This window comes from Pelodiscus sinensis, chromosome 14, assembly GCF_052426305.1.
Source record: "Pelodiscus sinensis isolate ZL-2025 chromosome 14, ASM5242630v1, whole genome shotgun sequence".
NCBI lineage: Eukaryota > Metazoa > Chordata > Testudines > Trionychidae > Pelodiscus > Pelodiscus sinensis.
In genome coordinates this window covers 10338032-10449543 of record NC_143065.1, presented here as the reverse complement: position 1 = coordinate 10449543, position 111512 = coordinate 10338032, and the positions used below count along the sequence as shown (strand labels likewise).

Genomic DNA, 111512 nt, shown 5'->3' with positions numbered 1-111512 from the left:
ACCCATCAGGGCCATCCCTAGGAGGTGTGGGGCCAGGACAACCCACCTGCTCTGCCTCCTCCCCACGTCCATTCCACTCCTTCCCCTAAGCCTCCCCTCGCTCCACCCCAGCCTCGCCTCTCCCCGCCCTTGCTCCATGCCCTCTAAGCCTCCTCCCCCAAGAGATGTGGCCCATGGGAGCAGCAGGGGGCCTGGCACCAGAGCAGGGGTCACCCCATTTCCCCACACTCCCCAGAGGCAGCAGGAAAGGGAGCGGCCCCACCTCAGCCTTCTCCACTCCACCAGGGCCCAGCCATGTGGCTCTGCATCTCACCGCCAGTCTACCCCTTCCCCAAGCCCCCTCCCTGGAGTCACACGACCAGGAGCCGAGGAATCCGAGCAGGCAGAGGCTAGGCCAGGTGGCTTCGCTTCCAGTGGCCTCTGGGGAGTACAGGGGGCCTGAGCCCCGCCACCTCCTGCCCGGCTGCCTGGTTCCTGCCCCTGCAGTCCTTGTGTGCAGCCCTTGCCCCACATTGGGGCGGATAGGGCACCATCAGGGCGAGAAACCGCCCTGGTGACCTGTGGGGAAGTGGAGTCTGATGAGCTGCTTGGGGAAGCCGGAGGGGTGGAGGGTGGGGTGTGTTTTGAAGCCCAGACTGTGGAGTATCAAATATTGCTCATTGGCCAGGGTGGGGCAGATACAAGGGCCCAAAGAGGCCAATTCTCCAGAAACACTGACTCAGCCCTTAGCGGGCCCGTATCACCTCGGAACAGCACCGTCTCTCCAGCACGCGAGGCAGAAGGGAGTACACATGAATCACCAGCCTGCATTCCTTGGGCAGGTGCCGGGCCAGGCAGGAGCTGGCGGAAGCTCCCAGCCCTTGAGCTCACATACAACTTCGAGGAAGCTGCCAGAGTCCACAGTTTAGAGGGAAGCGTGTCAGGCCTGCGTGGAAACCCTTCCCAGCAACAACCTCTGTCCCAGAACAGCCCGGGAGGTTCCTGGAGCTGTGTCAGAGGGAAGCAATTAAATCCTGTGTAAACTCTTATGGCCAATCCCCCATCTGCACCATGGGGGCTTTACTGCAGAGTCTGTGCTTGTTCACAGCCTGGTGACATCCCCCGCCCATGCCAAGGCCAGCCCCGGCCAGGGCAACATGGCCGCCTTGGAGGGTTTAATCCTCAAATTCCACATGAGCAAGGCACGGTGGGGCCGCCCAGTGAGCACTTTTGGGGGAGTGCCAGCTGGGAATGGGCTGCACCAGTTTGCTTGGTGCTTCCTGAGAAATTTGAAGAGCCCCAGGCTCTGCATCAGCCACGGGCTAAGCAGGGAGGGAGGTGGCAGAGGCCTCAGGAAAAGAGGAAGAGGGCAGGCACAGGCCCAGCCAGAGGAGAGGCGAGAAGGCAGGAGCGAGCGTGACAAGCTGTGGAGGAAGCGGTAGGTGTAAGAGAAGGCAGCGGCCTTGTGGGGAAGTGAACAGGGGAGCCCCAGAGGACAGCCAAGATCCACCCCATTTTCCCAGCTCCGCTCCTGAGGAGGCCCAACCCTGCACCTGACTCGCTGACCAAGCTGAAAGCCTCCCCGTCAGGGAAGGCCCCTGCTTGGCCTTTGGGTGGGTTCGCTTCTCTGCTCCTGCCACCGTGCCGGGGCGCAGCTCAGCACAGCCCAGCGGGGCCTTGCAGCATTCCCCCGGGAGTGCGGTTTTCCTTCGGGTGCCCTGACACAGCAAAGTGATGGCTGAGGAGGGGAGATTCCAGGGGTCTGCAGCAGGGTCACTGCTGCCCATGTCCCTGGGCTCCACCGTCTTGGGAACCCACCTGTAAGGGGCAGCTGGGGAGAGCTGAACTTGATGCATAGGGCCCATCTGGTCAGCAATTCCCTCTCCCCCACCCACATCTTGGGGAGCAATAATCTCCCGGCTACAAAGGACTCTTGGCCCCTAATTCCTGTGATGACTCTGGTAGTAAGAAACTCCCTGCCCATCAACTTCTTCCCAGCACACTCTTCCTGCCTGGCCAGGAATGGGGGGACCCTGGCCCAGGAAGTGACTGGCTCTTGGGAAAAGCAGCTTGCGAGGCGGCTGCAAAGAGAAATCTCTACCGGAGATGGTGGTAACCCCCATGCCTATGGCGGTGACTGCCGGACGTTACAGCCGGGGCAGGGAGCAGCAGCGAGTGGGCGGGGTTGGTTCTACAAGGCCTGGTAGCCAAGGGGAGCACACCAAGCATGTTCCCGGCCCTGTGGGGTGTGGCAGGCGCCAGCCCCAAACAGTCCCAATAATCATACTCTAATGGGGAGCACAGAGGGGCTGGGACAGCCCTGAAGAAAGCTGGAAGGGGGCAGGTCTTTGCTGTTTTCTTTCAGCGCCAGCAGCGAAGGGTGTCTGGTGCTTCCTCTCTGCGGGGGTTTCTGCAGGGTCAGCCTTGCAAAGGCAGCAGAATCTGGCTTGAAATCTGCAAAGCCTGCATGTTTGCTCCTGGCTTCCACTGTGCCTACAGGTCTCTGGCTCTATGCCCCATGGTGGGGCTCCGCACCAGCCACTTCCTTTTCCCCTGCAGTTGCCACCCTGGGCACGTCATGCCCAAGCCGTTTTCTGACCTGCTCATGTTTTGAATTTGTAGCTGGGGAATTTCCCCCTTTTTCTGCTCTGGGCTCTACCGGCAGTGGCTCTCACCTTGTCATGCGTCACTCTCTGAGGTGGAGTCGCAGCCCAGCTGTTGTGGATTACAAAGCATGCCAGGGTCTAGAGCAACACAGCAGTGTGCTGCTTAAGCCCAAGAGTTTCCTTCTTACACAATCGCCTGCCCTTTGTCCTTCCGTGTGCTGATTGCTCCAAGGAAGCTACCAACCAGAGCTTCACAAGCGAAACCAGAGCTCTCTGCTCCCCTCAATCCAACATTCCCTTCCTTCTCCCAGCACGTCCCTCCTCTGGCAGCTCAAACTCTGAGGTGATTTTCACAGGACCTGTTTCATTCATAGTCAATGTAGCAAAATAAATTATGGACCTAGAACGGAAAATTCTCCTCACCTACGAGGCCAGGAGTCCCTGTCCTCGAGCCCACGCCAGCAACTTAGACAGCTCACCCGTCACGGAAAGGTTTATGCTTCAGAATTCACTTCACACTGTTGAGTCAATAGGGCGCCCTTGGAGCCAAGCAGGCTAATGGCATATTGGGATGCACGAGAAGGAGCATTTCCAGCAGATCCAGAGAAGTGATTATTCCCCTTTATTCGGCTCTGGTGAGGCCACATCTGGAATACTGCGTCCAGTTCTGGGGCCACCATTACAGAAATGATGTGGATGCATTGGAGAGGGTCCAGAGGAGGGCAACGGAAATGATGAGGGGGCTGGAGCACTTGACTTACAACGAGAGGCCGAGGGATTTGGGCTTGTTTTGTCTACAAAAGAGAAGAGCGAGGGGGGATTTGATAACAGCCTTCAACTACTTGATGGAGGGGGCATTCCAAAGAGGCTGGAGAGAGGCTGTTCTCAGTGGTGGAGGACGGCAGAACAAGGCACAATGGTCTCAAGTTACAGTGGGAGAGGTCCAGGTTGGATATTAGGAAAAACTATTTCCCTAGGCGGGTGGTGAAGCACTGGGTTCCCTAGGAAGGTAACTGGAATCTCCATCCTTACAGGTTTTTAAGAGCCACTTGACAAAGCCCTGGCTGGGATGATTGAGTTGGGGTTGGTCCTGCTTTGAGCAGGGGGTTGGACTCGATGACTCCTGAGGCCTCTTCCAGTGCTGTGGTGTGACAGGGTGCGGTCACAGACGACCCCTCGGGGGTGCCTCCCAGGGTGCTGACATGGCCACTGCCACTCACCTTCCTGCTCTCTGGGACTCCTCACTGCCCGGTCCTGCTGGGCCAGCTCTGCTGGTCTGCCCCAGCCAAGGCCCCGAGCAGAGGTCCCTGCCCCCACCGAGAAGCTGCACAGACACTGAACCAATTCAGATCCAAGGAGAGTGCAGTTTAGGGCCCAGCCTCCTGAGAGAGCACTCCCCAGATGGGATCAAACCCCAAAGAATTAGGTGAGCCCCCTTTAGCAAAGAAAGGGGGAATGTGCATGCTGGGTGCCCCCCCGGTAACAATCGCTTACACTGGGTTTGATAGAAAATAAAAATGGTTTTATTAAGTCGAAGCAGTAGGAATAAGAGAAAGTCGGCAGAGCAAAGTATGTTACAAATAATCAAAAGAAACAAAACCGCTTGGCTAATTCTCCATTGACACCTCAGTGCAAACTTAAACTCGCCCTAAAACCTCTTTTCCAGCTGCCACTCTAAACTAGGGCTGTTTTCCCCACCCTGGGGTCTCAGGCTCCTTCCTCCAGGTGCAGCCCAGCCAAAAGACTCAGGCCTCTCCTCTCTTATTCCTTTTGTTAAGGAGTTGAGGCCACTCCCTACCAACCACTGCTCAGACTTAAGGACAAAAGACTGTTTAACAGTGGCTCATCTAGAAGTTGTGGGTAACACCCTCCATGTCTCCCATTCACACACTGGAAACTCACAAATTATTCCCCACTCCCTGTGTCTAATTTTACACACACAAATGATACATACAACAGAGTAAGATAAACAGAACCAGCAGATCATGACATGAAGATCAATGGGCTACGTGAAATAATTCGCTCAAACCACCTTTGAGTTATGTATATTCATGTCCATGAGTCCAGTTTACAAAGCATGGGGGGCGGGGGGGCTCCGTCACGGATGATTGAGTTGGGGTTGGTCCTGCTTTGGGCAGGGGGTTGGACTCGATGACTCCTGAGGTCTTTTCCAATGCTGTGTCTCTATGATTCAGGAAAAGGGAATGCCCCAGAAGGATTTTTTGCATCCTCAATTGGAAGACAGCAGAGTCCAGTTTCTTAGCAACAAGACAAGGACAAACCAGTGCATTGGCTCGACAGAAGGGAAACGTAAACGTGCCTGCACGGGGGTTAAAATGATTACTCACCTGTCCAGGAATCATTGCTCCTTGAGACGTGGTGTGCGCGGTAGGGGTGTGTGCACCCGATGCGCTTGAGTCAGAGCGCCAGTGGGTGAAGCACATGTCCCTGCGACCTTTGTGTTCATAGACAAAGTTACAGAGAGGCGGGACTACCCACTTTCCCTCGCTGATTACACTTAATCATTACGCTCTTTGTGAGTTGTATCCCAGGTGGATTAGCAAGAATGACTGGGGAGAGCCCATCAAGATTGAAACTGTGTTGTGAATTGCTAGGCTAACATTTGTGCTGATTGGTCCAAGGGGATTCCTGGAAGTCTGTTCATATAATTATATTTTAAACTGCCAATGCTTATCTCTAGAGCAGGGGTTCCCAAACTTTTTGACACGGGGACCAGTAAATCCAATCACGAACTTTTGGAGGACCGGTAATGTTCATTTGCATATTTACATATTCATTACTCAAATGAAGAATATTCAAATAAGTTGTTTCTGGTCCTCCCAAATCTCCCAGTGCCAGCTGTAGCAAAGCTTTTGATATGGTCACCCACAGGCTGCACGAGTATGTCTACCAGCCAGATAGTTCGCAACTACTTGAGGGGTGTGTGTGGGGGGGGAGACACAGTAGAATCCCTGTGCGGGACTAACTCATGCTTTGTGGGTGGAGGGGGAAGGGGGAACAGGGTCAGGTCAGTCCCACTCCCTGCAGGCCGATTCATTACTCCCCCCTGCTCCCCTTGCTGTGCCTCTGGCCAGCCCCACTTCCCCCAACCCCCTCCCGGGCAGCCAGTTCTCCCCCGCTTCTCCTCCCAATCTCCCTTAGACAGCCCTGCTGCCTGCGTCCAGCCCTCCTTCCAGCAGCCGCTTCTCCCACCCCGCCCATATCTTCCCCAGCCAGCTCCCTGCCTCCAACCTCACACCCCCTGGCAGCCCTGATTCCCCCAGTGGTCAGCTCTGCCCTCCTCCTCACCCCAGAATCTCCTGGCACCTGCACCTTCCCGGTGCCTCCCTTTGCCCTCTTTTTTCCCTAATACTCACCCCCTCACCACTCTCTGCCCCATTCCCCTCCTGCTCCTCTGTGCCCTCACACACGATCTGCTGCATCCTGAACTTCCTCATGCCCACCCCTTCTTTCAAGCCTTCTCCCAGCATCTCCCCTCCAGTCCCCAGTGCCCTTACCCTCTCCTCTCCTCTCCTCTCCTCTCCTCTCCCAGCATCACCCTGTTCCCCTCCCACTGACACTGCCCCTCCTGCCCTTTCCCTCAATGTCTGCACTTGGGCCCTGGCATTTGTCTCTCCTACACCCCCTGTCCCTTGGTGCCTTCCCCTCCCCCGCCCAAGCCCCTTCTCCTTCCACCCCTCTCCTCGCCTCCGCATGAGCCGGTTCCCTCCCGTCTCCTTCCACGCTGCGGGGCCGGAGTCCGCACTCAGGCCCCAGAGGCCGAACTTGGAGCCAGCCAGGCCCTGCAACGTGCCTCCCGCGGGTTTCAAAACCCCGGGCCGTGACGTCACGTCACGCCTGGGCGTCCTCCCCGACCACGTGCAATGCCACGCATGGGCGGCAGACATCGAGGAGGAACCGTGCGCGGCAGGGACATCCGGGGCCGAGGGGGACGCTCTGGGGGCGGGGTGGGAGGACGCGCAGGGGGATCTGGGGCCCGCTCCAGGTGGAGCCGGGGAGAGACCCAGCGCCACATAGCGCTGGAGCAGGGCCCCGGCTCTTAACTCGCCAGCACTTCCGGGTGCAGGAGCGCGGGGCCCAATTCAACCAAATGGGTCAAATCAGCCTAAGGGCCGGCAGCCACCAGGCACGCTGAGGCCCAGCATTTTTTTTCCGTGGCCCGGTACCGGGCTGCAGACCATGGTTTGGGAAACGCTGCTCTAGAGGGACGCATTCATTTTTATGGAATCTATGTACAGACTGAAAATGAAGAGGAGAAATTAATACTAATACTACACCACTGTTGAGTACAATTTTTCATAAATACTCCCATATTTTAAAACTAACTATTAAAAACCAAACTACTTACATTTTCCCTCCATTCCTTTGGAAACCAAAGAGAAACTCCTTGTCCGGAATGTCACTGGCTTAATTCGAGTTCTGCGGCTTCTTTTATATTAAGCAGGAGAAATTGCCATTTGGTTTTTAAATGAAGGGTTTGGCCATGCCAGGACAAAGTAGCCATGTTCGTAAGAGTCTTAAAAAGCTGCACTTTAAATAATATTAACCTTTGAATGCTGGAGTTTTCACTGTCCCAATCAATGTTTACAAATTGTGTCTGCCTAGTAAAACTGCGATAGAAATGTAGCCGTGTTAGCCTGGTTTAGCTGAAGCAAAATACAGGACTATGTAGCACTTTAAAGACTAACAAGATGGTTTAATAGGTGATGAGCTTTCGTGGGCCAGACCCACTTCCTCAGATCAAATAGTGGAAGAAAATTGTCACAACCGTATATACCAAAGGATACAATTTTAAAAAAAGAACACATATGAAAAGGACAAATCAAATTTCAGAAGGGGGATGCTGGAGGAGGGGGGAGGGAGTGAAATGTCTGTGAGCTAATGATATGAGAGGTGATAATTGGGGAAGCTATCTTTGTAATGGGTAAGATAAGTAGAGTCTTTGTTGAGACCCCCACGCAAAGTGTTCCACTATTTGATCTGAGGAAATGGGCCATGAAAGCTCATCACCTATTAAACCATCTTGTTAGTCTTTAAAGTGCTACATAGTCCTGTATTTTGCTTTAGTAAAACTGCATGATCTTAAAAGGTGTGGCTGCATTTGATGAACATAAAGATGACCGTCCATGTTGAGAAACGGTTACTTGGTAGGCACCTGCATCCTCAGACAATGGTATAGCTGAAACTACCCTATAGTGCTGTTCCATTAAAACAAAAAGAAGGCAGGGCAAAATAGAAGCTAAACACTGTGGACTATTGTCTACTTTTAACACAGGAAAATAATGTTTTTATACATTTAAATTAAATTGCTACCGTTTTCTTCCTAACTTTTAAACCAGCTGTGAAGAAAGTGAAGGTTCTTTACCAGGCACTAGTGCTGTTCTTTGAAGAGGTCAATGTTTATGTAAAGAAATCTTTTACAAATTAAGCACACTGAACTTGAACTTAAATTACTAGGATACAAGACTAATGGACATTAATTATATCTTTCAGATTCAGAATGGCCAGTTAATTCATTATCGAATCAGAGAATGCTAAAAATCTAGGCTGGAAGGGACTTCAAGAAGTGATCATGTCCAGCGAGCCTAGGCACAGAGGCAAGACTAAGAAAATCCAAGCCATCCCTGACAGGTGTGCGTCCAACCTGTTCTTAAAAATCGCCAGTGATGGGGATGCTACAGCTTCCCTTGGAAACCTGTTCCAGAGCTTAATTACTCTTGTGGTGAGAAAGCTTTCCCTAATTGCCATGAATAGGAGCTGAGAAGGAGAGTCTGACTGACCTGGAGAGTGAGGAAAGGATTAAGCAACTCTGGAGATGCACCTGAGGGAGGGGGCTTTGGGCATTTTGCCAATGAAATGCAGATAAGGAATTTCAAACCAAGAGGAGGTTTTTCTCCTTTGTTTTTGAGTCAGAGCAGTTTTTCCCCAGGTAACAGAAGAGACAGGCTCTCCTAGGAACAGATCCCTTGAATCTCCTTGAAATGTGTAAGTAGGGAAAAGTTTAGATAGCCCATCAGGTTTTTATTGTGTTAATTGTTTGGGGGTTTGGAAATCATGTCTGAGCTGGTTAATTGTTTTTCTCTTTTGTAACTAAGGATTACAGACCCGGAATTCTCCCTGAGTCTATTTCAATCCATGGCTTTTCACACCCAGTCATTTACTATGCTTGCTATAGTAGTCTTGTTGTAATAATAAAAGTGTTTTCTTTTTGTTTTGGTTAACCAGTATTGGTTGATTTTTTGTGTGTGTCTTTAAACCTACATGCCTATATTACCTGGGAGAAGCAGAGCCCCATTGTTCTCTGTGGATTACCTCTGTTTGTATTCTCAGCTCCAAGCAAATTGGAGGTTGGGGCAGGGGGGAAAGCTTTGCCACAGGGAGTGGATTCCAAGTGATCTCTTCCCTGGAAAAGGGCTTATTTTATACTTTTATTTACCCTTGGTGGTGGCAGCGACCAACTGTCTTTTTTTTTCAGGTCTCAGGGAAATGGAGACCAGCCAAGTTTGTCTCTGGGAGTTACAGAGACAGGTTCATACAGAGTTTATTCTGCTAGCCGGCCCCCATATCTACACTCGAAGTGCCAGGTTGGGGAATTGGGCAGTGACACTAATGAAGGCTGTGTCTACACTGCCAATTTCAGCACGAAGAAGTTAGTCCTTCAGGGATGTGAAAACATCCCCTTGAGCATAAAAAGATTTAGCACTGAAAAGCACCAGTAGAGATAGCGCTTTACCACTGAGAGACACGTTCCCGGTGATAAAAATATGACCCCTCATTAGGGATGGGTTTTTTGTCACCAAAAGAGCTCTCCCCCGGCAATAGAGTGACTACGCTGCCCACGTGGACATACCTTCTATCTCTTATGCTGCACATTAAGCTCATAACTTCCTGCCTTACCTTCATTGGCCATGGAGAACAACCAGTCCCCACCCCTATATAGCAGCTCATAAAATACATGAAGACTGTTATCTGGTTTTCATTTCTCAAGACTAAACATGCCCCATTTTTTTTATCCTTTCCTCATAGATGATGTTTTCTAACCCTCATAGCATTGTTAGTTATTCTGTGGACTTGCTCCACATCTTTCCAGACCTGGACATAGGACTCCAGCTGAGGCCTCACCAGTGCTGAGTAGAGCAGGACAGATCCTTCCCAGGTCTTACAGCCCAGAAGAGCAGCCTTTTTCAAGCTAGATCTCAGGCTACTTCTATACTGCAGAGGTTTTGTGTTATTTGCTAGTTATTCCTCATTTCGTAATGCAGCATTCAATTTTAATTCCCTACACGACGTTCTCGGCCCTTGTCATTACTGACTTTCATCGCGTGGGTTTCAGCCTAGTTCTCTGGTGAGTCAAGATTGTTCTGAGTTCTGACCCTGTCCTCCAATGTCTCTGCAACCCTTCCCAGCTTGGTTTCATCTGCAAATTTTATATGCTCAATCGCCACTCCATTCTCCAATTCATTAATGAAAATGCTGACTAGTATCATACACTGGACTGACCCACACAGCACCCCCAGTTTGACAGTGAACTGCTGAATGCTACTTTGGGAGTATGGTTCTTCGACCCCCTTCTAGTAATTATCTACACCACATTTCCCTAGTTTGCTTATGAGAATGTTATGGGGGGATGATATCAAAAGCCTTCCTAAAAATCAAGATACATTAGGTCTCCTGCTTCCCCCATAGCCACCAGGCAAGTAACCGTCAAAGAAGTATGCTAGGTTGGTTTAGCACCACGTGTTCTGGGCAAATCCACATTGACTGTTCCTTAGAATCCCACTAGAAGATTTACCTGGAGTCCTTAACTCAGTTTTTGTTTTTCTTCATTTGAGTCATTGCTCTGGGGTGGGGCTGGGGAGGAGGGGTCCAGGAGGCAGGCTGCCCTAGGGAGAGAGGACAACCCCAGCCCTTTCTTACCATAGCAACATGGGACCAGGTGAGAAACACCTCTCCATGGCCACTGCAGCTCCAGCGGGCACAGCTGGGGGAGGGTGCATGTCCCATCGCTGGGCCAGGTCCAGTTCATCTGTCCCCAGTGCTCCCCAATAAAAGTGAGGAATGCAGCAAACTAGACACTTTCCTATCACCCCTGGGAACAGCCAGCATCCGGTTCCTGTACGAATTGGGGGCAGGGCTTCATTGCCCCCACCCTCCCTTAAGGGCACCTGGGAGGTGGGAAGCTCGGGGCTGGAGCAGTCCCAGATGGGGGGGGGTGCAGGGGAGGAGGAGGGAGACACACCCACACAGGAGTGGCCTGAGGCTGGCTGCGGCAGCTGGCGCCCTAGGTGCCCCCGCCTGCATGGCTGTCAAAGGCCGTGACATCATCACGGGGCGCCCCAGTGCCCCATGACATCATCATCGGGCACCTGGGCCAGCGGCACCTTAGGCAACTGCCTAGTTTGCCTTGGCTGATGGGCTGCCCCTGTACCCACAGCCAGTCAATTTCATCTGCCTGATGATTCTCTCTCTTTTCTGTATCGTTCTATGAGATGCAATCCCATTCCAGACCCATCCCATTTTCCAGGCACAACCAAACCCTGACCTTGCTTTAAGTTATGATACAAGAAAGCTGCCTACCAAATTTGGTGATCCTAGCTCTTACCCTTTAGGAGGTGTTCTTGAACAGACAGACACACTCACAGACAGACATACTGTCTAACACAGATAGCAGATTATTCTTTAAGTTCTTACAAACCGATTCTTTAATTGTGCAGCCTTACTCTATGCAATGATTCCCAGCACTAAGTTAGATTCATGGTTCTAAATAAGAACATAAGAACGGCCGTACTGGGTCAGACCAAAGATCCATCCAGCCCAGTGTCATCTGCCGACAGTGGCCAATACCTGGTGCCCCGGAGGAAGTGAGCCAAACAGGAAATGATCAAGCGATCTCTCCCCTGCCATCCATCTCCACCCTCTGACAAACAGAGGCTAGGGACACCATTCCTTACCCATCCTGGTTAATGGACGTAACCTCCATGAATTTATCTAGTTTTCTTTTAAACCCTGTTAATAGTCCTAGCCTTCACAACCTCCTCAGGCAAGGAGTTCCACAGGTTGACTGTGCACTGTGTGAAGAAAAACTTCCTTTTATTTGTTTGAAAATACTTGCAGCCAGAGAAGAACTGCTGGCCAACCTCAGTTTCCCAAGTGCAGCGGTTTTGGAATGGCTTGTCATGATGATTATTCATCTGATAAGGTGGATTAGTCAACACAGTTAGCACAGAAGTTGCTGTTGAATGAGGCAAGGCCTTAGTCCATAGCAGAAACAAATTACAAAAAAAATATATATTTTTTTAAATCACACGGTCAGGGTAGAGCTAATCGGGACCCAGCATGTGACCAACAGGGCGGCAGGTTTGTAGAAATGTTGGTGGTGCTCCAAATGCTCAGAGCCTGCACCCCTTCCCATCCAACCTCCTTCCCCCCCATCTGCCTAAGGCTCTGGGAGGAGTGTGGGAGGGAGAGGGTCCAGGGTGTAGACTCTGGGCTGGGTCGGGGTGCATAGGGTGGAAAGGCTGTGGAAAGGGGTGAGGCATGCATGGAGTGCCTGGGGCACCCCCTCTGGCAGTGGCTCCAAGTGAGGGAGGCGGGCTGGATCTCTGCATGCTGCTGCCTGCAGGCACTGCCCCCATAGCTCCCACTGGCTGCAGGGACACTCGGGGTGTGGGCAGCACGCGGAACAAGCAGGCAGGAAGCCTAGGGACATGGGTCCATAGAACTCGCCGCCCCTGGCAACCAAGTGAGGTCAGAATTAGCCGGGTGCCTGAGGAAAGGCGGGAGGATCAATAGAGCAATAAGCAGCTGTGAGTTTCTTATAGGAGGAAGGTGATGATGTCACCCCATCACACTCTGATCAGTTAGTGCCCTCGGGCGTGGACTTAAAAGGATAAGGCGAATAACTGGTTTATCTCTCCCTGCACAATGGGAGAATTCAAGTAACTCCCATGCCCTTGTGACTGGGAATGCCCCCACGGGAGACAGAGGCTTGAGAACAGCTGCATTTCACTGTGCGCTAACCCTGCTGAGAAATGCCATCCTGAGAGTGTCACACGGCTGCCTGTGATGGCAGCATCTGTCCCTCCCATGCAAATCAAAAGCAAGGTTCTTCCTGGACTGGAAGCCCTGGCTCCTCTCTCTGGTCAGAGTCAAACTCTGTGCAGCTCGGGGATTTTGTTTTGCTTGTTGTTTGATTTGTTTGGGTTGGGTTTCTTGGTGCGTGCAGGCCCTCCAACAGGGTGGGGGGGAAGAGGGGAGTTGCCCTGGGGTCTGGCAATTCAAAGGAGCCCAGGGCTCCTGAGCGGGCCCTTTAAGTCACCGCTGGCGTGCCGTGTGGTGTGATCCCAGCAGCGCTGACATGCCCCTTTCCATCTAGGCTCCGCACCTTCTGGAGCCCCCCCACCTGCTCAGGGAGCCAGCATGGCTGGCGGCTCCCCAGGGTGTGGGGCAGGTGATTGGGCAGATGGAGCCATCAGTGTCACGACCATCCTGATTCACACAGACAAGGCTGCCATGGGTTGCATAAATCAGCAAGGACAAGGTCTGTCCTGCAACGTTCCTAACCAGCACACGGCTGGCAGCTGGAGAGCACTGCTGCCAATCCCAAAGACGATTAACAATGGCTCCTTACGAGCAGCTTTTGCAACAGGGAGTGATGGGCTAAGTTCTTCTCCACCGAGGGACACCGGAAGCAGATCTCCTCTGAAGCATCTGGAGAAGCAGCTTATTCTGCGGCCCATGGCAATGAGAAACGCTTTCATTGCCGAGGGACTCCTCTATGACTTTCCACCCGTCAGCACCCCATAAGCTCAGTGGAGGAGGTTTTAATGCTCACCATCACCCCCTGCTGGCTCAAGCAGGTATAATTCTCAGCTCGATTGTAGCCATCCGCTTAAACTCCCTCTGGCCACTGTTCGTCACTTGCACCAGGGCACTCACTTCCATTCCAGTTTTCCAGGCCTCTTGTTGACAGCTGCTCAAGTTGAGTTACTGAAAACCACTTCTACCCTTCACATCTCTGCCTTGGCTACTGAGGACAGGACAAGAAGCAATGGGCTTAAATTGCAGCAAGGGAGGTTTAGGCTGGACATTAGGAAAAACTTCCTGCCTGTCAGGGTGGTTAAACACTGGAGTAAATTCCCCAGGAGATATTTAGGAGGAGGTTGTATAGAAACCTGTCAGGGATGATCTAGACCAGGGGTGCGCAAACTGTGGGTCGCAACCCCCAAGGGGGTCGCAGATGTCTTCCGGGGGGGCCACCAACACCTGGGCCCAGCCTCCAGCTGGCTGGATCTACACGCCACGCTGTGCTGTGGGGCTGTTAATGGCCAGGCCCAGCTCCTGGCCAGCTGGATCTAAGCACCACACCACGCTGCTCAAATTATCTTGGGGGTCATGACATGAATATATGGGGGTCATGATTGCAAAAAGGTTGCACACCACTGATTTAGAGAGTGCTTGGTCCTGCTGTGAGGGCAGGGGACTGGACTTGATGGCCTCTTGAGGTCCCTTCCAATTCTAGTGTCCTATGGTTCTATGATCTCTTCTCCATCTTCCTGAAAAGGACTTATTAGTGGCACTGGGATCTCGTACTCACTAGTTAACCTGTGACAGGTCTTTAGCTCTCACCAACAATAGACAAGTTTGGATTTTTTGTCATTAACATGCTTCTGCTGAGAATTCTGCGTTTTCCCACATTAGCGTCTATTTTACCCCCAAATCTCAACTACCTTTTGGATTGTGCTCATTTCTTTTACAGAAAAATACCATGCTATTATCCCCTCCGAATCCCCGGAGACGAGGGTGTGTTAAAGAAGCAGAAATTCTAACATTTGTGTACATGCTTGTTTATACAAAGAGTTGAGTGGTGGCCACATTTTCAAGCAATCGGTAATGCCTTTCATCGAAAAAACAATCACTACCTTTTTCTAACAGGCGTAGCAGGGAAAGGTCTCTTCCATCTGTTTATAAACTTGATAACTGCTTCCTTCTGATTACTTTTTGAAAGACGAGCATGTGAGCAGTACAAAATAATTACAGAAACACCAGATATTTCGGATTAGAGTTGAAGATTCAGAATGAAGGATATCTGCTTTTTGCAGAACCTTTTAAAAGATGGAAGCGGAAAGTTGCCCATTCCCAGTATTGTGCTATTATTAGAGTCTGTCATGCCAGCCACTCCAGGTTTTCATCATGTTGAGTTTTTGGGTCTCAAGATTTGTGCTTAACCAACAGCTGTGTCTGGGATACCTGCTTTCCGCATAACGAAGTGGCAAGGGAAAACGCAAGCTATACTTTGTGTCAACTCACTAATGAAGACAAGCCCTTTGGTTATTTGGATTGTACAGTTTGAACTTCTCTAGTCCAGCACCCACAGGACCTCACTGGTGCCGAACCAGAGAATTTGCCGAACCACGGGAGGTCAATATGGCCTAGCCGCATTGCCAACACTTCCACTGCTTACTGGGTTTGCGGAAGACATTTAGGGGCAAATTAGAGCTAAATAACAGCACAGAACACTGTGGCTGAAAACAAACTTTATGAGGCCAGGGGAAACTTGGCTGCACCCACGATATGTGGATATCTGGCTAAATAAAATCATGCCAGAGCACGGATGTTGCGGGACCAACGTGTGCCAGTCCAGAGAGGTTCAAACTGTATTCTGGCTCTGTCAGTGACTTGTTTTGAAATAAGCATCCATTCATTGCACCTTCCAGCCTCAGTTTCCCCAGCTCAAAAATGGCACCACTATGAGATAGGTATTGAATAATGAATGCTGGCTGAGTGCTTTGAGACTTTGGGTAGAAATGATTAAGTATTTCTGTGATTTATTAAACTAAGAATCTTCCATGTTTTGAGAAGTCATAGCACTAGAAATGCATGCATACTTTCCAGGCAGGTAACGTACGGAGTAAAAATGTTCTTGCACAAGGCTAGCTAAAACTTTGTTTGTTACTTTTTCTTCCTTGCTGTCCTCAAAGCAGTTGATTTTTTTAAATCTAAAAGATCAGCTACTCAAAATTACTAGCAGCTCTAATTAACAGTAGGACTTTGAACGGCTAACTGGGCATTCCCAAGGTTGGAAATGTATTGGGAATACATCACATTTATCCTTGCAGTACAAACACATATTAATACTTTTCCAGGATAGAGACTCTAAAACTTGCTTTACATTTAGCTAACATAAATGGAGCTTTTAGCAGAGAGTGTATTTTTTGAGAGAAAATACTCAGGCACGGCCCAGCCTATAGACACTACTTAGAATTGAACCTGTAACCAGAACAATGAGCACAGAACTCCTCTGTTCCACTTGAGTTGCCTGGATCCATTTCAGGCTCTTGACTTGGACCCTAGAAAAAGCAAGTACTTGCTACTTTTCCTGTGCTGTATTTATTCTTTTCCACAACAGAAGACATGCATAAGCAACTGCTGTCTAAAATATGGCTCTACTCAGAAAAGTGATCTCCTAAAAACAGCACCGCAGAATTCCATGTCTGTATGTCGGTAGAGAAAATCTGAGCAAACACAGACATCATCGAAAAGTAGGACTGGAAGGAACCTTAGTGGGTCATCTAGTCTAGTCCCCTGCACAAAGGTAGGACTAAGCACAGAGGGGTGGGGAACCTTTTTGGGGCCAGGGGCCACTAACCCACAAAAAAAAAAAAATCAGTTGGGAGCAAGTGAGGAGCAAAAAAGAAAAGCATACCCTCACTGATATGTCCCCCTTGCACACCAGAGCCTAGTGGGGCCCAGACTAGTAGATTCTGTGTGCTCCAGCTCCAGAGTGGGGAGATGGGGGTCTGGAGCATCAGCACCGGCTCCCTAATGCTGGGGGGAGACCCAAGCCTCAGGAAGGCCATATCTGGCTTCCGGGACTTAGGTTCCCTACCACTGGACTACATATTTCCTAAACCATCCCTGACAAGCGTTTGGAACTAGAGATTTTTAAGAATGGGGTAGACAAAGATTCCACAGCCTCCCTAGATAAATTGTCTCATGCTTCATTATGCTTATGGCTTAGGAGCTTTTCCTCATGCCTAACCTAAATCTCCCTGGCTGCAATTTAAGCTCATTATTTCTTGTCCTGTCCTCCCTGGTTAAGAAGAACAATTTATCACACTCCTCTTGATACTAATCTTCAAGAATACAGAAGGTTGTTATGATGTCCCTCCTCAGTCTTCTCCAGACTAAACAACCCCGGTTTTTTCAATCTTCCCTAGTAGAACATGTGTTCTAGGCCTTTAATTATTTTCGGTGCTCTCCTCTGGAGTGTCTCCAATTTGTCATCTTTTTCACAACTGGACATAATACTCCAGCTGAACCCGTATTAGCACAGAGTAAAGCAGAAGAATGACTTCTTGTGTCTTGCTTACAACACTCCTGCTAATACATCTCAGGGTGATGTTCACTTTTTTGTGGGAGTATTATTACATTGAAATGACTTCTAGGAAGAAGTACTGTAGAAAGGGATTTTAGAGTCATAGTAGACCACAACCTAAATACAAGTCGACAGTGTAACACCCATTGCAAAAAAAAAAAAAAAAACAAACCAAAAAACCCCAAAACCAGAAGTGTTATAAGAAAGACATAAGAAGTAATTCTTCTTCTCTACTCATCACCGATTAGGTCTCAACTAGAGTATTGTGTTCAGTTCTGGACAAATTGGAAAAGTCCGGAGAAGAGCAACACAAATTATTTAAGATCTAGAAAACATGACCTCAGAGAGAAGATTGAAAGAACTGTGCTTGTTTAGTCTGGAGAAGAAAAGACTGAGAAGGGGACACGATACCAGCTTTCAATACATAAATGTTGTTACAAGGAGGAAAGAGAAGAAATATTCTCCTTAACCTCTGATGACAGGACGAGAAGCAATGAGCTTAAATCGTAGCAAGGGATGTTTAAATTGGACGTTAGGAAAAACTTCCTAACGATCATAGTGGTTAAGCACTGGAATACATTGCCTAGGAAGGCTGTGGAATCTCCATCATTGGTGATTTTTAAGAGCAGGTTGGACAGACACCTGTCAGGGATGGTCTAGATGGTGCTTGGTCCTGTCCTGGGTGCAGGGAACTGGACTTGATGACCTCTCGAGGTCCCTTCCTGTCCTATGATTCTATTATTATTTGATTCATTTGGTTTGTGATTCACTCTAACCCCCGGATCCTTTTCTGCAATACTGCCTCCTAGACAGTCATTTCCCATTTTCATCAAATCACAGAACTGGAAAGAACCTTGAGACGTCTCATCCCCTGCACTCGTGGTAGGACCAAGCATCGTGTAGACCATTTTGACATTTATCACACGCTCAGGATTTCTCCAAGAAGTAAGGATACCCTTGTCTTAAGGGCACGTTCAGTCCTGACTCCCTGCGATTTTAACGGATTTAGGCTACATTTACACTAGGAGCTGGAGCTGTCACTCCCAGCGCATGTAGACACACTTGCACTAGCTCACATTAAGCCAAACTAGTAGCATGGATGCTGTAACACAGGGAGCGGTGAATAACAGCATAGGCTAGGCTCACTGACCCTTTCCAGATTTCAGCAGGCTGCTTGGTCCTGTGTACCCCCATGTGTCATCTCACTCAGAAAGTGCTCGCTGACCAAACCAAACATAAAAGTACAAAAGTGTCACTACACACTGCTACTGAAGCGATAAATCCCCTGAAATATAAATATTGTCCTTATTTTTCAGGGCATAGTCTATAGAGCAGCATAAAAATATCATTCTTTATATGAACTGTTAAGTAGGTGGACCAGAGTGCCTTGTATTGAATGAGGATATTGATATAACAGGCATCACAGAAACTCAGTGGAATGAGGATAATCAATGGAACACAGGGTACAAAATCTATCAGGAGGACAGAACAGGTTGTGCGGGTGGGGGAGCAGCACTGTATGAATAAGAAAGCATAGAATCAAATGAAGTAAAAATCTGAAATGAACCAAATTGTACCGTAGAATCTCTAGGGATGGTCACTGCATGCTCTAATAATAATATAGCATAGTAGGGATTTACTACTGACCACCTAACCAGGATGGTGATAATGACTGTGAAATGCTCAGGGAGATTAGAGAGGCTATAAAAACAAAAAAACTTACTGACAGTGGAGGAGTTCAGTAATCCCCACAGGGACTGGATACAGGTCACCTCAGGACGGGATGCAGAGATAAAATTTCTTGACACCTTAAATGACTGCTTCTTGGAGCAGCAGGACCTAGAACCCACAAGAGGAGAGGTAATTAGTCCTAAGTGAAGCACAGGGCCCAGTTGAAGAGGTGAATATAGCTGAACCACTTGGTAATGCTCATCATAATATAATTAAATGTAACATCTCTGTGGCGAGGAAACTACCACAGCAGCCCAACACTGTAGCATTTTATTTCAGAAAGGGCAACTACACAAAAATGAGGAGGTTTGTTAACCAAAAATTAAAAGGTTCAGTTCCAAAAAGCTGCATGGGTACTTTTTAATGGCATCATAACGGAGACTCAACCTAAGTGTAATATCTCAAATTAAAAAAAAAAAAAAAAACCCAAAAAAGTGCCATCGTAGCTAATAAACAGTGAAAGAAGCAGTGAGAAGCAAAAAGGCATTGCTTATAAGGTGGAAGTTAAATCCTAGTGAGGAAAACACCGACAAATGAAGTGTAAAAATATAATTAGGAAGGCTAATAAAAATCAAAGAAGAGTTAACCAAGAACTCATAAAGTAATAGCAAAAAATATTTTTTCAAGTACATCAGAAGCAGAAAGCCTGCTAAACAACTGGCGGGGCCACTGAATGATCAAGATGTTAAAGAAGCACTCAAAGTATTGTGGATAAATTAAATGAATTGTTTGCATCGGTCTTCACAGCTGAGGAGGAGAGGGATGTGAGCGTTTTTTTTAGGTGACAAATCTGAGGAACTGTCCCAGATTGAAGTGCTACTAGAAGAGGTTTGGAGACAAATTGAGAAATGAAAGACTTATAAGATCCTCTCGTGAATTGGTAATTAGCTAAAAGATAGGAAACAAAGGGTAAGAATAAATGGTCAGTTTTTAGGCTGGAGGGAGGTAATTAGTGCTGTCCCCCATATGTCTGTTCCGGGACCAATCCTATTCAGCCTATTCATAAATGACCTGGAGAAAGGGTTAAGCAGTGAGGTGCCAAAATTTGCAGATGATACAAAACTGTTCAAGATAGTTAAGTCCCCACTAGACTGCAAAGAGCTTCAAAAGAGTGTCACTCTCAAAACAAGGCAGCCAGGCAACAAAGTGGCGGATGAAATTCAATGTTCATAAAGTAATGCACATTGAAAAACATAATCCCAATTATACATATCAAATGACGGGATCATATCAAACAGCTGTTACAACTCAAGAGAGATCTTGGAGTCATTGTAGATAGTTCTCTGAAAACATATGCTCAATGTGACAGAGGATGTTGTGAAGGCAAAGATTTTAACAGGGAACAAAAAGAACTAGATACAATCACGGAGGATAGGTCGGTCAATGGCTATTTGTCAGGATGGGTAAGAATGGTGTCCCTGGCCTCTGTTTGCCAGAGGCTGGGAATGGGCAACAGGGGATGGATCACGTGATGATTCCCTGTTCTGTTCATTTCCTCTGGGGTACCTGGCATTGGCCATTGTTGGAAGACAGGATCCCAGGACCTTTGGTCTGACTGTTCTTCTGACTTTGCTAGTGCTTTTTATGTAACCTGCTATAGAACTAATCAAATATCTAGATGAGTTGATGTGCCCCCTGGAAGACCTCTTCACACCCTTGGTTGAACACCACTGATCTATACTACCACTCATTTAGGTATAACTTAGGTCATTGAGACCTTGTCTTCCATGGGAGATCAACGCTGCCACGATCAATTTTTTGGCATTTGATTTAGTGAGTCTAGTTAAGACTCAACAAATCAAACACAGAGAACACTCCTGCTGCTGGCCGGTACTCCTGCTCTTGCAAGGAGTAAGGGAAGCTGACGGGAGCATTTACTCCTTGACAGCGCCAACCTTGACTTAAGGTAAGCCGACTTGAGCTACATATTCTTCATAGCTGGACTTAAGCTGAGCTACCGGGTCTAGTATAGACCTGGCCTCAGGGGTCTGAATAAGCCACTCCCCTGAGCAACGTAAGTTACACTGACCTAAGTACCACTGTGTATTATATTGGTGAGAGAGCTTCTTCCACCAATACAGTTACTGCTGCTCGGTGGAGGTGCAATAAGTTGATTGTACATAAACATTTCACATTACTTAGGCCTTGCAAGAGAACAAGGGTCACCCTCCATATATAGAGAGATGTAAAACTGACCTCACAAGACAAATTAATGCCGTTTATAACTTGGGAGGCAAAGTGGTTTGGATTTCTTGGGACAACAGGCAGTTGAGTTTCGCAGGACAAGCGGTTTACCTGCCGCTTTGAACCCCGCTCAGTGCCCAGAGCAATGGGGGGGAGAGGAGGGAGTTCCCTGCCACGTTTAGAAGAGTGGTTTGCCATGGAGAACTCTGGGGCTCCCTCCTGCTTTAAACTCACAGCCATGATTTAAAAGGAGGCCACGGTGGCACCTGGTGACTCTCTTCTCCAGCTCCACGTGCCTCCTTGCTACGGGAGGCATTCCCCTCGTTGTCTGAGAACAAGGATGAAATCTCTCTCGCTTTTTCTTTCCCTTTTCTCTGCCCCCAGTCACAAGTGTGCAGGGGACAGCAGGGGAATTCGGGGCAGAACTCGCTGACCACAGCCACCACTGCCACCAATTCCTGTGCCAGGGGCAACACAGGGACACCGGTCACAGCAAGGCCAGGCACAAAAAGGGCACGTGGTTTCTAAGCAGCCGAGGGAGACCAGAGAAGCAAGGTAGAGCTGAGCCCCTGAGAGCCACACACTGGAGACTGCATACTAAAAGCTACACTTTCAGAATGCCTCCAGCCAGCCCATCGACAAGAGGTGGCAAAGAGGCAATTTACCAGAGGCCCAGGTGATTTAAAGGGGCCCGGGGTCCTCTGGCCACCGCAGACCCAGGCCTTTTTACGTGCCCTGAGTCCTGGCACCTGCTGTACATTGCTGTGCGGCTCCACTAGGCTGGTGGTGCACCCTGCTGGAGAGTGCCAGGGCAGGAGGGGCCTCGGGCAGCCACAAGGCGAGTCAGAACAGCAGTCTCCAGCTAGGCTGGGAAGGCAGAGCCAGAGAAGGAGCTGGTGTGGCTGCAGCAGCAATTGCTGCAATGTTGTCACCATGTGAGTGGGCAGGGAGGGGAGAGCCAAGCGGGAAGGGAAGGAGGGAGGTAGGCTGGGAAGAGGAGGTAGCCAAGCTCCAGCACGTAGAGCCAGGCACAGGATAGCAGTGAGTGAGTGCTGAGGGGGCGGAGGAACCGGGCTAGAGAGGGAAAAGAGAGGATGGACGAGCAGAGAGGGGAAGGAGCCAAGCTAGGTACAGGATGGCTGGGGTGGGGGGGCAGAGAGGGAAGGAGGGTGGGATGGGCACCTCCAAGCAGGTGGAGGATGGGGCTGCGACTGGCCAGGGGGTCCTCTGATGAGGGGTGGTGGTTGGGGTTTCTCAGGGGAGTGTGGCATGTGGCTATGTCCACGGGAGGGGACGGGGGCCCATTGAGTATGCTGTTTTGGGGCCTGGAATTCCTGTCCAGCAGGTCAGCTTACAGCTTTCCCGCCCATTACTGGATCCATTCCCAGTGGTCAGGTGCGGCTTTGCATGGGCAAACAGGGCGTTCCTCTGCTCAGTAACTTTCTGGAATGCTTTTCGCCTAGGTTGGGAAAGCAAAAGAGGATTTCTCTGTTTGCAGATTTTGAGAGATTCTTGCGTAGCTGATTAACAGCTTGGACATTTTAGTTTCTATTCTTAGGAGGGTGGTGAAGCTCTTCATTTCCCTCTGATCTTTACTTTCTTGATTTGGGGATCAACAGAGGGATCCACTTTGAATGAATAGTTATTAATCATTCAAAGACTCTCTCGTCACACCTCTCCTAGCTGCTAAACAGAATGAAGCTAGGCCTGCAAACCCGAGCTGAAATCTGGAAGCTAAGCAAGGCGAAGTGGTATTACAGCGTACTGGCCATGCGCCCTTCTGACTACAAACCGGAAACATGACCAACAGCCTGGGAGTCTAGCTGTGGGAAGATAAGCGTTCTGTAAATTGAGGGCGACATGCCCATCTCCAAGTTGTAGGAAAGGGATAAGTGAAAAAAGGGAACAATCCTGAATTTTGGTTTCTTGAGGACCTTGTTCGGTTTCCTCAAGTCCAGATCCCACCTTTTTGGAGAATCAGAAACTAACAAGAATAAAATCATTTCTCTCTGTGCTAAGAGCGAGCTTCTTCCCTGGCGCCCACATCTGGAGGCGATGTCTCCTCCTGAAGTCACACCGCCTTAGGAATGGGGTCCGTGAATACGGACAGGGAAGGTGGTACGGGTAGGGAAGAGAACTGAATCGTAAGACATGGCTTCCTTCCACAGTGCTGAGAACCCATTTGTCTGATGTTATATTGACCCAAGCACTGCGAAAAAGGGACAGACGATCCCAAAAGGAAGTATAATGTTAGTTTTCGAAGAACTGTCATGGCTGGTATGCTGTCCTCAATTAAAACCTCAAGATGGTTGCTTTGTTGACATAGAGGTCTGGTGAGAACTCATGGCCAACAAAGCTGAAGGCAAATGTCTTAGGGGTTACACTGACACTTACACATGTCTTGGAGTCTAGACTGATGACTGTGACTAACATTTGACTTGCTTTCTCTTTGGTGTAGGAGTAGAACCTCTCCCCTGCCCTCTATGTGTACATAGCACTGTGGATCTTTTCAGACAACAATTTTGACCTGTCAGGAGGAAAGTCCTCCTTCATGCTTCACAGTTCTTTTGGGATCCGCCAGCCCCGATGCCATAAGGAGGACACAAAGCAGTGTCTGAGAAGTCTGTGGCCACCTGACGAGTGATTCTTGTCTAAAGATGACCCTCAGCCTCTCTAGCCACAAATTGATCTGTACATTCCTCTGGCATCTTATCTGCCAACACACATGCATGTCCAGTGAACAAACACATATTCCGGCAAATGGAGTAGCTCTTTCCTGGTGGGGCCATGATAGACGATGGAAATTAGTTCATTGGGTGAGATGCTGCAGGAGATCTAGTGTCTCTAGAACCAGCCCAGAGGGCCCAAGATGAGCAGTTGAATTTCAGCATTTCCTGTGGTGGTAAACACCATGATGCAATGTCCTTAGACAGGCAATGTTCCTGCCTAATGCTGCAGGTCCCTGCCGCTCTCTTGAGTTCAGAGAAGAAATAGAACTTTCTCCAGGGAACCGTAGAGCAGCTTCTGCCACCCAGAGACAAAAGCAGTTCAGGGTCATCTGTGGGGCACAAAAGGTAGGTTGCCCAAGGCCCCCCATTTGAGAGAAATCCCAAAGTGAGTGGCTTTGCAATCAGAGTCACAACAGCCCTTATGTATGGCTTGGCTGCTCCTCCATCTCCATCTATGGAAAGGTAGATGGGCCAACCTGAGTGGTGCTGCATGAAGTTTTAGCTTCTGGAAATATTGTGGCTATCTGCAGGGGATCCAGCAGTGCTGCCAGGCCTGTGAGCTCAGCCAGCCCGCTCACCGTGTCTGTTTCTGGGATGGGATGGGTTGTGTGGAAGCCTGAGTCGGGGAAGATCAGAATGGCTTTGCAGTTGTTCTGAGTACTTACCAAATGTCACCCTACACAACACTAATTACGGATGGACCTCATTTTAATCCAGAGTCGGCTCCAACTCAACCAAAAGCTATTGGGCTGCATGCAGAACTCCTTGTGTGATGCTGTAGGCTGGATTACGCACGATAGACCATAACTGCCCTCCTGGCTATAACAACTATGAATCACTGAAATGCGGTCATGAATTACATCCGATTCTAGCAGGAAATTTAGAATTAAGATTCCACCAGCCTCTGAATTCTGTCTCCTCTGCCCGCTGGCTGGTCACCTATAGGACAGCAACACTTTACTCAGCTCCAGCTGTTATACAGTCCATTGTTCCCTCCTTGATGGACATGCTATTCCCACCTCCAGCTGTATCAATATCTCATGCTTTGCAGTCACCATAGTAGTTGGAGTCCTGACCTTCCCCATGGCCCATGGTCTAGAGATCACAGCATTTTGCAGCATGCCCTTCACAGGCTCCAGTGGGAGAACACTCCTCCTTTCCATCCCAGAGGCAGTTGCACTGTAGCGGTGAGGGACATGCTTTGAGCAGCACTCTGTGTGCCTCAGGACAACGAGGCTAGAGAGAGGTGAGCTGCAGCTGAAGTGCTGAACTAGAGTCGATTGTTTTTACTGGGAAGGGTTTTCTGATGATTTAACAAATGAGATCTCACAGAGGCAGACCAGCATGGCTCGGGCCAGAGCTCCCATTGTTGGCTCAGTTTCCACCTGCATTTCCCAGAACCAAGGCTGCCTGATTTGGGGAACTGACCAGAGGAGATGGCAAAGATAACCCCAGCCGTCAGCCACCACATGCTAGATCCCTGTGTTTAAGGATAAGAAGGCCACAAAGGCTCATCCTAGGAAAAGGGCCAAGACTCTCAGCTAGTCAGTGCTATCAACTAGGCACTTGGACTTGTGGTCTGGTTTAAAATCTCTATCCCTTTTAAAGATCCTTTGGGCAGACAAAATGGAGGCGCTCCCTCAGCAAAATGGCATGCCCAGCTACTGAGACCCTCGCTCACTGGGTGTGGGATGGGACTGCATAGAGTTCCGGCTGGCTCAAGCTTTCCTTAGGAAGGTCCCTGGGATGGGAGGGGTTGAGATGGGATGGGAACATGGTCCCCAAGATGAACAGCCACAAATGCCATCAAGAGCCACCACTAAGTGCTTTGAGAAACACGCAGCAGGCAGAGAGGCAGAGCCATTCCATCAGCATTTATTGTGAAAACTCTTGGGCCACTAGGCAGATTTCTTGTTAACAGAACAAAACCAACAGGAAACACAGAGCAGGAGCTGGAAATAGCACCGAGCTTGTACCCCCAGTACAAACCATTGCTCTGCGCTGCTCGAAGCCAGGTCCAGGAGAGTATTGTTCCAACCTTGAACAAAGGCTCAGACACACCATTCTGCACAACTTTCACTCTCATTCTCAGGAGCTGAGTGCTTCAGCATGTCCAAATCCAGGTTGTGACCTAGGGGATTCGTCAATGCAGATGCAGGTGAAGCCTTCTGTCTGATGCAACGCAGAGAGACCTATGGTTTTCAGAATGTACAGTCCACCAGAGAAGAAGTGAACACTGACAGGTCCTTTCCAGGAGCAAAGTTCTCCTCTCAGATCCTCAGGGAGTGACAGTGTACAGGAGGGAGACTGCGCCCAGATCTCCTGTACAGATCTGAGGGGAGGATTTTGGCCCCAGTTTGGTTCCTAAATAGTGGTTCCTCATTTAAGCCGCGATAGGGCTGTACATATCCTAAGATCATAATCCCTTCTCCTTCAATGCCCAGTCTGCACCACTGTAACTTTCCCCCAAACACTACGTACTACTTAGAAACTTATCACTATAGCTCCCACCTTGCTACAGACCCATTCTTTGTCTTTATGCCAGGCAGTCTAAAGGGAGAGGAGAGGAGTGCAGTGCCCTGCATCAGGGATTCTGATCATTGGGGTCACACTTCAGCATGACTTTCACCCCCTGGCCCTTCCTGGTTGTCTCAAAGGCCTCTAGAGCTTTTTCCAGAGGGAAGCGATGTGTAACCAAAGGCTTGACGTTCACTCTCCTGGATGCAAGCATAGAAATTGCCATGGGCCACCTGGAAGGGAACAGAAACAGCGAGAGATAAGGATAACCTTCTAGGTCTAGGGAATTTGCATAATGGCACATGAACCTTATAGGCGTGACACCGCATCCCATCCCATTCTTACAACATTCAGAAACAGAAAGTGACAGACTGGTCTGCAGGGGCCTTGATCTTGTGAAGCAGGTGAGAAGTGATTTCTTTAGTGCACAAGTCACTCCTGCTAAGCCATGCAAAAAGCTTCAGGACTTAGCTCTCAATGGAGCCCTCTGCTTGCAGTTCGTTTACGTCTGTCGTTCTCTCCTTGCTGTGAAACACGTCGCAGTCGCATTCTGTGTGGAAGCACCGAGCTGGCACTGGCCAAGGGTTCATGCGGGTCTGTGACTAAAGCAAGGGAGCCACTGAGAGCCAATGGCTAGGCGCGCTGTTCAGATGGGATAGCTCCAGCTGGGTAAATGACAAGCACTGGGAGCTACTGTGTATTCAAATCACAGAAAAATGAAGTTTCAAAAAACTATCAGCGAGGTGCGCTGCTCCTTTACCGTTCTGCCCCCTTGGTTATGCATGTCGGTTACTAGGTACAATGGAGCCCTCTGGCATTTCGGTGGTGTTTTTAGCTCAAGTAGTTCGCTTAAAGTTCAATGTATATGAAGAGTTAATGGGGTATGGCCGCAGAAAACTGCTTCTGCAGGCTACTACTGCCCCCTTTGGTGGTAAGAGGAGTACTGAAATTGGCTTGCACAGGTTCTGTTGCACTGACACAATTCTACTGGCTTACAACTCAAACTCCACCTTGGCAAAAGCTAGATTTAGACAAAGATACGAAGGGATCTAACCTAAACCCAGCTCTGCCAAGCCAGTGAGACCAAGGCCGTAGCCTGCTCCAAGGACAGGGTAAAGCACAGCTCAGTCTCATCTACGCTGACCTATAGCCTATGACCAGAATTCCTTCTCTTTCATGCACAATTGTAACTTGTCCCCTCAAACACTACATACTACGTGTTTCTCCAGCATAGACCAGACTGAAAACTGCATAGATGAGGTCTAAATGTGTGTCTCTTTATTCGGCCATTTTTTCAGAATTAAATTGCCAAAAATCACATGCCAGCTCCATGGACAAACTCACAGAGATCAGAGCTGGAAAACTACAGCATAGGCTATGTGCAAACTCACCAAAACAGACTGGATCAAACTTGTTATAGGACACAAACAAGTAGGAGCTTATCGTTACTCCCTAGATCTGCAGGATTGGTTGTTAAATCCAGGTTCATATCCCACAGCTACAAGAAATCTAAGCACACAGGATTTTAAGAGGGTTTGATAATTTTGTAGCCAGTTAGAAGACGCTTGCCTAGCTGCATTAAGGCAGAGATGTCAAACTTCTTCATAACACAGACCATGTTTTAATACGGAGATTGTCTCATGGACACCTCCCACCCAGCCATCATTTCTTCCCACCCCCACTCAACCTCTGGCCCTCAGCTCCCCATCCCCATATCCTCACTTATCCCACCTCCCCACTCCTCCCCCATCTCCCAGTGCCCCCCTCCCGACCCATCCCCAATCCATCCCACCTGCCCATCTACCCCACTCCTCCTCAATCTTCTAGTGCCCAATGCCCCACCCATCCCACATGCCCGCCTCCTCACTGCTCCACTATTGCCCAGCTCCCACTCCTCATGCATTGCCTACTTCCTCATCCATCTCCCAGCCTGCACCTCTCCAACCAACCCCCACCACACTGCTTTACTTATCCCTCACTGACTTCCTATCACCTCAGCCCCCATCTGCTGGCCCCCACCTATCCTACAGCTCCACTTCCCTACCCATTCTCCAACTCCTTACCTATCTTCTAGCCCCCATCTTCCCAGACATCCCCAATACCTATTCTCTCACCTCGCCTACTGCCTGGCTCCCACCTCCTCACCCATCCTGTGTTGGAGCGGGAGCAGGTTTGCACGGCACACAATTACCAGTTTGTAAATAGTGCACTGTCACTTGGCAAGCCAGCCAGTTTCCAAGATGCATAGTGCAAGGGACATACCATTGTACTGAGAAGGAGAGATCAGAGGGAGAACGTTCCATTCCCCTCTTCCTTACCGAGGAATTAAGTCCTCAGGGGCAATGGAATAATCTGTTGGCATGCCAGTGCACTCGGTCCAATACTCACGTATTGCAGTAGCGAAATATCCCCTTGATATCCACCTCCCGCACAGCAGCATTCACGATGGGAATGTGGACCATCTCCGGCCCCAGGCCCACTAGAACCAGAGTCCCGCCAGAGCGTGTGGCCTGAGGAGGAACAACAGAAACAAAATAAATCTAAATGCTGCCTGCCCAAGGAAGCCAACAAGTTCCTGTGTAGATAGCAAAAACAGTCACTACTGTAGGTCGCCTTAGCAGGCTACAAAAGAAGTTGATACCCTAAAGCAGTGATTCTCAAACTCCCCCTCTTTGTGTATCAGGCTCCCCCTCTTTGTACCCAAAGTTGTTTCTCCCTGCCCCAAAGTGCACGTACTACCATCCATCTCTGAAGGCAGAGTGGAGAGCAGAAGCTGCTTGCCAGGTGTCCAGCTCTGAAGGCAGCACTGGGCCAGCAGCAGCTGCTTGCTGGGGGCCCAGCTGTAAAGGCAGCACTGTGCCAGTAGCAGCATAGAACTGAGGGTGGCAATGTGAAGTGTTATTTGTTAGTATCACTTTTCACAGCAGACCCACTGCCACCCTTACTTCTGTGCTGCTGCTGCTACCCCCTGGCTGACAGCCGGAGTCCTGCTGTCTCCGGATAAGGGACGGGGCTGCCGCCCGGTGAGGAATGGCTGAGGGGGAAGAAAGCTTGAACCTCAGAGGCAGGACTCCAGCTGTCCCATTTATCTCTGCCTCCTGGATGTGTACAGGTCCTTCTGCATAAGTCAGGCCACCAGGGGCTGACAGCCAGAGCTCTTTAAAAAAAGAAAAAAGCAAATAGCTTGCATCTCCCAACTCCCTTGGCACACTACCATGCCTCCCTTAGGCATCCTGCCCTGCAGCTCAAGACCCCTGCCTGTATGTACAGGCTTGTACTTGGGGCAGCTGGCCCATCCTGCAGCTCACACTGCTGGAGCTACATTCTGTCTTTAGCACACTAGCTTGACAGCTCACACAAGCATGCCTCCTTGAGACAGGTGGTGCACTCCTAGCGCCAAGTGTAGACGTACCCATCGGTACTTCTGACATTTCTGCCAGTTTCAAATGAAACCACCCAAATCCTCTTTCGCTTCCTCCTGTCCATGGAGGTGTCCCATTCTCCTACCTGTGGGGGCTCCTCTACCACTCTTTGGCCACACACAAGGAGGGGACAGAGTAGGCAGCACAGAGGGAGCTCCATAGTCTGCTGTGGAGAAACACACTGCTCCCCCTTAAGCCCTGCAGAGCTTGCCAGGAAAAGCCAATACACTGTGTGGAGCTGGATTATTTTTTCTACTGAGCTCCATGAAGGGATCCTGAGGTTATCATGGACCTCTACATAACACTGTCAACTGCTCTGTAGCACACACCACTTACTGATGTTCTCAGCAGGCCTTCAAGAACCCAGCCCATGGCACCTGACTCAAGAAAAGATCAATCTGGCATCAAGGCTGAGATTAAAAAATTTTCTGAAGAAAACCTTGCTTAGTCATAGGTGTTGTTATCTGCACAGGAGTACGTGACTGCTCACAGGTTCCACAGTGCTCCAAATCGTACCAAGGAGGAGCTGCAGAGCACAGAAATAGATACGTGCATCCTCATCAAGGAGCTGGCTCATACCAGGGACCCTGCCTCCCTGTAACGAAGGACGTCAGCTCTTTGATACTGCGCTGGCTGCCAGAGATCTACAAACTCCTCCTAGCTCCAGGATTCTGATGATGCTGAAAATCTAGACAGTAATTTTCAAATGCCTGAAGTCTCCTTAGGCCACGAGTTCAGAGCAGTCACAGCGACAGTATAGTAATTCCATGAGATGGAATGGAGAGGACTAGAGCAGCACAAGGAGGAATCCACGTGCAGATCTCTAGCTGCCTGGCAGATGATCAGCCACCTCTGCAGAATCACTATGCTCTAACAACGCCCCCCTCCCAAAGTGTGGGGGGGGGGGGGAGAAAAGTGATACTATTCCCATTGGAGAGTCCCAGGAAAAGAGGATGTGGCCATACCAGAGTGGGAGCCTGTGCTCAGTCTCAAAGATGACACTGGGTCATGCTCACCCATGACACAACATGCAAAAGACCCCAAAATCCCACTGCTTGCAAATGCAGCTCAGTTGTTTCTAGGCTGCAGAGCTGGAGACATTGGGGCTCTGCCATATGACCGCGGTGATCTGCTATTCTCACGGGCTCAAGGAGCCTGCTCCCCTTTACAGCCCATGCAACTGCAGTGCCTGACACTATATGACCAGAAAGCAGGTCTGTCGTAGCAGGAGGTGTCGCAGCTGCTGTAGCAGGGGAATTTCTGCCTCCCTGAGCTGTGGCTAGGGCACAGCTGCTCAGCAGTGCTCCTAACACTGAAGCCTTGTCTATATTTATCCAGAGATCGATGCTCTGGAGATTGATCTTCCGGGATTTGATTTAGCGGGTCTAGGAAGGACCTGCTAAATGAAACGCTGATGGCACCTCTGGCCACCCCGGGACTCCACAGGGTTTCAAGGAGTAGGAGAGGTCGAAGGGAGCTGCCAGAGAAATTTGATTTGAGGTACGCTGAATCCAGCTACACTATTCTGGTAGCTGCAGTTGCGTATCTTAAATTGAATTTTCCCCCCCAGAGTAGACCTGGCCTGAGCTGGGCTACAAGACACAATCGAGTCCTAAGGGTATTGTTGATGTTGCATAAGACAGGCCTCAGTATTTCCCTGATGTGAAATTCCCCACCAGGGCACTGTGAGTCTGTTGCTCTTGGGGGTGGGCCTTTCAGCATGCCAGCAAAGGTTTGGCTGGGTTCACCTGCAGTGCTTCCAATACAGGAGTTATCACTGCTTGTTTCAGAATCTCAATACTGCTGGGCACAACTTCCTCCAGGCTCCATTCACCCCTGTTAGTCACAGAAAACTTAGGCAAATAGATCTTTGACTTAGCAAACACACAACACTGATTGCAACAATCAATGGGGTCATGTAAACAGTGTTAATGTTTTCTCCAGTATAGGCATAGCCCATTCATATTACATCAGAGGCAGAACCCATGAGATCAGCGAGTCAGGACAGCATGGGTCAAACTTTGATCCTCACCTATAAGAAAAAAATGTTTATAGGAAGTTTCTGTGAGCTCGGAAAGCTCTCTCCTAGCCCAGGCCTTGAGGCATATCCTAGCCCTCGTCCAGAGGCAGGTGAGATACAGCCTGCGAACCACATTTGGCCTGCCAAGCCACTAGATCCATCCTGCAGGGCACCCCCTGGGACCTTCTGGCACAGAGCAGCTTCATGCTGCTTTAAGCGGCTGGCTGCTCCCTGTAATTCTCTGCTCTGGGCAGCAGGGGGAGGAGGAGGCTTCATGTACTGTCCCTGCTCCAAGCAAAATCTCTTAGCTCCTATCCGCCGAAAACGCAGAGCAGAGCGCCACAGGAAACAGCCAGGCGTTTTGAGAAGCCTGGGACAACTGCAACCAGGGAGCCTGCCTTGCGGTCCTGCAGGGCTGCTGTCCAGGAGCTGCCTAAGTAACGGTATGTCTACACTACAAAGTTCGAACTAACGGACGTTAGTTTGAACTAACTTTCATAGGCGCTACACTAGCACTCCGTTAGTTCGAATTTAATTCGAACTAACGGAGCGCTTAGTTCGAACTAGGTAATCCTCATTCCACGAGGATTAAGCCTAGTTCGAACTTACTAGTTCGAATTAAGGGCTGTGTAGACCCTTAATTCGAACTAGTGGGAGGCTAGCCCTCCCCAGGTTTCCCTGGTGGCCACTCTGGCCAACACCAGGGAAACTCGTCTGCCCCCCTCCCGGCCCCCTTAAAGGGGCACGGGCTGGCTACGGTGCCCGTGCCAGGTGCAAGCCTGCCAGCACCCAGCTAGCAGACCCTGCACCTGGCACGGCTCGAGCCACCCACCCGATGCCCCCCAGCCCTCCCCCTCTTCCCGGGACCAGGCTGGTGGCTCCCGGGAGCTTGCCCGGGACTGCAAGAGGCGGGCACCCTCCTGGGCTAGTGCGGACATCGTGGACCTCGTCCACGACCTCCGCACTAGGCACAGGAAGGTGGCCGGCTAGGGCAGGAGAGCTGCCAGCCTGGCCACCCAGGAGCAGGTGTGCATGAAAATCAAGGGGGTCCACTGAGACCCCCGACCCTGAGCCCTGAGCTTACAATGGCCCTCCTGGGTCAGACCAAATGTCCATCTAGCCCAGTAGCCTGTCTGCCGACAGCGGCCAACCCTAGGGACCCTGGAGAGGATGGACCGAAGACAGTGACCAAGCCTTCCACAAACCTTGGGCAGGGACACCACTCCTACCCCCTGGCTAATAGCACTCCATGGACCCAACCTCCATGACTTGATCTCACTTCCCTTTAAACTCTGTTCTAGTTCTAGCCTTCACAGCCTCCTGCAGCAAGGAGTTCCACAGGTTGACTCTTTGCTTTGTGAAGAACAACTTTCTGTTACTAGTTTGAAGCCTGCTACCCATTCATTTCATGTGGTGTCCTCTAGTCCTTCTTTATGGGAACTAATGAAGAACTTTTCTTGATGCACCCTCTCCACCCAACTCATGCTTTTAGAGACCTCTATCCTGTCCCCCCTCCGTCTCCTCTTTTCTAAGCTGAGAAGTCCCAGTCTCTTTAGCCTCTCTTCATATGGGACCTGTTCCCAACCCCTGATCATTGTAGTTGCCCTCCCCTCTCCCAGCCTCTCTCTTCCCCTCTCCCACCTTCCTGTATTTTGTACATCAGGAAGGGGGGCTAGGCAAGGGTAAGTGGAAGGAGGTGAGGGAGGAATGGGTTACGAGCCCCCGATGGGGAGGACTGGGCTGGCTCTGCGGGCTTCTGGGGGTGGAAGCTCTCCTGCAGCCCCCCAATTGCTCCCTCTCCCCAGATGGCAGCCTGCGGCAAGTGCAGCCGGGCTGATGGCCGAGTGCTGTGATGTGCCCAGTGTGGGTAGTCTGGGCACTCCAAGCCAGGACTGCTTTGCAAGCGGGGCACCCCTGAGAACTGTCTGTCCGGGGTGGGGGCTGGGACCCTTTAAGTGCAGCCCTCGGCTAGCCTGAGACAGCATCTCCACGCTCTAAGTCCTCCTCTGATGCCCTGCCGGCACTGCTTCCGTCCATCCTTAACCCCGGTTCAGGGTCCACTGAATGTGGACATGCTAGTTCGAATTAGCAAAACGCTAATTCAAACTAGTTTTTTAGTCTAGATCCGTTAGTTCGAATTAGCTTAGTTCGAATTAACTAATTAGAACTAAGTTAGTTCGAATTAACGTTGTAGTGTAGACGTACCCTAAGTGCCTCCCGGCCAGAGCCTGCCTCTGTCACTTCTTCTCCCCCCCCAACTCCTTGCCCCAAGCCACAACCCCCGCCTGCCTCAGGTCACACCCAAATCCTCTGCGTCACCCCACCCCAAGTCACAACTCCCTGCACCTCCCTCCTTTCAGCCTCCCCCAGGCCAGAATCCTCTCCTGCACCCCAATCCCCTGACCCAGATCACAATCCCCTCCTTCACCCAAATTCCCTCTCAGACCCCATGCCCTCTCCTGCACTCCAGACCCATACCCCATACTCCCTTCTGGACCCAGCCTCCATCCCAGACCTCGCACTCCCTCAATAGGAAAGTGCCTAAAGGCTCAATTACAGAGAATGCCTTGGGTGTTGGATTGGTCTTTAGCACTGTACAGACTGACATTTAATGTTCAGATATTGCTGGGACATGACTGCCCGTGATGAAAAGCTCCAACACCATCCCTCAGCAGCTCTGTAGGGAAGGGAAAGTGGCAGTTCTCAATCCCTTACTAGCACATTTACTTTCCGACACCCATTTAGCACCCCACAATGGAAGTTCTTTTTATGTCATGTTCATCACCCAGCTAAACAGCAGAGAACATTACACCCTCTGCTTCCTCTATGGACAAAATCTGCTGCACTGCCAGTGAGAAGCAACAGTTGGCACATTCCACCAATGTTCCCGCTCACTTTTTCCATCCACGTGCAGAATACATTTTGTTCTGTGCACCAAGGCATGTGTAAATGTGCACCACCAGCTGTGAGGCTCTGCTCACTCTTTCCTGGGTGGCAGCCTAAGTGCACAGCTTACAGGAAACACTGGATTCCACCTACCTATTCAGATTGGGCCAGAGGAAATGGCATGGAAACAGAATCATAGAACAACAGAAATGTAGGACTGGAAGGGTCCTCAAGAAGTCATCCTCCTGCACTTAGGCAGGACCAAGGAAACTGAGACCAGCCCTGGGAGGTAGATGTCTTACTGGTTCTTAAAAACTTCCAAAGACAGAAATTCTACCAACTCCCTTGGAAGCCTGTTCCAGAGTTTAACTACCCTTAGAGTTGGAAAATGTTTCCTAATATCTAACCTGCTGTGACGGCGTGTTCTGGTTTTCCCGTCTCCTGCACCCCTGTAGTGGCACGGACAGACTCCACCAGCCAGTAGAATAGAGGGAGTTTATTGCTTCTCCAGGATGCAGCACAGCACAGATGTAATCTGGTTACAGGGCAGGCCTAGGATGCCTCAGCCCTCCTTGAGATGGGGGAGCCTGGGCCCCTAAATCCCAGCCCGTGGCCTAGGCTGCTTCCTCCATGATACCAGCCAGAAACCTAACTAACTACCTTCCAGCCCTGCCCCCAGCCAGGGCTCCATTCCCCTTCTTCCCATTGTTCCGCTCCCTGGGAGATACTGGTCAGACAGGTTCGAAGCCCCCTTGCATAATGACTCATCCCCTGCCCTGCTGAGCCGTGCTGCAGACAGCAGCCAGTGGAGGTCACTCACAACCCACTGCCCAGCATAGCAACCAGCAAGATACCCCCCACTACGTCACACCTGCCTTCAGTGGACATGGAGAACAAATTAACTCATTTCTCTTTATAACTGCCCTCAACATACCTGAAGACAATTATCAGCTCCCTCCTCAGTCTTGTTTGCTCAAGACTAAACATGCCCAGTTTTTATAATTTTTCCTCATACATTCAGTTTGATAAATGTTTTATCATTTTTGTTGCTGTCCTCTGGACTTTCGCCCATTTGTCTGCATATTTCCTAAAGTGCAGCACGCAGAATCGAACACAATATTTCAGCTGAAGCCTCATCAGTGCCAAACAGAGCAGGACAGATCCCTCCTGAGTCTTATGTATGACACTCATGTCAATACACCCCAGAATGACAGTCTTCTTCATAATTTCTTCACTTTCCCAGCTCATATTCAATTTGTGATCCATGCTAACCCCCAGCTTCTTTTTAGTGGTTCAACTGCCTAGCCAATCATTCCCTATTTTGTTGTTGTGCATTTGATTTTTCCTTTTTATATGGAAGACTTTGCCTTTATTGCATTTCCTCCCCTTGATTTCAGACCAATTCTCCAACTTATTGTTTTGAATTCTAATCCTGTTCTTCAAAGTACTTGCAACCCATCCCAGCTAGGTGTCATCCATACATTTTATAAACTTTCTTTCTGCTCCCTTATTCAAGTCGTTAAGGAAAATATTGATGAGTATCAGACCCAGGACAAACCTCTCAGTTAGACTGCGAACAATAACTACTTACTGAGTACAGTCTTTCAACCAATTGTGCACCCACCAGTATAGTCATTTCACCTAGACCATGTTTCCCCAATTTGGCGATGAGACTGTCATGTGGGACAGTATCAAAACCTTATTAAAATCAAGATACATCTGGCCTAATGTTTCCCTGTAGCCACGAGGTGAGTAATCCTGTTGAAGGAGGAAATTAGGTTGGTTAGGCATGAACCGTTCTTGACAAATCCACACTGGCTATTCCTTATAACTAGAAGACCTCTGGTCAGTGATCAGTCCCAAAAACAGAGGTACAAACACTAGCCTTGCTGTGGCACGCTCACAGAAAACAGTGAGAATCCTGCATAAAGACTGAGGAGAAGATGGGACCAGTGCCTGGGAAACTAGAGACCGAAGAGGCCCATTGAAGCAGGGTTGATCCCTAGAATACCTTACCCTGTGTTCTGTGGGAACCATTCCACAGCCTAGCAGAATGCACAGTGTGGAATACAGCCCTGTCACTCAGCCTGCATTTTCACTTATTTGACTCCATTCCAGTACTCCTTGTTTTCCTATAACTAGCCTTCATACAGTGCTGCTAGCAGAGGTGAAAGGGAGCCAATGCGGTGCAGCGGTAAGAACTGGCCCCCAGTGCCAGCCTGCGCATGGCCAACTGTTGTAGGGCGCTTTGCTCTCCCTTTTTCCCAGCGGCAAAAGGGGCAGCGATGTTAAAGTGCTATTATGGCAGTGCTGCAGGACTCTACCAGCATGGCTGCTGATGGGGAATGGGGGGGACAAAAGGAACAGCTGCTGTAGGGCCCAGCAATTTAAACCGGGCCTGGGGCTCCCAGAAATCACCACCAGAACTCCAAGGTTCCCAGCTTCCACTACTGCAGCCCCAGAGCTCCCAGCTGCCAGCCATGAAGGACTGGCTGGGAAGAGTGTGCTCCCACCCCTTCTGGGGGCCCAGACCCAACCCCCATTACTAAGGACACCAGGATCAGTACAGGGCTCATTGGTAAGTCCCAGACTCTACTGTCACCCCTGGCTCTTAGGGTACAAATCATGTAGCAAATTGCCTAGAAAAGCTCACAAGGCAAACGAGGTATACAAACACAAGCCTAGGGAGAGTGTGCAGAGTGGAGAACAAGGCACTCTTGGGGGAGGTGGGCCTCATGATGAGCTCTGAGGTGAGAGAGAAAGAAGGTGCTTGGTGGACAAGAGCTGGGAGACAGTTCCAGGCTGTGGCGGAGTGAAGGCAAGTCATGAGTGGGAGAAGACTCGGGGAGCAGTGAGGTGATGCTCTTGTGAAGAGGGGACACTTGACAGACTGGGGGATGCTAACAGATAAGGGAGTGAGGAGATGCTCTACAAGTCAGTAAGCACCGTATCCTGCAGTGCTGCCAATCACCATTACCCACAGACGACCACAGCCTACCCCAAATGGTACCCAACACGACACATTCCCTTGGGCTGACGCAGCCCTCTCTTGCACACAGCGTGCTTCTGACTCATTGCTTGCCTTCCCCAAGGTGAGGTTTCAAGGGAAGGGGAGCTACCCATCTCAATCAATAGCCAACATTGACATCTACAAACAGAGGAGGGAAAGGAGCAGGGAGAGAACACAGTACTTAAAAATTCACCAACCTCTCCAAGACACAGTGTGGAACATTGCAGTGAGCCAGAGACAATCCCTGGAAATAAAACTCAGGCCCTACGAGTCAGAGTGTAGTCTGGGGCCCAACTAGGGATGTCCTAAAAGGATCCAATTTGGGAAGAGCGTAGTTACCTCATAGCACGGAACTCAACTCTCCTGAGGGACACCAGAGCAATATTCTGCCCTGAGACAAACACAAGTCCCATTGAAGTAAGAGGAAAGAAAATGTACAAATGGTGTCTTAGGGTCGAATTTGTCCTACTGCTAACTCTGCTTAAAGGTGGCACAGAGGTCTGACAACTCCACGGCTCTGACACAGATCCACCACAAGATAAACTCATCCAAGTGGCCTATGGGGGATGCAGCCCACCATCTACATGGACAAGCTGGACAAAAACCTGAAATCTCCATTGTCATGCATGGGCCTACTAGCAGGGGAGTCTGGCCAATTCAGTGGTTCTCTCACATAGTTTCACCTCTCTTTTTATTTTTAGTCATGCCAGTGATCAAGATAAAAGGAGAGAAGCAGACGCTGGCTCTGATCTTGGATAGAGGAAGGAGGAACTCACGTAAATGCCACTTTGGATGCTGGCTTCTGCGCCGGAGCACTCCACGGTTATGTCAGGCATGCAGTTAAGCAAACCTTGCACCACGCAGGCCACATCCTTTGGGGTCTCTTTCTTTATCTGAATAGGGAAATCTGCCCCAATCTCTTTGGCTTTTTCCAGGCGGGATGCAGATAAATCTGGGGAAGGAAAAAATAAATCAGAGAACTGAAGGTGGCTGACAAACGTCATGCTAGAAAAGAGGTCACACAGAGGGTCCCTGCAGCAGCATGCCCGGTGGACACACACATAGGATACACACAATGCAGGCACGCTGGGTGGAGAACTTAAGAACTACCCCTTGAGAGCTACCATTCTGATCAGGATATGGAACAAAGGGGCAGCTGCAGACACCTGCCAACCAGGGGGTTCTCTACGGATGTAACAGTATCACCTTAAACTTAAAGAACAACCAAATCAAGCTCTGAAGCTGAGGGAGGCTCGTTATTCATTTTGCACAAGGCTCTGGTGCAATCCCGCAAGGGACTCTGGGTACATACTTGGCAGAGGGCGGTATGGCAGCTGGAGGAGCTGCCAGCATTTTGCTCCTTTCCCCCGCCCCTCTCAAAGGAGAAAGCAGAACTCCTATCCTATGGACCTCTGTCTCTGTACACAGGGCTGGGGGGTAGCAGGGAAAGCAGGACTATCTGCCCTGTCCCCCAGCCCTGTACACCGAGACAGAAATCCATGGAGAAACTGAGGGCAAGACTGGGAATTCAGCTCCTTTCCCTGCTGCCCCTCCCAGCAGGGAAAAGAGCAGAGCTTCCAGGTCCCCACCCCTCCACAGAGTTGCTCCGTCTAGGGGTACAGGGCTGGGGAGGGGCAGGGTTGGCAGTTCTGCTCCTTTTCCCATTGGGAGGGGCAGCAAGGAAAGGCGCAAAATGCCAGCAGCTCCTCCAGCTGTGGTACTACTCCCAGCCCCGCCCCCCAGATCCCAGCCCTGCACACAGAGACGCGCCAGCTCAGTGGAGAGGCTGGGGCTGGCTGGCAGGGAGTCTTTCCAGTACATTGTATCAGCTAAACATAACTTGCTGGCACGGTGTACTGGGCTGGACTGACCTGCTTGCACCAGTGGTGCCAGGTGCGGTACAACTGTGCATAAAAGAGACGGTTCCGGCTCCAAAATCTTACAATCAACATACAAGACGAGAGAGTTGGCAGATGGCAGAGCACTACACACTGTATGAAGAAGTACTTTGTTTGGCTTTTATACTGCTGCTGATTAATTTCATTGGAGACCCTTCGTTCTTGTGTTACGTGAAGGGGTAAAGAATTCCGTATTCCCTTTCTCTAGACCACCATGATTTTATAGATCTGTCAGACTCATAGAACTGGAAGGGACCTCGAGAGGTCATCAAGCCAGTCCTCTGCCCTCACGGCAGGACCAAGCACTGTCTAGATCATCCCTGAGAGATGTTTGTCTACCCTGTTCTTAATATCTCCAGCGATGGAGATTCCACAACCCTCCTAGGCAATTTATTTCAAGGTGCTTAACCAGGCTGCTTAACCACCCTGGCAGTAGGACATTTTTCCTAATGTCCAACCTAAGCCTCCCTTTCTGTCATCTCTCCCCATTAGCCATCTTAGCTGAACAGTCCTCAGTCTTTTTAATCTGCCTTCGTACAGAAGCGATTCCATACCCCTAATCGTTTTTGGTAACATTGCTGTACAGTACTTTTCCTTATTTTAATAACTCCTTTAATTTCATCCAATACATTAATAAGCAAAACTAATCTGGGTCGGCTAATACTGCATTGTATGGATCTGTGTAATTTATTCTCATTTTCAGCTATTTTTGCCTTGCTACGGACATGAGACACAAATATTTCTGCAAACAGAGCAGTTTGAAATGTGCTGTGCAAATAAAGAATTTTACAGGCAAACCCTTTAAAAGTACGACTAAACCAACATACTTCACAGGAAAGTCCAGTAAAACATGTCTGAGCACACAATGGTTGGAAAGGCGTTCCTCCTAATGCCAACATAGAAAGTGTTTTCCTTAGGAGAGCCAGTCTCCTAAAGTTCAAAGAAGGGTGACCTCGCTCCTCACCACATGTAATATGGGAAACATTCAAACAAGGCTGCCCCTTAGTGGACACTTCTAAGAGCTTTTTGCTGCCTGAATGACAGCATCTGTGATGCAGGTGGCTTGGGGAAGACCAAACGTCAAGGGACCATTACAGAGGTCTCAGTGATAACTTCATCATCTGAAGGAACATAATGAATGACCAATCAACATTTGTCACATTACACACAGACCTTATTTCTATAGTACCTCAAGGATGCCAAAGCATTCTGAAAATTATATGGTGAGCAATTAGTGCATCACGCAAAGACAGTACCTCTGGGGGCAAGGGAATGCAGCAGTTGATCAGCAGAGCACCGCAAAATAAAATAATTCAGATCAGAAAGAATACTATTCCAAGTGAACTGGCAAGAGGATTTAGAGAGGAGAAGGCAATTACCTGGCTTGGAATTTGGCATCAACTCCAAGGTTAGCACTACTGATCTTGAAGAACAAGTCTTTAACAAAGAGCACGTGGAACATCAGTTTTATGCCTCAGTCTGAAGACTGAAAAATGGTTTCCAACCTCTTGTAATAGGGATGTTACATTTTGATTATTTAGCAATTTGCATCAACTATTCGATTAGTGGATAAAGCCGCCTCCACCTTTGAAGTGTAGCAACAGCCCCAGGGCTGTTGCTACACTTCAAAGGCAAAAGCACCGCAGGGAGCATGGGGCCAGCGGGGGACTGCTTGAGTCCCCAGCTGAACCTGGGCTCCCTGTGGTGCTGCTGCTTTGAAAATCTGCATGCAACCTGGGGACTTCCCAGGTGGCCCCGGGCTGCACGCGGTGTTTCAAAGCGGCAGCACACTGCGTGGAACCCGGAATCTGGCCCCGGGCTCCATGTGGCGCTGTCGCTTTGAAGCGCCTCCTCTGCTTCCCCACCTTGCTACCTCTTTCTGATAGAGACAGCAAGGGGAGGAACAACTAGTCAGCTACCATGCCGACTATCCAATAAGCATTTGCTTATCAGATATTCAACTACTCGACTAGTCGTTCACATCCCTTTCTTGTAACTGTTGTTCTTCAAGGTATGTTGCTCATGTCCATTCCGACAGGTGTGTGTGCAGCCCCCTGGAATGGCTCCACCAGGGCAGAGCATATAAAACACTGCCAACCACTAGCCCTCTTGTTCCTTCTTGCTGGAACAGTCCAACAAAGGGGAGGTAAGTGGGATTTGGAATGGACATGAGCAACACACCTGGAAGAACAGTTCCGATAGGTTACCGTTTTTTCTTCTTCAGGTGATTGCTCATATGCATTCTAACAGGTGTCTTACTAGCAGTTCCCTTGGAGGAGGGGTCAGAACTCAACCATAGCTGTGTGAAGGACCATCCTGCTGAGGCCTCCTCATTCCTTGCTCGCTGTGTGATGGCATAATGGAACATGAAAGTATGCACAGACACCCACATTGCTGCCTTAGATATGTCCAGTGTAGGAACATTCACAAGAAACACAGCCAAAGAAGCCTGTGCTCTCGCAGAGTGTGCCATCCGCGGCGGTGGTAGAACCTTCGCCATGTCATAGCATGCCCTTATGGAGGCCGTGATCCAATGGGAGATACTCAGAGAAGGTGTCAAGTATCAGAGGGGTAGCCATGTTAGTCTGGATCTGCAAAAGCGACAAAGAGTCCTGTGGCACCTTATAGACTAACAGGTGTATTGGAGCATAAGCTTTCTTGGGCAAAGACCCACTTCGTCAGATGCAACCCACTTGCATCTGACAACGTGGGTCTTTGCCCACAAAAGCTTATGCTTCAATACATCTGTTAGACTATAAGGTGCTACAGGACTCTTTGTCAGAGAAGATGGGAAGTCCTCATGCTCTCAGCAAATGCAATAAAAAGTGGTGATTTGTGAAACCACTTTGTGCGTTTGAAGTAAAAGGCATCCTTCATGTCAATACCATCCCCCTAGATCCAGGGAGAAAATAATGATGGTTAACAAGACCACATGGAAATGCATTTTCTTGACAAATGCGTTGAGGTTTCTCAGGTTGAAAATGGATGAGTCCCCCCTTTACTTTGGGCAACCAGATTGTGTTTGTGAGCTTAAACACAAAAAGGAAGCTTACAAGAAGTGGAAACTTGGACTGATGACTAGGGAGGAGTATAAATATATTGCTCGAGAATGCAGGGGAGTTACCAGGAAGGCGAAAGCGAAGTTGGAATTGCAGCTGGCAAGGGATGTGAAGGGTAACAAGAAAGGTTTCTATAGGCATGTTAGCAATAAGAGAGTGATCAGAGAGGGTGTGGGGCCCTTACTGGATGAGAGAGGTAACCTAGTGACAGATGATGTGGGAAAAGCTGAGGTACTCAATGCTTTCTTTGCCTCTGTCTTCAAGGACAAGGTCAGCTCCCAGGCAAATGCACTAGGCAATGCAGTATGGGAAGAAGGTGGACAGCCCCTGGTGGGGAAAGAACAGGTTAGGAACTATTTAGAAAAGCTAAACGTACATAAATCCATGGGCCCAGATTTAATGCATCCGAGGGTACTGAGGGAGTTGGCAAATGTCATTGCAGAGCCTTTGGCCATTATCTTTGAAAAGTCGTGGAGATCGGGAGAGATCCCGGATGATTGGAAAAAGGCAAATGTAGTGCCCATCTTCAAAAAAGGGAAGGACAATCCAGGGAACTACAGACCGGTCAGCCTTATCTCAGTCCCCGGAAAAATCATGGAGGGGATCCTTAAGGAATCCATTTTGAAGCACTTGGAAGAGGGGAAAGTGATCAGGAATTGTCAACATGGATTCATGAAGTGCAAGTCGTGCCTGACCAATCTGATTAGTTTCTATGATGAGTTAACTGGCTCTGTGGATATGGGGAAGTCAGTGGATGTGATATACCTTGACTTTAGCAAGGCTTTTGATACAGTCTCCCACAATATTCTTGCCAGCAAGTTAAGGGAGTATGGATTGGATAAATGGACTGTAAGATGGATAGAAAGCTGGCTAGACCGTCGGGCCCAACGGGTAGTGATCAATGGCTCGATCTCAGGTTGGCAGAGTGCCCCAAGGATCAGTTCTTGGACCAGTTTTGTTCAACATCTTTATTAATGATCTGGATGAGGGGATAGATTGCACCCTCAGCAAGTCTGCAGATGACAGTAAGCTAGGGGGAGAGGTAGATATGCTGGAGGGCAGGGATAGGGTCCAGAGTGACCTGGACAGATTAGAGGATTGGGCCAATAGAAATCTGAAGAGGTTCAACAAGGACAAGTGCAGAGTCCTGCACTTGGGACAGAAGAATCCCAAACATTATTTCAGGCTGGGGACTGAATGGCCTTTGTTTGGCTCTGGTGAGGCCACATCTGGAATAGCGTGTCCAGTTCTGGGCCCCCGACAATAGAAAGGATGTGGATGCATTGGAGAGGGTCCAGTGGAGGGTGACCAAAATGATTAGAGGGCTGGAGCGCATGACCGATGAGGAGAGACTGAGGGATTTGGGTTTGTTTAGACTGCAGAAGAGAAGAGTGAGGGGGGATTTGACATCAGCCTTCAACTTCCTGAAGGGAGGTTCCAAAGAGGATGGAGAGAGGCTGTTCACAGTAGTGACGGATGGCAGAACGAGGAACAATGGTCTCAAGTTACAGTGGGGGAGGTTTAGGTTGGATATTAGGAAAAACTTTTTCACTAGGGGTATGTCTAGACAGAGGCACAAAAATTAGACATACCGACATAGTCAATGAAGCGGGAAATTAAATATCCCCCACTCCATTAGAATAAAAATAGCTGCTGTGTTGTGCCGGCTCAGCTGTTTGTCGGCACAAAGCGGCAGTCAAGAAGAGGATCGATCAGCAAGGAAATCCTTTACCGACCGATCCTGTAAAGCTCGTTGCAGGAGTCATAAGGGATCGGTCGGCAAAGGCTTTCCTTGCTGATCGATTCCTGTCTTGACTGCCGCTTTGTGCCGACAAACAGCTGAGCCGGCACAATGCGGCAGCCATTTTTATTCTAATGAAGCGGGGGATATTTAAATCCCCACTTCATTGACTATGTCTGGTATGTCTAATTTACATGCCTCTGTCAGCAGAGGCATGTAGTGTAGACATACCCTAGGAGGGTGGTGAAGCACTGGAATGGGTTACGTAGGGAGGTGGTGGAATCTTAACAAAGCCCTGGTTGGGTTAGTTTAGGTGGGATTGGTCCTGCCTTGGGCAGGGGGCTGGACTTGATGACCTCCTGAGGTCTCTTCCAGCTCTATGATTAGGAAATATCTGGAGCAGAATCCCCTGCACTCCTGAGGGAACTCCTCTTTTATCACCCCCAGAGCTAGGAGCTACTGCACCTCCTGCATCAGAAATTGCTCATAAGAGGGAACCCTGAAGAGGAACGAGGAAGGGGGGTGGACAGGTGGTAGGGAACAGAACTTGATAGAATGTTGCATCCCCACTGTGCTTAGGACCCACCGATCTGATGTGATGTGCGACCAAGCACAGTGGCAGTGCAACAGACGATTCCCAAAAGAAGAGGAGCGATCCGGAGTGGGTTCTAGCACAATGTCCTCAGGTGCAACCTCAAACATTGGACTTTGGGCTCTGTGACTGCTTAGAAGGGCCTTGTTCCTGTCCCAAGGAGGAGTGTGGTTGGCACTTCCTATTCTTTCTCCCTTTTCATTTGCTAGGCTCATGCCATTGTTGAGGAGAGTAGAAACAGAAGGGAGGCTGACGTTTAAATGGCTTCTTCTGTGGGGTTGGGGTGTGAATCTCTAGGGATTTTAGTGTCACCCAAGTATCTCAGAGGCTGTGCAGGTGTGAGTCAGTATTTTCAGCAAATAGACCTGCACAGTCAAATGGCAGGTTCTGAATGGTAGTCTGTACATCAGGTGTATGCCCAAGACCTGAAACTGCATCGCATGGTTATTGCTGTGGCCACAGTTCTAGCCGCGGAATCAGCAGAGTCCAAGGCAGCCTGCAAGGATGTCCTATACACCACTTTTCCCACCTCCAGGAGAATGGAGAACTCCAAGCATGAATCCTATGAGAGGAACTCCCAGAATTTAGCCATTGTGCTCCACAAATTGAGGGCATATCGACTAAGCCTCATCTTTGATTGGACACATGCAATTGCAGCCCCCTATGGTGTACACTTTGTGACCAAAAAGTTCCAGCTGTTTGGCCTCTTTGGCCTTAGGTGCAGGCCCGGGCTGATTCTGGTGTACCTCGTGGTTTGCCACCTCCACAGCTAATGCGCCTGGTTATGGGTGGATAAAAAGGAGCCCATAGTCCTTTTGTGGGATGAAATATTTCCTTTCAACCCCCTTTGTGGTAGGGAGCATGGAGGCTGGCATTTGCCAAAGCACCTTGGTGTTAGCCTGAATTGTTTTTATGAGAGGTAAAGCCACTCTAGATGGACCTTCAGTGGTGAGAATATCCACCATGGAGTCCAACTCTTCAACTACCTCCTCCACCTGAAGGTGCAAGTTCTGTGCCACACAGCAGAGGAGATCTTGGTGGGGTCTAGTATCCATGGTGCATAACATGGTCATGGAGGTGCCCACCAGCATCACCTCATCGGGGATGAGGATAAGCACCTGGAACTGGCACCTGCTATGGAGGGGGCCAGGAAACTCATGGGGCTAGTGCCTGCTGCTGCTTGCAGTGCCATGAATGATGCCAACCAAGAGCAGGATCAGTACTTGTTATGAGTGGACGCTGAATGTTCATCCCCGGAGCCCTCCATGCTGGACCACAGAAATGTGAAGCCTGATGGTGCTGGGGAATGGTACTGCGATGAGGTAGAGTCACAACACAGCATGGCAGGCTTGCCCCTGTGCTGAATGGGCAGTGCTGCCATCAGTGCCACCATTGTAACATGTGGTGCCAGGATCAACACCGCCTGGGCACCAGAGGGTAAAGGTGCACATGGCAGCCCATAGGTCGGTGCCCTAACAGTGCCTGGCCATGCCAGAGAACGTGCCCTCAGGGGAGCTGTGGTGCCGATGATGGGTGTCCTGTGCTGAGCGCCCCACGCGAGTCTTTGTACGGTGCTTTAGCAGGCGACCAGCCCCTCTAGGGTTTCTTCCTTTTGAGTGGCACTGGAGATTGACAGCGGTGCTGCAGCTCAAACCCCTACGGCGAACAGAGGAGAGGTGCCTGTGGGTGCAATGCTTCTTCAGTGCTGAGGTATCTTGTATCGAAGCTGGAGTGCTATGCATCATCAGTGCCAAAGTCGGCTTTGGTACTCGTTGAAGCTGGAGCACCACTTCCATCAAGAGGAGTTTGAGGGGGCGATCTCACTCCTTTTCGGTTTGAGGACAAATGCTTTGACAATGGGGCACTTGTCGATGTGATGTCCCTCACCCAAACGCTTAAGACAATCGGCATGAGGATCACCCTCGGGCATATGTTTGTCACAGCTCTCATAGGCTTTCGACCCTTGAGAGTGTGGCATACCCTGGTAAGGGGACTTAAGTTGAGGGAGAGAGGATCCCGAACAAGTATACGACACTTCTATAATTACTAACTATAAGAACTATAACAACTACCTGAAACTAGGGTACCAAGATACTTGTAGTGCAAGAGACTGGAGCTGTTTGAACAACCATCACAGGGGGCAAGAAGGAACTGAGAGGATGGGGAACAGCAGTGTCTTCTATGCACCGCCATGGCAGTGCCACTCTGGAGTATTCCAAAGCCGACCCGATGGATACCGTTAGGGTAAAAGCTTTCCGGCAACCGTGCATACGGCACACACGCACAAACCTGTTGGAATGCACATGAGCAATCACTCAAAGAAGAAACAACAATTGCAATGATGATGAGCACATGAACTCCTAGCTGTGAAGGGGACAGTTGCATCCAGTCTCTGGCCTGGGGAACATTTCAGTAAAACAGGGGTGGGGAACCTTAACCTCGGGAGCTGGATGAGGCCCTCAGCTTGCTTGGATCCAGCCCCCAAGGCTCGGGGCTCCCAAGTATTGGGAAGCCCGTGATGGTGCTCCAGTCCCCTGGAGCACACACAATCTTCTAGTCTGGGCTTACCAAGGCTCTGGGGAGTGTCTTTTTCCTTCTTAGTTTGGGGGGGGGGAGGGCACATCACTGAGGGTTTGGGGATTTTTTTGTTTCTCACTTGTGCACAGACCCTGACTGATTTTTCTGTGGGTCAGTGGCCCCCGACACAAAAAAGATTCCCTACCCCTGCAGTAAAACATGTGCTAATGAAGCATAGTCCTATTTAAATCTGTATAGCTCAAGAAGCATACAGAAAAACTGGACAGCTAAAGATACCTGAATGCCTCATGCAGACACCAGATGATGATCTTCACATGGGTACCTAGCACAGCTTTGTCCTTACAACCTGGCATTTCTGCTGCTAATTTGCACAGCGACTGGCTACACAGGAACAGCCTTTTTCAGACATGAAGTGTTTTGAGGGTTAAAAGAAGATCTTACCAGTAATTGCTACTTGGGCAGCACCCATCATCTTCGCGACGAGCAAGCAAACCAGTCCAATGGGTCCTGGGCAACAGGAAAGGAAAAGGAGATATCAGAGTGAAGGAAAATCAGGACCACTGTGATGCGAGCGTACACTAAAGCTCACGGTGCTGGGGTTATAGTAATGCTCCAAGGATTGTGGCACCGAGCCTTGCTCCAGGTTTGGCGGTGAGGAGAACACGGCCAGACTCCTAGGTATCTTGTTACCACCCAAACTGCCTGTTGAGCCACAACACACACTTCAAAATCCATTTGGAGCAGGGCTGGCCAAAGTGTGGTGAAGGAGGGCACTACTGTCACAGGTCACCCTCAGCCTCAACAGAGAGGTGCTGGCCATGGAGACTGGAGTTATCAGTACACAATGCTCCATTCTGAACTCTGAAACCAGGCTGGTCACTGTTTCTTTGCTCGATGCCAGAGCACTCACGCCAGGAGGAAAGCACAAGGCGGGTTATTCCATACCGGCTCCACAGATTAAAACTTTGGATCCAAGAGTGACCCCGCCTCGTCGGCAAGCGTGGATTCCCACAGAAAGTGGTTCAATGAGGGCTCCTTCTTCAAAGGTGACATTATCTGGAAGCCTGCAAGAACCAGAGACATACACAACGGTCACGGCAATGGCTTTTAACAGTGGCTGAGGGAAGCTGATATTTTATGATCCACAGGACCAGCTCAGCAAAGGTTAGCATCTAAGCTATGCCGGCAAATTCCCTTCTTGGAATAAAACACACACCTGTGCACTGCGTAAGAGGCTACTATGCAGCTAAGTATCTATCAGCCTCTGCAATCTCTCTTTGGACAGGCACAATTTAGGCACCAACCCTACAAAACATGATGCTTGGTGTTTGCGGCAAGGAGTCGTGAGGATGCTGGGGGGAAGAGGCCTTTCCTGGCTTTGTGGAGGCATATAGGGAAAAGGATTCTGCACTTTCAGCTTCTATCATTGGTTTATTCCTAGGGGAGAGGTGCTGCAGATCATCCACTCTTCAGGTTAACAAGAGAAATTTTCCCAAGGTGTCTCCTGTCAGACCCACACAATTCTATAGCTTATAGAGCTGGCCACTTCATTCACAAAACAAAGGGAGAGATGATCAGACAGCCTTCTCATTCACTGCCCCCATCATATCCTATTGCAGGTCACTGACATGTGGGAAACATTTCAACCGGTGGATTGGCCTGAGATTTATATAAATGTCTCAAATGTTCAAAGAGTTTAATGCTTGGTATCTTTAGGTCCCAGCACTCACTCTCCCAGGAAGAATCAAAGGCCTTTGCTTTTCATAGTTAGTGGAGTACCTAACAGCTGGTACAAAGAGGGAGTCAACCCCTCCCCCAAACCACAGTGGCAGTGTCTGGTATGCAGTTGGAACCGGAGGAAAAAATGACAAAAGGCACATGGCAGGTGGGAGTCAGACCTTATGACAAGTCACTTCTGAGCTGCTACAAGAGAGATGAGCTCCAGTCCTGTGCTAAGGCAGACTACACTCTGTTGCTTTACAGGTCTAATCCTACATGATCCCCTTGAGCAACCAATTTCTTTTTTGAGGGGGAGGGGAATTTTGCCTGAGTAAGAATATGAGTCTCTGATAAAACTACCCTGCTGCTTTATCAGCCCAATCGCCAGTGCCATACTGCATATAGAAATGGTACTTCATGGGCCAGGTCTCAGAGCATAAGCAGCCCAGGAGCGTACATGTCAGTAATTCGTCTGAACAGTGACTAGTGGGGGAGGGAGTTCACTAATCTAACTTTTAAAGGAATCCATATTGCTGCCCAACTCCCAGGAAAATCTGATTAATGAAACAAAGTCCCTAGTGGTCTTTGTGGAGTCTTCAGCCCTTTGCAGCAGCAACTGTGCTTGGAGTATGGAGTGATGAGAGTGAAACAGGAGGAACTACCTAGTTATTATACCTGTGTGGAACATTAGCACCACATGGGTATCTATATACCTGCTGCCAGGAGGACAATCGGGTTACGTCTACACTGCAGGATACTAAAAGCTAGCCCGTTCCACGAAGGTTAAGGGATGTCTCAAAATAATGTGTTATTTCAAAATTTGGTGCTGTGTAGACACGCCAAATTTCAAATTAGAATCGAAATAAGATACACAATTTGTGTAGCGCAAATTGCATCTTATTTCAAGTTTAGGGTGCTGTGTAGACACACCCTCAGTTACAAGTGCACACACCCATGATCAGTCTGTCATCTAGTCTCACACTTTGGAAAATGAAGCCCATAACTTGCTGGGTGAATCATTCTTGCCCATCTGTCAGGAACCATGTGGTTACATTAATAAATGCTTTCAAAGAGCCTGACTATACTCACATGGAAGGTGCTAGTGAAAGGCAAAGTGCGGTTTTTATTATAATCTGAACAAGGGACCAAGCCAGATGCTTGTTCCCTCCCTGTGCAGAGTAGGGCACTGGGTCTGTTGGGGCTCTGCAGCTGACTCACAGTGCGAAGGAGTGCTTCAATTAACGCATCTGAAAGAGAGTTCATCCTGCTCAGATAGCTTGCAAAGAGCCTTCATTCATGAAGGTTTGCAAAATGCTCCTAGTCTTTCCAGTAAGAGCCCAAAGTCCTGTCACTATGAGAGAACAATTCCAAGGCAGCAGGTCCATTTCTGACATCAGGAATGCTATTTCTAGAGCATGCCCAGGCACAAATGAAAGAGGAAGGTTTGTCTCTGGCATTAGTCAATTTCTGGATTTAGGGATTTGATCTTTCTTCAGTGCACATGGCACTCCCTGTTCCACAAGGGCCTCAATGGGGGAGCAGACTCCATAGATTAAATATCTACAGGGCACTGCAAACAGGGTATTTCCATGGGGTGGATAAGCGGGACCAAATTCATCCCTAGAACAGCTCTACTGAAGCCAGAGCAGTCGTGCAGGGATGAATTTGGACTGCTGGATTTCCTAAAGCTCCAATTCAGCAAAGTCCCATTGTATTGTAATCAAGCATGTGCTTCAGTGTGCCGCTGAACAGGAATGCTCATCTATTTAACTGGAGCCAAAATGAGTTTCTGGGAAAACTATTAAGTGACCTTTGGTATCAGTGGGGTCAAAATACTCCTCAGTGTTGCATGGAGGCTGGATTAACAGGAGTACTGGCTGCCTGGGACAATCAGGACCAGTCTGCATCTTTTCAATTAATGACAAACTGTGTTACAGGTTTAGCTGTTCTTGCAGTGCTTTCTACAGAGCAGCAATGATGCTCGCTCTCCTTGATAGATGAGGCAAAGCCCTTCCTGCAGTTTCCAAGAGCAGAACCCAAAAAACCATCAGGCCTTACTTTACCTTGTAAAAATAAGAGCAAGACGAGAGAGGGCATAAGAAAAGAAACCTACTACAGTTAAAGCAGTGAATAAGACATTGGAAATCTGCGGGGGAGAAATGTCCAACTAGTTCCTGTCACAATATTTTCAGATACCATGGTAACGGGTAGAAATCAAAACAAACAAACAATCCCAGCTCTTCTACAGTACTTAGCATCCATAGCTCTCAAAGTGCATTACATAAGTGGTCAGTACAAAAAGTTTGAGATCCCAAACACTTGGCTATCAGGCCTCAATATAAACCCCACCTATGCTAGGGGCATCTCAGGAGATAACAGGAACTGCTCCATGTAACTAGATTAGTATCCCTGTTGTACAAATGGCTGAAGGAGCGAGGGGGAGGAATACAGCTAACCCCACACAGGGAGTGGGCAGAGAGAGTGAGAGACTGACTTGTAGCAAAAGTTGGCGTTGTGTGCATAATATCGGCACAGGTTTCCGTCATCGGGAGGTGTCGCACAGAAGAAGATAGTCGGAGACAGGTTGTAGCGTCCGATTTTGCAGAACTCATCGATGTCTCGCGGAGCACCAGGCTCAATGGCCACTCGATCTCCTGAGTAAGTGAAAGCAGGGTGGGATGAGACCAGGAGTATGTGTGCGCGCACAACACCAGTGGAGAGCCGAGCGATCAAGTGGGATGCCAAGGAATGGAGAGATTTGCCCTGTAAACACCCACGCAAAGACAAAGACTTCATTGAGACACTTGATTCTACTTCCATAATCCATGCGATTGGACAGTGGATTTCAGACGACCGGTTATGACCCAGTACTGGGGTTGTGGAACGTCCGGCACTGGGTCTCATACCTGCAGGGGGATCAGGCAATCAGTGGAGGTGCTAAGGCAGCTACCTGCCTGTCCTTACACCACAGACTGTGCAGCAGGCCTGGCTCCTAGGTGGCATGGGGGGAGAGAATGCACAGGGCTCTATGCACTGCTCCGACCCCAAGCACTAGATCTGCATTCCTATTGGCTGGGAACCTGCTGCTGGCTGTTTCTGGAGCACAGCATGGTCTGCGGTGCCAGGAGAGGCAGGAAGTTGCCTTAGCACTCCCGCTACACCCCTGACCGGGAGTTGTTCAAGGTAAGCCCCTCTTGCCCCAGCCCTTACCCCCTCTCATAGCCAGAGCCCCTTCCGGCAGCTCAAAGCTCACATCCTCAGCCCCATCCCAGAGCTCACACTTCAGTAAAATTATGCTGCGTTGCAGGCATCAGCAATTTTCTTCAACTGGGTCATGAGAAAAAAAGTTTGAAAACCGCTGCTATAGAGGACTTACCATCCCAGGAACCCAGCCATATACAGGTTCATCAGGAAATAAATATGCATAAGGCAGGCAGACACTAAGAGGATGTAGGCTCAGTCACGTGCACAGCTAACTACATCTGCCTTTCAGTCTAATTATCGTCAACTAGAATATTTACCTGGCGTTGCTCAGGTCCTTAATTCACTTATTTTGGGGGGAGGGAAATAAAAGGAAAATGTACATGCTTTATTTAAATGATTGTATTTTTCAACACAGGATTATTTTTATTTCGGATTTCTTAAAAAAAGAAGATTGTTAAAATATTTCCATTCAATTGCCTTTTAGTATTTTTTAAAATGGGAATACCATCAGACGCATCTTTTTTTTCAAATTCCAAGGAGCACAAAGTCCCCTTATTGCCATGTGGGAGAGCTCCACATTTCCCGATCTATCCTTGGTCAGCTCAGAGTTGAGGAGCAGCAGATGTTCACCTGCTCCACAGTCATGTTTTCCAGAACTCCATAAGGGAGTATAAGAGACTCATCAAACATCGGCGAGGAGTCCTGTGGACTAACTGAAGTGTTGGAGCATAAGCTTTCTTAGGCAAAGACCCACTTCGTCAGATGCATGTAGTGGAAATTTCCAGAGGCAGGTATAAATATGCAGGCCAGAATCAGGCTGGAGATGACCAGGTGGATCCAATCAAGGAGGATGAGGCCCACTTCTAGTAGCTGATCTGGAGGTGTGAATTCACACACACCTCACAGGACTCCTCGCCACTTTTGCAGATTCAGACTAACATGGCTACCCCTCTGATACTTGACATCAGCAAACATCCAAAATGCTTCCAGCCTTTCCACTCAGCACCAGAAGCCAATCACTGGGCAAATCCCTCAGTCAGCTCTCTAGCTCAGGGGTCCCCCTGAGGGACTGCAAAGTGGCATCAGTGTACTCAGCACTGCACAGAGCACAGAGAAAAAGTTAGTCCCTACCCCAAGATCTAACTCTGGGGCAAACTCTGCTCTGCATGACACCTAGTTAAACCTCGATTTACACTACTGAAGCCAACAGCCACTCCAGATTTATAGTGGTGTAAATAACAAATAATACACATTTCCTTCTAAAACAGCACTGAAACGCCAGTGCCTGAGGCTCCCAACTACTGGGGCATGTATAGCAAAAGGAAGTCAAAATATTGAGCTAACTGGATCAATAAAAGGGCTCACTAGCAGCAAGAGTGACTCACATGCATAGTCTACAAAGGCTTGGACAGCACGTTTGACACGTATCCATTAAACACACAACAGGGTATGTGTAACAGTCAAAACATATCAGTACTCTCACAAAGGATAAGGAAAGTGATTCCTGAGAAGTGCCATGAAGTCAGCTATCCAAAAATAGCAGTGAGCCTGACTGTTTGTGAGGGGAGAGTGTTGGCCAAAGCACAATGGATCTCAATCTGTCCAATGTAGTTAACTTCCGATAATCCGGCACCTTTAGGACCCAGGGGGTGCCGGATTATCAGCTATGTCGGACTATCAGAAGAGGAGGCTATGAGGGGTCTGGGGTGGAGTGGGGTGGGAGGGGATGCCACCCTAGACCCCTCATAGCCCCCCCTTCCAATAGTCCGGCTCTGCCCCAGGAGTCCCCGATTCAACCGCTGCTGGTCAGTTTCAGCAGCGGCTGAATCTGGGACGCCTGCGGCAGAGCAGCCAGGGTGCTGCCAGGTTGGTCCAGTAGCGCCACCCCTCCGTGCTGCGGGACCAACCTGGCAGCACTCGGGCTGCTCTGCTCCAGGCATCCCCAAGAACATCTGGGGTGCTGCCAGGTTGGTCCTGCAGCGCCGAGGGGCAGCGCTACGGGACCAACCCGGCAGTACCCCAGCTGCTCTGTCCCCGGCTTCCCCGAGTCAGCTGCTGGTCAGTTTCAGCAGCGGCTGAATTGGGGAAGCCGGGCCCAGAGCAGCTCCAATTGTCCAGCTGCCCCGAGCACTTCTGGGTTCCCGATGGTGCCGGACCATCAGGAGTGCTGGAGCATTGGATGCCAGACCAATGGAGTTTTACTGTACTGTGCAGTAAAACAGGGACAGAAAACAAAACCCAAGAGGATACGCTTTGATTGTAGCATCTTACTTTAGGTTTGATTTCACTTGGAAGAGCGGGTATCTGGTTAGAAGGAACGGTGCAATCAGGGAGGAGAACAGTAAACCAATAGATAAGGACAACAGCTGTGTTTGAGACAGAGACTCAAACCATCTCACTGAGACCCTGCTCTGGTTCCTGAACCTTGAGTTGTCTGGAGGTGGGATCTTCACATCTATTTTAACCCAATATAAAGGCAGAGCCATTTGTTAAATTCATCCATAAACTAAAGGTTTTGGCTCAGCCTTCTCTGGTTTGCAAGATTCCTAATGTTTCATCAATGCACAACAAACACTTAGTATTTCCTAGCAAGCCAGCCTATTCACCTCATCACAACTGGGAAAGTGCTTATCTGGTAACCACTCACAAGACTCAAGGAAGTTGCTCACCTGGCTTCAGATGGGTTACTGATGACCCCACTTTGATGACTGTTCCAGATGCCTCATGCCCTAGCACCATAGGCTTCTTTACGATAAAGTCCCCAATTCTACCATTCTGCCAGTAATGAACATCAGATCCACAAATCCCGACCGAATGCATCTTCAGTAGCACCTCTGGCAAGGAAAGAAAAAGTCATAAACAAGAGACTAACTGCATGACAGAATCGCTGCAGTCTTTAGCAAGGTGAAGCATTTGCTTGGGGAAGGGTTTAAAGACTGACAAGTAACTGTTCTACAGAGGAACACTGAAGAGGGTCTGTACCCTTTTGCCTCTTTATGTGTAGAATCACAGAACACTAGAACTGGAAGAGACCTTGAGAGGTCATCAAGTCCAGTCCCCTGCAATCATGAGATGGCCAAGCACCATTCTAGATCATCCCTGAATGATTATCTAACCAGCTGTTAAATATCTCCAGGTGATGGAGATTTCACAACCTCCCTAAGCAATGTATTCCAGGGCTTAACTACCCTGACAGTTAGAAAGTTCTTCCTAATGCCCAATCTAAACCTCCCTTACTACAATTTAAGTCCACTGCTTCTTGTCCTATCATCAGACATTTAGGAGAATAATTTCTTTCCTTCCTCCTAATAACACCCTTTTAGTTGCTACCATATCCCCTCTCAGTTGTCTCTTTTCCAAACAAATCCAATTCTTTAAGTCAGTGTTTCCCAATTTTATTTGGTCGTGGAACCCTTTTAAACGTGAAAGAAGTTGAGGAACCTCTAATAACAGTCCTATATATGAAGCTGAAAAAATAGACCACAAATAAGTAAGGATAATAATAAACAAATGCTAAACAAGGTCTTGAGATCAACATTTAGTTTAATTACACATATTTAAAAAGAAAAATCACATTTAATGTGTACAAAAAATAAAGCTCAAAAACTAATATACACCAGTATATTCATATTCAGTCACCCATGTGAGTATGTGGATTTACGGTGGGATATAACAGGCGATCACACTACTGACTGACTGCGTGTGCAGCGCTGAGTAGTGACATCATCGTCCCCACTCTCTGGCTAAGCTGGCATTACACAGGGACATTTATTGTGGCAAACACAAATGAAAATTGTTTTCAATAAAATTCATAAATGCTTAAATATTACTTATTTTTTAAATCATTAAATGTTATTGTAATGAAATTTTTTGCAGAACCCTTACCCTGGGGTTCCACGGAACACCATTTGGGAAACACTGCTTTAAGTTGTTTCTCATAGCTCATGTTTTCTAGACCTTTAATAATTTTTGTTGCTCTTTTCTGGGCCCTCTCTAATTTCTATATATCTTTCCTGAAATGTGGCACCCAGAACTGAACACAATATTCCAGGTGAGGTCTAATCAGGACAGAGCAGAGTGACAGAATTACTTCTCATGTTTTGCTCATAACACTCCAGCTAATGCATCCCAGAATGTTTGCTTTTTTTTTTTTTTGCTAGTGTCACTGACGACTCATATTGTGGTCCATTAAGGCCCCTAGATCCCTTTCTATAGGGCTCCTTCCTAGACAATCACGTCCCATAAAACTGCACAAGCTTTTCTTTTAAATCTTAGCAGGTCATATTTCAGAATTGCGCTGCTAATCCTTTTCTTTGCTCTCTTATAATTCTACAGTTCCTCAGTGTCACACAAAGTAACATTTTCAGTCATAATTCTGTTCTCTCTTGGAGTAACTAAGTTGTGTGGTGATTTCTAGAGCTCAATTTAGAATAATCATGACTTTCTTCAGTAGTTTGTAGAAAAACAGTTTAATAAAAACAGTCAAATATTTAACAGGAAAAAACTAAGGTTTGTGTTTGTTTGTTATTGCTTAGAAAAACTAGGATGGGATTGTTAAAAGCACTATGCATTGGTGTAACTCTCCTCCCAATGCAGTCAGTGCCATCTTTCCTGCTCATTTCAATGAGAATAGAATTAGGCCAATGCTGAGCACTTTGGAAAATCTCATTCTAATGTTTTTCACTAAAAATACAGTAGTGAACACTTCTGCATGGGCTCTGGAGGGGGGGGGGGAGAGATAGATAGGTCTTCCATCTCCTTCTTCCCTTTAATTCTTCAGACAATTGAAATAAGCTTCCAGATTGCAGGCCCTGGTTCTCGTGGGGGACTTTAATCACGCTGACATCTGTTGGGAGACCAATACGGCAGTACACAGGCAATCCAGGAAGTTTTTGGAGAATGTCGGGGATAACTTTTTGGTACAAGTGCTGAAGGATCCGACCAGGGGCCGTGTGCAGCTTGACCGTCTGCTCACAATCAGGGAGGAACTAATAGGGGAAGTAGAGGTGGGTGACAACCTCGGAAGCAGTGATCATGAGATGGTAGATTTCAGGATCCTGACCAAAGGGAGAAAAGAGAGTAGTAAAATACACACCTTGGACTTCAGAAAAGCAGATTTTGACTCCCTCAGAGACCTGATGAGCAGAATCCCCTGGGATGCTAACATGAAGAAGAAGGAGTCCAGGACAGCTGGCAGTATTTTAAAGAAGCCTTCCTGAAAGCACAGAAAGAAACCATCCCGATGCATAGCAAGAGAGGCAAACATAGTAGGAGACGGGATTGGCTTACAGGGGAAATCCTTGGTGAACTTAAGCACAAAAAGGAAGCTTACAAAAAGTGGAAACCAGGGAGAGGTATAAATGTATAGCTCGAGAATGCTGGAGGGTTATCAGGAAGGTGAAAGAGCAATTGTAATTGCGACTGGCAAAGGATGTGAAGGATAACAAGAAAGGTTTCTACAGGCATGCTAACACGAAGAAGGTGATCAGAGGGGTGTGAGGCCCCTACTAGATGAAGGAGGTGACCTAGTGACAGATGATGTGAGGAAAGCTGAAGCACTCAATGCTTTCTTTGCCTCCGTATTCACAGACTAGGTCGGCTCCTGGACTAATGCGCTAAGTGATGCAAGATGGGATGAAGATGGACAGCCCTTGGTGGGCAAAGAACAGGTTAGGAGCTATTTAGAAAAGCTAAACGTACACCAATCCATGGGTACGGACTTAATGCATCCAAGGGTACTGAGGGAGTTGGTAAATGTCATTGAGGAGCCTTTGGCCATTATCTTTGAAAAGTCGTGGAGATCGGGAGAGATCCCGGATGATTGGAAAAAGGCAAATGTAGTGCCTATCTTCAAAAAAGGGTAGAGGGACGATCCAGGGAACTACAGGCCAGTCAGTCTTACTTCGGTTCCTGGAAAAATCATGGAAGGGATCCTTAAGGAATCCATTTTGAGGCACTTGGAAGAGAGGAAAGTGATCAGGAATAGCCAACATGGACTCACAAAGAGCAAGTTGTGCCTGAACAATTTAATTAGCTTCTATGATGAGGTAACTGGCTCTGTGGACATGGAGAAGTCAGTGGATGTGATATACCTTGACTTTAGCAAGGCTTTTGATACGGTCTCCCACAATATTCTTGAAGGCAATTTAATGGAATGTGGATTGGATAAATGGACGGTGAGATGGATAGAAAGCTGGCTAGAAGGCTGGGCCCAGCGGATAGTGATCAAAGGCTACATGTCAGGATGGTGGTCGGTTTCTAGCGGAGTGCCCCAAGGATCTGTTCTAGGACTGGTTTTGTTCAATATCTTTATTAATGATCTGGATGAGGGGATGGATTGCACCCTCAGCAAGTTTGCGGATGACACTAAGCTAAGGGGAGAGGTAGATACGCTTGAGGGCAGAGATACGGTCCAGAGTGAATTAGACAAATTGGAGGATTGGGCCACAAGAAATCTGATGAGGTTCAACAAGGACAAGTGCAGAGTCCTGCACTTGGGATGGAAGAAACCCAAGCATTGTTACAGGCTGGGGACCAACCAGCTAAGTAGTAGTTCTGCAGAAAAGGACCTGGGGGTTACAGTGGATGAGAAGTTGAATATGAGACAACTCTGTGCTATTATAGCCAAGAAGGCTAATGGAATATTAGGGTGCATTAGGAGGAGCATTGCCAGCAGATCCAGAGAAGTGATTATTCCCCTTTATTCGGCTCTGGTGAGGCCACATCTGAAGCATTGTGTCCATTTCTGGGGCCCCCACTACAAAAAGGATGTGGACGCATTGGAGAGGGTCCAGCGGAGGGCGACCAAAATGATTAGGGGGCTGGAGCACATGACCTATGAGGAGAGGCTGAGGGAGTTGGGCCTGTTTAGTCTGCAGAAGTGAAGAGTGGGGGGGGATTTGATAGCAGCCTTCAACTTCCCGAAGGGAGCTTCCAAAGAGGATGGAGAAAGGCTGTGCTCAGTAGTGACAGATGGCAGAACAAGGAGCAATGGTCTCAAGTTGTGGTGGGAGAGGTCCAGGTTGGATATTAGGAAAAGCTTTTTCACTAGGAGAGTGGTGAAGCACTGAAATGGGTTCCCTAGGGAAGTAGTGGAGTCTCCATCCCTAGCGGTGTTTAAGTCTCTGCTTGAGAAAGCCCTGGCTGGGTTGATTTAGTTGAGATTTGTCCTGTCTTGAGCAGGGGGCTGGACTTGATTACCTTCTGAGCTCTCTTCCAGCTCTATGGTTCTATGATTCTACAATTCATTTTCTTAATCTGTTCACTATCATTTACTAACATGGTTCATAAAAGTAACATATCTGCATTTGCATCCTATGGATTAGCTGACATTTATGAGGTTCTTACTGAAATCTGAACATTCTAGATAAGGGATTAAATTTTGAAGAGCATAAAATAAAAGGCATCTCTTTTAAATGAAGGCAAATGTAATATAAGAGGCGAGCTCAAATCTGGGTGAAAATGGGATATTTGATTAAATATGATTAAGTTTCTGGTTATTTGAATGATTTTCAAATAGACTTGTGTACGATGCATTTGAACACAGTAAATATATTTCAAGGTTAGGGTAATGGGCAAGCAACCAGATTATTAAGATAAAACTCTGTTTAAAGTTTCTGATCACATAGTAACCAGCCTGGGACATCAAAATCCCAATGAAACTTGCATCTATTACAAGTTTATTATCTGAATGAGGACAGAATGAAGTTTCCAGCTAATTTTTCCTTCTCTACTTTCTATGGGCCCAATTCTGAGAGTGCAGATGGTTTCCAACTCCCATCAAAGGTAATGTTCAGCATGCCTTTATGACAGCATTCTTTTTCAGAGGAAGATAATATGAAGGGGGAGAAGTGGAGCATTGGTTTAGAGTGGGGGGAGACTGGGGGTGCCTGGGCCTGGGGTGTGTGGCTCTTTGCACTACTATCCACAGCTCTTTTGGCTCTTAGTGTCTAACTGGTTGGCCACCCATTATATGTTGTCATAGATCCGGTAGTTGGCGTACAGGGGGAGACCAGTGAAGGGCAAATAGAGAATTTTGAAAGAAATTACACTCAAAGAAAACCGCAATGCAGACATGAGGCAGTCACTCTAGAGACCTACCATTGGGACCTGGTTCTGGGATTGGGCGATTTTCCTATAGAGAAATAAACAAAAAGAATTTAGTTTGAATAAAAATTTGGAGCAGCTTTCTGAGAAATCCCTAGCAGTTTCTCCAATATATAAGCAATTACAGTAATAGGTTCATGTCTTATACACCAAACTTCCCTAGATTGGACTTGTTGTTTCAGTCGAGCTCCTTATCCCATGATCCGAAAACAAACTCATCTTCTGAAACCAGAGTGGCTTTTAAACCAGATAGTCACAGTAAAACAACAACATATAAAAACAGTGAGGGTTAAATGTCCTTTTCTAAATGCCTATTCTCACGCTCTCTTCTTCTAGGACTATTATTGCTGAAACAATATGAACGAGGCATTATAAAACTTAAATCATTGACCAATCAAGGGAAAACCCATGAAAGGGGAAAACACAATAAAAATTCCATGTGCCTGAGGGCAAAAACACCATCTTTGTCCCCCGCAAGCAAAATTAATAGAAACATGAAAGAAGTATGGTGGACATTTAAGAGCGGGGAGCCTGAGAATCCAAGAAAAATGAACATTACACAGCTACGTTGTGATATGTAGAAGAGCTTAGCTACAGCCCTGAGTTATATTTCACACCAATAAAAGGTAACCTATATTTGCAGGACTTTTATACCTCTGCTCTCTATATTTATGTACTTGCCTGGCTCCCTAACACTGTGGTATCTGAACTCCTCCCAAATGTTCAAAGAAAAAAGAATATGTCTGTAGGATTTCACCACAGAAGGCGGCTAAGCAAAATGTCTAAATACAAAAATAAATTCTCAGAGGGGTAGCTTTGTTACTATAAAACAAGTAGTCCTGTGGCACCTTAGAGACTAACACACACACATATATCATGAGCTTTCATGAGCAAACCCCACTTCTTCATGATCAGGGCTTGATGAACGTGGTGAAAGCCGCTCTCTAGCCCCGTACTGCGCATGCGCAAGAGTCGCATTGCGCATGCCGCGAATGAATGGGGCGCACGGCTGAAATCTACTCGCCACAGGCAAGTAGATTGTATTGTTTGTTGAGCCCTGTTCGTGATTATATATTTTTTTGTTAGTCTCTAAAGTGCCACAGGACTATTCGTTGTTTTTAAAAATAAACTCTGTGCTTTCAAATCCTTGTAACTGTCTCTATTCACAGGATTGGAAAGGTAGCATATAATGGGGAAGAAACATGGATTTCTGATTACTTAGCAGATTTGCTGCAAAGTTTTTTCCTAACTTTAAGAATGTAAGTGGGATGGTTGCCATTGTCTTTTTACGTTGATTGGAACCAGCCCAGAGCCCAATTAAGTCCCACTGATTGCAATGGGAACCGAATTGGGCCCATTCCTGGTACTAGCGTAAGCTGTTTATGGTCTGTTTGGAAGTTATTTTGTCATCAAAGTCATACATTGTGTCCTACACCCAATTTCCCCCACACATAAAACTGGGCGTTAGACCTTTGAATGCGGATATTCTTTCCTAAAAGAATTTCCAATTTCCATAAACACTAAACTCAGTATTTGACATCACTAACACGGAAAGCAAACACTGAAGCAAAGAGAATGATACTGTACTCAGTTTGATTTCACCTCATCATCCTTATCTTTTGCTCCACCTTTTTCCAAAGGTGATTTAAATATTTAGTCAGTACGCAAATATTACTTTGGATTGAAGAAGTGGATGGTCTTGTTATGATGATCCACAAAGCATCAGCTTCATCAGTCATGTAGAGATTATCACAACAGATCAGTAGAGTCAGACTTACCCCAGATTTAGGGAATTTTGTAGTAACTTTGTGAGACAAGAGCTGACTTTTTAGTGGAGTCACTGCACTATACCTTAGTATAACTTCTCAATCCCAGCAGTGCTTTTGAACTCACCCTGTTATCTTTGCTTTTCTTGATTCTTTAGTAGTCTAGGGTAGTGGGTCATGCCCAGATCTCAGTGTCATGTAGAACTACGCAAGGGGGAAAGTATGAGTTCCCTGTGGTACCACAACTGATGTCTGAAGGCGATGAAACATATGTGACAGGTGAAAACCAAACTTATGCATATTTTACATAGTCTTCCTAAGCCAGTACCTACTGATGTGACTTGTACTTACTGCAGCAGAGGTCTTTTGGAGTAGCAATCATAAATGATATGACTGAAGTACAAGCTCTTCACAAACCAGAAACTGTTAATACCTGCCAAGATTTCCCCAAACTCTTCATTATGAGGCTACAGAGAAAACAGTGGACTTACCACAAAGACCACCTTGTGTCTGACACACATGTATAGAGATCAATTACAAATATTACCAGAAAGAAGAGACTCTATGGCCGTGGTCCCCAATATTTCCAATGTCACAATGAAGAAGCTACTGATACTTGCACAAAGCTTGAGTTACCCACACATTGCAGGAAAAACACTCCAGCATGCAAAGCATTGTTCAAACAATTTCATTGTCACATGGCATAACGAAGCTTCTGCCCTGCATTTCTCAGTGGTGCTTCTCTGTAATTCCCAAGACTTCTGCAAAATTCTGTTTCTATGCTTGCTGCTGGGAACAGACTCATTGTATACTACACAGAGATGTGTTCCTATCTCTCAGACCACTAACAACCACCAGACAGCTAGGTTTTCTTGCCCTTTCAGGATGCAAGACAAAATTTTCTCACTGGAAGACATCTGATTCGGCCTCCAAAGAATCGCTCTCACTTTGAAGGTACTTGGAATGTCTGGGACAGTCTCTGATGAGGTTATAAATGCACTGGATGTGTTCATATCAGGTTTACAATTTGAGATAAATATTAAGGCACTTGCAGAGCCACACTAGTGGCTGTTTACAAGAAGCTGACAAACCTAGAAATGCCACCAACAAAATTGTCAAGCAATGTAATAGTGTCAGGATGATTGAGCCCATTCAACACTATCCCCTACGCTCAAGCATGCATGTTCACATCAATCCTAATCAAATGCTTGGCTACGTCTACACTGGCCCCTTTTTCGGAAGGGGCATGCTAATTTTGAAAGTGGGAATAGGGAAATCCGCGGGGGATTTAAATATCCCCCGCAGATTTAAATAAACATTTGAAGTAGGAATAAGAGATCCTCCGGAATAGGGCTTTATTCCGGAGGATCGGGCCAGTCAAGGCGCTTTTTTTCCAGCTTTTCCCCAAGCCGGAAAAAAAGCGGCAGACATATTTATTTAAATCCATGGGGGATATTTAAATCCCCCACGGATTTCCCTATTCCCACTTTCAAAATTAGTATGCCCCTTCCGAAAAAGGGGCCAGTGTAGACGTAGCCAAGCTTATGTGCAAAGCCCAGACGCTCACCACCCTGCAAATGGCTGGCCAGCAGCCTGCCCTGAATGGTGATGTGTGCTTGAGGCACAGACAAGGGTCAGTGTGACAATGTGTCTAGCAATGGTGCTCTAGACAGAGATAGCACCGATGTCTTTCATGGATAATTTTTTTCAATCCTATAGGTCAAGACTAACTTCCCTAGAAATACAGTACGAAACCTCAATGTCTTTTTTATGTTGCAATATTAGAGACAATTTTGATTTTTAAACATTTAATTGAATGTATATCTATATAACATAAGTCTTCTAAGTTGATCATGTTTGGTAACATTGCGGGAGGAAGGATTTTCAAATGAAACCCAATTCAATCCTTTTCTGACAATATTGTATTATCAACTGGAGGTCCTCAAAGCTGTGACCCAGGGAAGAGGGTAGTAAGTCCTCCATCCCACTCCGCAGAGGGTGACACCACTGAAATTATGTTTCTGTAAGTTTATATAAATAAAATCATATATATCCCTTACCTTTCTATCATTAACTTGCCCATGAAATGAGATGTTGCTACATCACTATTACCAGATTCAAATGTTCACCTGCTTCTGTATCTCTCTCAGTCATTACACTGCCAGTCATTGTTAAAATAAGCACTTAAAGAACAACATTACATATGGACAGTATGTGGCCAAATTCTGCCTGTTGATAAGGAAGTGGAGCCTATGTCTGAGTGCCACAAGCTCTATGAAATTTTTAGTGCACGGGATTTTATTTCTTACTCAGAATTCCTGCTCAGGACTCAGCCAGAGTGAGCCAAAAGCTTTTTTAAAAGGCCTTTTTGAGTTATCCACATGCACAGAAACCATTTAATAAATGTGTGAATGGGTGAAACACAGTTTTTACAACCTCAGCTTTTTGGAAAAGTTGTGTGTGAAAATAACAGCTTGCAATGAAAGCACCATGTGTAAAAAGGATAATGAAGCTCACAGTACTGAAAGTGACAAGTAGTCCTGTAACACATTAGAGACTATATATATATATATATATATATACACACACACACATATACACATACACACACACAGTATCATGAACTTTTGTGGGCAAAACCCACTTCATGATACTATATATTTATTGTTAGTCACTACAGTGCTACAAGACTACTCATTTTTAAAAGTTACAGACTAACACGGTTACCCCTCTGAGACTTTGGTACTGAAAGTTGAGTATCTAACAGCATCCTAAAAAAATGCACTCCTTTGTTCATTCGGGAGCTCAAAGAAGAATGATGAAAATGATCATGGGCCCGGAAAACCTCTCATATTGAGAGACTGAAGAGATTGGTTGTGACTATTTTCTGCCACTATTTGATCTGAGGAAGTGAGTCTGGCCCACGAAAGCTCATCATCTAATAAACCATCTTGTTAGTCTTTAAAGTGCTACATAGTCCTGTATTTTGAAGAGATTAAGACTTTTACCTTAGAGAGGAGACAAATAAAAGGGACATGATGATTGTGACAGAGGGGATTTAAATTTGCCATTTTTAATGTAATTGAAAAACTACTAAAAGCATGTAAATACTATAAATATTGCTTATTATTTGCACAATAGCACCTAGGAGCCCCAGGTGTGAATCAGGACAGTGTCTGACTGTCCAAAAAAAAAAAAAAAAAGGATGGTGGAACTCTCTGCCACAGGAAGTCATTAAGGTTAAGAGCTTAATGAGATTATATGAATAATAAGGATATCTAGTTATTACAGTTAATTCTACCAAATATTTTGAAAGCAATATTAAACCCTATGTTTTGGGGCTTAAACCAATCTCTATTAGAGATCATGAGATCTGAAGTGGGCACAACCTCTGCCTTTGTCAGCGTCAGGATACCGGACTAGATGAACCTTGGGTGTGATTAGTACAGCTATTCCTATGTTTCTATTTAGAAAGCCGTACATTATATGTGCATTAAATGCACATTATTATAAGGGTTGCTTTTATTACTGTTTTGGCAGATGTTACTACCAGCTGCGAGCCACCCATTGTAGGCAACACTGCTCGCTGTGGACACACTTTGTTTGAGCTGTGCAAGAGTGATAAAAATAAACTGAGCTACAAGTGAACAAAGTCCATATTTAATCACAAGCACCTGCCAGATAAAAACTATTTTCTGTGGCTACCTCATTGCTTATCCAAAGTCCATTAAGACACAGGCCTTGATTTTCAGAAGTGGCTTCTTATTTGGCATCTTCCAAATGTGTAAAGGCAAATACCTGTACACACAACAGATGTCTAGCTTCCTGACTGAACATAAAAATCTCTGCAGCCAGAAAACTGCAGGTTGAAGAATTTATGGGAGGGCCCTGAGTCCTTTAAATCCTGAGGAGGTACAAAACAGCCTTGCTGAAGCCCAGAAAGACTTACACCTCCTCCACTTAATTCTAGCAGGTCATTTGATACTGTGCCACATGAAATCACAGTGTAAATGAATGCCAACTGGCCTAGACAGAAATAGTCATGTGAAAACGGGCTGAAGGACAGTAACAACGGGAAATAATTAACAGGAACTGGAATAGCTGGCGTTTAATCTGGGCTAGGCTGATTCTTACTAAACTGTGTCATCAGTGAGCTGAAACTTCATTAAATGAAATATGCGGAAACCCTGAAGAAAGCAATATAAACAATCAGGGAGCTGGAGGAAAAATAGTTAACTGCTTATCTAAGGAATGACTAGGAAGAGGGGCAAGGGAGACATAATAATATACTGATGTTTGAGGAAAAGGAATTATTTAGGCTTTGTCTATACTACACTGCTTTTAGCTACATGGTCATGTCCACATGTCCTTATCTATAAGCTGTGCAGTGTAAACACTGTTGGCACTTTTGCTGACAAAATACTTCCATCCCTTAAAAGTGAGGTTTATGTTGTCAACAGGAGAGCAATCCTGCTGGCACGGCACCCCTTACACTTGCATTGGCTGCAGCAAAATGTTTGTAGCTCTGCAGGCAGAGGCGGACATTTTAGCACCTGTGAACAACAAAAGTTTTGTCATTCAATTGTAATTGTAAATGTCGATATAGCTGTAGGTCTATGCAATTTACATTATACATAAGTGCTGGAAGAGCTCTCTGATAGAGCTAGCATGTATCTTCCACTTAAGTGTACACAAAGTCTCATAGTGGAATACACACAAGATTCTAAGCAGGAAGACTCAGGATGAAATTAACTAAAGATGAATTTAAGTCAAATAGCAGAAGCTTCTTGCCAGAGAAATGCACTAGATGTGAAAACATTTCCACAGGTAAGGGCAGGGAGCCTCACCATGGAAACCCGAGTGGCAAAAACACCAGAAATGCTCTGTGGGAATAAATCCTGCCCTGGCCCTGAGCCTGGAGACACCCAATTGGGTTTTGTACCTGAGATTTCTATGATCCAGGCAGATTCTGGCCTGGCTAACCTGGGGGCTGCACATTGCACAGAAACCCCCTGAACCCCAAGAGCTGTGCCCCCCAAACCCCCTGAACCCCAAGAGCTGTGACCCCCAAGCCCCCAGAACCCCAAGAGCTGTGGCCCCCAAACCCCCTGAACCCCAAGAGCTGTGACCCCCCAAACCCCCTGAACCCCAAGAGCTGTGCCCCCCAAGCCCCCTGAACCCCAAGAGCTGTGCCCCCACCCCCTGGCCCCCCAAACCCCCTGAACCCCAAGAGCTGTGCCCCCCAAGCCCCCTGAACCCCAAGAGCTGTGACCCCCCAAACCCCTCCGAAAACTGTCCCCCCCCCCCGGAGCAATGATCGCCCCTCGGGGCGGTGCCCTGCTGGGATCCCCTCCCCCGCCGCCTGTAGCGGGGCGGGGCGGCCGTACCAGGCGCAGGTCGCCGGCCCCGTGCACCACCACCGACAGGTTCTCCTCGCGTGGCTCCGCCATCCTGCCCCTGCCGCCGCCGCGCGCGCCGCTCCTCCCTCCGCAACGGCCGCCCCCCGGCGCGCGCAGGTGCACGAGGCGCCCCGCGCGGGGGGTGGGAGGAGCGCGCGCTGCAGGGAGCCGGCGGCACTTTGGCTCCCGGGTCCAAGGGCCGGCGGCAGGACGGGTCGCGCGCCGCGCAGGGCCTTGGTTCGGGGGGCTTTCACCGGGATTCCAGGCGTCTCTGGCAGGCTGCTGAGTGGTCGGTCCTAGGCCGGCCTCTGTGGCAAGCGGGGGAGGGGCAGAGAAGGGGGGGCTGGGGTAGCAATGCGGGGCTGGGGCAGTCACCCTCAGCGCCGCCCCGAGCACCCCCTGCTGCGCCCCTCTTCACCCTGCCTGCAGCCTTCTGGCGAGCCCCAGGCCTTGGGAATCACTGGGCGCTGGGGCACCTGCTCCCTTAGCCCCTGGCAGCGGGCCTGCCGCCAGTCGTTTAGGTTTTAAATGTTAATATCTTGGGGAAGGGTTTCTTTAGCAATAACGGTGCCTGGCTTAACCTCTCAGGCTGCAGCAGAGCCACAAAGTAGGACTAAATGGCAAACTCTGCAGAGGGAGGCAGGGCCGGATTAAGGGGGGGGGCTAGCCAGGCCGGGGTGCCCGCCTATGGGGGGCACCTGATGGTAGTTGTAAGGGGTGCAATGCGCCGGGGCCGTGCATGTGTCGTGCGCCCGCTGCCCGGGGCGCCAGTATTGCTGGAGCCAGCACTGGAAGGAGGGAGGGAGAGACCTGGGTTCTAGTTCTGCTCTGTGAGGGGAGCACAAGGACAGATACAACTGGTTTCCATGTAAGAACATCAGAAGGGCCAGTTTGGGTCAGATCAAAGTTCCCTCTAGCCCAGTATCTTGTCTTCCTAGAGTAGCAAATGCCAGCTGCTTCAGAGGGAATGAAGGCAACAGGCAATCGCTGAGTGATTCATCCCACCACCTATTCCCAGCTTCTGGTCAAACAGAGGTGAGGGATCTGCAGAAGATGGTGTTGGATCTTTGCCCACAGTGGCTAATAACTCTGTTATAGTCTTGGCCTTCACAACAGCCTCTGGCAGAGTGTTCCACCAGTTGACTGTACGTTGTGTGAAGAAACACTTCTTTGTTTTAAACCTTTTGCCTATTAATTTCATTTGGTGACCCCAAGTTCTTGTATTATGGAAAGGAGTAAATAACTTTTTCTTATTCACTTTTGCCACACCAGTCATGATTTTATAGACCTCTGTCACATCCTCCCTGTCATCTCTTTCCTGAAAAGGCCCAGTCTTTTTAATCTCTCCTCCCCCCTTCCATTTCCCTAATTATTTTTGTTGCCCCTTTCTAACTCTTTCCCAATGCCAAGATACCATTTTTGAGATGAGACAGCCATATTTGCACTCACTATTCAAAATGTGGGCATACCATAGATTTATATAGAAGTGATAAGATATTCATTGTCTTCTTATCCAACCTTTTATAATGATTCCCACCTTTCTGTTTGCTTTTTTGACTGTCGCTGCACATTAAGTGGATGTTTTCAGAGAACTATCCACAATGACTCTAAGATCTCTTTCTTGAGTGGTTATAGCTAAATTAGTCCCCATTATTTTGTATGTATAGTTGGGGTTATTTTTTTCCAATGTGCATGACTTTGCATTTATCAATATTAAAATTCATTTGCCATTTTGTTGCTCAATCACTTAGTTTTGTGAGATCCTTTTCAAGCTCTTCACAGTCTGTTTTGGTCTTAACTGTCTTTAGCAGTTTAGTATGATCTGCAAATTTTGCCACCTCAGTGTTTACCCCTTTCTCCAGATCATTTAGAAATATGTTGAATAGTATTGGTCCCACTATGGACCCTTGGGGGGGAACACTAGTTTCCTCTTTCCAGTCTGAAAACTGACCATTTATTCCTACTCTTTGTTTCCTATCCTTTAATCAGTTATCAGTCCATGAGAGGGTCTTCCCTCTTATCCTATGGTAGCTTACTTTTCTTAAAAGCCTTTAGTGAGGGACCTTGACAAAGACTTTCTGAAAATGTAAGTACACAATATCCAGGGGCGGCCCATCCATATAGGTAAACTAGGCGGTCGCCTAGGGTGCCAAGTTAAATGGGGCACCAAATGGTGGCGCAATATTATTGAGGAGTTTGGAGGTGGGGGTGCCGATTGCATGGTTTGCCTAGGGCGCCAGTTGCTGGCAGCTATTCTAGGGCTGCCCCTGACAGTATCTACTGGATCTCCCTTGTCCACATGCTTGTTGACCCCCTCAAAGAATTCTAGTAGATGGGTAACGCGTGATTTCCATTTACCAAAGCCATATTGACTCTTCCCCAACAACTTATATTCATCTATGTGTCTGACAATTCTGTTCTTTACTAAATTGCAACCAGTTTGCCCAGTACTGAGGTTAGACTTATCGGCCTGTGATTGCCAGGTCCACCTTTCGAGACCATTTTAAAAATTTGCATCACATTACCAATCCTCCAATCATTTGGTACAGAAGCTGATTAAAAGGGCAGGTTACACAGTTAGTAGTTCTGTAATTTCACATTTGAGTTTCTGTGACACTTCAATCTGGGATAGTTTCTCAGATTTGTCACCTAGAAAGAATGGCTCAGGTTTGGAAACCTCTCTCTCATCCTTTGCTGTGCAGACAGATACAAAGAATTCATTTAGTTTCTCTGCAATTACTTTATATCTTTTGAGTCTCCTTTAGCATCTCAGTTGTCAAGTGGCTCCACTCATTGTTTAGCAGGCTTCCTGCTTCTGATGTACTTACAAAATTGCTATTACTTTTTGAATTTTTGGCTAGCAGTTCTTCAAATTATTTTTTGGCCTTCTTAATTATGTTTTTACACTTAATTTGCCAGAGGTGATATACTCCTTTCTATTTTCCTTACTAAGTTTTAACTTCCACTTTTTAAACTATGCCATTTTATCGCTCACTGCTTCTTTTACTTTGCTGTTAAGCCACAGCTGCAGTTTTTTGGTTCTCTATGTTTTTTATCTTGGGGTATACATTCGAGTTGAGCTTCTCCTATGGTGTCTTTGAAAAGTTTCCATGCAGCTTGCAGAGATTTCACTTTTGACACTGTACCTCTTAATTTCTGTTTAATTAACCTTATTTTTGTGTAGTTCACTTTTCTGAAATTAAATGCCACAGTGTTGGGCTGTTGGGATGTTAAATTTAATTATGGTCACCATTTCCAATTCATCTCTTGGACCAGATCCTGCATGCTAGGACTAAATCAAGAATTGCCTCTCTTCTTGTGGATATCAGAACCAGCTGCTTTACTGGCTTCTCCCCAAAGCTATACATAAAAGTCTATCAAGATGTCTTGTAAGATCCACAGCTTTATATCAGGCAGGCAAATCACCATGTGGTTCATCTGGTCATCACAAACCCAGCTGTCTATGTTTCTGATGATTGAATCCTCCATTAACACCTGTTTTTCCCTAATAACTGGAGTTTCCTCCCCTAGAGAGGTATCCTCAGTGCAAGAGGATAACTCCCACATCATTTGGAAGGAGGGTCCCAACTATGGGATAATTTCCCTTTGTGCCAGATTGATGTTCTCATTTAGAGATGTTTCCACCATGTTCAGTAGCACAAAAGGCTGCCTGACTGGAGGTGGGACCATTCTGTTGTGTCCCAGAAATTCTCATCTAAGTACCTGTTTGCCTCTCTTAGTTCCTCCAGGTCAGCCTCCCTGGTCTCCAATGCTTGTGGTCTCTGAAGGCCAGGAGCTCCTTACACATATACCCTCTGCTCTGAGGGCATGAAGTCATACATCCTATACTGGGTGCAATAAACTGGATAGACCTCATTCTGTTGGTGGGCTTCTGCCTGGATTCTCTTTTTACTCAGAGCTTATTCCTTTCTTTGTTTTTAAAAATCAGGTGGTTTTTTTTGTTTAAAGACTAAGTGTACCTAGCCCCACCCAAACTCTGTCTAAACTCCCTTGCAAAACTCTCCTATTAGCCAACTCTTTGTTTCCTCTCTTTTGACTGGAGTACCTGACAATGCTTTTAAGACCATCTAATGATCCTTATTTTGCTTTAATGACAAGCCTTTTGTTATCTTAATCACCCTGCCTCTGTTTATAAAGAACTCTCTTCTGCAAAGGCTGTGCTGCTCCCAGAGTCTGAAGTCACATTGCACGCTCAGGCTGGGTTGCAGTTAAGGGCTCCATCTGGGGCTAAGGTGAGTAGACCCCGATTCAAAATTCAGGAGAGGGGACGACAGCTCCCCCAATACCTCTAAATGGTGCCCCAGTGACTGGGCCCCCACATAGGGTGGAGAGAGTAGCTATTCCAGCTTCACTTCTCTGGCCCAGTGTGACTCCCAAGCCGTTGTGACGGAAGAAGATGAGTGCCTCTGGCACATGGTCAGGAGAATACTTTAATAACCACAAGTGGTTGAAAGTGTCAGTGGGTGGAGGGCACTAAACTGGTAAAGGGACCACCAGTAACAGCATCATTCGTTATCCCCCTTCCTTCCTGAACCACTTACCGACAAAACAGCCCCAGAACCCCACAGCTCATGGCAATGGTACATGTATTGCAAATAGGCGAGAGCTACTCTACACACAGCTATTGAAAAACCCTGCTGAACTGAGCCGTAATGGCCCCTTCCAGGCAGTGCATCTCTGTATCACCCATTACAAATACCTGGATCTGCAGATTGCCAAAGTCAAGAGAATAAAAGCAGTGCCTCAGCCTATAAAATACAAAACAATGTTAGAAACATGTAATAATTGTGCAAACATAGTCTCAACGCAATTTTTAATACTGTACCACCTGGTCAGTAAAATGTTATGTATTATTACAGGCAGTCCCCGGGTTACATGGATCCGACTTACATTGGATCCCTACTTACAAACGGGGTGAGGCAACCCCGCATAGCTGCTTCCCCCCAGCAGACCAGGGAGACGCGAAGCTAGCGTCCCCCCCCCAGCAGACCAGGGAGACGCGGAGCGGCTTTTCTCAGCAGACACCTCAGCTTGAGAATAAAGGACTGAGGGAAGTGAGGTGTGGGAGAATAAAACTGAGCTCTGGAGAAATGTTTGGCTAGTTTCCCCTACAATAGGTACCAGTTCCGACTTACATACAAATTCAACTTAAGAACAAACCTACAGTCCCTATCTTGTACGTAACCCGGGGACTGCCTGTATTAGGCTGTTGGTGTAAGAGTATCTTTATATGATATTTCCATGATGGCTAAAAAAGATCTGTCTTGTGCCATGGTAGAGCGATGAAATATTTTGCTGCTGGAAACATTTCAAATTGATTTTTGTTTTGTTTTTGTAGGGAACCTCGTTTCATAGGTTCTGTGTTACAGTCTTAATTGTTTTCATCAGAATGGCTTAACATCTTTCCCTTTTTCTTTTCTAAGAAACATAACAAGGCCCTATTCTAAGAAACATAACAAGGCCCTATTTCTGCTTTCTACAAAAGGAAGTGATAAAGGATCTTCGTCATCACATGCACATCTTTATTACACAGACTTGGAGATGCTGGTTGCCTGTTCAATTGTTTTAAACAGTGTATGTTATCATTAACACACAAATATAGGCCTACAAAAGTTTCGCAACATTTCTGTTGGAACATACTTCCTTGTCTAGTTTAAGAACAGATTTTTTTTCCTCATGCAATCCTAAAAACTGCTGTCCAGAACTAGCAGTGAACCAGATGAAATGATAAAGCACCCCTTGTATACAGTACTATCAAGAACTATTTTTTCTTTAAATGACTGATGTCACCAGCTGCCAGTGGAGAGCTGGATATTGGGTTACGTGTCTGAAAAGAGTATGGTTTCAAGTTGAAATGAATTAAATAAGTAGACCTATATGTGGAAGATCATTCATGTTGAGTTTCTTACAGCATTTATGTTGACATTTATTAAACCAGCAGTGGGCAAAAACCTGAACCAGACAATTTGATAATAAAACACATCAAAAGCACACTGTATAGGTTTTTTTAATGTACTTAATATATTGTTTGATGTACAATAAAAGTACAAAGATAAGCAAAATAGTAAAACAGCTACCTTGCTGCAATTCCCCTTTTCTGCCGTGAAAATGGAAATTCATTTGCACAGTGAATGATGCCAAACTTGAACATCAAGCAGTACATGAATGAGCCATACAAATCAGTTGACCAGCAAAGCCAACTGTGGTTCTATAAGTGTTTGCAGCATATGAATGTAGTTGTTGGATAGTCCTTGATTGGAATCTAAGTAAAAGAATAATTTCCCACTTCAGAAAAACTAAGATTCAGTGGAAATTGCATGCTTTTGTGGAAGTCCTAAACCATAACCTCTGGTTTTAGGCCAGACCTGTGCAGATTTGAAGTGTAGCCAGATAACTTAAATGAGAAAATGCTAAATGGACTGAAAACCCTCAACATAAGTTTCAGTAAATACGAGAAGTCTTGTGACCCCTTAGAGACTAACAAAAATATATATAGTGTCATGAACTTTCATGGGCAAAACCCACTTCTTCAGAGGAGATTCTCTAGGGAAACTAGTAAGCAGGAATTCCTTAATTATAGTATCAGCTATCTAGTGGTCTAAGAGATACTTCATGCCTTCAACATTACTGTAAATATTCTGTACATGAATACTTCATAGGTGAACAACACATTGATTTCCAAAGAACTTATATAGCTTTTGGTGTTTTGAGAGATCGTGAAAACTGTGGTGCTCCGGAATAAAAAATTTTCAGTGCAAAGGAAGACAAACCTTACCTCCTGGGAGCAGGTTCATCTCCACTTGTCCCCTTTTCATGTTTTACTCCTACTTTGTTTTCCTGTGTGGCAGGGGTGGGCAAACTTTTTGACCTGAGGGTCACATCTCAGAATGGAACCGTATGAAGGGCTAGTTGTCGCAGGAGATTGGGGCACGGGGAGGTTCGGAGTACAGAATCCAGGTGGTGCTTACCTAAAGTGGCTCCTAGAAGCAGCAGCTCACCGCCCCACCACCTATGTGGCTTCCATATGGAGGTAGGCCATGCAGCTCTGTTGCTCTGTCCACAGGCTCTGCAACTCCCATTGGCTGCTGTTCCTGGCCAATGGGAGCTGCAGAGCCAGCACTTGTTTCCAGGAGCCCTGAGGAGCTGCTACCCACGTGGAGCAGAATAAGGCAAGCTCAAAATACTGCTCTCTGGTTGGAGCTCAAGGATCACATTAAAAGGTCTGATAGGCTGGATACGGCCCATGGACCATAGTTTGCCCACCACTGCTTTGCAGCATCAGTTCTGGATTCAATCATCAGAGAAGAATATGATACTGCCAAAGGCTGGAGTTCATCCTTTTTGTCATGTTTTATCCTTCCAGATTTACTTTTTCTGGCATTTATCCTGAGTTTTTCAGAGACTACTCTGGTTTTTTTGCATTTAGCCTTTTCTCTCTCAACTTAGGCCAATATAAGGCAACATGTTTAAAAACTGTTGCAGGAATGTAGTTCAACCAGGAATAATTTCACCACATACTCCTTTGCACATAACCCTCTGATTAAGAAACAGCTGAAGTATGATTGTAGAAATACACAGTTTTGCTTCTCTATCAAGACAGCTAGACTTTCCGTGGTCTTTGATTTGTGATCATCTCTTCTGAGTCGAACGCACGTTCTACGTTACCCCTTTATGCAGGATACAATCTCACAGGCATGTAATCAGCTGGGAATTCAATATGATCTGGGTTTAACTCTGTATGCTTGAGTAAGATGATAATTTCCCATGCCGCACCAACCTCTCAACAGTTTTTAGATAGAACGTTTGCGGGAAGTAGAAAGCTGACCCCATTTTGTCCATGTTTACTTCCTTCGGCTTAGTTAGCATACTCAGCACAGAATTCACTCTGACACAGTGACCTTGCTGAGTTTCTGATAAAAAAAAAAAACGAGAAAGGAAGCATGCCATTTTGCCTTTAGTTTTCCCAACATCTCCCTAAATTCCTTTTCATTCTCATACTTTAATAACTGAAGAAGATTGTTGTCAAACTTTCCTGTCCATTTTCCTTCCTTTCTGAGCTAAATCCAGAATTTCATATCTTGTATTGATGATTCCAGCAAACGGCATGTGTTTAACTCAGAATAGCATTTCCTATAGCTTATACAATAGCTGCTTCTCTGTTTTACTGTTGCTGACATGAGATAAGCATTTTGCTAGAAATGAAAAGAATGTCTCATGGACATGGGTTGTTAGCTTGTCATGAATTAGAACAGTTATAGGAATTGCTAGATTTTCTTCAAAAAAGATATGTTCAAATGCTACGGAGGAGACATAAAAGTCCCTAAGCTGAAATCGTGTCAAGTGAAAGAAGTGTAGTTGACTTCAACCTTCTCCAAAAGTCCAATAGTTTCTGGAAGAGCCAGGGTTACAGAGATTGCAGGGACTGGGGAGTACTGACACACCCACCCGCCCAGGGTGCATGAAGTTCATACATACCATGTAAATCACTGTAACTGATTTTTGTTGTGTGCTTTTGGGCAGCATCACAGTCATATGGACAGATGAAGCATCTGCTTGTGCTATTTGTTACTGGTAAATTTAAGCATGTTTCTACTCTGCAGCATTGAACAGTACAGATGAATTGTACAAACAAGGAATATCTGCTCAGATACCCATGAGGCATACAAACTTTAGGTATTTCCGTACTTCCATCAAGAAATTCATACCCGGGTCTGTGAAATACAACTTCATTTATTCTGATCAGTCTACAAAAATATTTTTTCCTTACCAGAGGAGCCCCACATTTGGCAAAAGATGTCTTCTGTGGAGCCATTTGTATTGATTGCACCTCCAGCCATCTCTTGTTATCCTCTTGCTCTTCATAAATATACATGACTAGAAGACGGACCCAGTATTGCTCAAATCCTTCAGGGCAGGGGGCTTAGGGCCTGGGAGGCTGCAGGAGTCAGGGCCGGGGCTGGGGTTGTGGGATGCATGTAGGAGTCTGGGTTGGGGCTGAGGAGGGGCTCGTGTTAAGAGGTAGAAGTACTGGAGTCAAAGCAAGGGGTGCAAGGCTCAGGGCAGGGGGTTGGGAGGTGTGGGAGGGGGGCTCAGGGGAGTGAATGGGGGACTCAGAGTGGGAGCACCTGCTGGCTTCTTCCTGGGGCTGACCCCAGGGAGGCTGGGAGAGCTGTGTGGTCCAGTTGGTGGCTGCTCCCCTGGGACAATTTGGGGTAGTGGGGACCATGCTTCTGGCCACTGGCTGCTCCCTGGGGCTGGGGCGTTTGCTACATCCTTGTGGTCATTCATGAGTATAACTGTCTCTGCTATCACACATCTCCCTTCCATTTGAAGAGAAACAATCGCATTCCAGGCATATCCCATTTTCCTGGCACAACCAAACCCTGACCTTGCTTTAAGTTATGGTGAGAGGTAGCTGCCTACCAAATTTGGTGGTCCTAGCTCTTACTGTTGAGGAGTTCTTGAACAAATGGACATACAGCTGGATGGACAAGCAGATGCACAACTCTCAAATGCATAGTAGAAGAGCTGTACATGTTTTTGGTTTAGAAGCTGGGAGGATTAATATGTTTTTCTTTTATAGGATTTCATAAAATGTACAGTGCTTCCTATGGTGAAAGTGGTCCTAATTTATTCATCTAAACCCGTGATTCTCAACCTTTCCAGACTACTGAACCCTTTCAAGAGTCTGATATGTCTTGTGTACCCCCAAGTTTCACCTCACATAAAAACTACCCACTTACAAACACTGACACAGAAATACAAAAAAGTGTCTCCGCGCTCTATTGCTGAAAAATGGCTTACTTTCTCACTCTCTCATTTTTACCATCTAATTATAAATTAATTGGAATATAAATATTGTACTTGTATTTCAGTGTACCGTATATAGTACAGTACAAACTGAGGAGAGCTGGGTGAAGAGGTGGCGTTTAAAAGAGCAAGAAAGCAGGTACAGTAAAAGTTGTGTTTTCCGGCCCTGTACCAACCGGAAAGCGCTATAAACGAGCATTTCTTGAGAGTCTCTAGTTTACAGTCTGGTTGGTGCAAGGCCAGCAGGTTCCCTCCTTGGCTCCACATGGCTCCCCAGAAATCGTGACCTGCCCTAGACAGAGGAGCGGCCAGAGGGGCTGTGTGCACTTCCCCCTCCCCACCCTGAGTGCTGGCTCTGCAGCTTCCATTGGCCAGGATCTGGGGACAATGGGAGTTGTGGGGGCAACATCTGCAGCCGGAGGCAGTCGGCAGAGCCACTTAGCCATACCTCCATTTAGGAACAGCAGGGAGGGACATGTTGCCATCGGCTCCAGCACCCTGAAACTACTCCTGTGCCTCCTTCCCTGGGTTCCCTCTCATGCCCAAACTCACAGGGCCCACACCCCCAAGCCGCCTCCTGCTCCACACGCAAACTCCCTCTCCTAGCCTGAACCCTCAAGCTTCTACCCCCACCCTTCCTCTTCCCGCCCCTTTCCCAAAGTGTGCCGTGTCATCACTCTCAGAGCCTCAATGCCCCTATGCCCTGTCTTTATGTTGTGCTAATTCTCAGCTGTTCTCAGCCCCAGGAGCATATCAGGTACACAACTGGGCCTTGTCAATACAGGTCTTGATTGTTTATCAGCCTGGCAAAGGTTCTCAGTTAGTGGGAACTTGGCAGTTTTCAGTGTTACTGTGCTCAAGGGGTAACCAAGTATTTCCAAATGTGGTAGATTAAATATTCCAAACATATTAAACTACCCAAGCAAAACCTCAAACAAACAAAACAAGAATTTTAAAAGGAATGTCAACATTTCTGTTTCAGGATATAAGCCAACTGCTAATTAATGGGAGCAGGAAGAAACGTTCCGTGAGGGAAAGTTATTTCATGACCTCTTGCTACAGCATGGCTGTGTCTAGACTGGCCAGTTTTTCCGGAAAATCAGCCGCTTTTCCGGAAAAACTTGCCAGCTGTCTACACTGGCCGCTTGAATTTCCACAAAAGCACTGACTTCCTACTGTAAGAAATCAGTGCTTTTTGCATAAATACTATGCTGCTCCCGTTCGGGCAAAAGTCCCTTTTGCACAAAACTTTTACGCAAAAGGGCCAGTGTAGACAGCTGAGATTTGTTTTCCACAAAAAAGCCCCAATCGCGAAAATGGCGATCGGGGCTTTTTTGCAGAAAAGCGCGTCTAGATTGGCCACGGACACTTTTCCGCAAAAAGTGCTTTTGCGGAAAAGCGTCCGTGCCAATCTGGACGCTCTGTTCCAAAAATGCTTTTAACTGAAAACTTTTCCGTTAAAAACATTTCCGGAAAATCATGCGAGTCTAGACGTAGCCAAGGGGTTTTCAAACGGGGGGGTCATGATCCTCTCAGGGGACATGTGGGGGATCGAAAGCTGTCAACCTCCATTCCAAAATCCACTTCACCTCCTGCGTTTACAGTAGAGCTAAATATATACTAAAACCACTTTTTTTAAGGGAGGTCATACTCAGGAGGCTTGCTGTGTGAAAGAGGTCAGCACCGGTACAAAAGTGGAGAATCACAGTCCTAGAGAGTCCTTACACCGTGCTCTGGGCAATGTCAGATGGAGGATACTGGACTCGACGGAGCATAGGTCTGATCTAGTCTGGCAATTCCTGTGTTCCTGGGAAAAGTCTGATGCAAATAGTTCTTTAAAAAGTTTAAAATTGATCCTTTCACATGTTAAAAAAAAGTTAAAATCTTCCAAGTAACCCAAAGCTTCCCCCACGCATGAGAAATGGCAGCTCGAAAGGACCCTGTGTGAAACCGATTTACAAGAAAAAACGGTGTTCACCCTGACAAGGCTCTTTCACTTGAAGTGCAGCGTTGCTACAAGAATGTGCCAAATTCATGCAAACCTAAGGAGACAATTTCAGTGATAACGGAGGGAGAACATGAGCTCAGCAATCCTGTCTACAGCAGCAGGACTGTTTACGTTTATTTGCTGAACGTGAACTAGATTACACACTCCTGCACTGGCCCCCTGACATCACCAAGCCCCTGTCCTGACTCATGCACCCTGCACACTGCCAGCCCTCTGCCCTGAAGAACCCGTGCAATGCTGGGTAAGTCTGCTAATTGTTAATAAAACCATTATTGAAATATATAGAAATGATGACAACACTACACCACAACCCAAAATCTACCTCCCAATACACCTAGGGAGCTGAATCTTGCCTGCTGTTGGGGTGGGAAGGTCTGGGTTAGTTTACTTAGGAGCTTTTCTTTGTATGCATATTCTGGATGGGTTTAAAATTACAGCAAGCACCCTGCCATGTGTATCTTGAGGTACTTTCTTACTCAATAAAGTAAGTCCTACAGGAAGGCAAGTTTTGCAGGTTACTTGGTTTTGGAGGGATAATGCTGCCCGCTTCTTTGTTTATAATGTCACCCAAAAGTGAGACCGGACAGTCACGTGGCACTCTTGTAGCCACTGTCCCAAGATCGACGAGGAGTCCTGTGGCACCTTATAGACTAACTGAAGTGTAGGAGCATAAGCTTTTGTGGGCAAAGACCCACTTCGTCAGATGCATGTAGTGGAAATTTCCAGAGGCAGGAATAAATATGCAGGCCAGGATCAGGCTGGAGATGATGAGGTGGATCCAATCAAGGAGGATGAGGCCCACTTCTAGCAGCTGATCTGGAGGTGTGAATTCCAAGAGAGCAGAAGCTGCTTTTGTAGTTAGCAAGCCATTCACAGTCTTTGTTTAATCCAGAGTTGATTGTGTCAAACTTAAAGATGAACTGTAGCTCAGCAGTTTCTCTTTGAAGTCTGGTCCTGAAGTTTTTTTGCCTCAGGATAGCTACTTTTAGATCTGCAATTGTGTGTCCAGGAAGATTGAAGTGTTCCCCTACAGGTTTTTGTATGTTGCCATTCCTAATATCAGATTTGTGTCCATTGATTCTTTTACGTAGGGACTGTCCTGTTTGGGCGATGTATATAGCAGTGGGGCATTGTTGGCACATGATGGCATATATTACGTTGTAGATGTGCAGGAGAATGTACCAGTGACAGTATGGCTGATCTGGTTAGGTCATGTGATGGTGTTGCTGGTGTATATATGTGGGCAGAGTTGGCACCGAGGTTTGTTGCAAGGATTGGTTCCTGAGTTCGAGTTATTATGGTGCGGTGTGTAGTTGCTGGTAAGAATATGCTTCAGGTTGGTGGGTTGTCTGTGGGCAAGGACCGGCCTACCTCCCAAGGCCTGTGAAAAATTTCCACTACATGCATCTGACGAAGTGGGTCTTTGCCCACGAAAGCTTATGCTCCTACACTTCAGTTAGTCTATAAGGTGCCACAGGACTCCTCGTCGCTTTTGCAGATTCAGACTAACACGGCTACCCCTCTGATACTTGTCCCAAGATATTTATGTAAAACAGAGCAGGCGGCAAACAGTTCTCCCCCAAGGAGTTCAGTCACACATTTAATTAATGCATTTTTTTAAAATGAGCAGCATCATAATGGACACATATGTCCTCTGGAATGGTGGCTGAAGCATGAAGGGGCATACAAATGTTAAGCATATCTGGCACATAAATACCTTGCAATGCCAGCTACAAAAGTCCCATGCGAACACCTGTGTTCACTTGCAGGGGATATTGTAAGAAAGGCTTTGTTTTCATGACACCATTTTCAGTGACACGGCCGTGTGGGTAAAAGTCAGGCTGCGAAAACTTTGTATGTCTTCATTTTTCTCAAAAAAGTACTTCCACCCTCTACGGGCAAGGTGCAAGTTGTGGACAGGAGAGTGTTCTTGATTGCAACAAGCGGTTCACACTGCCACTTTCCCTAGCAAAAGTTTTGTCTTTTGGGGGGGTGGAGCTAAGCACTTATGACCAGAAAAAGTTTTGTTGTAAACAAAGCCCGAGCAGCAAGCAACATTATCTCCTGTAAATATAAACAAACTTGTCTGGCTTGGCAATTGACTGAACAAGAAGTGAGCGTTAAAAAGCGTTTACATTGATTTTTTGAGTGAAATTATGTCTCAAAAAACAGCTACATTTGGGCTTTCACAATAAAGAGATTGGCCTACAATACTTTTATGAGGGGAACTGAAAAATACTAGTTCTTTTTATTGCCATTTTATAGTGTAATAAAATCACACTATGAAGTGAGGACGGGGCACTTTGTATCGGGGTTGTGGCTGAAGTCAATATACATGAAGTCCCTAACTTACGAACAAGTTGTGTTCCAAATCTTCGTTTGTAAGTCAACTGTTTGGAACTCAGAACATGTTTTCTCAGAGAAACAGTGTTATAAAGTTTCAGAGGGGTAGCTAAGTTAGTCTTTAAAGTGCTACCAGTCTATTTGTTGTTTTAAGTTTTTCCTATTACAGACTAACAAAACATGTAGATAGGATCATGAGCTTCCGTGGGCGCAGCCCACTTCTTCAGATGACCCACATCTGAAGAAGTGGGCTGTGCCCATGAAAACTCATGATACCATATACATGTTTTGTTAGTCTTTAAAGTGCTACCAGGCTATTTAGTATTATAAAGAGTAGTTAGGTTCCCAGGCTAGCCTTTTTAACCCATCAAATATCAGAAATTCTGTCTATTTGCGATAAAAATAGTCAAAATAGATTATTTAACCTTGACTGCTGGTGCTTGAGGAAAGGCAGGTTTAATTAGAGGAGGATGAGGAGGCAGGCAGAGATTCTGCAGGGGACTTATGGGCATCCCATGGTCACTGCCCTACCCCATGGGTTCTGCCCTAGCCCATGCCCCAGTCTGCCTTCCGCCATGGCCTGCACCTAGCCCCTGTTCACCAGGGGGCGACGAGCGGCACACGCGTGGGGTAGAGGACTCTGGAGGAGCGGGGGGCAGCCATGCAGCCGACAGCTGGAGAGAAGCAGCAGTTTCCCTTTCAAAGTGTCGCTTCTCTCCAGCCCCTCCAGAGTCCTCCAGCCAGCATTGCTCTCCACCACCTGTGCCTCTTGCTTGCTCCCCTGGAGCCAGGGTTGTCCTAACCCATACACAGAATACGTAGCTGCGTAGAGCATCCGAAAGTTCGGGGCACCGCTGAATCTTACTGTCCACCCACCCGCCTCTTCCTATCGCTGGCCTGTGGCCCTGCTTCCTCTAATAAGGTTGCCACATTGTTTCAAAAAAAATACCGGACACACTTGACATGACATCACAATCTACATTCCATTTGATTTAGAAAATACCGGACAGTTCTATTGTCTCAGTTCTATTTTCTCAATTTGTTTCCCAAACAGAAAGCTCAAATACTGGACTGTCCAGTTCCAGGGGCGGCCTGTGAGCCTAGGCGAGCTAGGCAGCTGCCTAGGGCACCGCTGGCCCGGGCGCCCAATGATGACGTCACAGGGCGTCGGGGCGCCCTGTGATGATGTCACGACCATTGATGGCCATGCAGGCAGGGGCGCCGATTGCGTCGCCCCGCCTAGGGTGCCAGCTGCTGCAGCCGGCCTTGGGCCGCTCCTGTCCTGTTCAAACCCGGACATCTGGCAACCCTCTTCCTCTGCTTAAAAATGAAAAAGGCAGCCAGACCTATTAGCAGAACTTTGAACCTGTAAAAGAGCCATTCAAGTGGCAATGAAGCCATTTAACAGGCATTTGCCACCCCAGGTATATCCTGATGGTTTCTGAATTTACTGGGTTAGTCGACAGGACCTGAGTTCAAAATATTTTGTTACTGCGCTGCTTAAGGTTATAAAATCACAGCTCTAAAATATCAGCATCCCCCAGCCAGCTTTTGGGCATAGGGCCCCCAGTTTAATAGCATGGCATAGGGTCGCATAAATTCTACAGACGTCCCCGCCCGAGACTGCAGATGAGCTTTTGTTTGTATGTGCAGGTTAGTGAGTCAGATGTGTGTAACTGAGGGTATGTCTACACTACAGCACTAATTCGAACTAACTTAGTTCGAATTAGTTAATTCGAACTAACGCGTCTAGAACTAAAAACTAGTTTGAATTAGTGTTTTGCTAATTCGAACTAGCGCGTCCACACTGATTGGATGCAGGGGGGCATTTAAGGGCGGCTGAAACCGGTTCTGGCAGGGCATCAGGTCAGTAGTTGTTTTGTGTGGCTGCTGTCTGAGGCTATCTGAGGCTCGTGCTTAAAGGGACCCCCCCGGACAGCCAGTTCTCAGCTTTTCCTGCTTCCTTGCCAACCTCGCCGAGGGACAGCAAAGCGTTGGTCTCTGTGCCCATCTGTGTTGGTGCGTCCCTTCGGGGCCGCCGCCGCAGGTGGCAACATGGAGCCAGAGCTCACCCTGCACCTTCTGGTGCACTTACAGGACTTGCTGCTGCAAGCCTGCCACCAATGGCTCGAGGCTGCCTGGCACCTCCTGGTGCACGTCAGCCCCCTGCCTCTCCGCCTGGCCGCCCTGGGGGCCGTGGAGGAGCCACGGCAGCGCCCCGGCACCGGCGTGCCCCGCCGCATCTGGCGTCTGGACACCAGCACCGACTGGTGGGACCGCATCGTCCTGGAGCGCTGGGAGGACCGACAGTGGACCCAGAACTTCAGGATGAGGAGGGACACCTTCCTGGAGCTCTGCGAGTGGCTCGCCCCTGCCCTGCGCAGAAGGGACACTCGCATGAGGCCCGCCATCCCCCTCCAGAAGTGGGTGGCCATCGCCCTCTGGAAGCTCTCCACGCCAGACAGCTACCGATCCGTCGGGAACCAGTTCGGCGTGGGGAGATCCACCGTCGGAGCGGTGCTCATGCAGGTATGGTACTCGTCGGCCACTGCCTCTTGCGTCCCCGGGCAGGCTCCTGGGAGCTGCCAGGCTGGTCCTGGGGAGCAGTGGAGGGCTGGGTGGCATCGGGTGGCTGGCTCATTTTGTGGCAGGTGCAGGGTCTGCTGGCTGGGTGCTGGCAGCCTTGCAACTGGCACAAACTGTGTAGCCAGCCCGTGGCCCTTTAAGGGCTCTGGGGCCGGGAGGGGGGCAGACGAGTTTCCCTGGTGTTGGCCAGAGTGGCCACCAGGGCAAGCTGGGAAGGGCTAGCCTCCCACTAGTTCGAATTAAGGGTCTACACAGCCCTTAATTCGAACTAGCTAGTTCGAACTAGGCTTAATCCTCGTAAAATGAGGTTTACCTAGTTTGAACTAAGCACTCCGTTAGTTCGAATTAAGTTCAAACTAACGGAGTGCTAGCGTAGCGCCTATCAAAGTTAGTTTGAACTAACGTCCGTTAGTTCGAACTAACTTTGTAGTGTAGACATACCCTCAGGGAGTGCCTGTATTTGAAAATGTAAACAAACATCCAGAATATTGAATGCATTTTGTCCAGCCAGTCACATGAGTTAACTGTGATTAATCAACAGCCCTAAGTTTTAGGAACACCAGAGTTTCTCAAACATTCCCTCTACCCACACAGTACCTGACTGGCCATGGGCGGTGGTGCCTATTATTTCTGTGGTATTATTCCTTATGCCAGCACAAGCTCCTCAACGGTGGGTAGAGAGGCCTGAGCCTCAGGGGCCGAATCCTGGCAAGCCGGGGGCCACATCCGGCTCCTGGGCCTTAGTCCCCCTGCCCCGCCCGCGTTCTAGAGTCTTGAAAATCTGCGGCTATCCACTTTATACCCACAGGTACCCCACATCCAGAGTTGTGGATGCACATATCTGCCACTCACTTTTGTGGATACAGATGTGGCTACAAATTTTGTATCCACACAGGGCTCCATTTCTGCTATCATTGGAGCAAAAAAAAATTAAAAATTTAAAAAAAATCAAGATTTCCCCTCAATTTATAACAAAAATACTGAAGTGCCCATCAGTGCCTTTGATGTAAATTGAAAATGCAAAAGTATAAGCAATACAACAGCAGCATCTATTGCCCCACACCAGAAAGCCCAGTGGTGGCAGCTAACCCACCGAGACATAGCTTTATCACAGCCCTGCCTCGCAGGAGCGTGGCTAAACAGATGGACCAGGCTACGTCTGTACTGCACAGCAGCCAGCAGACTCCGTGTTTACAAGACAGCGCTTGAGCATCCTCGTTGCATCAGAACCTGGGCCTCCCAGCCATCCCGACATATGCATACACACTCAGACCCTCTGCTTCAGGGAAACTGGTCAATAGGAGCTGAGAGACCAGGGACGGGGGCAGCACACGGAGCCTTCCTCCGCCCCGGTGCCTGGAGCAGAGACACAGGGAGCAGCCAGCTGCTCTGAGCACTCTGGGGTGACAGCAGGCAGGGAGCCTGCCTCCAGGTCCTGGAGAGCTGTTGGCTGGGAGCTACCTAGGTAAGTAAGTGCCTGCCGGTCAGAGCCTACCTCTGACACCCACCCCCTCCTTGCACCCCAACTCCCTGCCCCAGGTCACCACGCAAACCCTCTGCACTCCCCCCTCCCTCAGGTCACAACTCCCTCTTGGACCCTGCACCCCCTCCTATACCGCATCCCCAGGTCAGAATCCTCTCCTGCACCCCAATCCCCTGCCCCAGAACATGATCCCCTCCTTCTCCCAAGCTCCTTTGCAAACCCTGCACCCTCTCCACCACCTGTATGTTTGCTTGTTTTAACCTGTAAATGACTCACTCCTTTTTCCTAATTGTTTGTTACAGGACTGGCTCCAGCTTTGTCCTTGGTGTAAAATCTAGATTACCAGTTGATCTGGGGAAAGTGATGGTCTTTTGGGACTGGAAGCAACTTGACTCTGGTGTGATTTTTAGTGTAAGTGACAAAATCCAGTTTGCCTAGGTGGCAGGAGAACTGGCAGAGGCTAAGGGGACTGTCGGTGACTCGTGGCAAGACAGTTACAGGGATCCAGGAGTTTATATTTGTTACTGCTATGGTGAAATCTAATGATAGAATCCACCCATGGCTGGATTAAGGGGGGCTAGCTGGGCAGCTGCCTGGGGCGTCAACCTATGGGGGGTGCCTGATGGCAGCTGTAAGGGGTGCTGCGCGCCCAGCCGCATGGTGCCCCTTAGAGCTGCCATCAGGCACTGCGTGCCCGGGGCCGGGGCAGTGCGGTGCTCCTTAAAGCTGCCATCAGGCGCCGCATGCCCGATTGCAGCTGTAAGGTGCACAGTGCCCCGGGGGGCGGGGTCGCGCATGTATCGCACGCCCGCTGCCCAGGGTGCAGGAATGGCTTGAGCCGGCCCTGAACCTACCACTTGTTTGAGTGATCGGCCCTTATGTCATGAGCCACTCCAGAAAGCAGGACACTTAGGGTACGTCTAGACTACAGGCTTTTGTCCATGGAAGTTTTGTTGACATATACTGTCGACAAAGCTTCTGTCGACAAAGAGCGTCTAGACTACATCCAGTTCTGTCGACAAAGCAAGCCGCTTTGTCGACATGAGAGTGTAGACGCAAAGGACAGTGTAGATGCAATAACGTCTTCTGTCGACAAAAGGCGTTATTCCTTGCAGAATGAGGTTTACCGCTGTTGACAAAACTGCTGAGTTCTGTCGACGTTATGTCACAGAACTCAGCAGCAGTGTAGACGCAGGTATAGTTTTGTCTACAAAAGTCCACTTAGCTCTATCCTGTTATGGACTCTCCTGCTCTTCATCGAGGTTTTCGTTCATTTACTGTAGGCGGCGCAGAATAGAAGACCCTCCCCTCTTCCATTTCCCAGTGACATCGCACATGAAACTCAGTACCTGTGCCATCCCCACCCTACCCTTTTGGAACAGCGCAGGATGAGCAGAACAAATATGCCCGTGAATATTTCTTCCTGGTCTGAAAATACCATGTACGTGTAATCCTGGGTTTTGCATAATGGAACAACAGCCACTATCAAGATTTAAAAATCTGGCCTTGAATTCAGAAGAACTTGGTCATCCAAGGAACTAAAGGTCATGCAAACAACAATCATCACTGAAGTGAGGTGTTATTCACAACCCAGGACTTCACCGTTGGCCTAGAGTCCAGCTTCCTGGTTTGAGCATTCACTGGTAAAGGCAGCATACTTTGGATGACTTAATATTGCAGACTGCTCAGCCTGCGTGATAATCTTCCTTAGAACAATAGTGGACGGGGAACAAAATTTCAAACTTCCTTACTGCGTATTTCTGCCCCACGGACTTGTGAGTAGAATCATAGAACCATAGAGCTGGAAGAGACCTTAGAAGGCCATCAAGTCCAAGTAATACCAAGGCAATCCCGTTTTCTTCATTGGGTTGGAGACCACTCCCACCTGCTTCTTTAGTTATAGAGCTGGAACAGAACCTCCTCTCAAGCTCTTCCTTTTAAAAAAATCTGAGAACATGTGGGGCTTTCCTCTGAACAGTATCCGGGTGGGGGGGATGCGCCAAGGGGAAAGAGGGCCGTGCAGTGGGGCTGCCCCTCCTCTCGCTGCTTGTGCATGCCGAAGCTCAGTTCCACCTGGACTTGGCAGGGGAGGGCTCAGGGCAGCGCATTCTTCTCAGGACAGTCAGCGTTTGCTGTGTAATTTGCATCAGAAGTGACTTTTTCATGGAGCATCTGCCAGGGCCCAGCCAGGGTCCGTGGGAGTTTCCCCCTTCTTGTCCCTTCCCCAGTGGCTGGTAAGGGAACACAGACCCGGCCGCTACTCAGAGTGCCAGACAGGGGCCCTCTAATCTGCAGCATCTTTACCCTGCTGCCATTTCCCTGAGCCTTTTCCTTCATCCTTTCCCCTGGGTTTCCCTCTAATATCCCTTACTGCAGCCCCCTTCTGCTGCCAGCCACCTGGTTTTGCCTCCTTGTCTGGTGGGCTCCGTCTTTGTTTGGGGATGACATAGGCCACCCCCAGTTTCCCGCAGCTGGAGCCTATCCAGTAACTTGGCCCCTCCTCAGTCCCTGTAACCCCTTCTCGGCTAGCGTGGCATGAAAATCCCAGCACAGCCTGCAATCTTGGCCATTTGCTCAAGCTCCCACCCCTTGGCTAATGGCCCATGCAGTTGACTACACCTACCACAGAAGGAGCCCCACAAAACACGAGCTGTGGTTGGGCTCAGGGTAGGAAGGGTGCTAGGTACGTCCCTCACAGACCCCATGCAAAGCCAAGACTCAAGGGAGGGAGAAGTTGCTTAACAAAGAGAGGGAGTCAGCCTCCAAGGAGGGAGAGAAAGCGTCCCCACTGCTGCTTGGATCCATCCACGTCCATCTCTGTCTCTCCATCTCACAGATTCACATCCCTCACCATGGTACCCTGCCCCCAACAACTCCCTTCAAAAGTAATCATCATTCAAAAGGATCTTGACCTTGAGAAGGTTACTGCAGATTATGTAGCGCTGGGAAGAAGGATCCAAGAATTCGGAGCGCAAGTGGTGTTCTCGTCCATCCTCCCTGTAGAAGGGAAAGGACTGGGCAGGGATCGTCGAATTGAGGACTTAAATGCGTGGTTGAGCAGGTGGTGTCGCAGAGAGGGCTTTGGTTTCTTCGACCATGGGACTCTGTTCTGGTCACAAGGATTGTTAGGAAGAGACGGGATCCACCTAACGAAGAGAGAAAGGAGCATCTTCGCGGGCAGGCTTGCAAACCTAGTGAGGAGGGCTCTAAACTAGGTTCGTTGGGGGACGGTGACCAAAACCCTGAGGGGAGTGGAAAAGTCGGATACCGGGAAGAAATGCAAAGAGGAACGAGCAACAAAGGAGGACCCCTGATTGGAATGGAGAAGATAGGGCGATCAACTGGTTATCTGAGGTGTTTGTACACTAATGTGAGAAGCCTGGGCAACAAACAGGGAGAACTGGAGGCCCTGGCCCAGTCCAAGAAATATGATTTAATTGGGATAACAGAGACTTGGTGGGATGACTCGCATGACTGGAGCGCTGTCATGGAAGGGCATAGACTGTCCAGGAAGAACAGGCAGGGGAGAAAAGGAGGAGGAGTTGCACTATATGTAAGAGAGCACTATGATTGCTCAGAACTCTAGTATAAAGAGGGAGAAAAACCTGTTGAGAGTCTATGGGTTAAGTTTAAAGGAGCAAACAACAGCAGTGATGTTGTGGTTGGTGTCTGCTACAGGCCACCAAATCAGGTGGATGAGGTAGATGAGGCTTTCTTCGGACAACTGAGAGAAGCTTCCAGATCGCAGGCCCTGGTTCTCATGGGGGACTTGAATCACCCTGACATCTGTTGGGAGACCAATACGGCAATACACAGGTGTGACGTAGTGGGGGGTAACCTGCTAACTCTCTGGCTGCTGTCTGTAGTTCCACCGAGCAGACAAGCAATGAGTCACTATGCAAAGAGGGTATCCCAACTGGTTTGGCCAGCTGACCCCTATGGAGAGGAACAAAGGAAGGTGGAATGCTGCCCTGGCTGGGGGGCAGGGACGAGAAGAGGGAGTTAGTTGCTGGCTGGAAAGCAGGGAAGAAGGAACTGGGGAGGGGGCTGGGATCCCCCATCTCAAAGGGGGCACTGAGGCCTCTTAGCCCCAGTTCCTGTAACCAGATTACGTCTGTGCTATGCTGTATCCTGGAGGAGCAATAAACCACCCTCAATTCTACTGGCTGGTGGAGTCTGTTTGTGCCATTTCGGGGTGCAGGAGACGGGGGAACCCCAATGTGCCGTCACAACAGGCAATCCAAGAAGTTTTTGGAGAATGTCGGGGATAACTTCTTGGCACAAGTGCTGAAGGATCCGACCAGGGGCCGTGCACAGCTTGACCTTCTGCTCACAAACAGGGAGGAACTAATAGGGGAAGTGGAGGTGGGTGACAACCTGGGAAGCAGTGATCATGAGATGGTAGATTTCAGGATCCTAACCAAAGGAAGAAAAGAAAGTAGTAAAATACACACCTTGGACTTCAGAAAAGCAGATTTTGACTCCCTCAGAGAACTGATGGGCAGAATCCCCTGGGATGCTAACATGGAGGGGAAATGAGTCCAGGACAGCTGGCAGTATTTTAAAGAAGCCTTATTGAAGGCACAGAAAGAAACCATCCCGATGCGTAGCAAGAGAGGCAAACTTGGTAGGAGACGGAATTGGCTTACAGGGGAAATCCTTGGTGAACTTAAGCACAAAAAGGAAGCTTACGAAAAAAGTGGAAACTTGGACAAATGACCAGGGAGGAGTTTAAAGGTAAAGCTCGAGAATGCCAGAGGGTTATCAGGAAGGCGAAAGCGCAAATGGAATTGCAACTGGATAAGGATGTGAAGGATAACAAGAAAGGTTTCTACAGGCATGTTAACAAGAAGGTGATCAGAGAGGGTGTGCTGCCCCTACTGGATGCAGGAGGTAATCTAGTGACAGATGATGTGAGGAAAGCTGAAGCACTCAATGCTTTCTTTGCCTCTGTATTCACGGACAAGGTGGGCTCCCGGACTAATGCGCTAAGTGACGCAAGATGGGATGAAGATGGACAGCCCTTGGTGGGGAAAGAACAGGTTAGGAACTATTTAGAAAAGCTAAACATACATAAATCCATGGGTCCGGACTTAATGCATTCGAGGGTACTGATGGAGTTAGCAAATGTCATTGCGGAGCCTTTGGCCATTAGCTTTGAAAAGTCGTGGAAATCGGGAGAAATCCCGGATGATTGGAAAAAGGCAAATGGAGTGCCCATCTTCAAAAAAGGAAAGTAGAACAATCCAGGGATCTATAGGCCGGTCAGTTTTATCTCGGTTCCTGGAAAAATCATGGAAGGGATCCTTAAGGAATCCATTATGAGGCACTTGGAGGAGAGGAAAGTGATTAGGAATAGTCAGCATGGATTCACAAAGGGCAAATCGTGCTCGACCAATGTGATTAGCTTCTATGATGAGTTAACTGGCACTGTGAACGTGGGAAAGTCAGTGGATGGGATATACCTTGACTTAGGAAGGCTTTTGATACAATCTCCCACAATATTCTTGCCAGCAAGTTAAGGGAATGTGGATTGGATAAATGAATGGTAAGATGGATAGAAAGAGGGATAGAAGGCCGGGCCCAGCGGGTAGTGATCAATGGCTCGATGTCCAGATGGCAGTCGATTTCTAGTGGAGTGCCCCAAGGTTCGGTTCTAGGACCGGTTTTGTTCAATATCTTTATTAATGATCTGGATGAGGGGATGGATTGCACCCTCAGCAAGTTTGCGGATGACACTAAGCTAAGGGGAGAGGTAGATACGCTTGAGGGCAGAGATACGGTCCAGAGTGAATTAGACAAATTGGAGGATTGGGCCACAAGAAATCTGATGAGGTTCAACAAGGACAAGTGCAGAGTCCTGCACTTGGGACGGAAGAATCCCAAGCATTGTTACAGGCTGGGGACCAACCAGCTAAGTAGTAGTTCTGCAGAAAAGGACCTGGGGGTTACAGTGGATGAGAAGCTGGATATGATTCAATAGCGTGCCCTTGTAGCCAAGAAGGCTAATGGCATATTAGGGTGCATTAGGAGGAGCATTGCCAGCAGATCCAGAGATGTGATTATTCCCCTTTATTCGGCTCTGGTGAGGCCACATCTGGAGTATTGTGTCCAGTTCTGGGCCCCCCACTACAAAAAGGATGTGGACACATTGGAGAGGGTCCAGCGGAGGGCAACCAAAATGATTAGGGGGCTGGAGCATATGACATGTGGAGAGGCTGAGGGAGTTGGGTCTGCAGAAGCGAAGAGTGAGGGGAGATTTGATAGCAGCCTTCAACTTCCTGAAGGGAGGTTCCAAAGAGGATGGAGAGGGGCTGTTCTCAGTGGAGACAGATGGCAGAACAAGGAGCAATGGTCTCAAGTTACAGTAGGAGAGGTCCAGGTTGGATATTAGGAAAAACTATTTCCCTAGGAGGGTGGTGAAGCACTGGAATGGGTTCCCTAGGGAAGTAATGGAGTCTCCATCCCTAGAGGTGTTTAAGTCTTGGCTTGACAAAGCCCTGGCTGGGTTGATTTAGGTGGGATTGGTCCTGCCTAGAGCAGGGGGCTGGACTTAATGACCTTTTGAGGTCTCTTCCAGTTCTATGGTTCTATGATTCTATGATTACTTTTTGCTTAGACACCAACCTGACGGGCTTAGGGCCGGTGTCTCACACCAGTAAGAGTCAGTCGCCAGTACTGGCCCACATACAGCCGCGTTAAAGTGTTCCCCTCTTTTGTTTAGGGTTACCAGATGGTTTCAAAAAAATACCGGACACACTTGATCTCAGATGGGGGGGGGGGACACTGGCCGGTGGGAAGCAGGGCTGGCTGGGAGGGGGTTGGGGGGAATCAGGGATGGCTGGGGGGAAAACCAGCTAGCAGGGCTGGCCAGGAGGAGGCCGGGGGGAGTGGGGCTGGCCGGAGTGGGGGGAGGAAGAGGAGGAGAGCGGGGGGGAGCGGGGAGAACTGGCCAGCAGGGAGCAGGGCTGGCCTGGACACTCGCAGATCCCAGGATGCTGCCCGTCCCACACATGATCCCGGCGGGGTGCACGGGCGAGTCTAGCCCTGGGGATTCTGTCCCACCCCGGCCCTGCCCCCCCTCCTTTTCTTCATGCCGTGTGAGTGTGTCTACCAGCCAGGCAGTACGCAACCACGTACTGGTACTTAGAAAATACCCAACATTTCTATGTCTGGTATTTTCTCAATTTGTTTCCCGGACGGAAAGCTCAAACACCGGACGGTCTGGTTGAAAACCGGACACCTGGCAACCCTATTTTTGCTCCCCTCCCCATCAGTAGCCCTACCCCAGGGACCATCAGCTCCATCAATAGGGATGAGGGGGGAACAAAAGAGGCAGCTGCCCCGGGGCCCAGGAATTTAAAAGGGCCCAAGGTTCCCGGATGCCACTGCTGGAGCCCCGGTGCTCTTGGCTGCCGCTGCAATGGTGGCCACGAAGGGCTGGCTGGGGCTGTCACCCCTGCCCCTCCCCTTTCACGTGAGGCCCCGCCTCTTTTCCAAAACGGCCCCCCCACCTTCCAGGGATTGGTAGGTCCTGGCCTTTACTTTCACCCCGGCACCAGTAGATTAGGCTTTTCCCCTTTAGATTTTGCCAGGCTTCAGGGCCTCGTGGGGTAGCTTCCATGAGGAGGGGAGAACTGTGGGGTAACGTTTTGGGTCTTCAAGCGGCAATAAGCCCTGTTCCCTAGCACACCAGAGGCGCAAGGGAGCCACAGTTCCCTTGCCCCCGGTCTCAGCCTCTCGCTGTTTTGCTGGCTCTCTCCCCTCGCGCCCACGCAGCTTGCGCTGCAATTGCTCAGCCCGTGTTTGCAGCTGGCCCTCAGGAAACCCCTCTTATTCCGCAGGCTTCGTTCTCGCTCAGGCCCTGCCCTGCAGCCCCGCGCTATGGGGGTGGCTTCCGCCATGTCCAGCTGTCACTGAAAGGAAGAGTGCTCGGAGCAGCCCTTGTCGCTAGCCTGGTCTGTGAGCCCGGTGGCCTGAGCGCCACTAGAGGGCAGCCATGGCCACTTGGCACCAGACACGGCTCCGTGAGCTAGGCAGCTCTTCCTGGCAAGGGAAGCCCAGGCAGCCACGGCTGCTCAGGCAGACAAGTGGCCTGAAGGCTGAAATTTTGGAAATCGTCCTACAAAGCCCCAGTGATCCGCCCACCACAGCCCGGTTAGGGGCTCGTCTTCCTCCGGGGGCGGGGGAGGGGGGTGCTGAGCTTTACGGAGAGGTGCCCGCAGCTCCTGGGCAGAGCGCTTGTGAAACTCGGTCTCTGCCTCCCCCCTCCTTGGGCATGGCCCAGCGCCCACTGCCAGGAGGAGGAGACCCCCCATCCGATGCACTGGGCAATGGATCAGCCCCTCAAAGGAGGATGGTCTCTAGTCCAGGGCCACCGCTGGGGGACAGAGGACAACCGCCCCAGGGACCTTCTGCCTGCACCCTGAGCCTTTTCAATCACCTGCAGCCAGGCCTACAGACAGGGCGGGGCAGTTGATTTAAAAGGGCCTGGGCTCCCAGCTGCCGCTACTGTGGCAGTGACTGGAGTCTAGGCCCCTTTAAATGGCCGCTGGAGCACTACACCGTGCGCTGGATGCAGGGCTGGGGGGGAGGGGTGTTGTACTGCCCTATGTGCCCCCCTTCCTTCCAAGGCCCAGCCCCTTCTGGGAGCATGGAATTGCCCACCCATCACTTTGCCCGGGGCCCACACAGGCAGTTGGCTCCACTGCCCGCATCTCCAGCAGTACTAAACTGGCTGGGGGAGGCTAGCTCCCCAGCTCCGCCCCTTCCACCTGAGGCCCCACCCCTTCCTGGGGGTCTGGAGCCAGCTATCTCCAGGCCCGGCAAGGTCTCTATGGAAGGAGGACAGTACCTCTCAGGGCAGATGGAATTTACTCCCCGTCAGCAGCGTAAATAGTATAGATGCCTTCCAGCAATAAAGTCAAGATTTTGTTTACTAGAAGAGAATTCACCACCCTTTGGCTATGTCTACACTGGCAGGTTCTTGCGCAAGAGTTCTTGTGCAAGAGCTCTTACACAAGAACACGTCCACACTGCCATGTGCTTTTGCACAAGAGCATCCATGGCAGTGTGGACACTCTCTTGTGCAAGAAAGTGCTGGTGGCCATTTTAGCGATAGAGCTTTCTTGCGCAAGAAACCCCTGCTGTGCATCCACGTTGCTTTCTTGCACAAGAGCTCCTGTGCAAGAGGGCTTACACCTGTTAGAAAAGAGCGTAGCTCTTGCGCAAGAAGTCCTCTCTTCCAACGCCGTACTCTAAGTCTTCTTGCGCAAGAGCAGGCGGGCAGTGTGGACGCTCTGCAGGTTCTTGCACAAGAACAGCCGTTCTTGGGCAAAAACCCGCCAGTGTAGACATAGCTTTAGAGTGGCACTAAACTGTTCCTCCACCCATCAAAGTCCATTTGTTCACTTGCTTCCTGAACGGAATGACCTTGTCACAAGATGCGCTCCTTCCCTACCGCTGGCACTCCAAGGGGAAAACCATGCCAACACGTTCCAGCCAAAACACTCAATCCTTCTGCTAGCTCTTTGGCATGGCTTTCAAGTATCTCTATTAAGCAATCTTGGAAGAATTGGATGCTTATTAATAATTGTCAGTAAACACTGATTTCAGACACCAAAAAACTGACAAAAAAAATTCCAGCAATAAAAATGGAGATGTACACATAGGTAAAACAACAAAAATGCCTCTGGAGAACTCATTCTATTTGATTTACTGAGATTTCCTTTGTGTATTTCACCATGTGATTTGGCAATGCATGTTTTATTGGCTATAAAGCTTTAGCTTTCAGTCTCGATGTCTACTGGCATAACAAAATTATTGTCTAATCTCCCATAATTGTCCATGACTGGCCATTTAGATTGATCAAAATAAAATTTAAAAGCTTTTAAAAACCCCATGGTTGTTACTCAAAAAATAATGAATTCAGCCAACCCTTCTGTTAGGGTGGGGAATTGGCCTGCCCCAAATAATGCTGGTTTAAAGTGCTATTTTACTCATTTTATTTCTGAATATGTACTTTCTGCTTTACAAGATGAAGCAGCCAGATTGCCTTCAGTCACTGTGACTCAAAACCACGTTCCCCATGTTTGAGTGCATGTCAGAAACTGAAACCAAATTCTGCCTGCAATTACATCAGTCAAATCTCTGGAATGGGGAGTGGACCAAAATTGTTTCTGCATTTCTCTACACAAGAAATTAGGAGCGTGTCTAGAAGTAGCTCAAAGTCTAACTTCTTACATTTGTACCTGCTGTTCATTGTAAACACAAACATGATTTTTTTTTTGAAGACACAAAATTGCACTTAAAGTTTTAATAGAAGGGTACAGGATGCTCAGGAAAGATGGGCGGGGAGAGGGGGGAAAGAGGTGTTGCCTTACATATGAAAAATAGGCGAGGAGTCCTGTGGCACCTTATAGACTAACCGAAGTGTTGGAGCATAATCTCTAGCCTGATTCTACCCTGCATATTTATACCTGCCTCTGGAAATTTCCACTACATGCATCTGACGAAGTGGGTCTTTGCCCATGAAAGCTTATGCTCCAACACTTCGGTTAGTCTATAAGGTGCTACAGGACTTCTCGCCGCTTTTGCAGATTCAGACTAACACGGCTCCTCCTCTGATATATGAAAAATAGATACTCTTGGACTGAGGTTGAGGTAGACATAGGAGACAGACTTGTTGAAAGTGTCTGGCTCAGGATATAAGGGGTAAAAAAGAAAAGTGATGTCATAGTAGGCATCTACTACAGACCACCTAACCAGGAAGAAGAGATGGAGGAGGCTTTTTGATAAACAGCTGACAAAGTCAATGGCACAGATTATCCATCCAGCTCTTGGAATGTATTGGAGACTTTTGGTATTTATTTCAGAAGGTGGAGAAAGCTAGTCACGGCAGGCTGTTCTAGATTTGACTTTGGTAAATAGGGAGGGACAGGTTGGCATTTTGAAAGTGGAAGGCAGCCGGGGGGAAGTGATCATAAAATGGTAGAGTTTATGATTCCAAGGAATGGTTGGAGATAACACAGAGCAATAAAGATACTGGATTTCAAGAAGGCCGACTTAGCAAACCCAAGGAGTCGGCAGGTAAGATCCTCTGGGCTGTAATTTAAGTTAGGAGAGTAGGCAGCTTTTCTGAGACACAGGGGGGCTGACAGGTGATGGGGGTGGCTCTGATCTCAGAAAGGGCGGGCCTCAGGTGAGAGGGACGGAGTCCTCAGAGCCACCTGGAGCGTGCCACACCAGGTCTCCCTCCCCAGGCAGCCCGAAAAGATTGGAAAAAGGCAAATATAGTGCCCAGCTATAGAAAGGGGAAGGACAACCTGGGGAATCAAAGAACTGTTTGCTTACATTCTGTACATGCAAATTTAGTGGAGCATGCAAATATAATGGAGCAAATAATTAGGCATTTGCAAACACCATGAAGATAATATGGTGATAAACAAGTCAGCATGGATTTATCAAGAACAAATTGCGTTAAACTAACCTAATGATTTCTTTGGCAAGGTAACAAGCCTTGTAGATACGGGAAGCAGTAGCTCTGGTAGATCCTGATTTTAGTATGGCTTTTGATACTGTCTAGCACAACTTTCTGATAAACCAGGAAAATACAACCTAGATGGAGCTTCTATAAGGTGGGTGCATAACTGGTTGGAAAACAGTTTGCAGTGAGTAGTTCTCAATGGTTCACAGCCATGCTGGAAGGACATAACCAGTGGGGTTTGCAGGGATCAGTCTGGGGACCAACTCTGTTCAGTGATTCAGGGAATCAGACTGGGGGATCACAAATGTCCCCACTCGCCCTTGAATTGGTGAAGCCTCATGGAGATCCCCTGCTAACTCCCGGCATAACACCTTATGAAATACATGACTATTTCCCACTGCCTGAGATTAATTTCTCATTGGCACTATGGCAGCTGTGAGTCTTAAGGAGGGATTTCAATGAGGAGAGGACCAATGGTCCCTCTAATTCCCCCCCACCACCACGTGTGGAATAAATGTTGTGATGTGCACCAAGGCATGTGCAGATGTGCACCACCAATAGAAACACATGCTGCCAGCTGTGGGTGCTCTGCTAGTCATCTGGGTGGCATTTGAATTTCTCCTGGGTGGCCACCCAAGTGCTCAGCGTACAGGGAGCACAAGTGGACTGCGTCTTGCAGAGCAGTGTAGGGGATGGCGTTTCCTGGGGGGGGGCAGGATGAAAGAAAGGGCAAAGCAGACAAAGAGTGACTGAGACCAACATTTCAGACAGAGCAGGTGGGACACCGCAGGTGGTAAGGGTTGGGGCTGTTACAGTGAACAAGGAAGATGGGCGAGTGGAGTCACTTCTGTACCAGGAAACGATACTCTAGCAGCCAGAGGGCAGGGCAAGATTCAAGGACCTGCCTTTCCCAGGGGCATATCTGCTGGTTCCTACACCATTTTGCCAATTTCCCTTCCTGAAGAAGGGCTGTGTCTGATATTAACAGCCCCAGGCTAGAAGGATTGGTTGGGCTTATTTTCATTCCATCATTTGATCTGACATCGGGTAACAGAAAAAACATTCCCTAAAAGGCAAATCAACCCATTAAGCCTCAGTCAGAGAGCCAAGTTCCCTTATCACAAGAGGAAACACAGGGAGGCAAAAGCCATCACACGCAAAGCCATAAATGCAGCAGGGGAACGTTGTCCTCATACAAAGAGGACATGTCCACTGAAGACACATCTGCAAAAGTCTCACAAATGTGAGTGGCACAATTCCTTGTGAAGCCACGTGCCCAGCTAAAGAGTCCAACTGCCCCAAGAGGAAAAAAACAATTCCTCCTTTAAAGTGATCTAAAATAGCAATTCTACACCTAAAACTGAGAGTAATTGGTCCCATGAGGCCTGAGAACCTCCTCTCTGGTGGGATAAAGCCCCCAAACTAGCCCAATGTATTTCAGATTCTTGATGGAAATAGGCTTATGATTATGCCTCACTAGAAGATGCCTTATGCAAACGACATCTTGTAACTTAATCTTAGAAAAGTTTCATTCCTCTCCTCTCTACAACACTCTCTCACTAACTTCTTCCTCTCACTGAGCTAACCCAAGGGAAGCCTTTTAAAAAAATCAGTCAACTGGTTCTTAATTGGCTCCCAGGTGTTCTTATTAGTTTGACTCCCTTGGGTCTGGGAGCCTCCTCATTGGTTCCATGTGTTTTAATTGGCCTGATTGCTCTGATTGATTCCTGCTGGTTCTGGATCAGCCCTTGTTAGTCTACCTGGGGAACAGGGGCCTATTTAATGTAGGGCTAATAGGTTTCCCTTCTGTCACTCTCCTGTAGCTGTCCAGCCTGACCCTATCACAGTACCCGAAAGCTGTTATGTCCCTATTTGGTCTTCTCTTTTCCTGACTAAACAAACCCAGTTCTTTGAATCTTCCTTCATAGCTCATGTTTTGTGGGCCTTTAATAATTTTTGTTGGTCTTCACTGGGCTTTTTCCAATTTTACACATGATCTCTGGGCACCACGTTTCAGGACAGGACACAATAATAATGTTTGCTTTGTTGATTTGTGGTCCACTATGACTCCTAAAACCCTTTCTGCAGTACTCCTTCCTAGACTAACACTTCCTATTTTGTATGTGTGCAACTTCCTAAGTGGAGCACTTTGCATTTGTCCTTATTTAATTTCATCCCTTTTATCTCAGATCATGTCTCCAGTTTGTTCAGATCATACTGAATTATAACTCTATCCTCCAGGGCACTTGCACCTCCTTCCAGCTAGGTATCACCTGCAAATTTTATAAGCATGCTCTCTATGCCATTTTGTAAATTGATAAAGATATTGAACAGAACTGGACCCAGAACTGATCCATCTGGAACTCCACTTGTTATGCCCTTCCAGCATGACTGTGAACAGTTGATAACCAATTCCAGAGTAGCTATCTAGCCAGTTATGCACCCACCTTATAGTAGCTCCCTCTAAGATGCATTCCCCTAGTTTGTTAATGAGGTCATGAGAGACTGTGTCAAATGCCTTACTAAAGTCTATATATCACATCTACCACTCCTCCCTTATGGACTAGGCTTGTTATCCTAATCAAAGAAAGCTATCAGATAGGTTTGACACAATTTGTTCTTAAGTAATTGTCAGCGTAGATACATTATCACCTTATCAGCTACATGTTTGCAAATTGATTCCTTAATTATTTGGTCCATTATCTTTCCTAGCACAGAAGTTAAGATGCCTGGTCTGTAACTTCCTGCATTGTCTTTATTTCTCCTTTTTTTAAAACAGATAGGCATTAGATTTTCCATTTTCTCTCATATTTCATGATTTTTCAGAAATGATAGCTAATGGCAGAAATCCCCTCAGTCAGCTCCTTGAGTATTCTAGGATGCATTTCATCAGGCCCTGCTGATTTGAAGACATCTAACTTGTCTACAAAACTTGTTCTTTTCCTATTTTAGCTTCTGAACCTACCCCATTTTCATTGGCAATCGCTACCAGCCTTCTTGGTGAAAACTAAAATAAAGAAGTCATTAACCATCTCTGACATTTCCACATTTTCTTTTATTATTTTCCCCTCTTTGTTGAATAGTGGACCCACTCTGTCCTTGATCTTCCTGTTGCTTCTAATGTATTTGTAGAATGCTTTCTTGTTACCCCTAATGTCTCTAACTAGTTTGAACTCATTTTGTGCTTTGACCTTTTCAATTTTGTCCCTACTTACTTTTTTTATTTGTTTATCTTCATCCTTTGTAATTTGACCTACTTTCTACTTTTTGTGGGACTCTTGATTTTTAGCTCATTCAGCTAAATTAGACCCCATCATTTTATATGCCTAGCTGGGATTATATTTTCCAATGTGCATTATTTGACATTTACTTTCCTAAATCAGTTTTGGAGCCTTAATACAAGCACTCATGATTTTAACCAATAAATAAAATTCACACAGAGCATTTTCTCTATATCATTGTCCTTACAACATCACACCAATCACCCTCAAATGACATACATACTTTTTAATGTGAGTAACTTTTACAAAATTATGAGCAAGCAAATATATGCAATCTTAATTTTTATCTCACATTTCTCATTAAAACGTTATGAAGTCTAAAGTATATGAGTTTCCTCATCAAATATTCTTCCAAAACATGGACTAACGAACAACTTGGGTTATGTTTTCTTGCACAAAACTTCTTGTGCAAGAGCACGTCCACACTGCCATGTGCTTTTGTGCAAGAGTGTCCATGGCAGTGTGGACACTCTTGCACAAGAAAGCTCTGATGGCCATTTTAGCCACAGGGGTTTTTTGCACAAGAAACCCCTGTTCCCATCCACACTAGCCTTTTTATGCAAGAGTTCTTGTGCAAAAAGGCTTATTCTTCATAGGGAGGGGAATAACTCTTGTGCAAAAAGCCCTCTCTTCTGATGATTTATTGTAAACTTTCTTGCACAAGAATGAGCTTGTAGTGTGGATGCGCCACACGTTTTTGCGCAAGAACGGCCATTCTTGCTCAAGACGCCTGCAATGTAGACAGAGCCTTAGAGAAGAAATTCATTTTAGCACTCGGTATAATGTTACATCGTTCAAATATGACCATGTAGATCGTTGCTGTATAATTGCAACAGATCTTGTAGAGAGTTTGTTATGTAAGGTGTCCGTGGAAAAGTTATAATTTGCTGGATGTGATTCTCCCATTTGTAGGCATGCATCATTTTTGTGTCTGGAGTAATGTACTTGTACGTCATACATGCTTGCTCCTGTGGTACAACCCACATGGCTGTTTAATCCAGTCTAACCAGTGCATTATGAATGGAGTATTCAAGTGACGTCTGAAGAAACTCAATGGGCCATGGAAAAAAACCTGTCCCCACCTAATGGACGTTCATGTGGATGTTCTAGATGGAATATGGGTAATGACTCCTGCCATGCCTCACTGAAGCACGCCAAGGGTATGTGACTAGATTATGTGGTACTGGGCTCCTTCCTGTGCACCTGTATTTTTCCCCACAGTGAGTTTCCCTCCATGTGGCAGAAGCTAGAAAAGGCCTAGAAGGATCTCAGGCTGCCTCTTTCCTGCTCTGATCTCTGGATTCATGCAAATGGGACCATTCTAAACTTAACAACCGAGGTCCTTCCAATTATTTGGAACCACCAGAGACTTAACAAGCTAGCAGTTTCCATCAGCAGTGCTACAAGCCTGAACCGAGAACATGGGTATTATTGTATGTATTTGATTCCTTTAACCGCTTTTAACTCGCCTCTTTCTTTCTTTTTATAAATAAACCTCGAGGCCAGATCTACTACACTAGAGGAGAAAGTCGATGTAAGATACGCAACTCCACCTATGTTAATTACGTAGCTGGAGTCAACAGATCTTAAATCGTCTTTTCGTGCCATCCACACAGCAGGACTTTGATGGGAGCAAATCCTCCCTTCAACTTCCCTTACTCCTCGTGAAGAGCAGGACTACTGGGGCCAACAGAGATGCCCTCAGTTCCAATTAGTGAGTCTTTAATAAGACTCATTAAATCGAACCCCAGAAGATCAACTGCAACAGTGTTGATCTTCCCTGTAGTGGAGACATGACCTTAGATATTAGATACTGTGACACTGGTGAGGTCACTTCTGCAATATTGCATCCGGTTTGGGGATCCCCACTACAGAGAGGGGGTGGGAAAATTGGAGAGCATCCAGTGAGCAGAGGCTGAGGGATTTGCGCTTATTTAGACTTCAGAAAAAAAGAATTAGGCGAAATTCACTAGCAGCCTTCAACTACCTGAAGGGAGGTTCCAAAGGGGATGGAGAGAGGCAGGTCTCAGTGAGGGACGGCAGAACAAGAACATGGGCTCAAGTTGCAGTGGGAGAGGTCTAGGTTGGATATTAGGAAAAACTATTTCTCTCGCAAAGTGGTGAAGCACTGGAATGGGTCGCCTAAGTAGGTGGTGGAATCTCCATCCTTAGAGATTTTTAAGGTGAAGATTGGCAAAGCCCTGGCTGGGATCATTTAGTTGGAGTTGGTTTGGGCAGGGGTTGGACTAGATGACCTCCTGAGGTCTCTTCCAACCTTAATCTTCTATGATTGGCAACAGGGTGATTATAGGGCAAGATCTGAGTTAAATATTGACCTGGGTATGTTGCTGGTCCTTTTTGTTGACAAAACTGATTTTAAATAACCACTCATTAAGTCCAGCATCTGGGAATTGAATCCAGCATTGGAATACCTAAGGATGCATTTAGGACTTCTTGTTAGCCAGTGGGGTAAGATAGAAGTGTACTTTGGTTACTGGTTCGGTACATCTTATGAGAATAACCATAAGTTTTGGTGTGTGTTTGCCCTATTTCTTAGTAGTTTGTCCTGAATTTAAATACAGGACTATGCAGCACTTTAAAGACTAACAAGATAGTTTATTAGGTGATGAGCTTTCGTGGGCCAGACCCACTTCCTCAGATCAAATAGTGGAAGAAAATAGTCACAACCAGATATACCAAAGGATACAATTACAAAAAAAAAAAAATGAACACATGAAAAGGACAAATCACATTTCAGAACAGAAGGGGGATGCGGGGGGGGCGGGGGGAGGGGAAGAAAGGTAAGTGTCTGTGAGCTAATGGTATTAGAGGTGATAATTGGGGAAGCTATCTTTGTAATGGGTAAGGTAGTTGGGGTCTTTGTTCAATCCCCCCCGGAGAGTGTCGAATTTTAGCATGAATGACAGTTCAGAGGATTCCCTTTCAAGTGCAGATGTAAAAGGTCTTTGAAACAGGATGCAGGTAGTTAAGTTGTTGAGACAGTGTCCTTTCTGGTTGAAATGGCAAGAAATTTTTTTTTCTTTGTGATCCTGTCTGATATCTGTTTTGTGGGCATTAATCCTTTGGCGAAGTGTCTGAGACGTTTGTCCAATGTACATAGCAGACGGACACTGTCGGCACATGATAGCATAAATTATATTTCTGGATGCGCAGGAATATGTGTTCTTGATCTTATAACGCACTTGGTTAGGTCCAATAATGGTATCAGCAGAGTGAATATGTGGACAAAGCTGGCAACAGGGTTTGTTGCAAGGGAAGGTACCAGGGTTGGTATTAGTGTGGTATGTCCTGTGGTTGTTGGTAAGAATCATCTTGAGGTTAGGTGGTTGTCTATAGGAGACTATGGGTCTGTCTCCCAGAGCCTCTTGGAGTATGGTATTCTATTACTATCCTGAATTTGGTATTTTCAGTTCTGACCCACTGAGGCACGGTGACACTAGCTGAAAAAGAGAAAAGCCAAAGAGCTTTTAAAGTGATTAATAGAAATAAAATATACAATAGATTGGACGATATGGGTTTCCTATCAGCTATGAGGCACCTAAAAGTGTATTTGCAGTAGATAATATTTGCAGTGTATTTTCAGTAGACCTTTTTCTAATGGTCACGTGTTCTCTTTTCCTATTAAATTACTCAGCAATTAAAAACAAACTCTTAAACATTGTAATCTAGTTATACTATGCATTTGATATTTCTCCAGCACAAATGAAAAACACACCCCACTTCAAGATACTCCAGGTGTAAACCCAAGCACCAAAACTGATTTCAAAATTGAACTTGCAACTACAAATGACTAAGCTAAAACCCTGTTTTAACCCCTGGAAATGGCTCAATTAGTATAAAAGTCCTGATTATGTAGCTACAGTGAACCAACTAGAGGATTCTTAACCATGCTTTAATAAAAATATAATATGACATTATATGTTTTAAATAGGGCTGTCAATCACAGCTAGCTAACATGATTTTTAAAAAAAATCCTTTTGCAACCAGCATTGTAAGGTATTTATGTTCCAAATATGCTAAACATTTACATGCCCCTTTGTGCTTTAACCACCAGTCCAGTGGACATGTGTCAAAAAATGCATTAAACTTATTACTGAACTCCTTCGGGGAAGAATTGTATGTCTCCTATTCCGTTTTACCCACATTCTGCCATGTATTTCATGTTAGAGCAATCTCTGATGATCCAGCATGTTTTACGAACGATAGTTACAGCACTCAACCCAAGGTTTAAGTATATGAAGTACCTTCAGATAACAAAAATTAACATGCATCAGTACTCTCTGCTTTGGATCATTATTGAACAGAACCCATCAGCAGCATAGACACATGGTGGTTGAAGTGTAAAGGGACACATGAATCCTTAGTGCATCTGGCATGTAAATATCTTGCAACAGCAGGAACAATAGTGCCATATACATGCCTGGTCTCCCTTTCAAGTGACATTGTGAATGAGAAGAGGGCGACATTTGCAGGAGATAAAGCTAACAAACTTGTTTGCCTGAGCAATTGGCTGAACCAGAAGTAGGACTGAGTGGGCTTGTAGGTTCTAAAGTTTTATATTGTTTTATTTTTAATGCAGTTATTTTTTGTACATAATTCTACATCCCGAAGTCCAATCCTCATGATAAAGAGATTATATTTTACCTGTAATTGGGGGAATTGAAAAATACTTAATAGAGCAAATATTTGCAAATCAAAAATAAAGAGTGAGCATTGTACATTTCAGACTCTGTTATTTAAATCACTGTTTGAAGATGTAAAAAACATTCCAAAATATTTAAATAAATGTTTTCTATGATTGTTTAACAGTGTGATTGTGATTATTTTTTAATTGTTTGACAGCCCTAGTTTTAAAGGTAAGAAAATTTGCTCTCTAAAGAATATCATTTCAAGAGCATACTCATTTATAAAAGAAGTCTTGGAGGAGTAGCCATGTTAGTCTGTAACTTTAAAAAACAATAAGCACTACGGTGGCAATATAGAGACTAACAAAAATATTATATCATGAGCTTTCCATGGGTAAAGCCCACTTCAGAGGAGTTAGAGTGGAAGTTACAGAATCCAGCGTATACAGGCAGTCCCCGGGTTACGTACAAGATAAGAACAAACCTACAGTCCCTAAGTTGAATCTGTATGTAAGTCGGAACTGGCGTCCAGATTCAGACGCTGCTGAAACTGACCAGCGGCTGACTACAGGAAGTCTGAGGCAGAGTTGCTCTGTCCCGGGCTTCCTGGAATCAGCCTCTGATCAGTTTCAACAGGCTGAATCTGGATGCCAGTTCCGACTTACATACAGATTCAACTTAAGAACCCCAGGCGTCCCCAAGTCAGCTGCTGCTGAAACTGATCAGCGGCTGATTCCAGGAAGCCCGGGGCAGAGCAACTCTGCCTCGGGCTTCCTGTAGTCAGTGCTGGTCAGTTTCAGCAGCGGCTGACTTGGGGACACCTGGGACAGAGCAGCTGGGGTGCTGCCAGGTTGGTCCAGTAGCGCCCAGAGCGGCGCTGCGGGACCAACCGGCAGCACCCCAGCTGCTCTACCACAGGCGTCTGGAGAAAAGCCTGGACTGCTGGAGGGAGGCACGTACTAGCTGCGCCCCCCCCCTCCCCAGCAGACCAGGGAGACGCGGGTGGGAGACCGAGACGCACCGTGGTCCCGCCGCCCGGGTCCTCCACGGCTTTGCTCCGAGTCACCCTGGTCTGCTGGAGACCAGCAGACCAGGGAGATGGGGAGCAAAGCAGCGGAGCACACTGGCAGCGGGACAGCCGCAGCGCGTCAGGGCTATCCACTGCCGGCGTCCTCAGAGGTCTGGGCTGTCCGTGTGCTCCGCGGCTTTGCTCCCCGGTCTGCTGGAGACCAGCAGACCAGGGAGACAGGGAGCAAAGCCTCTGAGGATGCCGGCAGCGGGACAGCCGCAGCGTGTCTGGGCTGTCCGCTGCCCTCGTGCTTCCCAGCTTTGCTCCCCGTCTCCCTGGTCTGGGCTGTCCGTGTGCTCCGCGGCTTTGCTCCCCGGTCTGCTGGAGACCAGCAGACCAGGGAAACAGGGAGCAAAGCCTCTGAGGATGCCGGCAGCGGGACAGCCGCAGCGTGTCTGGGCTGTCTGCTGCCCTCGTGCTTCCCAGCTTTGCTCCCCGTCTCCCTGGTCTGGGGAGACATGGAGCAAAGCCGTGGAGCACGCGGGCAGCGGACAGCCCAGACGCGCCGCGGCTGTCCTGCTGCCGGTGTCCTCAGAGGCTTTGCTTCCCGTCTCCCTGGTCTGCTGGTCTCCAGCAGACCAGGGAGACGGGCAGCAAACCCCGTTCGTAACTGTGGATCTGACATAAGTCGGATCCGCGTAACTCGGGTACTGCCTGTACATATAACAGCAAAAGCAGATACCTGTCAATTGTAGGACCAATGTTTATGATGCTCATTGAGTCAGGCTGGATATGTCCCATTCCTAGCTTCTGATGTGAACATGCAAATATCAAAGGCAGAGAAAATTGTCTTTGTAGTGCATTAACCAGTTCAGATCTTTATTCAAACCCAAGCTGAGGGTACTGAATTTGTATATTCATTCCAGGTCAGCAGTCTCCCTCTGAAATTGGGTGATAAGATTCCTTTGAAGAAGACTGGATACTTTTAAATCCATTGTTGAATGTCCAGGGAAGTTAAAATGTTCCCCTACGCTGCAGGTTTCTGTGTGTTACCCTTCCTGATGTCTGATTTGTGTCCATTGTGACAGAGCTCCTGTTGTGTCCCCGGGTCCTGTACAACCTGGTGGATTTTTAGTGACCTCAGAGGCTTGTGGTGACCCTCCTATTGCCTCTTGTTTCTCTCAGAGGCTTGCCACCTTCAGTTCTCCTCCACCTTGTACTTCCTCCTCCCTGGTCCATCATTCTTCTCCTTGCCCCCGCCTTACCTGAGGGGAAGCCTTTTATAGGCTCAAAGAGGCCAGCACACTGCAGGCTCCTTCTTTCCACCAAAGCCAGCCAGAGACTGCTCTCTCCTGGCGCTCATGCGGTCAGCTGGACGCCTGGAACGGTTTGCTCATCTGTAGAGCTTCGAATGCCCCGCTAGTTCTCTGGCTGCAGAGGGGTTTCTCATTGGGCACACGGGCTCTCAGCCACCAGAGGGGGCATTTGGGAACTGCCTTAGACCTCATCTACACTACAGAGGTTTGTCCACAAAAGTGGTGCTGCTTTAATCGAACCGTGGTTGCATGTCCGCACTATGCTCCTGGGGTGCGTCTAGACTGGCAAGATTTTGCCCAAAAGTGGCCGCTTTTGTGCAAAAACTTGCCAGCTGTCTACACTGGCCACTTGAATTTGCACAAGAGCACTGACTTTGTAATGTACAAAATCAGTGCTTCTTGCACAAATACTTTCACGCTCCCGCTCGGGAAAAAGCCCTCTTGTGCAAGAGGGCCAGTGTAGACAGGGAAGAACTATTTTGCGCAAAAAAGCCCCGATGGCTAAAATGGCAATCGGGGCTTTCTTGTGCAAAAACACGTCTAGACTGGCCACGGATGCTTTTGCACAAAAGCAAATCTTTTGCACCAAGGCACTTGCCAATCTAGACGTGCTTTTGCGGAAATTTTTTCCATTAAAAGTATTTCCGCAAAGTCATGCCAGTCTCGACGCAGCCCTGGTGTCCGAAGCCCAGACGACAGCCTGAGCAGCCATTGCTGGGGGGAGGTGGGGAACACCCCTCCATTCCAGCCCCTACGCTGCCTCAGTTTCTCCCCAAGCCCTTCTGCAGCAGCAGCCTGCTCCGCTTGCCTGCCTGCGGCCCTCCCAAATTCTCCCACAGCCTCCTCAGCTACCTGGAGGAGCATCCTGAGCAGCTCTGGGAGCTGTCCAGGCGGAGGAATGTCAAAACGGCCTGGGAGTTATGGAGTGCAGGACAGCCAACTCCTAGCAGTGAGCAGCGCGGTCCCAGCGGACATTGTGGGATACTGGGGGAGGCTGGTTGTGGCTGTAGCATTGCATGCAGTGTCAGCGAAGGCTGCCTTAGGCAGACAGCACTGTGCAGTGTCGACAAGGCCTAGGACTCGCTCTTCGCAGGGTTGGGGTTGCCAGGGCGATACCAACAGCCCGCTGCACAGCCGGGGACTTGACACCACTCTCAGCCTGGCAGCGAGGGGGCAGCCCTGGCAGCCACAACGATTTCTCACCCAGGCCCCCACCAAGGTTTCAGCCCCTCGGGTAAGCGTGAGGAGCAGCAATTCATTTGCCTCTTTGCTCTCGGCAGTAGCAGACATAAGCCTCCGCCCCGCTGTGCTTGTGTAACAATGACTTCGCATGGGCAGCTGCCAGAGTTTGTCTGTCTGCTGCGCACTGAGTCGGCTCAGGCCCCGTGGAGATAAGAGAAGTGCATGGCTGTTATCTGCCCCATGTGACCGCATGCCACTCTGAGCTCATTAGCACCTTGGGTGGAGGCAAGGTAAACAAGCATAGTAGGGACTTTCCCCAGCTCTGTCTTCCTTCCCCCACTCCCAGGAGCACCTGGGCCGGGATTTAGGGCACTGCTCACACAGGGGCCTTCACCTTCACCCAACTCCCGCTAGCTTGCCGACAGGCACAAACCGGCAACCTGTGGAGCAAAAGGCCCCTGCCCTAGGTGGACATACACAGCAGCATATGCCCCTGGCACCAGGGCTGGCCTTACTATGAGCCACCTCAGGTGCCAGACTGGGGGAGGGGGGCCACTAGGCCCCAGATGCTGTGTCTAGACTGGCAAGTTGTTCTGCAAAAGCAGCTGCTTTTGTGGAAAAACTTGCCAGCTGTCTACACTGGCCGCTTGAATTTCCGCAAGAACACTGACGAACTCATGTAAGAAATCAGTGCTTCTTGCGGAAATACTTTGCTGCTCCCGTTCGGGCAAAAGCTTTTGCGCAAAAGGGCCAGTGTAGACAGCTGAGATTTGTTTTGCACAAAAAAGCCCCGATGGCAAAAATTGCGATCGGGGCTTTTTTGCGCAAAAGCGCGTCTCGATCGGCACGGATGCTTTTCCACAAAAAAGTGCTTTTGCGGAAAAACGTCCGTGCCAATCTAGACGCTCTTTTCCGCAAATGCTTTTAATGGAAAAGTTTTCCATTAAAAGCATTTGCGGAAAATCATGCCAGTCTAGACGCAGCAGAGTGTAGAAAATTGTGTCAGCTGCTGGTGGAGGGAGCAGAGCAGCCCCATGAGAGAAGTACAACAGGAAGGAGGCAGAATTGAGAGCTTGCAAAGTTTAGGCCCAAGCAAGGGGGCGTCATTTGAGTTCCCCGCCTCAGGTGCCAAAATGTTGTGGGACAGCGCTGCCTGGCACGCTGCTGAGGGCAGCCCTACCTCTGTCCATGCCTCACCACCCCAGCATGCCCCCCATCCATGCCTCCCTTTCCAAGTGAGGGTAGGCCCTGAGCCAGCCCTCAGCCTTTGGCCGCCAGAAGGTGCAAACGGGTGCATTTCTCATTGACCAGCACTTTTGCCCCGCATGTGTGCGCCTCTGTGTACGCACGTGTGACCGAGTGTGCATGCCTGTTCACGGAGGTGCGAATTTGCACACACGTGTGGGTGGTGTTTTAGGGGGTAGCAGAGATGGTTGGGCTTTGGAGCCCATAGCAAACCCCCCGACCGCCTGTTATGAATCTATCTTGTCATGCCGGTAGGGAGGTGCCGATACCAGCCTGCTGGCTGCATGACTGTCTTTCTAATCCCCGCTGCGCCCATAATCCAAGCTGAGGCTCCTCATTCCACTGCACATGTCGGGGCCAATCCAGGGCAGGGCAGAGCCCTCGGTGGCGCTAGTCTTGGTTAAATTTCCCCTTTTGTGGCCACAGAAGTTTCTTTGCTCAAGGTGTTGCCCTGGTTGTGACACAGCTGAAGGGTGTTGATCAGACCTTCAGGGCGCAGAGATTTCTCTGTTCCCCTTCCTGGGGCTCAGGGCAGTGACACTGGGATCAGCTGAGCTGTGAATTTACACCTGGCTAGTAGATCTACCCGGCTGGCCCACACCTGGTCTGGTCGGAGAGTCCATCCAGGGGTTAGCGGAGGTCACCGAGGGCGGGGTTCAGACTCGGCAGAGAAAACCCTGCTTCCGCCAGAGGGGGCGTCCTCACAAGGGTTATACCAGCATGTCCGCAGTGCCCCACTCTGTGGCTCGTCCCTGTCTCCAAGCCCTTCCACACTGGTGGCCTGGTGTCCCCCGGCATCTGAGGCCAGATAAAGAGGAGAGCGCAGGCTCCGTGCATGGGCTGCCACCATGTGCGGGGTGGACAAGCCCTCCTGGCCCAACCCTGCCAGCCTCAATTTATTCTCCTTTCTGCTGGAGGAAAGGGGCTCTCCCCCCGCCCGTGGGGGATGGTTCCTGCCGGTCCAGGCTGCCCCTGGAAGGGTTTCCTGCCATTCTGCAATGTTTCCCTTAATTCCATGCGGTGACCCCCATCTACACTGCGCCCTGGCTGCACTCAGCGTGCCTCTCCGAGCATTTTTGGCCAGTCTTAACCATTGCAGAGCTTGCCTGGGCACCGCTGAGGCAGGCTGGGCATCTGCCTCCCAGCAGGCCAGGTAGGATGGTCCACAGCCATTTCTGAGCAAACCCAGTGCCTCTAGGGAGCCACAACAGCTGTGGCAGCGCTCGGGTCAGACCCCCAGGGCCCTGCGCTTCCTGGTGGATTTTTGGTGTCCCTCAGAGGCTGGCAGGGACTCTCCAGCTGCCTCTTGCTTTTCTCCGAGGCAAGGGTCCCCGCTTAACAAGCTGTTCTCATAGGCCAGTCACTAGCTTGGGGGGAACCTCCATAGCCCAAAAGTCCCCTTTCCTCCCCAATGGCAACCCACAAAGTGCAGGGAACAACTCAGTCCTGCCTATTTACTCCAGGTTCCAGCCCAGGGCCCCAGGTAGCAGCCACCAGTGGGGCTCCTGCCCTTATCCCCGCAGAAAGGCAGCGTCTCCCCCATCGCTCCCACGGTACCTTCTCCCAGCATCTCGCTGAGAACTTTTCCCAGTT

At 48.0% G+C, this 111512-nt stretch overlaps 1 protein-coding gene across 1 annotated transcript; it reads right to left on the bottom strand.

Moving 5' to 3' along the window:
- Nucleotides 1–25486: 25486 nt before the first annotated feature.
- SORD (sorbitol dehydrogenase) lies at nucleotides 25487–67643 on the bottom strand. The gene is made up of 9 exons (XM_075897471.2): nucleotides 67493–67643; nucleotides 60334–60367; nucleotides 54903–55067; nucleotides 51524–51683; nucleotides 48256–48374; nucleotides 47752–47817; nucleotides 38259–38434; nucleotides 28533–28654; nucleotides 25487–26377 (listed from the first exon to the last, which is right to left on the bottom strand). Exons 1-9 carry the CDS (start codon nucleotides 67553–67555, stop codon nucleotides 26212–26214), a joined length of 1071 nt encoding a protein of 356 aa, XP_075753586.1. The 5' UTR covers nucleotides 67556–67643; the 3' UTR covers nucleotides 25487–26211.
- Between the last annotated feature and the right edge of the window lie 43869 nt (nucleotides 67644–111512).

Coding starts and splice junctions, on each gene's coding strand:
- SORD (XM_075897471.2), bottom strand. CDS start 67,555: ATGGCGGAGCCACGCGAGGAGAACCTGTCGGTGGTGGTGCACGGGGCC. Junction 47,818..48,255: donor AGTTTTAATCTGTGGAGCCG/GTATGGAATAAC, acceptor CCTGTTGCCCAG/GACCCATTGGACTGGTTTGC. Junction 26,378..28,532: donor ATATTTCGCTACTGCAATAC/GTGAGTATTGGA, acceptor GTTCCCTTCCAG/GTGGCCCATGGCAATTTCTA.